The following is a 144179-nucleotide window of genomic DNA, read 5'->3' on the forward strand; positions in this document are numbered from 1 at the left end:
TAATAAGTTGCTTATTATTGTTACAACTATTTTGTTATTACAAACAAATAAAGCAGTAAAATATCAAAAAGAGTTTCTATGCAACAATTCAATAATGTAAGTTAATGAAAGGTGGGATTAAAGATTAAGGAGAAGCATTCACAAAAGGGTGTGATTTAAAAGTTATCATATATTTCGAAGTAAGCGGTAAGAAATGGTAATAATAAATGGCAATGATTTGCATTATATATGATGCAGTTTACTCACAATGCAAACAAATGAGCAGAGATTCCTTTAGTGTGAGGGTGCTTGAGGAGGTGTGATCCATTTCATGAAGGAAGGTGTCTATATAGATTAAATCTCATTAAGTGTTGTGTAGTGTGTGAAGTAAATCAAATAGGTATACACATTAGATTAAATGGTTGTATGGAGGGAATATCATAAGGAGTTTGTAATAGATTTGAAAAGGATAAAGAAATTAGTTTGTGGCAATCTTGTGATCATTAATTTGCAAAAAAATTTGGTGACGTTGGTGTTTGGGTTGGTGATTTATTTAGTTTGTATATTCTTTTATTAAGATTTCAAAAAAATATTACTATTGTTCAAGTTTTAAATGGATAAAAATTGTTAATGTATTGAATTATTTTAGTACTCTTTAATCTTTGTTGGCAATCTAAATTCAGAGCCCTAGTGAATTGAATTTTTTTTAACTATGAACTTTTGCTAACAATAAATTCCAATAAATTAATTCAAAGTTGCTAAAATTTGAATATATTATGTCTAGATTTTTATTGTGATCCAAAATGAAGTTATCTACTGAAATGTGGGAAGGTTTCTAGGGGGTTGTTGCATCAATTCTAAGCCCTTGATTTCTTTTGGTTTCCTAAACTTAAGGCATGTAACTTCACCTTGCCCACTTCAACGTAGAGTTGGTTTTATTTTTTATGAAATTTCTTTATTTTATTATATAATGTTTGTTTGCATAGGGGTTTGATTTGATACAACTCCTTATAGGTTGAACAAAGGTGTTTGATGATGCATGCAACTCCATATGGAAGCCAAATCCAATGTGTTGGCACTATAGGCACAACAATAGTACCGTGTGATGGCCCAACCTAGATTGTCTCTCCATAAGCAATTATCTCTAAACCTGCACAAAATTTTAAGTCACAAATAGTACACTTGAATGATTATATTAAACATAGATTAGGGCTTTGTTCAACTTCATCCCACCACCAAAGCTTTCATCTTGAAGGTTCTAATAGCACAAGAAATTTGTCAAGCTTCACACCATAATAATCAAATAAGATGTCCAAGCTCCCAAATCCAAATTTATTCAAGCTCAAGAGCTAGATGTTAGGCCTCCAACATTGACACCAAAAGTTAAAATTGAGTTGGGCTCAAATAGATGAATTTTTATTACTAAAATAATTAATATTTTAGCATTTATAAAAAAAATTATGTATAGTAAAATATTAGCTTATACCTCCTAGGTGAAGGGAACATAGTAGTCCACTAGTAATGTTAACTCCAAAAGCTCTTCAAGTAAAGGTATCATGATATGGATTTGTACTCATCAATTGTGAGGACTACCACAAATAAATTGATGTAATTGGTAGTAATGCACTAATTTTGGCTTCCTTGTAAGCTTCAACATCATAAACCAATGCCTCGTCTAAAACATTTACATTTGTTGGTCACAATACCACATGCTAAATCCCTCTAAAGAGCCACTTATATAAAATTGTAGAGTTCAAATATAGTATTGTTGATGCGAGTTTTATGTCACTAGGATATGCAAAATTGAATACTAGTATTCCAAATGAAACACCAAACTCCAAATCTCTCTGAAATAAGGATACTCATATGCTAAACAATGTATACAGATTGTGTGATCAAATAAGACTACCTTGAGGTTCTTTCTTGTTGTGGACTTTCACCTAGTTATAATGATGTGATATGTTGGGTATTATAAAGGGACATAAGTTATCAATCAAATGATATCGACTACTTCAACCACTCCCGACCAAATAAACTACAAAAGGACAAGGGTTTAGAAACTTAGTGTAACACTATGAATGTAAGATAATGTTGATGATAGGATGAGCCTCTTAACTAGCCATTGCTTTGTCAAATCAACTAGGCATAAGAGGTAGTTATCTTTTGAGGATAAGGGAATGGTTTTCACATTATCAAGGCATAGGTGTGATTGAATACTACATTATAGTGTATATGTATACGTGATGATATAGAAGATTGGTCAAATTGGTGAGAGTAAACACATACAAAATGAGTCTGGTATGAATGAACCTATCAGAACATACACAGAAATAATCAATATGTTGATGGAGACGGAGACGAGAACCTGAAGGGGGTGAATTTTAGGTCGAGTGCGCTGAAGGAGGAAGGCAGAAAGTTGTGGGCCATGTAGGACATCGCCATACATAATACCTCACATCCAATAATTTAGCATAGAAAGTGACATGGCAGAAACATATGATGCCACCTTAGTAGGTATTAAATGGATATTGCCCATGTGGAAGGCCCACAATAAAGGCGTAGAAAATAGAAGATATGATTGAGAATTAATAAGCAACCAATCGATAGAGAACAAGCCAATTGATAGGGTGGAGAGAGTGCAAACTACATATCCAGATGTGAAATTTGCAGGAGTTGGTGTTATCTTTATGTGTATTGTAAGGTTAGTGGTTATATCATTACAACCAAAAAATATGCAATGGAGAAGGGAATCTTTGGCAAGAGTGACTTATCTTGAAATAATGACTAAATAGAAGAAGTCATTTGGAGGGTACTATCCTTTGAAACATAAGTATTTTTTAGTATTATTTATAATTATTGTATTCCTAATATAGTTATTTTCTTATTTATATTTCTATACGAGCTATTGCCTTGGTCTTTTCTTTTCTCTCCGAGGATGTTTTTGTAGGAAAAGGGAGATTGGGATTCAGAGGAAGTCTGGCATCATTAGAGGCAACCTTGAAAGAGAGGGAGCAGATAGAGGATATGGGCAGTCTACCTTCAGTGATCTCAAACATATTGATTCGGAGGGAGTAAACCAAGTTGAGATAGATTTATTAGTGATCAACAATTTGTATTAGTCAAGAGGATAGTGTTTCATTAATATGCCTCACAACTATGTGATTTGCATGGGCCTACCCCCCTATGTACATATCATGAGGAAGTGACGACTTTCAAATGATGTCACTTGTATTTGAAGAAGTTATTATAAGGTGACGATCTCATAATAACTTGTATTATGAGTTCAAATAAATTGAGTAAATAGTGAATGTCTTGCATCTCAACATTCTGGGAGGCCATTACTCAAAGCATTTGATGAATATTATTGATATTCTGGGAGGCCAATACTCTCGATATCATATGTGATATCAAACTTTTTGAGTACTTGGTGAATATCGAATGTCGATATTCTAAGAGACCAATACTCATAATATTAGATGTGATATCAAACCTTATTGAGTACTTGATGAATATCATATGTTGATATTCTTGAAGACTAATACTCATGATATAAAATGTGATATCAAAATGTTGAATATCTTCTTATGAAAGATATCATTGTATTGCTTTGAGGTAATACGTGCTTTTATCCTCCTTAGCTAAGAGGGAGTGTTGATATTTTGGTAGCTTTAGTACAATAAACTTATGAGATAAAGAGAAATTAATATAAATATAATGGTATGTATATGTGTATATATATATATATATGTATATATACATATGTACATATATATATATATATATATATACACACACACATACATATATATATGTACATATATATATGTGTGTGTGTGTGTGTACATATATATACATATACATATATGTATATGTATATATACATACATATATGTATATGTATATATATACGTATACATATACACACACATATATATATGTATGTATGTATGTGTGTGTGTATATATATATATATATATATATATATATATATATATATATATATATATATATATATATATATATATATATATATATAAGTTTGTCATTATATAAATACATACATATATGTACGTATATATACATATATGTGTGTGTGTGTGTGTGTGTGTGTGTGTGTGCGCGTGTGCGTATGCGTATGTGTATGTGTGTGTGTATGTGTGTATGTGTGTATATATATACACACGTACATATATGTATGTATATATATAATGACAAACTTACATGTATACATACATACATATATAAGTTTGTCATTATATTAATCAATGAAGGGACATGTCTCTTCTCTTGGCTTATTCCTGATAAAAATAAAAGGACGCTGCCATTTAAAAAATACATACCAAATCTAATGGTAGTGTTATTACATTTGCAGCAATACTCTGAAAATTAAACACTAATAAAATTTAAAAACTTGTCATTTAGGCCTAGACTAACATTGGATAGTTGCTTATAATCACCAAGTACCAAAAGGTATGAGCACTAGCTTTATCATTAACAACATATTGACTCATTTGAATCTACTTCTAATAAGTATGAAATAAAATCCCACTTTAAGTGAGGAAATTAAAAAATCGTGCCATACTCCAAAAGTAATACAAGTAGTCTAACATAAAAACCAACAATGTATTAGAAATTACTTTGATAGCATTCTGGAAACAATTTCTCCAAGTCTCTCCCTTAGATAATCTAATGAGTTCCAAATAAGAAGGTATTGGCCTTTTATAGTTATTCCAAGTAAAATGAGTGGTTGAGATCAATTCAAGATCAAGGGTCAAGATCAATTCAAGATCCAGGGTCATGATCAATCCACCAAAGTAATCTACCTAATTGTTAAAAGCATTAAATGTTGGTTTGTTACGATTGGGCACCACCTTGTAGGCTAATAGCAAAATTGCATTACTTCCAAGAGTCAATAAGAAAATTAGTTAGGGAGAAACATAAAGAAGGCACCAATAAGTGGGCTAATGATAAAATGTCACATGGGCTTCAAGAAATCTTTCTTTGATTTTTTTCTTTTAGCAAATTTAATGAATCTAGACATAATGTTGTTGATTTATAACATTAGGGCACATGGCATGATCTGACTAGTTGAAGAAATAAGTGTTACATGAGCATGCTTATCCCATGGGCTTAATAAATACCCCTTGATGATGAGAAGGTAACTTAACATTATCGAGCCTTCAATTGTGGTGGCTCTTATCCTCAAATTGTTTTATCTTCATATTGTTTTTTCTATGCTTCAAAAAAAATTCTTCACTTTTGATTGAGCTTACACTTGTACTTGAAATATTGATGTGTTTGTGGCATCTTGATGTCTTGGCATAGAACCTCCTTCTGCATTTGAATATTTGGTTTGCATCTGCATCCCTGAACTACTCTCTTACTCTCATTTTGATAAATGACTTGCTTCTTGTTGATACATGGAATCCACACTTTTAAATTTTTTGAAATCATGTGTGCTTTCCAATCTCTTGAATTTCAGCCTTTGCCTTATGTTTATCTTGCAAAACAAGACAAGTTGTAAAATATATATCATTTCAACTTCACTCTTGTCAATAAAAATTCATTCACCTAGCTTATTCACAAGTTAGAATCTCAAGTCATTTTTATTAAGTCAAATCCAAATTGCATCCTGAATTTGAAATTAAAAACCCTCTAAAATGTCAACTTTCAAATTTTAAATTCATCATGACAAACTAACTAAAAGTTAATCTTTTCCATTTCATGCTCAAAAAATGATTTCTCATTGTTAAATTAGTCTTTCATTAACTAAAAATCTACCCCATGAACAAAATGCCCCAAATTTATCATTTATAATGGTGGTGTTTGAATTTTGCAAACCTAATTGCATTTTGAACTTAAAATGAGATTTTTGGGTTTTGAGTGTCCAAACCTGTACTTGTCATCTTCATTCAAGCCCCAATTTCAGCAAAACTTCTCTAGCTTTGTTTTAATTTCTTTCCCAATTTGTGAAGTGTTTTCTTATCAATTTATCTTTCTTCTTTTTATGAATTTTTCAACCAAGTCTACTCTACACTACTATTTTGATTTTGAGATGATTGTGAATTATTTTGATTGTCATTTGAAATGAAATGGATGATCTTTGTTATATGGGCAACTTGGAGTTTGAAAAGACCCTTAGTTTGGCAATTAAATAAATCAGAAGGTTTTCAAATTAATTTGACTTACCTTATTTCACCATTCTTCCTAGGTGGACCTCATTGGTAATTGCATGGTTTAAAGTCAATTTATTTTAAAAGGTTTTAGCACTCTTAATTAATGTTATCAAGTGTTTAATAACTAAATTGATGGCCTCTTTCGTATCCCATCTCTCCATTGGTAAAATCAAAACATTCATGATATGAAAAAATTGCTACCCATTTCATTAAAATCAAACATGATATTTAAAATTGTATCTGTTGAGTCTTAGAAAAATAGCACCCTATCAATCAACAAATATTTATTGTATTTCCTAGCATTAGAAATTGAGCCTCTTTATTTGGGTTTAACAACAAATTTTGTTTACCTTCATTTTGTTGTTGCTAATAAAAGACTTTGCATTTAATTTCAGCCAATTTTCCATTAGAATTGGACCACTTTTATCATTAATTCTGTCATTTATTAAATATGGATGCTCGTATTCAAAATCACACCACCCCTTAGTTATAAAATCGATGGTTTTTGGTTAAATTCAATCCCCCATTTTATACAAGCTTTCTCAATTAATTCAATGCATCTTCTCCCTACATGTGATTTGCACAACCCAAATTACTCCTACCCTATTTGCAAGTTTGAACTTGATGAAAGCTTGGGTTAAATCGATCGCTAGTATTGGAGTGGAAATCACCATGGAGTTAGGAAAAGGCTAGGTGAATGGAGTGGAAACTACCACTAAGTTAGGCAATACCATTAAAAGTCAAGTGGAAACCAATACCAAATTAAACAAACCCACTATGAATAAAGAGGAAACCACTCGGGACTTAGGAAAATGCATCAACATAAAAGTGAAAATCATCTAGACTTAGGCGAGTACATGTAATGAGAAGTGGAAATCAATAGGAACTTAGGTGAATTGGAATATGCAAAGTGGAAATTGATACCAACTTAAGCGAACCTACAAGATCACAATTGCGAATTAAGACCAAATAAGGCTCGTACTTGGAGGCTAGTCACAAATTGAACATCAATAAGGTGTGTGCCTAGTAAAGAGGACGGAAATCAAGAATAAAATAAGGGATGCAAATGATTGCCAAGGTCAAAGTCTTGGCATGAACAAGGGAAGATGGAATAGATATGTAAAATATAACAATTAAGTTTTCCTTTCTTATAGTTTTAAGTTATATTTCATATAAATAATATCAGATGTTTGAGAGTGATTTCAGATTCATAGAAGTTATAATGGAGTATTCAAACTTTGTGAGAGTCTATAAATTTTAAAACTTTGCCAACCTTCATGAAACAACATGCTTCCATCATTGTTCCTTTTTAGATTTAAACTTCATCTCTTATTGCTTTGCATCCTTCACTCTTATCATTTTACACTTCAATTAGAAATCTTTGAACTTTTAATTCCACATCCTTCACTAGGTTGGCCTAGGTCTCAAACATATCCCTAACTAATTTGACTTACTAGTGCACTGACAACTAGGCATGACAACTACCCTACTACTAAGTTAAAGAATGGGTCCCCATTTGCGAAGTGACAATGATGTAAAAACCTTACAATAGGTACCCATGTAATTTCTCAAAATTTCAACCTTGATTTTGTTAACAATTTTGGTATGTAAGTTCTTAGTGCTCTCATATATACTACACACTAAACTCAATAGGCTTTAAAATATCTGGTGTTTATTGATCTAAAGTTGTTCAACGGTCGGAGATATTTTTCCACAAATCAAATTGTGATATTTCTTTCAGGATTAAATTGTGTAGTTTTTGAGTCCAACTCAATGATATATTTAAATTAAGTGTGCTCAAACTAGAGTAGTACTGGGATGGTGACCTCCTAGGAAGTCCTTGTGCCTTACCTCTATGAGCATCACCTAGATCTAATGTGTGTTGAGTGTTCCATTCATTCTCATTAGAGATGGGCTCTATGAACCACTACTCATGAAATATGGGTCAATGAGCTTGACTCAAAAAACTACACAATTGAATCCTGATTGCAATATCACAATCATTAACCCATGTTTCATGAGTAGTGGTTCACATGAACCCATGTTTCATGAGTAGTGGTTCACATGAACCCATGTCTTATGAGAATAAATGGAACTCTTAGAACTCATTTGATCTAGGTGATGTTAACAGAGGTGAAGCATCGAGACTTCCTAGGAGATCACCCATCGCAATACTATTAAAACTCGATCACACTTAACTACGAAGTTTCCTCCATGTTTAAACCCACTCTGCTTGCAACCTCATTTGCAAAACCTTCACCAAATGTTGTGGATTACAAACCATTCATTAGAAAGTCGCTTAAGCTTTTTTGTGACTCACTAGATCTAGGTGATGCTCACAGATGTGGGAATGGTTCATAAGGTACAACACTTGATGATGGTTTTGCAAATGGTGTTGCAAGCAAAGTGGGTTTAACCTTGGAGGAAACTTTGTACTTAAGCGTGCTCAAGTTGGAGTAGTACAAGGATGGGTGACCTCACAAAAAGTCTCAATGCTTCACCTCTGAGCATTACCTAGATCCAATGAGCGCTAAGTGTTCCATTTATTCTCATAAGCAATGGGTTCATGTGAACCACTACTCATGATACATGGATCAATGAGTTTCACTCAAAAACTACATAGTTAAACCCTGATAGAAATATCACAATTGTTCAATGGTGCTCAGTCAACTAGAAGACTAATAATTGTCTACATACTTTCTTTCACTTAAGAAGTTGTGTTCCTCCTTGCATAAGTTTCAAACACCTCTTTGAGTACATTAGATGGAAAACACACATTCCATGAAATTGACCTCTATTGGATGGTTGTCCAAAGAGTGTAGGACAAACTTTAAAATGTTGTTAGCAAGATTAAGATAGAAAACAACACACATAAAATATCGATGTTTTATAGTTCTTACTTTTGAGATTTTGGCCACCATGCTAAGATTATAATTCTCCCTCAAATTTTCCTTTTTCATCAAGATCGGATATGATGACCATCATTTGCATGCTACCATGGACAACAAAAATAAATAAATAAATATCATATTACAATAACTTTGCAAAAATGAATTCCTTGGAAGTCTCCATTGATTAGCTTGATCTTCCTACACTCATTTTCATTGCTTGCTTTTAGTCATGCTTAAGGGCTCCATTTGTAATGTCTTGGAACATTACTTCTCCCATCCACTTCGAATTCGAACTCTATTAATTGGTAGATTTGAGTAACTTGTATAAATGAGTGCAAGCATTACACACCCAAGGCTATGTCTATTTCTCCCAATCTTACAACATAAAAAACCTACGTGGCTTGATGCCTCCCCAAAAAATAAATTAGGTTGTGTGCATCCCTTAACAAGGAGCAATGTTATCGTATACAAGCATATAAGTAAACCCATCGAACATTTTTGCATCTAAACTCTCCATTGACAACAAACATTTATCTCTAAAATTATGAGCAACCCCACTATCGATCAACATTACAACTTTGTGACCCTGCAATATACCTCACAATCTCAAAGCATGGTACTTAGGTCCCTAAAAATGCATAGCAAGAGTGCCCCCCTAGGATTCATTCTTATACTTCATTCTAAACTATCATCTCCTAGTCATTGCCTTAGTTCATTTTCTTCAAATTATGAGTCCTCTTTGATAGGAACATACACATTATATATTTGTCACTTCCCCAAGTATTTATGATCTCACTCCCATTTATGGAAAATGCAACTTTCTCCAACACTCATTATTATTTTCTTCATCTTTGTTTGGTTTTGGAGGTAATGTTATTGTTTGAGGGCTATCCTCTTCTAAAAATTTCTTATGCTACTCCATTGATGCATCATGTGTCTATAATTCATCTTGGTAAATAAACATTCTAATTTCATATCCCTTCAAATAACACCATGTAATGTGGTTGGAACAAAGGCTTTCTAACCATCCTTCACATTGACTCAAATAGTCCTTAATAATAAAAACATGAGGCATCTATGTCACACCTGAGAACATAATTGAAACCATTTGAAAATCTATTACATAATCTACTAAATCATGTCACTTTAATTGTGTCAGTTCTTTGAAATGCATCTCTAGATTTCCCTATCAAACCTATGGATGAGGTTGTGTAAAATCAACATGTCACAAGTGGATGCCCTTGTGTGATAATTGTACCACCACTCATGTGCACTACCATCCAAATGAAGAATAACAAATGTGATAACTTTTCATCCTTTGTCATAGGGCTAAGTGAGAAATAGATACCCAATTTTCAATTAAAGCTCTTGCACGACCTTTTGCAAACCATCAAAAGTTGTTAAGTATCAGCATACTCTCTTTGTAAGTGTCAAACGTTTAGATAAAGTCTTCAACACATACACCTAGGCATTGAAATCATTTATCGTTGTAAGTAGTTCCCTTTTTACTTAGCTTAGAACCACTCTAAGTGATAACATGAACTATATAGGATATGGTGTTGTAGTAAAAGTCCAACTATTATGTGTGAATTTTAATTTGCAATGCTTGCTTTTACTCCATTATTTTGTGTCTATTAAAGAATTCACAATTCACAACATTTGAAGAGATATTTGAGTTGTTTGCTCTTGTTGTTTTACAATTCACTCATGCATGTGTCGTAGGTTGTACTAGTTGCAAGAAATGTTTTCATTTGTCCTCATTTGTCATGTTCTTAACCCTACCTCTCATTCCAAACCTTAATTGTTATGATTTTGATTATAGTTTTTCCCTCCCTCCCTAATGCTTGCTAACTCCTTCAACTCAATTGTATAAATAGAATTTACTCCGCAGCCTTGCAAGATAGTCTACTCTTTTACCAATGCAATAACCTCACAATTTAGACCCTAAACTCCATGTTCAAAGCTCGTCGATAATTAATTGATGATGATTGTTAGCCCCTCATTAGGGATCGTTTAAAAAATAATGTAATTAGCCAAAAAAAAAAACTATTAGATATGTAGAAACTAACATCGATAACTAATTGATGATGATTGTTAGCCCCTCATTCAGGATGGCTTAAAAGTAATGTAATTGGCAAAAAAAAACCATTAGATATGTAGAAACTAACTCATTCAATTTATCTTATTTAATGAAAACAAAACATTCTCAAATGTCTACAATAATGTAATAACTTCAAATCTAAAGGAAATCAAATATCCTTCCAACAATATCTTTCATTAACAAGTCCTCAAGCTATAACAATAATATCATCTAAGGAAGTGGGCTTCTCTTTGCATGGATGGAGTACCTCTTAATACAAGTGTCAATCCTACAATTGCATAAGATGAAGCCCTAGGAATAGTTAGTCCTTATTCAAATAAAGTAAGAAATTCAACAATTTTTTGGTCTACTAGGGTTCCTTCAACTTCTTCCCCTAACCCCACCTACTAGCCTTAATGTTTTGACAGGTGCTTTAATCTAGGGAAAGCTTGTAGCTACATTTGACAAGGGATCAATGACTTAAGACTCGATTTGTGGTTGATTTGACTAATAGTAATGCCTTTGTTTACAACTTGAGTTTCAAGTCTCGTTGATTCCTTTACCTTGATGCTTGTAACTCCACCTTGCCTAAGCTAGAGCTTGTTTAGATCTTCATTGAATTGCTCTCTTTTATCATGCTAGGTTTACCCAACTCGAGCTCTTATTTGTAATTCAATCTCTTAGGTTGACAAAGGTGTATGAAGATGAATTTGCCTCCTAATGTCTACCAAATCCAATTATATGTCAACATATTGGCACAATGATGGTCACCATCAAATCTTTCTCCAAAACACAAAATATAAATTACTATTTACAATCGTTTCTAAACCTACAAAGACTTAAAGGGGCTAATTAAAAGTTTGCAGAATTATAAGGCTTCTCTTGAAGGTGTCAATCATGCTAGAAATTTGCCAACCTTAATGACATTATTATCAAATAAGATGCCTAGCCCCCTTAAGCCTAAGTTGTCCAAGTTCCAAAAATAGGCGGTAGGCCTCTAGAATTACTGCCAAAATTAAAATTAATTTGATTTCAAACACAATTATTATTATTTTTTGAGCATATGAGCCCTTATGTAATTGACAATATTCTATACCTCGTAGGCAAGGGGCACATGACAAGAATGTAAATCCCAAAGATGCATGTTGACTTGGACAACTATTAAGATCCAATGTAACTAATAAATGCTCCTAGGAATATGGGAAGATCAATTACACCAACCTTCATGTTAATGACTAGTATTAGTTTGTCGAAGATTTTCTTCCTAATCCACAATGTAACCCATTTCAAAATGCTCTCTAACAACTATCATAATACAAATCAAAGTCACATAGTGTCATTTAGAGACTCCTTGAACTTTCTCAATGTAGATCCTCATTCCATGAGGACCCAGAATTAAAAAATAGATTACAATTAATTAAATAATTACACTGTCCTTAAGATTTCACAAATTGTACAACACCTAGTCTAACCAGAACATCTTGTGAGTTGTCTCTAAGCAAAGCTGCATGTAGCATAACAGATTTAGGGCCTTCTGACAAACAATAACAATAAGTTTTCAGTATTTATATGTGAAGCTTTCCATCTGAAAAATTGGAGTATAAAAAATGCATTGTCTTCCACATTGTTTATTATTCAAATATTTCGTGATATAGACAAGAGAAACAAAGAGGACCTATATTTCCTCCAACCCATCAATGATATGCTGCGGTTAGAACAATTGAACACCGTATCAAGTGAACCTCAAAACGTACATTGTGACATGAGAAGTGAACAGTTTTTACACTCCTAAACATTGGTAATTCAAACTGTTCTAACTGATATCGTGCATGAGAAGTGAACAGTTACGACATTCCTCGGGATTAAAATTTGTACTGTTCTAATTGACACGTAATGTTCGGTTGCATTCCAAATTTTCATTCCAAGCATTCACAATATAACCTAGTTTAGAAATAAAGTTTATTTATTCCTAAAATACCTTCATCTTTATTTTGTACACCAACTGTAAGAAATCCTAAGATGGGTGTTTTTAAATTCTGTTCACAGAGAAAGGACAGAATTAGACATTCCAATAATCTGTAATAGAGCATTTAAACTGCATCTGAGGCTTCTGCAATACTTAATCTTGAACTTAGAGTCATATCGTGTATCAATCTGTCTGAATATCCACATCTTATTATAACCAGAAGATTTGCAGGTGAAATCTTTCATTCACGAGTGTAGAGTAATGGATATGCGTACATTTTACAGAAAAAATTTGCTTCAACATTCCTTTCAAGTGTCATACTTTGGCCACAAACTCAAACCCACAGAATATATCAGGCATTGTGACAACAATCCACTTCAAAAAGTACAAGCTTAAACATGGATTACTGACAATTATGTGCATACCATGTGTACCAAGTGATTACAGGCATACATTCATATAAAAATAAATTTCACATGGCCTGCCTTTCCTAGTTGGAAATGGGTATGTTACCACAAATTATAAGAGGGATTAAGTCGAAAATACATCACCTTTCAAACCAAGATCCAATTATGGTCATCATGATCGCTTTGCACGCCCCAATGGTGGCCTTAACAATCTCCAGTCTAGTTTGCTCCCTTCCTGCTTACTGTATTTCCCCTTGTCTGAGGAGGATTGACTTTCATCAAGTCGCATAGAATCCCCTGGGGATGAATACAAACCTTGTGCATCTTCATCTACTCTCTGTTTCTTTCTTTTATCTTCTGGAACATCATTTTCTTGGTCCTTACTTAACTCATCATTTCCATACTCTGACACCTCATTTTCTCTGGCATACAATAATTTATAATTTCACTTCAGAAGTGCTTTCCATCAGTCAACAACAAATGCCAAATATTTTGCCATGAAAGCATTTATTCTTTAAGAGAAACGAAGACAAGAATGTGTGATCTTAAGATAGTTCTTTTGCAAATGACTACATACAATAACAGAACAAAAAAAAAAGAGGCATGCACCTGTTAATGTTCACTTCATTTCCATCGGCACTGCTTACAGGGAACAACCTATGCTTGTGAGTTTCCTTGTGTTCGTTCAGTTTCTGAAAAGCAATGTTTGTAGGCAAATAAACTTACCTTTGAATCTGCTGCTAAAACATGCATTTTCAACTAGAAATAATCAAAAGCTAAACAAAGCACAAAAAATATATCCCAACTATCGGTAATAGAGAGCATCATTTCCTCTCCATACATCAATAGACGGATTGAAATTTTGAAATGACATTCGCCCTGAAACTGCTTCTGGTTTAGGATCCCCTTCCATTATTACCACACTGCAGTTAAAAAACCATCAAGTAATTACTGCAGTCTCAACACGATAATTCATTTTAAACAAAGAAGCCAAGTGCTTCTCCAACTAAATTACAAAAAATTGGAAAATAATGAAACTGTACTCCCAATGCTATAATTGTCAGTCACTAGAAAGTTAGAAACATTAATTAATATATTTCAATATTCATTTTTTGAAGGTAAATTCCTGAAGCCTAAGTCTCTGCATGAACACACACCATTTAAAAGTGCGCAAAAAATTCAATGCTACCAGAACTAAGGATGAAGAGATCTACAATGTACAAAGGCATGCCAACATATTTCCTTTGGTGGATTCACCAACTGTTAGGTGGGAGTTTGTTTTCTTATTTTCTTTGTGGTTCTTTCGGGGATCATATGAATTCTAATACCATTCTAGAAATCACTCTTCCTCATAGATTTCAATTATTGGTTTTGAGTGCGTATTGTCACTGGGCTGTTGATATTCAATGATTTGAGGGAAAACTACAAACTGCATTAGTACACTGAATTCAATATGAACAAGATTTTACATTTCCTGCCCAGAGGCACAGTTCTTTTAACACCACAGAAAATGTACCATACCATGTATAACCATCATAAAGATTGAAGAGAAACGGAAAGACCAAATCAATCAATGTTTCTCCTCGTGTTAAGAACAGAAAAATTCTTCCCTGATTTGACAACATTAATATTTGGACTATTTTTTTCATAGTGTGCAATCCCTTTTCTCAGAATTCCAACTTCTCTATGATTCCACAATTCAAGGACTAGGAATTGTTGTTATCAAACTGACTGCAACTCATGTCAAGATCAGATGAATGATTTATTTTATAATTGTAGTTTTTACTAAAAACCATGTTTAACAGATCACAAATGGGTGTTTTTGTGACAGTTGAGATTTTGAAATGCAGTTTTCAGTGTGGTATGGAAATTTGAATTTTTCTTACGCTTTTTGAGTTTTCTCTTTCAATAGCTTTTTGTTAATAGTATACGAAAGTCCATCTTGCTTCCTTTATTGCAGGGGATAGCAAGTAGGTATCAGCAGACAAATGTGATCCTTTTCCATCACTGAGATGTCACCCCACACCCTAGGGCATGTCAAAGGGAAGAACGAAAATAGACAAAATAGTTGAACAAGTGAAATAGGCACACACAGAAATAACATCCTTTCCATCTGTACTTTCATTGAACAAGTAACACACCTATGCTTGTCTCCATTATTGGCATCCATCATAAAGTTGAAGGCGAGCTGAATCTTGGAATTTGGCCGAGCCTAGAATTTTTTGGAAAATCCCAAAAAATAGATTTCACATCTTAACTCTGATGAAGCTGAAACCTATCTCAAACATCGTGATAGTAATAATACAATTATAACTTAAAAGTATAAGAAAAGAAATAAATGCAACTTATACTTAAATGTTATATTTGTATAAATCTTCTTGCCCCCTGATACAAGTGTTGAATTGCAAAGTAAACTTCCAAGTGTATGCTCGGACCCGGCGAGTTGGGCATGTTTTGCCCACTTGCCAAGATAGGTGGGTCATGGGTCAAAACCCGGCGAGCCGAGCAACCAAGTTGTCAAAACTTGGCAAAGTTGACTCTGCTCACCCGTCTCACGAGTTTGGGAACAGTAGTAAAAAATAACCTCTTCATATATGAGATATGTGATCAATCAATGAAGATAACGACAATAATTAAATTAAATAATATATGCAAATCAATATATCAGAGTGCACAGGGGAGACAATTATTGTTTGTCTATAGTTTGGAGGGCAATGATACTGCTCATGATAAATCGAGCATTGTAAACTCAAAAATGGTATCAGAGCCAAGTTAATTTCTTCACCTGTGAATGATGAAAATGGCTTGGAGCAAAGCTTAACAATATTGGCACTGCTCAACAACCTATGGTAACAGGAAGTAATCATTTCTGTCGTAGCCAATATTGGTTTGTCATTTCTGGCATGTCCAGCATCTATGACGTGTATGGTGCTCGAAGTCTGATGTCATGTTGTGGGAATAATATATCGTCGGTTAATATAACTCACCAGGGAGCGATTCCTTGTAGATGTTCAGACAGAGGCAGCCACCTTGTTTAAACACAAAAGCAGCGATCAATTTAGAGAGCATACAGGAAATAATATAATCAACAAACTCGTCCCCAATACCAGGAAATGGATAGGCCGTGTCGCTGATGAAAAGACACATCATCGTGTAAGAGGAATCTCAGCGGCAGTTCGTGACCTTCTAAGTCAAATGATCAAAGGAGACTCCAATGTTCACTTCCAGACTACGCCAAACAAAATGATGGATGCGCTAATGAAAGAATATCTCTTACAAATATAAGAGGTGTGACACAAACGCCACCAGTACTCATCATCTAATATAGTAAGAGAAAATCGTCGAAATAAAAGGGACAACATACCTTGGAATATAGAAGCGGAGCGAAGATGTGCCCTGTTATTGGGTGGTTAAAAATAAATCGTCTTTTATTGAATATTAATCTATATGACAGCAATAACGGGGAGAATTTGATAGCGACAGAAAGGACAAGGATTCCACAATTCATAAACACTCAGCAACTTAACAAGAAAGAATAATGGCGAAGTAAGAGAAGTGGTATACAAGATAATACACTAATCAAGAAAGCAATAGTCAACATAATCTCTTAAATGTGGATGAATAAGTATCCAAAAATAAAGACTAAGAACATCATCTAAGATTAAGATCATAGCATCTTTAAGATGGATCGGCACATTACTTTGCATACTAAGAGAATCACAAGTCAGATTCAACTTGTGTCCAAGGGAATGTTATGTGTCAAGGCTGCAAAATCAGATGGGGAAAATCAATGCAGATCAATTGATATAATTATGATTGGCTGAGGGCCTCGTGAAAAGTAGAGAGCAAGGTCGCCACAGTTTTTTCAGGATCTTGACCAACTGATGTCTGGTTGAGACAAATATTAAAGAGGAAAAACGCCCCTCCTAGCATTTGTAGTTTGTAAGGATGTCTTATGACTATCATGCCATGCAACATATATCTATACTTATTCAGAGAAGCTATTTGGAAACCAAGCAAAATATTTATATATGTCAAGAAGAGTATGTTGGTGGTATTCGTAGTGTTCGTCTGAAACTTTAGAATGGCTTGTATACAAAAGAAACTGTCTAGAGCCTCCACAGAGATTGGAATTTAAGGTTAAATTGTTTTGTGAATAAGAAAATCCTGTGCCTAACTTGTCAAAAAAGTTTGCACCTTCTTGTGAATGTTGACTTAGAGGATATCTTCTACTTGTCGTGTTGGGAACAATTATACTTCTTTCCATGAGAGCACTACTGTCCACCAGGAGAGACTCCAAAGAAAAGAATAGATCCACATTAAAATGAGTACATTCTGAAACTTGAATTAAGAGGGCAGATATCCAATTCATATGTGGCTCTATCAAAAGAATCAACATAAGGTGGTATCAGTTCTTTGTCAGTTATATATAATCCACAACGAAATATCTATCCTTGGTAAATATCAATACTTAGAGATAATAACTACGGTTTCCTACACAATGGCTCAAGTATACTGGAAGTAGATGACTTTATTCGTGAAGTCAACAGAAGAAAAACAGAGGCTCAAAAAACATTTCAGACCAATTGGTTATAAAGGTTTGATTCCTATATGTTTATGAAGTGACTCAACAATAATATAGGGAGCAATATTGGCTCATACCTTGTCATGAGGTATTTGATGAAATTAAGTATCGTGGGAGGCATTGCATATTTGATTGAAGCGGCTCCTGTATGCATGGATATCATTCATAAAAGACGATATCTCTAACAGGGACACACTAATTTTTGAATGAAACAAGCAATCTCTTGCCTGCGGTAAAGCCTACATTGCATACATTGGTTGTTGAATTCTACTCGTATTGATGTTGGCCTTGCTTTGGAATCAGTTGTTGGAGAATTCTCACTGGCAGGGTCTCAGATTGGAAGCTCAAAGTTTGATTTGATCAAGAACCAATATATTTGATGGCCTTGATGGTTATGAGGATGAGTCCTTGTACTGTGAAGAAAAAAATGGATGCTAGAAGTGGAACCGGAGGTTCACTTTGAGCAACTTGTTTTGTAGTTGGTGATGTAACTGCATTTGTAGCAGTTATCGAGAATACGATCCTTTGGTATGTTAAATCTAAAGCAAAATGATGGACTAATGTTGCACACTACATTAGTGAACATATTCGGTACGGTACAATTGTAGACAAGACAGTATGTAGTATCTTCCCAATTCCTGAAAAGGACATTTTACACTGCAAGAGTGGAAAAATCAAAAGCATTCTTGTCAATAGTAGATGTAAAGCAGACAAAGGAGACTGAGTTTAGTAGAAAAAATTGCCAAAGGGCTGCAATTTTTGACAATAAAGGGAGAATTATTTCATATGTTCATGAATTTAATATGTAGTCATTAATTCATACAATTACATCAATTAGAGAATCATATAAGCTTCTAGAATTGGTATTTGTCTTCCATATAAGTTGATTCTATGAACTATAAGTACTCTCTCTGAAATGTTGTCAAAATGGATCAAGTATAAGAGATTGCTATCAAGGGAGAAAGAACTTGATGCTTGCAGTCATGCACTAAGTTGATCGTTGAGAACATTTCTTCACAGAGGAGATTAATATCAGATTCAAAGCAAGTCTAACATTTCGTTTGAAGCAACCTTGGACGAGCACATCAAAAGGTTGATATCTATTTCAAAAGGAGCCTCGTCATCATGAAGATCTACTTAATGCATTTTTCTCTAAAAAGGAGAAAATTTAAGGTATTAGCCCTCGTAGTGAATTTCTTTAAGACAGTGAAATTGGGATGTCGACCCTTATCGAAGTACATTTCTCAAAGACGGAGAAATTGAGGTGACAAACCTCGTAGTGAATTTATCTAAGTCGAAGAAATCGAAGTTTCAACCCTCATAGTGCATTTCTCTGAGATGTAAAAATTGAGGTGTCAACCCTCATAGTAAATTTCTCTGAGATAGGAAAACTGAGGTGTCATGCCTCGTAGTGCATTTCTCTGAGGAAGAGAAACTTGAGTTGTTGACCCTTATCACCACCCTCTAAAATGGTTTATGGTGGATGTCATGTGTGTGATGACATGACAACACATGAGAATCTGTGGTGATTTTCTCGCACTTGTTTTTACCCTCTTGTTGAGCCATGGTTAGATCACTGTAAGGTGATGATTTCACAATGATGAACACTTGTGCATCTTACCATCATTGTGAGATGGCAATCTCAAAATGATGGTTGATATCTCATGAAGTAATATCTATGGATAGCCATAATGGTGGATATCATGTGAGGTGATTTCTATAGATAAGCCATGTTGGTCAATATTATGTGAGGCGATATCTACGGATGGCCATAATAGTGGATATCGCGTGAAGTGATATCTTTGGATAAGACGTAATGGTTATGTAATGTCCCCCACTTAGCCAGTTTGGAGGTATGTTGTCATTAGCCCATTCTTGTATGGTCCCGAGGGCTAACCAGGACTTCAAAAGGGATCCTGAGGTTATTTGGCCTAGTCAAATTTAATTACAAGCCAAACGGAGTTCGTTTGTTGGGTTTTTGGAAAGACTTACTATTTTTAGTAAGCCAATAGGGGGATGCAGTGCCTTCGCGTTTTGTTGGGCTCTTTCTGATGAGCTATTATATGTGGGATTTCGAGTTTATTTGGTATATTATTTTAATGTTTGAAGTTACAACGGTAAAGTGACTATTTAAATTAAATATTATAATGTTTCATAAAGTCACTTTATAAAAAATCAAGAGTCCCCCTTTTGAGTACATACATGGACTTTGTAAAAGGGAAAAAAGAAGTAATATTAAAACTCATGTATTATCCCACATTGGCAAGACAGAAGCGTGGAGCAAGTGAGGAAGGGATTAAAAGAAAGAGGATGGCTCTCATTTATGGATGCTTGGAAATATCAAAGAAATTAGAAAAAAATTTGGAGATTATGTCTCAATAGTTTGAAGGACGAAATCCCTTCAAGCTGAAAATCTTGACGCCATTGAAAGATATGGTCTTGAGATTCAACATGGTAGCAGTCTGAAAAAAAGTAGATATGAAAAAGCAGCCCGAAAAAGCGGATCCGAAAAAGCAGTCAAAAAAGCAATCGGAAAAGCAAAACAGAAGGGGCAGCATTGAAGGAAATTATTACAGCCATCTACAACCAGGTTCCTTTGTTAATATTGTTTTTTAGGGTGTTATAAGTTTCAACTGTAAGTGTGCATTACACCAGCATTATCATTTTGAAATCCGTGTAAATGCCAAAAGTCTTGGCCATATTTCATGAGCATTGTATTAGAAAATTTCGTTGCAAATTAATAAGCTAATAGTTGCTGATGTCATTTAAGCAATACAATATCATTATTTATCAGCTAGTTAGTTTGCATACCAACTGTTTGTAAAAATGCCAGTTGGCTGTAGGTGTTCATTTCTCATGCTTAGATCATATATATGCACTGAATATTGTCAAAATTAGTAGCACACTCATGTTAGGCCATTGTGTAGTCCATTTTGAGTCTTCTAGCATAAGAATCTCATTGATGCAAATTAAAAAAAAAAGTCATTTTAAGCCAGCTGAAAAACTATATCAGTCATACGTCCCTTGCATGTGAATTGTTTGATGAAATTTCTTTGAGCTTTCATCAGCATTTTTTGAGAGCAGATTTGAGGAGGGCCATTACAGTGGTATCAGAGCTATAAGTCCTGCCATCCTGTGGAGGTCTTATAGGGAATTTGAAACAGCTGGATAGAAGGGAAAGTGTTTGACGAAATGTCAAAACACTAAAATTAGAGCATTTATGTTTGAGCATGCGACAGGGGCCTTATAATTTCTGCAATACCAGAGCAAGACAAAATAAGATTTCAGACCTGCAGAGCGAACAGTCTAGTTCATCCGTGCAGGTGGACATAGAATCCAGTCATACAGACACAGAGGGGGTATTCTTTGATCAAGACATCAATATGGGTGATCGAGAGGACAGGAATGCTCGGGATCCTGGAGAGGAAAGATTCTTACAATTATTAGAGACCTTGGCACAGAGACAACGATTAGCGGAACAGAGGGCACAGGAACAAAATCAGAGAATGGAGCTTATGATGCAGATGATGACTCGTCAAATGGGGTTGAACGCTAACATAGGTGGAGGAAACAATCAGAATGGTAATAATCAGAATGGCAACAATCAGAATAGGAATAATCAGGATGGGACACATAATGGAGGTGAACAAGTTGGAAACAAGTTCGGTCATGCACCCCAGCAAGCTAGGACAGTGAGTTCGAGGCCCATGATTCCCACATTTCCTCCTAGAGCTCCAGAGCAGCGCGTACCAGAGCCCCAAATCACTGATATACAGGACCAGTTGAGGAGAGATTGGGAAGCCGAAGGTCCAGATTTTACTGCTGCAATTACCTTTAGGGCGTATATGGATGTGCGGATGAAACATATGCCATGTGGACATGACAGGAACCAGAGCTATGAGCTACAGAAGAAAGTAGGGAAACTTCAATTACCATATTATGATGGCTCGGGGAAGTCTACAGCAAGAGCTTGGGTTCAAAAGCTTGACACATACTTTCAATTGAACCCTATGCCTGAGGAACAAGCTATTAAGTATGCAGCAATTCATCTGGATGGGTTAGCACACGAGTGGTGGCATCATGGTATGGTCACTATGGGTCATGCACACATTACCTCATATGTGGAGTTTACGGAGAGACTGATTGAATGTTTTGATAGAAAGGATCCAGAACTCCATTTCAAGGAGTTAGCTCAGCTTAAACAATGGGGATCATTGGAAACATACATTTCAGAATTTCAGAAATTTGCAGTGTTAGTAATAGATGTATCTGAACGGAGGATACTGGTTCTATTTATGGATGGGTTAGCTGATCCGTTGAGAGGGTGGATTAAAGCTCTCAACCCTCCCACTTCGCAGGAGGCAATTAAGAAAGCTCATGACATGGATTCCTCTTTAGCTTCTAAAAATAAATTCCAGGCAAAAAGTTTCCCTTCGAGGAAAGATAAGAACAGTAAACCTTTTCATAGAGAGGCTCAGCCACCTAAGGAGGAAAGCAAGAGGTTGGACAATGAGACACTTAATGATCTTAGGAAGAAGAAGCTTTGTTTTCATTGCAAGGAGCCTTGGGATTTGTCACATAAGTGTCCATTGAAAGCAAAAGCTAAGCAAATGGAGTACTTTTCAGCCGAAGAGTCAGTGGATGGAGATTCAGAGCAGTCATCAGAATCAGATGGAGATAATAATTCTTCACATGAGGAAGCACACAGTGATAGCAAGATAGCTCAATTGTCCAGTATACAAGAGGCCGTCACTTTCAGAGTTAGGGGAACTTTGGATGGACAAAGATTTGTGGCACTCATTGATACAGGGGCAACACATAACTTCATTGATGAAAAGTTTGTGTCACGCAGAGGGCTACATACAGAAGAGCATAAGGGATTTAAGGTGATGGTTGTCGACGGCTTCAAAATCGACTGTACCAAGAAAATCTCCAACTTGCAGCTTCGTTTGGGAGATTATGACATGGTGGGAGATTTCTTTGTTGTCAACATTGGTGATCAGGATATGGTGCTTGGGATGAATTGGATGAAATCTCTGGAAGAGTTTACATTTAACCTCCAGAAAATGGAAATGAGGTTTGAGGCAAATGGTAAGAAGATAGTGCTCAGAGGTCTGTCAGAGGGGAGACTTCGAGTGGTGTCACTCAAGCGGATGCAGAGTTTCTTTAGACACGACCAGGTGTAGTGGACAGCAGAGTTCAGAGTAATGCCTGAGGTGACAGGGCAGCATAAACAGGAGTATCCACCTGATGTACAAAAAATAATAACCAAACATACTAAGGTGTTTGGTGAGATACCTCCAGGGAGACCCCCAGATAGGGGAATCGAGCATGTTATTGAGTTAGAGGAAGGGGCTAAGCCAGTCATCATCACACCCTACCGCCATCCAAAGAGATATAAGGATGAAATAGAAAAGGCAATCAAGGAGTTCATTGACATGGGGCACATACGGCCAAGCAAGAGTCCTTTCGCTTCTTCAGTAGTATTGGTAAAGAAGAAGGATGGTACAATGAGGATGTGCATTGATTATAGGGAGCTAAACAAGAAGACAATCAAAAACCAATACCCTATTCCGCGCATCGATGAGCTTATTGATGAATTGCACCGTGCATGCTACTTCTCTAAGATTGATTTGAGATCCGACTACCACCAGATACGGGTTAGAGAGGTGGATGTGGAGAAGACAGCTTTTAGATGCCACTACGGACATTTTGAGTTCTTAGTCATGCCCTTTGGGTTGACTAATGCCCCCGCCACTTTCCAGTCTTGTATGAATAGAGTATTCAGAGATTAGTTGAGGAAGTTTGTGTTGATCTTTTTTGATGATATACTGATATATAGCCGTACTTGGGAGGAACATTTGAAGCATATTGATGCAGTGCTCAGCATTCTAGAGAGCGAGTCATTATATGCCAAGATGAGTAAATGCGAGTTCGAGATGACAGAGTTGTTTTATCTAGGGCATATTATTAGTGCAGGAAGTGTTCGGGTTGACCCAGACAAGATCAAGGCCATTCTAGATTGGCCACCACCGAGGAACACTTCACAACTCAAGGGATTTCTTGGGCTTTGTGGGTTCTACCGCAGATTTGTGAAGGGATTTTCACAGATAGCAGCACCACTTACAGATCTGACACAGAGAGACAGTTTCAAGTGGTCAGAGAGGGCTCAAGATTGTTTTGACAGGTTCAAGGAGCTGATGAGTACATGTCCTGTTTTAGCCATTCCAGATTTCACCAGGCCTTTTGAGCTACAGTGTGATGCCTCAGGAGTGGGCGTAGGAGCTGTCCTCATGCAAGACAAACATCCCATCGCATATGAGAACAAGAAATTACAAGGTGTTGAGAGAACTTACAGCATCTATGACAAGAAATGCTAGCAATCATGCACGCGCTAGCTAAGTGCAGGCAATACTTAGCAGGGAGCCAATTCACAGTAAAAACAGATCATAACAGCTTGAAACATTTCCTTGGACAGAAGGATCTTAATGACAGGCAACAGAAATGGGTGAGTAAGTTATAGGCTTATGATTTTGACATAGTCTATGTCAAAGGGAAGAAAAATATTGTCGTGGATGCTTTATCCAGAAGGCCTCATTTGATTGCTGTTGGGATAGTCACGGATGATTGGAGAGAGTTGATCTTGGCAGAGTATGCCAAGGATAGTTTGGCATCTAGTCTTATTGAAGGAACTATTCAGGATAGTCAATACACTGTTGTAAATGATTTGATCATATACAAGGAAAGGATTTATTTAGTACCCGGGTCTGCTATGCAACAGAAGATTATGAGGGCATTTCATGATTCACCATTGGCAGGACATCCTGGATTCTTTAAGACATATCGGCAAGTGTGAGAGCGCTTCACTTGGAAAGGACTCAAAATAGAAGTGCTTTAGTTTGTTAGGGAGTGCCAAGTATGTCAGCAGAACAAACAAGAACATTCCTTTCCAGGTGGTTTACTATAGCCCCTACCCATACCAGAGAAGAAGTGGGATAGCATTTCCATGGATTTCATCACAGGCCTCCCCAAGGCACAGGGTCGAGATTGTATTTTTATTGTGGTAGACAGATTGACGAAATTTGCACATTTCTTTGCAATTTCGTCTACGTATTCAACAGCACTAACGGCAGAACTATTTTTTCGAGAGGTATTCAAACTATATGGGATACCACGAAGCATAGTCAATGACAGAGACAGCAGATTTATGAGCCACTTTTGGCAGGAGTTGTTCAAGTTATGTGGAACAGAGCTCACTCCGAGTACCAGTTCCCACCCCCAAACCGATGGGCAAACAGAGATAGTGAACAAGTGGGTTGAGGGATATCTCCGAAACTACATTGCAAGGCAGCAGAGAGCTTGGGTGAAGTGGCTACATCTAGGGGAGTACTGCTATAATACCTCTTTTCATATGTCTATTCAAATGTCCCCTTTCATGGCACTGTATGGTTATGATGCTCCTAATTTTCTGGATTTGTTATTTGGGGACAGTAGGGTGCCTAAGGCCAAGGATATTTTGCAGGAGTGTCAGGACATTATGCGATCCTTGAAGGAAAATTTGCAAAAGGCACAAAATCAGCAGAAGCAATATGTTGATCAGCACAGGGTTGAGAGGTCTTTCAAGGTAGGAGACATGGTGTACATCATGTTACAACCGTATAGACAGTCCTCTCTCAAGAAGAGTGGAGCAAAGAAATTAAAACCACGCTACTATGGACCGTTCAAAGTAATCAGGAGAGTGGGCGAAGTAGCTTATGAGTTGGAGTTGCCTGCAAACAGTAAAGTGCATAATGTGTTCCATGTGTCACGCCTTAAGAAGGCATTGGGCCACAATGTGGTGCCTTCAGTAGTATTGCCACCTCTTGATGATGAGGGAAAGCTTGTCTTGGTTCCTGAGGCTATACTTGACTCTAGGGAGAGGGTGCTTCGTAGGCGGACTATCAGGGAGTACCTAGTAAAGTGGAGGAACCTACCAGTTGAGGATGCGACATGGGAGGCAGAGGAGATTATTCAGCATCCTGAGTTGAGATTGCTTGGGGACAAGCAATTTCAAGAGGGGCGGACTGTAATGTCCCCCACTTAGCCAGTTTGGAGGTATGTTGTCGTTAGCCCATTCTTGTATGGTCCCGAGGGCTAACCAGGACTTCAAAAGGGATCCTGAGGTTATTTGGCCTAGTCAAATTTAATTACAGGCCAAACGGAGTTCGTTTGTTGGGCTTTTGGAAAGACTTACTATTTTTAGTAAGCCAATAAGGGGATGCAGTGCCTTCAATTTTCAGTGACAGGATGAGATGCGTTTTGTTGAGCTCTTTCTGATGAGCTATTATATGTGGGATTTCGAGTTTATTTGGTATATTATTTTAATGTTCGAAGTTACAACGATAAAGTGACTATTTAAATTAAATATTATAATGTTTCATAAAGTCACTTTATAAAAAATCAAGAGTCCCCCTTTTGAGTACATACATGGGCTTTGTAAAAGGGAAAAAAGAAGTAATATTAAAACTCATGTATTATCCCACCATGGCAAGACGAAAGCATGGAGCAAGTGAGGAAGGGATTAAAAGAAAGAGGATGGCTCTCATTTACGGATGCTTGGAAATATCAAAGAAATTGAGAAATTTTCTGGAGATTATGTCTCAATAGTTTGAAGGACGAAATCCCTTCAAGCTGAAAATCTTGATGCCATTGAAAGATATGGTCTTGAGATTCAACATGGTAGCAGTTTGAAAAAAAGCAGCTCGAAAAAGCGGATCCGAAAAAGCAGTCGAAAAAGCAATCGGAAAAGCAAAACAGAAGGGGCAGCATTGAAAGAAATTATTATAGCCATCTACAACCAGGTTCCTTTGTTAATATTGTTTTTTAGGGTGTTATAAGTTTCAGCTGTAAGTGTGCATTACACCAGCATTATCATTTTGAAATCCATGTAAATGCCAAAGTCTTGGCCATATTTCATGAGCATTGTATTAGAAAATTTCATTGCAAATTAATAAGATAATAGTTGCTGGTGTCATTTAAGCAATACAATATCATTATTTATCAGCTAGTTAGTTTGCATACCAACTGTTTGTAAAAATGCCAGTTGGCTGTAGGTGTTCATTTCTCATGCTTAGATCATATATATGCATTGAATATTGTCAAAATTAGTAGCATACTCATTTTAGGCCATTGTGTAGTCCATTTGGAGTCTTCTAGCATAAGAATCTCATTGATGCAAATTGAAAAAAAAGTCATTTTAAGCCAGCTGAAAAACTATCAGTCATACGTCCCTTGCATGTGAATTGTTTGATGAAATTTCCTTGAGCTTTCATCAGCATTTTTTGAGAGCAGATTTGAGGAGGGCCATTACAGGTTAATATCACAAGAGGTGATATCTTTCCACATATGCATGTAGCCATTGTGGTCAATCATCACAATAAGATGAAGGAACTTGCAAATGTTAAGATGGATTCCTCCCTAGCTAAGAGGGAGTATAGATTTCTAGTGTCGAGAGGATAGTTCAATGGTAAGGCAATTAACAGTTTCAAGTGATGTATTCTATCACTTGAGCCATAAATGTTAAATATGCCATTATGAAAATCGAAGGTCAAACTTTACAATAATATAAAGCATTCTCTAGATTCACGACTAATGAATGAGACTAAGTGATGGAAGACTAATTGTCTTGAGTCAGCCCATGGGAGTAGCTATGGTGGTCATTACTACATGACTCTAATGTGGAATAGGAATCCTCCCTAGCTAAGAGGGGGTGTTGATATTATTGTATTTAAAGTTGGAATCCATAGGTCGGCATAGGTATCACAAAGATGTGTTACATCCCAAATTTTTGCCTAATATAAATTAATCTCATAGCCATTTAGAATTCATGTGAAGTCGATTGATAAATTTGTTAAAATACTTGATCATGTGAAATGGAATTATGGTTGTTTGTTATTATTTAATGAGACATGATAGTTAATCATTATGCTTAAAATTGAAAGTGATTATTTGATATTTTGAAAAATTATGGAAACTGAAAATGATTATTATGGAAATTGAAAATGATTATGTGATATTTTGAAATTTATGTCAATATGTTATTACTTTGGGATCCTTCTTTTTGCAGAAGCGGGACAAAGGGGGTAAGTATTGCCAAAATGGGAGTTAGGACCAAATCCACTAAAGGATCGTCAGGTATAAAATCTAACTACCTTGACCAAGCATGAAATAGCTAGACAAGCAAGAATGTACAAAGGACAACCATGAGCTGACCAGTTGAAATTATATCAATAAATTATATAAAGAAAAGATCACCTTAATAAAGTGGTTGATCTCAGAATATCTTGCAATTCTATCATGTCTTAATATAATAATACCATGGCTATACTCATGCTTGTATGGGTATAAAATATGTACGTATGTATATACATGTATGTGTAATCTCTAATAAAACGTATACATATATATAAGGCTACACATACAAGCATAAAGGAGTGATATCATTATATTAACGAGTATGAAACATTAGTATTGCTATCCTTGTTATTTTGGACCTTGGCAATAGCTTTTTATTATTTTGCCTTAAGCAGCCATCTTTCATACTTCTTCCTTTTTCCGTCAAGCCTTATAATTTTGGAATGATTTTTATTTATTTATTTGAAACGATGGCCTTGCTAAACACCTTGCCACCTCAGACTTCTTGCATAACTAAGCATACATTTGGTGAGCCTTTACATTCTACACTCACCCCTGGCGATGGAAATTCATTCTTATTTTTCTCACATTTCGGGTCTGCAGTTCCATCATTTGAACACTATGAATCCTATATTCTTCCACAGCTACTGTTTTTAATCCAAAGCTAGTGTTTATTCATTTCCATCAATTGCACTATGTGAGCCCGGTTTATTGGCTAGCCTACTAGCATCCATCTACAGGACAAAGCCATTGCTAATATTATTGCACGGGAGTGAAGACCATATTCAGCCTTGATGGATTGCAGACAGTGCTCGAGTCAAGCTTTACGATTTTCAGATCATGATTTTTACTTTGTTTATATTTGAGCTCATTCAAAATTCTATCAATAGATTGTTTATCAAATGAAGGCATTGATATATTTTTTATCCAGAATTTGAAATGATTCACAGCCTGTGTATATCTTCTTTTATTTTTCCTCTGTGTCAATATAAGAAAGTGCCATCATGTTGATGGAAAGGATATTTTCATAATGACACAAGTATGATTGTGCATTTTTAATTAATCTCTGCCAAAGAGTGTTAGCTCATACCAGGGTATTGTCAATATCAGTGTTACGAGACTCTGACTCGTCTCTGACTCGGAAAGGTCAAAATCCGACTCGGACTCGGACTCGGCGACCGGACTCGGCAAGGACTCGGAAAATATAAAAACTCATGAAATCCAAAGATTTTTAAGGATTTTAAGATTGTTTCTTGCATCTTTTAGTCAATTAACATCAAATACACAATAATTGATATAAATACAACCTACTTAATACACATACACAATTTTGCATAGATCACATAAGTATAAAAGCGAATTTTTGAAGGAAAAAAACTGAATAACCACAATATAAAATTATAAAGTAATAAATATAGTGTCACTCCAACATCAAAGACTCAAATGTTTACAACATTCATAGATTACAAAATCCATGGTATCAAATTCAAAGGTTCAAAACATATATCAAAATAACAACTAGAGCCATCCTCTATGTACTCCTACGAGTGCGCCTAAGATAAGTCATGGAAGACTCTAGAGCCATCCTCTCTGCCTGTGTCTGAGGCTGACCCTGAACCTCCTCCTCATCCTCATCATCATCATCCTCCTCACACACATAATCCTCGTCATCAGCCTGGGATCCATCACTCCTAGCCTCAGGGTCCACTCTGTCTCCTCGTGCTCTAGCCTCCTCAACTACCATCGCTACTACCTCAGCCCCTTGATCCACCTGATCTACCCACTCCACATCTTCATCACTAAAGACAGAATCATCCACCTCTATGTTCCACTATGCATGAGGATCAACATTCTCTAATACAATCGGGGTTGTATCGGTGCCAAAGATCTGTCTATGGCGAAGGCGAAGGTTGTGGTGAACAAAGACAAGATCATTTAATTTTTGCACTGCCAATCTATTGCACTTCTTTGAGTGTATGTACTCAAAAAGACTCCAATTACGTTCGCATCCTGATGCACTAGATGGCTGGCTCAAGATGCGAATCGCAATCCTCTGTAAATTTGGCACCTTTGTGCCAAACATCTCCCACCATGCATCTGAAACAAGAAATTTTTGAATCATATCAATAACTTTGAATTTATCAAATTAAGATGTTAATAGAATTACTATTAGAAATTAGGATGAAGAATCAAAGATTTTTAGTGTTTACTAGGCATCAATGCTGTCCTATTTTTTTTGCACAACTCTCGTGCAAATAAGTCCCCTTGAGCTTTCTTAAATAGCTCAATCTCACGGACTATATCTGTGCTAACTGCTGAATTAGGTGACATTCTCTTTATAACATCGTAGAGGCCGCTCCACACCTCATCATCAGCCTTGAAATGTGGGCTGAACTGGTATGCTGGATTAAGGAAGTAGGTCGCTGCATGTATAGGCCTGTGAAGTAGATTGTGCCATCGTCTATCAATGACATCCCATATAGGCCCATGCCTATCTCGATTCTCTGCAAAAAAAGTGTGAATGGCCTCCTTCACCCTATCCATGCCCTCATAAATGTAGCCCCTTGAGGGCTTCTCTCCATCAGCTATTCATAGGAGAACAATAAGCGGCTTTACAAACTGCAATCATTATGAAAGTTGGAAGAGAAATAATCAGCTTTAAGTTTTTTCTTTAAAAAATGAACAATAGTTTATAACATAATTTCATAAACAAAATAAAGTTGAAATGAGGACAAAAAGGAAAATTACCATCACAATATCAGCAATAGGTGTCCAAAAAGAGGGCTCGTCAAAAATATGATCAGTTGCAGCAATCCTTGCAGTGATCTTTGCATATGAGGATGCAAGCCACTCCTCACTAACAAACATACGTCTCAAACCTCCGTTTGAATCAAGCAAGGATTTCAATGTGAGTAAGTTGATTGCAAATCTAGTGACCCTTGGACGAGACAACTCCCTTTGCTCATTGTGTTTCCTCATGAGGTTGAGGACCCATGTATGATTATATATGAATTTGCATACACTCCTTCCTCGCTCTATAACTGTTTTGATCCAAGGGAATTTACCAAGATCCTCTAACATGAGTTCAATGCAATGAGCGACACATGGGTTCCAAAATAGGTGAACGTGTCTCTCCATAAGAAGCTTTCCTGCAACAACATAATTTGTTGCATTATCAGTAACTATTTGCACCACATTCTCTTCACCTACATCCTTTATCACTTCATCCATTATCCCACAAAGATATTCAGCATTCTTTGTTTTTCCCGAGGCATCAATGGATTTCAAAAAAACCGTGGCACCTAAAGAAAAAGAAACCAATTAGTATAATGATTAATGATGAATCATAATTTATAAACTTAATCATTTAAGTACAAGTTCTACTTCTAAATTTTTAATGTCTAAGACTCTAAGTACAATTACAGTTTACCTAATGAGGAGACAAGAAAGTTGAAGAGTGTTCTACTCCTTCTATCAGTCCAACCATCAGTCATGATGGTGCAACCTTTCTTCTTTCACACCTCACGCTGCTCCGTGATTTCAAGTTGTACATCAGCCACCCTTTGGTTCAAAATAGGGCCTCCTAGCTCTTTAGCACTAGGGGCTTTGAACCTCGGACCACAAACAGCAATAGCATCGATTCCAATTTGCCAATAAGGGGACCTAAAACAAATAGAATAATATTTAAAGTTAAACAAATTAGTATATTATAAATAAATTTGAAAATAAAATACAAATTAAAATAAACAAAATTAAACATATTATTGAAAGTTGAAAGTTGAAAGTTGAAACTTGTAACTTTGAAAGCAAGAGAAGACTTAAATTTAAATTTACATAAATAATTACTTTGCTGCATTGAATGAAATGTTGTTGTAGATGAAGAAGCCCCCCAGTGCCAATTTTGCATAATCATGTTTATCCTTTTTCCAACCCATGCCCTCAACCGATGGTTGTGAACCTGGAGCCGTGCGTGGAGCAAACATGGAATCAAGTGTCGATTTTTGCTTACGAATGCGAGGCACAATGGTCACACTCGTAGAAGCAGTGGTATCTGTAGGTGGAGTAGGGGATAATGGAGAGAGGAAACTAGAAGACTCCTATTGGGCTCTGGCTAGTTGTGCCATTTCTTCATGTTGCTTCTTTTTCAATTCTTTTTGCTCCATTTTTTCCTCTAGAAGAGTTTGCATGTCTCGCATAACATTTTGAGGTACATCTTTGCATTTTTTAGCATCACGTCTAGGTATATTTGCTAGGTGATACTTCAATCTATTTATTCCTCCCCCATTATATACCACACCACAATGCTAACATGTAACAACTCCCTTTTTGTTCCCCAGGATGGCATGTTTCCAAGCCCTATCCCTTGCTATTGCACTCGGGTCTACATTAGGGTTAAATAAAGGCCTCTTTCCACTTTCCTCACCTTGCTGTTGAGACATTATATCAAATTTCAATAAGTTACTGTTCGCTGTCAGCCTGCTGCAATATGAATGTAAAAAAAATGAGAAGTAAAAAAATAGTAGACTAGTAGTAGAGAGTAGAGACCAAACAAATTTAAACAAAATGAGAAGTGAAAATACTTTAAAAATATGAATGTAAAAGTTTAAAACATAGTATAAGACAACACAAAGAAATGCAACAACAACTTGTAGCTTACCTCTTCAAATTTGCACAAACAATGGAAATCCAAGTTTGTAGAAACCTCCTCCAAATGCTCCCTCAAGCTCCTCTCAATGCTTTAATGCAAGCTAGAAAGATGCGCAAACCATTAGCAATCAATACGGGAGAGCAAACCGATTTGTTGATTTCTCTCTCGAAACCCCAATATTCTTCTCTAACTCTTTCCTCTCTCTTGTGAGCACAAGCAAATGGTGGAATGACCTTTTTAGGTCAATAACATGTTATACAAACCAAAAAAATTGAATTAAACAAAGCATTTTATGTTTTCTTTGCCTTTTTACTTGTTACCCGCCGATGAGAGTCCTGGCATCGAGACTCGCCGAGTCAAGCGAGTCCATGGACTCGCCGAGTCAGACTGGACTTGGATACGACTCGACAGAGTCCGAGTCAAGAGGCAATTTGCCTCAGAAAGGTGGACTTTGCCTCTGACTCACCGAGTCTGAGGCTGACTCGGCGAGTCCCGTTACACTGGTCAATATACTTCTGAGATGAGTGCAAACTTGTATGATATTGGAAACAATCTAGAAAGAATTATATTTCTCATTTGTAACGCCATAGGCCAAATTTGGGCATACTGAGATGGCGATATTATTATTCAATAACAAATTTCACATATGGAACCACCTAGGAATTCATCCATGAGGACCACGATGGTCGAGATGAAAGGTGAGAATGGAGATACCCCTGCATGGAAAAGTAAGCATAAATCAGTAACAATAATCATATCTAAATAACTATGTCAGCTCATGGTAGTCCATTGTATAATTCTTGTTGTCAAGTCGAGCGGTGGTTGATCGAGCTTATATATTGCCCACTTAAATCCTTGGCCAAGGTAGGTTAGTGGCATGACAATTGTTGTGATCACTAGAGCTCAAAGTGTTCGCAATTAGAAGATAGGTTGATAGAGGGTGTTCACAGCCTCGTTAGTTGACTAGCCGACAATCCAAGATGCTCAGTGGCAGGACAATGGTGCCCCAGGCCTAATCCCAAGGTAAGGAGGGCCTTTATCGGTAGAGATTGCGTGGGGATACTTAAGGGTCCGTAGATGGGAGGTTAAGCCCATGGCAATGCTACTCCTCTCTTCCAGATGCCAAGGCTTGCACAACACAAGGACGTTATCTACATTTTCTCGGGTACTTATTTCATGTTTTTGCATTTTATTTGATATATTTAGTCAAGTATTTAAATTTTGTTATTTCTATATATTAGATATCAAGATTCAGTTATGTTGATTAACCGTGAGATGGAAATGCAATAGATGTGGTAGTTTTAACTATATTTCATGTGAACCTAGATTAGGAATGTTAGTTTATTTTTTCCAATTATAATTAAGTTTGTATATCCCCTTCTAGTGAATGTGTAAAGTACCTAATATAACTGACACTCCCTTCATTCGGTTATGATTATAATGGCTTTACATTTAATTAATGGTTTAATTGGCTGTTGGAATTTAGCATGTTACAAGGTGCGATTATGTCTATATTATTACGAGATAACATAATTACACTATTGTGTGATAATATAATTATATTATCTAATTATAATATTATAATTATTTATGATATGATGTAATTATATTATTACGTGACAATATTATATTACAATTATACTGTATAATTATTATACTATATGATAATAAAATTATTATATTATATTACTAAAATAATAAATGGGGCCACATGTAAAGAGTGGTAACCCTTGGTGAAATGGCACCTCTTCATATATACGAGACATGTTAACTCATTCAATGAAGATAACAACAATGATTATATAAAATATACATGCAGATCAATATATGAATGTGTAAAGTACCTAATATAATTGACACTCCCTTCATTCAGTTATGATTATAATGGCTTTACATTTAATTAATGGTTTAATTGGCTGTTGGAATTTAGCATGTTACAAGGTGCGATTATGTCTATATTATTACAAGATAACATAATTATACTATTGTGTGATAATATAATTATATTATCTAATTATAATATTATAATTATTTATGATATGATATAATTATATTATTACATGACAATATTGTATTACAATTATACTGTATAATTATTATACTATATGATAATAAAATTATTATATTATATTACTAAAATAATAAATGGGGCCACATGTAAAGAGTGGTAACCCTTGGTAAAATGGCACCTCTTCATATATACGAGACGTGTTAACTTATTCAATGAAGATAACAACAATGATTAAATTAAAAAAATATGCAGATCAATATATGAGATTTGCTTGTGCTTAATTGAGCATTGCAATTTCAACAACAAAATTTGACTTAGACAACATTTTCAGGATCCACTTTCGAAATACACAATATAAAGATGCTAGCAATAAATTGTGTAGCCTTCACCTACCCATCACAATCCACGACTTTCGAAATACCACCCCTTTACAACCCCACACAATCATATCAATTCACAACCTATTTCTCGCATCCTTCCATCCATTTAAAATGGACACCCACATTTCTTTCAATCACTAATGGGAACCAACAATGATTCCAAATGTTAACCTCCTTTGACAGTAAGGTGTTCCACACCTACTCATAAACTAGGTTCATGTATCCTTTTGAAGCTTCATTTATTTCTCTCGATATATCTTGCCAATCGATTGATCAAAGAACATAAAAGGAAAAAACATTTGTATAAAGGAACAATTTGATTGGCAATATATCTCGAATAATATTTATATACCCCCTCTAATGATGTAGAGAATCCAACACCTAACTAAAATATCCAAAGGGGCTCGCTTGGCCCAATCTGATCAATAAAAGACCTATAATTTATCAACACTTTTCCTTATAGGGGATTCACAATACATCAAGACACCTTGGTTATGCATACCTTTGGTCTGATCTAATATGCACTCAATGATAGCAAACTCTCGTGTCTTTATGGCTATCATTTCCCTGATTCAATGACACATACTTGACTCTGTACCACCATTGGATACCTGAACCAACTCCTTGGAACATGTCCCCACCAAACTGCTCTGTTATTACCCCAAAACACACATTTACATTTAACATATCCCTTTGTATCTAGACCCTATCAATCCATCCCCATGGATGCCATATCCTTCCACACACTTACAGTCCCCTGCATACTCCAAACATGTTTCTCATGACCTTCATAGGTCCCTTGACTATACTAAACTGATTTTAGACGAAAAGCATGAAATCAGACACCTTACGGTCAAACTGTGACAGTGCAACCTTTGAGACAGTCACCATTTTGGACATTAGAATGCTCACATTGCCTTCCTAGTACTTGAGGGTATCAGACACCATAATTTCAGACCTGTCTCAACCCTAAGAACCATTGCCAATGATCCTAAATGCATATCAGATGTGAGAAATCAGTTTTGCTGTTAAACTGAGACTCTGACAGCAAAATAATAACAACAAGAATGGATTCTCGTGCAAATTTTTGCGTGAACTCTCTGCAAGCATTTTGAACATCAGGGGTATGGTGTACACTGTATACATTGCATCTTCCCAATTTGGGAATTTATCAACCATAAAACAGAATGTTTATATACTATATTCTGTCTCTGGATACCCTGTAGAGGGTCTAATCCCAAATTACAAAAAGTTGAATATCTCCTTCAATATGCAATGGATTTGAATGAAACCAAGTCTAGGATTTAGAGGAGTTGATGCCAAATCTCCATCTCTCACATGACATCCACCATGGCTACTCTCAAAGGGTGAAACAAGGGGTTTCATTTCAAATTTCGACATTAAAAAGGGCTTACACCTCAATCTTCTCTCGCAGAATGCATTAACAACGGCTTGCACCTCAAACTTCTCTCGCAAGAAAGAGTGCAAATACAAGGTTTTCACCTCATATTTCCCCTTCCAAAAGAAAAATGCATTATAGCACATAATAGGAACAACTGAATGTTGAGACTCACTCTAGCAGGGGCAGCATTCTCACTTCCTTGATTATCAATGTTTGACCAAACAAGGATCTTTTGCAGTCACACTACTACAGATGCTTGTTGATCCTCTGAAAAGGACTTGGCACTCTCCAAGCACTTGCATCACCCTTTTGAACTCCTCATTCAAAGATTGCATGCAAAGCCTGCCTGAGAGAAATGATTTTCAACACATTACTCCAAATCTTTTGACATACTAAAGTTTAGAACCGTCCTCCTTGACCTCATTCCGAATATCCTCTACTGAAGCTATCAGTGTCCAATATAGATGGACTGTACAAGGTTGTTCTCTGCAACACTGCAACCCCTTTAGCTGGCATATTTACTTCTTTGCAGAACTCCCTCTGAATGTCACATCCTCCTTTTAGAAGTAGCTGAATGCAATGATAGAGATTTCATTGTTTAGTCTCTTCACAAATCCTTTAATCAAGGCTGACCCAACATTATCAACTTAGACGCATGACTGCAAGTTAAGTCTTCATGAATGATCAATACTTCAGCTGGATGTTTAAACTCTTGCTTGTGTGATTTTAGAGAATTAATGCATCATACTTTAGCTCCTTGAGGCATCCTGCAACCAAGAGAGATTAATAATAGTTCGTAGAATAAAACTATCTTGTGGAGAAATATACAGGCCAATGCTAAAAGAATTGCTGTATAACCATACTAAAGAAGAACTACAATAGATTCATAAACATTATTCAGCGTACAAAATACTTAGCTCTTAATTGTCTATGATTAGAGATGGTATTAGCTTCCCTTTTAATCAAGGAATAGAAATTCATGCTTCTACAAAATTTGAAGACTTGATCAAAATCGTGAAGGAACACGAACAGATCAGCAACAAAAATCTAGAAACTGAGTCTCTAAGGTTCACACAATATCCTCAAAACTCACTCAATAGATAAAGTCAAAAACAACAGACTACAGATGATTGAACAACAATATGAACAGGCTAAGATCATTCGTGATCTCGTTTATTCCATGTGAATTGGAATATTAAAATCATTACATCTTGCTTTAATTTAAGGAACTTTTAGAATAAGAATCCTTCTTTATTGACATCAACGTTTTCAGCAGCAGCTTGATGTTTGGGTCTTGTTAACAATCTCTAGCAAAGCAACCATACTCGTCACATCTGAAACGTACAAGTATAGAAAGATCCTTCCTCTTCTTCTGTTCAGGGGCTGTATCAGAATCCCCATCTCTATTTCTCTTGAAATTTCCTTTTCTCTATTCACTTCCTTTCTTTTTAGATGTATGAGCAGAAGAATGTGATCATCTTCATGGTGAGATTTCCACCCATTTCATCTCGAATGCAATTAGCTCTCATGCGACTAAATTTGGGTAGTTTGTCTCTTCCATTAATCCCTTAGGTGAAAGATTACTAAGAATGAGGAAGGCCATTCATGGTCAACATAACCAAACCTTTGTCCCTAATTGACTCTCCAATAGCATTTAGCTTATCCATTAATTCTATAATCTTCATAAAAAAAGATACAGCAAGCTCTCCTTTAGTCGCCTTAATATGTAGAAGTTGACTTCTCAAAGCTAGATCTCTACTAGTGTTGTTGAATTCATACATGTTCTTCAGCATATCAGACATTTCTTTAGCTGAATTCAACTTTGATACAATAAGTACCAGATGATCCTTAGTAGACTCAGTCAATATCTTTCATGTCATGATGTTGTTCTTCCTTCATTGAGCATTCTCAGTGTTATCTATTGGCTTGGCTACATTGGTAGTCACATAGTTGAGAAGATCATTTTCTTCAAGAGCAATGAGGACCCTGAATTTCATGGCGTAAAGTTGGATGCACCATCCAACCTGTCTTGAACTTTAAGTCCATTCACTATTGTTGGAAGCTAAAACAAGCAAACTAAAAATAGAGCAAGGAATAGTTTGCAGCTAAAAAATTCTTATTCTGGATCATTTCCTTAGACCTGCTCTGCTACCATGTTATGTTTGCGAACCAGAATAAATGAAATGCAATATTTAGAAATACAAAAACAAAAAAGACCAAACCACACGAAGTTATCTGAAAAAACCCTCCACTTGAGGCTGAAAAACCCAGCCCACAAAATATTGATCCTTTATTGAATAAAAATAATGCCTCACTAGCTAGGACAAATGAATGTCCTCTTCCCATAGTCTATGATCACACAACAGACATTTACAGAGAAAGAAGTGCTCTATAGTATAATGACATCACTTTTGTGAGTCACTCAAATCACCCACAAGAATCTTCCACACGAGGATTACAAATAAAGAGATAAGAATCTCTAGCAATTCAGAAAGACTAATGTAGATTTTCTGCATGCATGGAAAGCAATGAATTCTGCTATCACGAATATCAGACTGAATTATTTCATACAAATATCACACACAGCCAATACTCTGTTGAATCACACACACCACTTATTACAAAAGATATATGAGTTCTTCATACCCAGAAAACTAAAAACTGCTCACGCAGAGATTACAAAAATTCTGAGAACAATCCAACAAAATAGACTCTCTCATAGACCCATACAATTGCATTCAACCAAAATATATGAGTTCTTCATACACAGAAAACTAAAAACTGCTCACACAAAGATCACAAAAATTCTGAGAACAATCCAACATAATAGACTCTCTCATAGACCCATACAATTGCATTCAACCAAAAATATAATGAATGTGTCCTAAGTCATCTTTCTTTTCCATTAGTTCAATTCATGAGAATTCCACCGTACTGAACAGACACATTGTGGAAAATTAAGAGATGGTTGTCGCGCAGGATATACTCTTTAATGAGTTTACAATATCATACCTTGAACCATTATCGATTTATAATCAACCACTGTCAACCAAAAAAAAAAAACTTAATCATGCAAGCCACTTAAGACACGGTGAGACACGATGACATGTCATCTAACGTCAGCAGATAGGAAGGTGAACATGAAGACAAAATATCTATAAAAGAAATTTGTAGATAGAACAGCTCGACCATGATTTAAGAAGACACACGATGATTCTGGCTAAGCGGTAACAATAACTGAAGGATGTCATTTAACTTCTGATAGAATACATAGCCTCCCTCACAGGGTAAACTTTAAGAAAGCCACCTCCAAAAAAAGATATAAAATATTGGCGAATATTTCATTATTTTGAAAAAACAAAATTATTTATATTGGCGAAACTCTCAATTTTTCATTCTAAATATGATTAATTTTGGCGATTATTTTTAAATCATAATTTTTTTTGTATAAAATATTGACGAATCTCAATAATAATAGGAAGTTCATTAATCACCATGGAATATTACAAATCAAAATTGAACATTTTTTTACCTTGTGGAATGTTATGAGAATCGTTACATATACTTTAAATCAATAGTGAATAATAAATATTGGTGATATATCCCTAAATTAACTAATAATTATGATAATTATTGGTCAGTTCAATTTAATTTCTCCAATAATATATTATATTTAGGTTACTCAAATCTATTCATGTAACGAATATTGTGGCGAATATTTGAGTTTAAATTTTTCAATAAAATAAATTATTGAGCGATTTTAATTATTCTAGAATTGAATTTTATAAAACTATGGCGAGTTAGGTTGTATCAAATCTTAAATTATTAGCCAAAATACTAGCCAAAAAATTCTAAAATTAGCCAATTTACGAATATTAGCCACTAAATTATACCCTACCTCCCTCAATTTGATCATAAATAGAATACAATATCTTGGAAGAAATGAATCAGATTTCTAGAATACAATAACAGAGAATCATACAAGTGAAGAAACCAAATGCTGATCAACACAAGAATGAAGAATTTCTCTCGCTGCTATCAGAACTATAACATATGATTTTGTAGACATTAAAAAATGGTCCACACCTACGGCCCCCTCTTTTTTAACATGACTTTATATTGTGATATTTTCCTCTATGTCATAAACCATTGATTTTTGTCCCAAATTTACATTATTTTCTAATCAATTTGACATTTTGATCATGTCCAATCATGTCATTTTTTGTCATAATCATCGATCAATCCATTCTTGGAGTAAATAACTATTAAGCTATCCCCTATTCCCAAGTCTTAAGCTTAATAAATTTATTTATTTATTTATCCCTCTTCTAAAGATCTCACAAATAATTAATTCAATCTTTAATTAATTGACCAATTTTTCATTTATGGAATTTTTATTATTCCTAAATCCTAATTTTCCATTTTGTGGGAATAAATGAAATTTTCAATTCAAAAATTCGCTCCTTTCACCAAATGGAATTGTATCCCTTAATTTGTGCTTCACTTCCTCTTCTCTAGCCACAACTTCCTCTTTTTTAGCCTCCACCTTCCCTTTTTCTTTTGTTATAAATTGTCATAGTTTGTGACAAAATTCGCTCCTTTCACCAAATGGAATTGTATCCCTTAATTTGTGCTTCACTTCCTCTTCTCTAGCCACAACTTCCTCTTTTTTAGCCTCCACCTTCCCTTTTTCTTTTGTTATAAATTGTCATAGTTTGTGCTTCACTTCCTTTTCTCTAGCCACAACTTCCTCTTTTTTAGCCTCCACCTTCCCTTTTTCTTTTGTTATAAATTGTCATAGTTTGTTATTCCTAAATCCTAATTTTCCATTTTGTGGGAATAAATGAAATTTTCAATTCAAAAATTCGCTCCTTTCACCAAATGGAATTGTATCCCTTAATTTGTGCTTTACTTCCTCTTCTCTAGCCACAACTTCCTCTTTTTTAGCCTCCACCTTCCCTTTTTCTTTTGTTATAAATTGTCATAGTTTGTGACAACTTTCCTTTTCTCTTTTGTCACAAATTATCATTGTTTGTCGTACAGGTAGAGACATCAACACATACAAACAATGAACATGAATAGCAGAATAATATTAGCAATAGTAGATGAATGATGCTTTACAATGATAAGACAGGCTATAAATACTACCGCCGAACCTTCCCGAAGGAGTCCGTCAGCCACAATATTACATCCGCTACAAACTATTTACCCGTCGGCTACAAAATAGAAAACACCGCCGGAACCATCCAGTCGGCTAACACCATCCCCCCCAAAAAAACAGTCGTCTCCTGACGACTAACAAAATTAAGAGACAACTTATAGACCACAGAAGAAATACTAGAGAGAAGGGGGCGTCCCAGAAGTGTGCTACTGGCGACGTAACTCGTACACCTGCTCTTTCCTGATGCGGAGATCTGTCTGAATCTGAGAATTAACTTCGACTGCCTCCTTTAAAAGAAGCGCCGCATCCATGGCCTGCGTCCTAGCTAACTGCATCTCGTGCTCAACCGCATCCTTATCTCGAACCGCTGCCTCCGTACCTTGCTTAGCCACGTCCCTCTCTTGCACCGTTGCTGCCAAATCTGCCAGTAGTGCTGCCCGCTCTACGGCCCATGCTGCCTGCTGGTCGGCCAAGTTGGCGGCTAGCTTCTGTCTAGCCTCAGTCTCAGCTGCTAATGATCTCTCTGTTGTAACCCTGTCCGCCTCCGCACGCCGAGGACCGTAGTAAACATCTTTGTATAGTCCCACAATCTCATGTGCCAGCTTCATCATAGGGGTGTCACTGGGTCCCAACTCCGGCTCAGTGGCCCAATCTACCAACATCTCAACTATCTCCGTCGCCAGCCAGCCCCTGTCTACAAAGCAAGTCTGAAATCGCCGAGGACAAATCCCACGGATATATGCTCTGATCAAGTGCCACTCCCTCCGCCGAGTCAGGGCCTGAATTGCCACATCGTGTCCCTTCTTCAATGCAGACTTCATAGTCCTGAGGTAATCCCGGCACCTGTCCTCATCCGACCCATAGTCCTTGGCGAAGGCCTCCAATGACCATTTTGCATCACTGTTCTCCTCCTCATCAGCAAGAGCCATGCCCCCATCCGGTGTCGCCTTCTCTGCTGTTGGCGCAACCACGGCATGTGGCATTCCCTCCTCCTGAAGCTGAGGCTCTGGTACCGCTGGCGATGTTCCTGAACGCCTAGGAGACTGAATGGATGGACCCCGCTTGGTAGGAGTGAGTTGGAACTGCTGCCTCAAAAACTCATTAGCTCTATCCATCACCTCCGGTTGGTCAAACTGCGCAAGCTCCATGTTCGCCTCTGGTACTGGCTGGGCTGACTCGGCCTCTGCTAAAAAGGATGATGAAACGGTGACCACTGTATCACAATCAATGACCTCCAACCGAACCTGCGGCTCAGACTATGGCAGTGGCAACTGTGCTCTCGGTGGGACTGCGACGGTGACATCTGCTGGTACAAATGGAATCACCTCCACTACAACCGTTGGCAATGACTCGGCAACTGTCCGTGGGACAACATCCGTCATTGCCTGTGGGACCACCTCCGTCACTGTCCGTGGGACATCTGCCTCCACTGGAGGAGTCATAAGGACCGGGGCACGACGTTGACCAAACACCGGAATGACTGTCGAAAAGGTAGTCAAGTGTGCCGAAGTTGACAGCTGAGGAGGGGTAAAGAACGTGGGCCCACTACCCGCTGCCTCACCATCAACTTCCGCCGAAGTGCTCACCTCTCCACGGACTCAGCCTCGTCACTCATCAAAGTGCCCTCTCGTCCGCTATCTATCTCTCCGGAAGCAGCCAATCCGCAGAGTACTTTCTTGTGACCTGATGCTGATCCTCCGGTATCTAAGTGTCGCCAGTAGAATAAGGGAGGCTCCCCGTCTGCCAACTTGCCCCTTAGAGGAGCCTCAAAGCCATCCATTGGAATTTGGCTAGCTGCAGCCTCTAGAAACAACCCAATGGCATGGTGCGGCATAAAAAATGTTCGTGTTGAAGCGTCATGAATTCCTCCATCCTGTCGGCAAGCACTAAGGCCCAATCATATACCACTCCCTGCATGATACCATTCATAAACACAATCTGCGGCAATGCGATATCTGAGGCCCGGGTGGCACCTGTCAACCTGCTCTTGATGACGTCCATGATACAATGCCAATGACCCTCCCGAATAAAGTCTCTGCGAAGCCCTCTGCACTTTGTCCCCTGAATCACTGTCTCCCTCTCCACGGGTGTAAGGTAGAGCACACTAGATCTATCCAATGCTCCTTCCGTTCCCGTGACAGTTTATGATTCTTGATTTCCACTTTCCTCCCATCGAGGCCAGGGATGCCGAAAACCCTAGTGAAATCCCTAGGTTTAAAAAATACTGTCATCTGATGCTACTTGTACAGGAATGTACTCGTTCTGCTCTGAGCGCTATATGTCTTTATCATAGTGCGCAATACTAATTCAAACAACCAGATAGAAAAGATGGGAAGCTGAATAGCCCAATGTACCTGTGCCCTTATCAAAATCTATTTAATTTGGTCTACCTCAGGGGTCTCCTGCCACCACTTCCGACATTCGCTTCCACTAAGACTCTCAAACTGGACGGTGAGATAAGTGAGTTCCTCCTTGGTCTTCTGTTCCTTGCTACTGGAACCGGAAGGGCCTGCAACTCGAATTCCCAATGCCAAAATTCTTGAATTCTTTTCCATGTTAGCTGCCAACTGACTCTTCCACGGCTTCCGCTTGCCTGCCGATTCCATATGAAGGTGACCTCTTATTTGTTATTTCTTATATAGTTCCGCTTACTCCCGTGGCAACCCAATGAAATTTTGCGGAAGACTACCTGTCCAATCCCCTGCAGGCCGAGAGGAAAAGAAATATGCGCAAAGTGTATTTCGAGTCTCCGGCAAGGAATCTCGTCTGGAGGAGAATGTGAACTCCACAATTTTATTGCTGTTGTGATGAATGCACAAAATCTCCCTGCGTTGTCACAAAACCGCCCTAAACATGCACTGCATTCTTCTTTTTACTTCTATAGGATGAGAACATGAGCATGGACCAAACCTTACACAGCTATTCAATATCCTTGAAAACAGTACAAAAAATGCTCACTCTAGTGTAGAATCTTGATGCCGTCATCGCCGACTCGATCTTTGAACAACGCATTAGACAAATATATCCAAATGATGTAGATGGCCATTTTCTGTAGTCGTGAACTATTAAATCCATCCAAATATTGCAGAGTTTCAATAAAACTTATATAATTAAATGTTGCGGGCCTTCAAGTTCACCAAAGGTTGAGGCATTTCTTTCAAACTTGTGTAATCTGTACCTTTTAAAACAAAATTCCTTTCATTCCGTTGAGCTTGTACTAGCGATGGATTTAGGAACGTCAAGCAGTGCACTCATGCAATCTTAGGCGGAGTTCTTGTCGGCGAAGACTGCCCGCGGAGGATATTTTCAGTGCAAAATATGTTTAAGCCCGTGGGGCTTGCTTTGGTGGAGGGCGTTATATTTTTGAACAGAGGATTTTACCGCGGGGCTTTTATTTTTTAGCGGAGAATTTTAGCAAAGTTTTATGCCCGCAGACATCTGCCCGCGAGGCTTTTAACAACCCCAGGACAGACTGTCCGCGAGGACCTTCCGCTTCACTCTCGCGGACAAGCTGCTGCCGGCGAGGTCTTTGACTCTGCCCGCGGACAAGCTGTTGCCTGTAGGGCTTTTCAGTCCGCGAGCCTTTCTGTCCGCAAGGCCCCCTTTTTTTTATTATTATTATTATTATTATTATTATTTTTTTTTTTATTTTTTTTTTTTACTCTCTATTCTAACACATCAAATAACATAGGTACCTCCAGATGACGTCGCCGCCAGAGAGTCCTATAATGATGACGATGGAGGATTCAACGACGGCGAGAACTTTCTTGCGCAATATAGTTTCAACTTAGATCCGTTAACTGACTGAGCCATCTCCTGTCCGTCCAAGGTCGCCAGTTTGATTGCCCCAGTGTCGCCAATTTCTCGGATCTGATATGGTCCAACCCATCGCACTTTAAATTTTCTCGGCTTGATTTCATTACAGCCATCATACTTCAGTACTAACTGTCCCGCTTGGAATCTGCTACGTTTCAGATGCTTATCATGCTAGAGCTTGTGTCTTTTCTGTGCCACTTCAGTCGCCCACTGTGCCAACAACCGTTTCTCCTCCAGTTTATTCAAATTATTCAATCGCTCTTGTAAGCTTCTATCATCATCCAATTTGTTTTCCAACGCTATTCGAAGACTCAGAATCATGAATTCCGCTGGGACCACTGCTTCCTGTCCAAACATTAACTGGAATGGTGTGTGCCCTGTCGTCACCTTGTAGGCCATGCGGTACACCCACAGGGCAGTGGGTAAGTTCTCCTCCCAATCAGCACCTTCCACCACACAGGATTTGTAGATGATGGATACTAGAATTTTATTGGTGGCCTCTGCCTATCCGTTTGCTCTTGGATAGTACGGACTCGACAGTGAATGATAAATCTTAAACTAAGTGGTGAGCAGTCGAATAACATGATTAACAAAATGACCTCCCCTATCACTTGTTAATTGCAACGGAATTCCATACCTGGTGATGATCTATTCATAAATAAACTTCGCAGTGCTGACGGCCAAGTTATCTGGTAATGCACGTGCCTCCACCCATTTGGTCAAGTACTCAGTTGCAACAATGATGTACTGGCACCGTCGAGTCTTGCTCACCCTCAGTGGTCCAATGAAATCTATTCCCCATCTCTCAAAAAGTTCCTGCGCATGAGAGGGTTGAAGTGGCATGAAATCCCTCTTCAGTGGCTTCTCGGCCCGTTGGCAAATGTCACATCTGACGACCCATTCCCGTACATCATTGTACACCGTCGGCCACCAGAGTCCTGCAAGTAATATCTTCCATGCAGTGGTGTCAGGTCCCATGTGGCCTCCCGCGGGACCCTCATGTGCTTCTTTTAACACCTACGGGGTCTCCTCTTCCAATACACACCGCCGAAGAATATGATCCAGCCCCATTTTGTAGAGCAACCCATTTATCAATTGAAACGTACGACTCCTGATTATCAACTTGCGCCTATCACTCGGTGACATCCCCGTGGGAAACTGTCCTGTTGACAGGTACTCGCCAATACTCCTGTACCATTCCGGCAATACCCCAATCTGAAACAGTTGTGCGTCAGGGAAGTCGTCATTCACACCATCCGCTGGTTCCCCTGTTTTGATCCGCGACAGGTGGTCGGCACTGACATGTTTCTTTCCTGGCCGAACAATGATTTTGAAAGTGAATTCCTGCAACAGTAGTAGCCATCTGTTGATCCTCCCTGGGATGACAGGTTTATTAATCATGTACAACAGGGCCTGGTGATCAACATAAAACACAAACGGTGTAGCAAGCAAATAATGGCGAAATTTTTGCACAGCATAAACCATTCCCAACGCTTCTCTTTTAGTCGTGCTATAGTTCTACTCGGCCTTTGAGAGCAACCAGCTGGCAAAGTATATTGGATGATCCAATCCGTGATTACCAGTCTGTGCCAGGGTCGCGCCGCTCACATAGTTGGAGGCATCCACATGAACATGAAACTCCTTATTCCAGTCCGGATATGCCAGGATGGGTGTCGTAGCCAGTCGTATCTTTAGCCCTTCAAATGCTTCGTCCTGCTCTTTATCCCATCTAAATGATTCCTCCTTGCAGGTTAGCTTATCTAACAGTTGGGACACCTTGGCAAAATTTTTAATATATCTCCTGTAATAACCTATATGCCCGAGAAAAGACTTTACCTCTATCACATTAGTAGATGGCTGCATTTCAAGAATGACTCTCACCTTGTCGGGATCCGTCTTTAACCCTTCCTTACAGACAATGTGTCCGAGCAGTCTTCCTTGCGGAACCATGAATCTGCACTTCTTGGGATTCAACGCTAGTCGAGCTCTGCGACATCTCTCCATACATTCACCAAGTGCTGCCAAGTGTCCATCCTCCGTGCTAAATATTGACCAATCATCCAAGAAGGCTTTGAAATTTCCCACAGACATCTTGTCGAAGTTATGCAGTATAATCTGTTGGAATGTGGCCGGTGCATTACACAACCCAAAAGGCATCCAGTTGTACGCGTAGACCCCATCTTCGACAACAAATGTTGTCTTCAACTTATCCTCCTCCACTATAGAAATCTGATTGTATCCGGAGAACCCGTCCATAAAAGAGTAGATTTTTTGTCCTGCAACCTCCTCCAAAATGCTATCTGTGAAAGGAATCGGAAAAGGATCTTTGATCGTCACTGCATTCAAGCATCTAAAATCAACGCATATCCGGATCTGAATAGTATCCTTCTTCAATGAAATGACTATTGGTGACACCCATTCGCTGGTCTGTACCTTGAAGGTAATGCCAGCTTCCAGCATCCAATTGATTTCCTCCGCAACCCGTGCGGCATAGTTCTTGTTCATCCTATAGGGTCGCTTTCGTACAGGTACAGCTCCTTCCACCAGGGGGATGCGGTGCACACACAATTCCGGCAGTACTCCTTTGAGGTCCTTGTATGTCCATGCAAACACATCCTTGTAGTCCATAAATATCTTGAATGCCACGGCCTTGAGTACTGGATCCCAATTATCTCCAACTAGTATGTTCTTCGGCTCTGCCTCGTCCCCCAAATTCATCGTTTGCAGCGTAGCTTCATTGTACTTAATTGTCTCTCCTTTACTAAATGCATGGGCGGGTGTAACATCCAACGGTACCTCCCCCTCCTTTACTTCATTAAACTCCTTCGGATATTCGTTCTCAATTGACAGAACATTGCAGCTGTGAAATAATTCATAGTCCTCCATTTGCCAGTGGTAGAGACCGTTGACGGAATCCAAGTCGTCATCCGTTGTTCCCCCGTCCAATCGGAGGACGCCCTCCTAATCCGGTTCCATCCGTCGTCTACCTTCGTCCTCCTCTCCCTCAGAATCTGACGAGAGGGACTCTTCCCCTACCATTTGGGTATGCAAATCAATGACGAATCGGTGGCCTTTACTTTCGAGGGATAAAGTGTTCTTCTTCCAGTCGTGTCGAGCTCTTGCTTCGATAAGCCACCTGCGGCCCAGGATGATGTCATAGCCTTTCCTTTTCAACGGAATCACCATGAAATCCATCAGGAACGGCTGGGTGCCAATGGTTACCGGCTGTGCCATGAGAATCCCCAGTGGTTTAATGCCATGTTGATCGGCAGTCAACAACTGAAATCTTGGAGGCCACAATGTCGGCTGTCCAAGTTTCCTCCAAGTTTCTTCTGGCAATACATTTACGCCGGACCCTCCATCCACTATGGTGTCTGTGAGAACATGTCCAAGTATCCCCATCTCGACAACTGCAGGGTGCCGTCCGGATGTTAGCGCTAGCAACATCTGATCTTCTCCTCCCGTAATAATTTCCTTTTCTTTTTGTCGACTCGGTTCTCCCGGTGACTTTTCCTTCTCGAGGCTTGATTCTCCTGCCATATTTGAAAGAGCAGATCGAAGTTGGGGCATGGTGAGAAGCAAATCACTTACCTTTACTTGCACCTCCGTTTGCAAAATTTGTCATACTATGTTTTGTTCTGCGGAATTCCTTGCTGAAGTGTCGGCAGTGTCCGTAGGTGTTACTGCTTGAGATACTTTTCCAACCTCCGCCCGTGCTGCCGCAAATTTCTTCTTTTCTTCGGCGGGGTCCGAGTATTCTTTTGCTTGTTGCCGCGTAATTGCCAGAACTTCTTCCTCATCCGCTCCAATAGTGATCAAGTTCACTCCGAATTTTGGACATTTTGAGTCGTCGTGATCGTCGGGTCCGCACCATCGGCACAATAGTTGAGGTGTATTTGTTGTTGGACATTCCCGCACAAAATGCCCCCACAAGTTACATGCTCGACACTGAATAATCGGCCGTCCGTTTGCATCATACTGGATCCGGCTTCTGCTCGTATTGGTATTGTTATTGTTGTTGTTATTCTGTCCACGTCGATTATTCCTATATCCTCCAGATGTAGCGCCGGCAGCATTCGTGTTTCCGTTACCACCTGACGGGGAAGCCTCCTATGTGAGCACCTACGGAGATCCTCTTGTTTTCATGTTAAAGGGGCAGTCTTTTGTCGAATGTCCCATGATTTGACAGATGTCACAGAATTGGTTCTTCAAACACGATCCTTTAGTATGACCGTCGGTCTTACATTCCGTGCACCACAGTTCACTACCTTTTGGCTCCTTCTGCATATTTTTAAACTCCTTTATTCGAACCATATCCTTCTGTAAGGCACGAACCTTTTTGCTACTACCTTTGTCGTCACTGCTATCATCTCCAGCAGATTCGTCGTCATCAGAGTCAGCGGAGCTAGTTTTCTTCTTCTTTGTCTTGTGCGCACTTTCAAGGTCCAGTGCTCTATTATAAGCATCCACATATGACGATGGTGGCACAATTTTCATTTTCCTCCGCAACTGCGAGCGTAGGCCGTCCACAAACCACCTTTTCTACAATCCGTCTGTCGGCTTGCTTTCCATTTTGTTTATTAAGTCTTTTAATCTCCTGGCGTAGATGCAGACAGTTTCGTGCTTCCCCTGTTTCGTATTGAAAATCTCTACTACGATTTCATTATCGTCCCCTAAGAGTTTAAATTCCGCCAGGAACTCCTTTTTAATCTTACCCTAGGTATCCAGCTTCTACGGATCCATATCCGAAAACCAATCAATCGCGACACCCCTTAGGGTTGCCGAAAATTGCCTGGCCCATTCGTCGGCATCTGTGATTCCATTTGCCCGACAGATCGTCTCACATGTCTTACAATGTCGAATGGGGTCAGTTGTGTCATCGCCTTCAAATTTCGGCAGCTTCTCTTTGGGTCCCGCCATCACAACACTGGAGGTCTGCACTGTCACACCGGAGGTCTGCACTCCTACACCAGCAATCGGCACTCCCACACTAGCGGTCGGCACTCCCACACCGGCAGTCTGAACTCCCACACCGACGGTCGGCACTCCCACACCGGCAGTCTGAACTCCCACACCAACGATCGGCACTCCCACACCGGTGGTCGGCACTCCCACACCGGCAGTCTGAACTCCCACACCGGCGGTCTGCACTCCCGCACCGGCAGTCTGAACTCCCGCACCGATAGTCTGAACTCCCGCACCGGCGGTCTGCACTTCCGCACCGGAGGTGTCGACAACTGCGAACCTTGATGAAGAAGGAAGATCCTCAGAAATTGTTTCCCGCGGAAGTCTATCCTAGACGAAGAGATCACTCCACGCTCGTGCTCCGTCGGCACTGCGAGCCGTGCAAGTTGATGCTCTTCCGTCAGAGTTTTCCTCCCTTGGCGAACACAAGTTCAAGAACTCCTCCTGTGCTTCTTCCACCAATTCCACTCGCTGCCAAGTCTCCTCCAACAATTCTTCCGCACTTCAGTGTCCGTCGGCAATCTTCTGAAATCTCCGTCGGCGTTCGGCTTGCTGTGCCAGAATTAAATTCTCTTGCGCAGTACAGATTCCATCTTTTCCCTTCACCTTATTTCGATCCTTGTTAAGCGGATTTGGCATTAATCTTTATTCCTCCCACCTTCCAGATTCATAAGGCAACGGTGCCAAATGTTTGTCGTACAGGTAGAGACATCAACACATACAGACAATGAACATGAATAGCAGAATAATATTAGCAATAGTAGATGAATGATGCTTTACAATGATCCCAGACGGGCTATAAATACTACTACCGAACCTTCTCGAAGGAGTCCGTCGGCCACAATATTACATCCGCTACAAACTATTTACCCGTCGGCTACAAAATAGAAAACATCGTCGGAACCATCCAGTCAGCTGACAATCATAACTTATTGTGAAATTCATTTTTCCTACCACCCAAATTTAAATACTAGTCATTGGAAAAATTAGCATTGGACTTGATTTCCAAATAGTTTGACATTCCTTTCACCAGTAAAACAACATTTAAGTACTAGTGACTCCAAAACTGTGCTTTGAAGAACTTGATTTCCAGGTATTTTGACAATTGTTTTGGAATTACAAAGCTCTTTTTTCCAATACTATTACGATAATAGATAGTTTCTATTATCTCTGCTTAGTATCAAATGGTTATCCATTGTATTCTCCTCTATATATTAGATAGTTTCTAATATTTAGTTTCATGTTTCTATTCTTTACAATTGTTTACTAAGGAAACATCGTTTGGTCTCTTGTATAAATTGATCTCGTGATCACTGTTAATATCAAGCAAATATTTTCCAATTACTTCATAATATGGTATCAGAGCCAATACTCTAATTTTTTCCGAAAATAATTCTAATTTCTTGGTTGAAATTATCTGCCTTTATTTTTTAAATTATTTTAATGCATATTTGCTTCCAAAACCTCTGGTTTGACTAGAATTTTCTGCCAAAAAATCATGTCATTTTGTCTGTAACTCCTGTGAATCTTCTGAAATTTATGCATCTATTTTGTGGCCTATTTTTTCCATTTTTTAAAAAGTAGTCATTTTTTGCCTATTTGGAGGCATCTTAGTTTTTTTACAAACCTCTATTGTTTATTCATGCCTAGATTATGCAATTTTCTCTGCAAATCTGCCATTTTTCTAAGCTTTTTTAAAGCTTTTTAGCAGCCAAGGCCATTTTTGTTTGAAACCCTAAATTTTTGTACAAGATCAAAACAGATTACAGATTCTTGGTGGGTTTTATGAGAGCTCAACTAGGTTGTTATCTGTTTTTTTTGGGTGCCTTGATTTTCGAGCTAGCAAATCCAGAATCTAACAACATATTACTTACGAGTTTTTTGAGCTCTCTTTTGGGTACCTCTTTATTTTTTCTGGGTCATCTTTTTTTACCTCAAAGTATATGCTTTCACAAATTTTCACGCTTTTTCACTAGAAAATGTGCTATTACCATCTCAGACTAACATTTTGCTTGAGAGAAATCATAAGTTCTACGATCACAATTATGGCAAGTGGAAACAGTGGATGCTAACCATCTTCAAATATCACAAAAACAATAAGATAGTTCTAGGTATTACAACTCGACCTACACAATCTGATCTTGATCCAAGCAATCTGGTTCACAGCCCACAGAAAATAGTACAGAGCACACTGAGCAAATAGAATCTACCTTTTACGCCTTTTAACAACTTCATGCTCTAGATAGATTAACCATTAAAGGAGGGTATTACAATAATAGATAGTTTCTATTATCTCTGTTTAGTATCTAATTGTTATCTATTATTGTATTCTCTTGTATAAATTAGAAAGTTTCTAATATTTAGTTTCCTGTTTCTAGAATAGAATGTTTTTATTCTTTACGATTGTTTCCTAAGGAAACATCGTTCGGTCTCTTGTATAAATTGATCTCTTGATCACTGTTAATATCAAGCAAATATTTTCCAATTACTCATAATAAATACAACACTGATGTCATTCTAATATATAAATCTTCTATATAATAGTTACAAAAATACTATTACTGATCCACTTACCATAAAACCCTAACCCTCATATTTGAATCTTGGAAACAATACTCTGAACGGTCATTTTACCAGACACTCAGAGACAAGTTTGTTCGCATTACCCAATCTTTCCGAGTTGTTTTAAGTCTCTCCCAGCAGACCCTTCTTTGTATCTTTCATTGTGGACAATTTTCCCAAGGATTGTCCTCTACAACAAGTCTAGCCCCTTTGCAGTGATCAATCAAGTTGTTGGACCCTCCTCTTCAGCCCTAGAATATAATGCAAACTGGATCCTTGTTCTCCATCTACCCCTTAATTCCTTCATCAGTTGATTTAATGCAATTTTCTTGAAAACATCTAGTTGCATTATTTTGATTTAAAAAAGGAATGTATTACTATTATCCTGAAATACCGATGCGGACCTTGATGGTTTGGATGCTCAAGCAGAGGTAATTGGAGGCCGGATGCTTTGAGAAGCCCTATGGAAGTCATTAACAAGCTCTCAATGCGGACGAAAGCCTGTTGCTGGCTTTCGGTTGCACCTGAGGCCTGTGGATGGCTTCCAGAGGGCTTCTAAAAGCATCCAAGAACTTCCACGAACATCAAGCCTAAAAAACATTTAAAATGGCAATTTCATTTTAAAAAATTAGAAGACATGTGCTCTATTTTAACTTTTTTTTGCTCCTAAACACAAACGACCCTAAAAGAGACCGTTCAAGCATTCATAACTCATTTTCTTTGCAGCTACACTCTCTCTTCTCATTTGGTATCCATTTTGGCATTTTGAAGGCAAGTTGATTATTTTCGAAGAGGATGGATTAGAGTGCAAGACATAACTTCTCCAAAGGAGTATGAAGCATCTAAGGTAAGAATTTGATCCCATTCTTGAGTATTTGATGATTTTGTTTGAGATTTTGATGAATTATTTCGAGATTGTGAAGAATTTTTTTAGGTTCCTCATTTTTTGTTTTTTTAAAGAAATAAAGAAACAAGTTTAGCTATCTATTTTAGTAGTTTTTTTTCATATTTTTTGTGCTTGTATGTTTGATGTTCATAGTTGTTTTCCTAATTTAAATTTATTTAATTTCTTATTATAAAATAAAATAAATTAGATTGTGTTCTATAAGAATGGCCTCCACCGACAATCAACATTCGGTGGGAGGACAAGGAGGGCAAGGAAACAATAATTTCAAAATTGATATAGGATCTCCTCTATGGAGACATACCACAAGAATATAACAAGTTGCAAGAGGTGGCTCATATTATTCGAAGTGTAATTATTGTGAAAAAAGCAAAAAAAAACCTTTCAATGGCTCATGTTCCCAAGTCAAGCTTCATTTTATGGGCCCTACTAGCAAAGGATTTGCAATAAAGGCAAAAGTGTGCATGAGATGACTAATGCAGAAATAGCTTCATTTGTAAAAGAAAAAGAAGATGTTGATGAATTTGTTAAAAGATCAAAAAAAAGCTATTGTCAACCTCCATCCCCAAAGAACAAGATGCAAGTGTAATGTCCCCATTTTTTTGGAAGCATCAAACTTTTAGAGATTAGCTGCTTATTATTGTGACCCTCATAGGCTAGTATGGTGGTTAGAGGGTTTTATTGGGGATTGGCACTTTATGATGGGGCATAATTTCGTATTATAATATTATAATAAAGTACAAATATAAGAATATCCTTTATCTCACATTGCAGGGGAAAGTAAGCGAACTCCCACAAGGAAAGAATAAAGGGCATGAGAATTTCTTTTCTTATCATCCAATTATTGTCATTTGCATTTGATGAGTTTTGTGGAGCCAAGGGTTTCTGTATATTATCTACTTGATCTTTTGGAATGAAAACTCTCATAGAATTAGCATAACTGAAGTGGTGAGATATCCTTCGAAGGGTTGCAAATTGGAAGGGATTCTTCAATCCTTTCATTTGTGCTTAAATTGGAGAATACATTTATTGTTGGTTGCTACAATGTCATTAACCATACCGTGAACAGTGACATGAACAGTGTCGTGAACAGTACTCGCGCTACAGTACTTGGCTTGATTATGATTGCAATTTCATCTCCTTCATTGGGCGTTTTGCACATCAGGTTCTACATTCAATTTGCATCATTTAAATTGGTCATTTGGCATTTTAAAGGTGACTGTCATAAGGTAGCTGTAGATGCACATTTTATATCAGATTTATAATGTCATTTGTACTTAGATTTTAAGGGTTGCAAAGCCAAGAGCCTTGGAATATTATGTTAAGCATTGAATTAGAAAATATCTCACCAAAGGAGTGATAAGTTGCAGAACCATATATTTGATGTAATGTGCATATTTATATCTTTCATGACTGACATAATAGTATGCATGACAAGTGTTCGACAAAATAACAATTCACTATAATCACATATTTTTCATTTAGAATTCATATATATGCATTTGAAAAGCCAAAAGAGAATTGCATATGGATTTAGTTCTTTGCTTAGATATAGAAGTAGTCAATTACAGGCTTTTAGATTCTCTTTGATATCATTTCAAGTAAGCATAATCAGACTGAAACAGCAAGCATAGAGATTGTATTTGAAGTGTTTGACAATATTCTTTGAGCTATAAATCAGCAAATTGAGGTCTGAATTGTCAAGGGACATTACAGTGGTATCAAAGCTTGCTTGCAAAGTGTTTGACGAAATGTCAAATAGCTGAATTCTTAAAAAATTCGGTATTTGTTAAAATTATTACCAGTTGGGGTTATTATAGCAATATCAAAGCTTGCTTGCACAAAGTGTTTGACGAAATGTCAAATGACTGAATTATTAAAGAATTCAGTATTTGTTGAAGTTATAACTAGTTGGGGTTATTACAATTGTATCCTCTCAAAATCCATTCTTTGCAAGTACCTATACCAGAAAACGAAGAGGAAGAAGTGGAACTTACACCCTGCAAAAGAGGCCCATTGCACACCAGATTTAAAATTTCAACTTGGTGAGATGACCATAATCAAAGTAAATGGCAAAAACCATCAAAGAAGCACCAACTGATTACACAAGTCCCAGGGATGAAAAGGTGTGTGCCACTCTATTGCAAAAGGAGAGGACACATATAGAGAGAGAACTTCAACCAATTAAAAAAATCTTAGAAAAGTTTGTGTTTAACTATTGTGTTCGTATTTGAAAGATCCAAAAAACTAGACACTAATTAATGTGATTGCAGTGTCCCCCTGCTGCAGGAGCACCCCAGGATTAATCAAGGTCCTAATACAAACTTGGCTTGATGACCCCAAATGGGTCAACAATTACAATAAAGGCTAAATGAAGAGCCTAGGTGTCTTGTGAATACTTTTGATGTGTTCTTAAGGTTCAAGTAGTAGTTAGGCCAAGCTTGACAAAGGTTTGCCTTATATAGGCAAAATGTTGTCAATATGGCCAATTAGGGCCTAGAAGTCAAAATGATGGTCAAAGGAATAAGAGGGCTAAATTAAAGTTAAAAAAGCCTTAGAATGACATAGGACACTGTTCTGCATTATTGTTTTACAAGAAGGCAAGAGTTTGTATGAAATAGCAAAAAGTTGCAAAAAGTTGTCATGTTGACAACTTCGCATTTTGAGCAGCATTTTGACAACTTTTGGCAAGTTGTGCAATACATGTCGAGGTGGTTACTAGCGCCCAAGAAATAGTTACAGTGGCAAGAACAAATGCATTTAAGCCATCTCAATCCATTCTGATGGGTTGGTTGTTGAGAAGTTGCAAGGTTGAATAAGCAAACAAGCTTACAGTCATCACAGATCCCTTGATTGAAATTTACTTATTTGTGAGTTCAGCAGTTAGGCCTTGTTGTTTTACATCTCCGTACATAGTGGTGTGAAGTTTTGTTAAGTTTTGGATTGGTAAAAAAAATTTGTTCATTCCCAATCATTGGCCTGAACAAAGTTGCCACATTGGGTTCTAATTTCATTTCTCGCCATTAACTTTGTACGACCTTTTGAGGGATGGAAGTAAACTCTCTGTACTATACTTCATTTTGGGTTAGAGGTCAAAAGAGTATGTTTGCTATTTTTAACAAGAAGCCCTAGGCAAGACTGTGTGCATCCCAGCTAGGAACAAGATATTGTTAATTAAGTGATGCTTGCAGGGGCAGATTCAATTCATCAAATTAGTTTGCCAAGTTAAAGGATTATCTAAAGGAGTGTGTGTAAACAAGTTTGGACCAATACATTTGTTAACGGGTTTGGAGGTTGAAACCAATAACAGGCCATAAGAAGGCACAAAACCCTTGTCAACTCTCATTTGTGGGTTAGGGTATGTACGGACAATATCAAAACTTGAAACCAGCAAAATTTGTTAGGGACCCCAAAAGGGCATTTGAAAAGTAGATTTGTTTGGTGGGTCTTTTGTAAGTTTGTGGAGAAAAGATCTAAAACTGTGATAGGAGGCCTAATTAAGACCTAATAGGACTACTAGCTCCTTGGAGTTCAATTCAAGGAATTGGTATCAAAGATTAGGATTGGAATGAGGTCCACACACCTAGAAGTGGAAACCAAGATGATGTTGAAGCCTCCACACCCCATGCAAGAGAACATAGATAATTAGGAGGCATAAGGTGTTTTGAGTTCTTTGAGCAAGAAGAGAGTTTGAATGAGTGCTTGACTTGGTAGGATTACCTAGTTGATAAGCAGATTGAGGGAGTTGGGTAAACCGTAAAGGGATGTCCTAAGGACACTTGCACCTTGTTTAGAGCCAGCTGGGGTCTTGAAAATTGAAGTGAAAGGATTACAATAAGGTGGTTCCTATCAAATTGGTATCAGAGCCGTAAAGATTTGGGCAAGTTGCAAAGTGCATGTCAGACCTAGAATCCATTGGTGAGCCCATGATGGTGACAAATGTGGAAATTAGCCAAGAAAGTGCAAGGTCAAGTAGATGAGAACCAACAACTGAGAGATAAGCTTGTAACATTGGAAACCAAGCTTGGAGAAGTAGCCTTCAAAACAGAGGAAGTGACAAGCAATGTCACTTTGAAGTAAGAGCAAGAAAAGATCAAGGAGGTATCTGTGGAAGATGAGGTACTAGCACCTGATCCAATATTGCATGAGGAACCTTTCTTCAAGACTCTAAGTGGAAAAGCTCTTGAAGGAGTGCCCCTATTTAGTAGAAAAATAGATGCAAAACAAGTTATGGAGTGGATTGAAGGCATGAAAAACCATTTTGACTGTGAGAACGTGAAAAAAGCTCAAAAGGTCAAAGTTGTCAAAGCAAGAATGAGAGGACCACCACTAACTTGGTGGAAATTTGTCCAAACTAAAAGAGAGAGAGAGGGGAAAGGTCTTATAGCTGGTTGGAAGGGGAATAGTAGCCAAGATAAGGGAAACCTACCTTCCTGAGGATTTTGAAATCCAGTTACATAGGAAAAGACAAAATTTGAAGCAAAAAGATGCAGATGTAACCCCCCATATACAAAGGAGTTTCAAAGACTTTGTTTGAAGTATAATGTACAAAGAGGAAGAAAGTATTAAAGTAGCCAGATACATCGATGGCTTAAGGTGGAATATACAAGAGGAGATAAATCTATGGAGTCCTAGCACTATTCAAAAGTGTTACCAATTGGCCCTAAAGATAAAGGAGAAACTTAAATAGAAATATGACTCTAGCTCTAGAGGAAGAGGTCGGGGCAGAGATAGTAGAGGACATAGAGGCAGTTATGGGGGTAGAAGTACATAGCAGATGACACAAGGAGAGTCCAAACTAACAGAGCAATGTGGGGAAACTAGCCAAAGAGGTGGTCATAGCAGAGGCAGGGTTCAAGTGGCAATGCTAGAGAGAGATTTAGTGGACAAAGAGGCCCTTCCTATTTTGCAACCATGAAGTGTTGCTATTGTAACTAGTATGAACACCCTGCATACAAATGTCCAAAGAAGAGTTCATCAACCCAAGGTGGAGAGAAAAGACTCAATTATGCTCAAGAGGAGGCATCTAGCAGCAAAACAAGTGAAGTACCATTGGATTCTGAGGTAGGTGAAAACTTGATGTTGAGAAAACTCATCAAGGACCCCATAAAGGAAGAACCGAACCAAAGGAGGCCTCTTTTTAGAATCAAATGCAAGATTTTTAATAAGGTATATAAAGTAATTATTGACTCTGGTTCAACTGATTACATTATATTTGATGAAGTAATTGCTAAATTGAATTTGCATAGGATACCTCATAGTAATCCATACAGAGTAACTTGGTTGAAAAGGGGTCAACATGTGGTAGTGAAAAAGCAAGCATGGGTAGAGTTTAGCATTGGGAAGTATAAACATAAGGCATTGTGTAATGTGCTCCCTATGGATGCATGTCATCTTCTATTAGGAAGACTGTGGCAATTTGACAGAGAAGACATGCATGATGGAAAGAAGAATGCATATACATCCAAAAAGGATGAAGTCACTTGCAAAATTCAATCATTCTTAGATGAAGGGGAAGGTCAATCAATGGGTCCTAATGTATTCTTAGTAGGTGAAAAGGAATTCCTTGACACATTGAAGGAAGGAGAAGGAATAAGGTATGCTATAGTGGTCAAGCCAGCAGAGGAGAAAGCAGATAACAAAACAGAGATACCAAGGGAGGTACAAGAGATATCGGACCAGTTTGAAGACATTATCAATGATGGGCAACCAGCTACCTTACCACCCAAGAGAACTATAAGTCATCAAATAGACTTTATCACTGGAGCCTCTTTGCCTAATAAAGCAGCCTACAAAATGACACCACAACAACACGAGGAGATAGCTAGACAAGTGCAAGAACTCCTTGACCAAGAGTTAATCAGAAACAGCGTAAGTCCTTGTGCAGTTCCCATAGTTTTGGCTCCAAAGAAGGGAGGCACATGGAAGCTATGCACAAATTCTAAGGCAAGAAACAAAATTACAATCTGATATAAGTTCCCTATACCAAGAATAGAAGATTGCATATATTGCTTAGGTGGAGCAAGGTACTTGACAAAAATTGATCTCAAGAGTGGATACCACTAAATTAGGATCAAAGAAGGGGATGAGTGGAAGATGGCTTTTAAGACCACTGAAGGATTATATGAACGGCTTGTGATGCCATTTGATCTAACCAATGCCCCCTCCACATACATGAGACATATGAATGAAGTGTTGCAAGATTTCCTAGGTAAGTTTGTTGTGGCTTACCTAGATGATATCTTAATATTTGGTAAAACAAAGAGGAACACCTTAAACATTTGCAATTGGTTTTACAAAGGTTGCATATTGAGAAATAAACCATCAATCCTGAGAAGTGTGACTTCATGAAGCACGAATTGATTTATTTGGGCTTTGTTATTTCACAAGGAACCATGAGAATGGATCCAAGCAAGGTAGAAGCAATAGCATGTTCACCTAATCCCAAATCTGCCCGAGGTAAGGGTTTTCCATGGCTTAGCACAGTTTTATAGGAAGTTTATAAAGCATTTTAGTGAGCTACGTGCTTCATTGCTAGACACTATAAAGGGTGGGATAAAGACCAAATTCAAATGGAATGAACAAGCCAATAAGGGATTTCTGTCATTGAAAGAGAAAATAGCCACACAACCCATCCTTGTACTACCTAGTTTTGAAAATTTATTCAATGTTGAATGTGATGCTAGTCATGTTGCAATAGGTGCAGTGATTAGTCAAGAGTATAGGCCAATTGCATTTTATAGTAAGAAGCTCAATGATGCTAAGAAGAGGTACTCCTCTTATGATCTAGAACTCTATGCCCTAGTTCAAGCCTTAAGGAAATGGAGGCACTATCTCCTTCCAAAGGAATTTATAATGTATACAAATAACCAAGCCTTAAGTTTTCTAAATTCCCAAGACAAACTTAGTTATAAGCACATGAAACGGGTTGAGTATATTCAAGCCTATACATTTACAATTAAGCACAAGAAAGGGCAGGCCAATAAGGTGGCAGAGGCCTTAAGGAGGCTTTTGACAGTCAAAGAGATACAATTGAGGAGCATTGGAATTGATAATTTCAAGGGGCTATACCCTGGTGATGAAGACTTTGCAGCACCATACAAGGTATGTTCGGAGTTTCAAAATCATTTTCATCATGAGTTTTCTGATTATACATTACAAGAGGGGTTACTGTTCAAGGGGGGATAGCTTTGTGTTCCTATGAGTTCTATGAGAGAGAACCTAATACAAGAGAAACACAATGGATCACTTAGTGGGCACTTTGGCATACATAAGACCTTGGATTTAGTTCAGGGGTATTATGATTGGCCTACAATGAGCAGGGATGTCAAAAAGTATGTAGAATCATGCATTGTTTGTCAAAAACCAAACAGAGTATCCTCAAATGCAGGGTTGTATCAACCACTCCCCATTCCAAAAAGACCTTGGGAATGCCTTAGCATGGATTTTGTGGTTGGTCTGCCAAAGACAAAGCAAAGATTTGACAATGTCTATGTGATTGTTGAAAAATTTAGTAAAATGGCTCACTTTGTACCATGCAAGACTACACATGATACTTGTTATATAGCCAATTTGTTTTTCAAGGAAATAGTGAGAATCCATGGTGATGCAAAGCTCTTCCTTGAATAGGTAACTTTGCTATGGTGTGGCCTTGTGCCTTCTTCTACACCCAAAATAGGCTTGAGAGAGGGCTCTACACCTTTGTAAACTCCAGCATACAAAACATCAACTAGGCACTCCTTTAGAGTCCTACTTAAGTCTTTTAGCAAACACAACCAAATGCTTGGTAGTAGCTTGAAATGGGAACTTAGGTGTTAAGAGGGGAATGGTAAGGTTCCAAAACATCCATTGGTCTCAAGGTGGTGGGATACAACAGCCTAACCTATGCCCAAAAGCTTAGAAAGCAATTCTAGCTTTTAGGCCTAGTAACCTATTAGCCCTAAAAATGAGGAAATTGGATCTTGGTTAGAAACTTCTCCAAAGGACCTGACAAACAAAGTAGATATTTAGACACCCTTTTGGAAGTTGCTTCAGACTCCAAGGTTTCAGACTCCCAACCAACAAGATGAGTACCAAACCCTAAATGCAGCAATAGCCCTAATTAGGCCTAATCGGCTAGGTTTGTGAAGGAAGTCCTCACCAGTCCAATGTCTAGGCTTAGCCACCAGTTGGGATACTTGGAGAGACCTATATGAGATCACAATCCACCATCAAACTTGATTTATCCATCCCCAAAGTGCTTATGTCACTTCAATCTCTGTTATCCTGAACCAAAAACATAGAGATGTTTAGCCTAGGGCTGAGTTGAAAAAATAGCAAACTTAATTCCCATCTCCCAACCTTCTGGAATCCTATAGTACACTGTCCTAACTTGCATTTTCCTGAGTGGCAAGGAATTCCCACAGTGGAAAAGTAAGTTAGGGCATTTTTGCCAAAAACTGCCAATAAATGGAGGGTTTTAGTGCACTCGAAAGAGATTTTGTAATAACTTTTGACTCGGACCTCTTCAACACTTCAAACCAATTGCATTGCCTTCTTAAATCATCCTAGATGTTGATTCAATCATTCATTTGCTTCCTAAAATCTGTACCAGTATGTACACACGTGTTCCAGTCAAACTACAAGGAAAATAGGGAGTTTTTATTGATTTCAATTGCAAAATTACATTCTATGTCTTCCACCCACCAGAAAGGGCTATATGAAGACCTTTCCTAACTAATCCAACCGATTTTCAAAGGTTGCAACTGTTGGGAGGTTATAATGCAAAACTTGACAACTTTTTGCAAAAGTTGCTAAGCAACTTTTATTGTAACGTGCAACTTTTTGCAATTTATGCAAAATGCGCTTTTTTACCATGCTAGGACCGTCCTCTGGTGTTCTAGGGACCTAAATCATATTAAAAAGCCTAGAAACACACCTAACCTATCCTAGGACTAAGATGTGCCCAATGACCATAGTCAAAAGCCAATGGTTTATAGAACACCAATGGTGACTAGGCCTTACAAGTAGGCTTATTAGCAAAGAAAAACAACTTCTAAAAGGTAAACAAGACTCTTAGGCATGAATGCCCTTGAGTGAATCTCATGAAGACCTTGTAGGAGTGGATGCCCTAGAGAGTGGAGGTATAGGTGCTTCTGCACCACATGGTCTACCTATAAGCATTGTTTCTATCAAGGATTCAAAAAATTTAAGCCATTTTTGGAAGACCTTATGGCAACAATTAGGCGCACCAACCTCTCTTTGGATCTGCTTATCACCAACGGACTGATGGGTGGACTGAGGTGGTTAATTGGAGTCTTGGTAACTTAGATGTCTCACAAAGGAATATGGGTAGGCATGGAATCAAGTCCTTCCACAGGCTGAATATGCCTGTAATGACAACACAAAACAGACTACAGGTAAGAGCCCTTTTGAAATCGTTTAGAAATGTCAGACAAGAGTGGATATGCAGAGAACTTTGCTCTCTCAATGAAAGAGATTCATGATACTGTGAAGCAAATCTTGGTTGATAATGATGGAGCTTTAATTTTTGCAAAAAACTAGAGCCACCATATATTATTACTTGTATCTTATATCTCAACAATATACAACATACATATTATACATAGTGATCTTTAAATGAAGCCCAATAGTATCCTTTACAAAGATGGGCCAGTCAAAGAAAGCTTCTATTGTCTTCTTTAAAGAAGTGGATGCTATAAGTGGAGCTTGCTTTGATGATGGTTAAGGTGGTGATAATGAATTCAACAGAACCATGCTTGAAATGATGAATTAGCTGGATGGTTTTGATGCATGAGGAAAATGAAAGTACTGATGGCACTATCATATTACCAGTGACTGAAGTCTAATATATACATTCAAAGGGGATTGATGCTTTAATATAGCGACAAAAGTTCAAAATTAAAACATGTATATGATTGCCCACCAAAAACCCAAAATTATAAACCATAGCAGGAGTCATCAGCTGTGACAGTTCCAGTTTGAATCAAATATGAAACTAACAGCAAAAATGGTTCAAGCAGATGTTTGTGTGCATTGGTAACAAAGTGAATTCATAGGCAAGAAGATAGGCATTAATTATTTGCAAAAGGTTTGATGAATCTGTAGGGATTGGATACAATGATCACATATTCAAGTATGGCAGCATCTGTAAGAAGACACACATTGTTTCTATTAATGGTTGACTGTAACGGTTGATTGATTTAATTTATTCAATTAACAAATGCAAGGGATTTCAGTTTTAGAGCCTGTCTATGTAAGTCCTGACATAGAGAAGCCGAGACATGTCAAGAGGATACACACAAGCAATAAACTCAAAAAGTGTAACAAGCATTTATATTATTAAAGACATCGCAGAAGATAAAGACTAAAGCATGTGGATTAAAATATATAATGAGTAATAAACTTCAGGGAATCAAAAACAGTTAAAGGATCATAACCCAAAGAAGAGTATATTACAGTTTAGACAATGACATATGATGGAGCTCTAAAGGCATCCTGGCAAGATGATATCCAGCCATTCATAGATGTGATTCATCTTTCATATTTCTGTGGTGTTATCAGTATTTCAGCAACAGTCAAAGAAGCATTGTCAGCTATGGTGTATGACAATAAGTTTAAGATCTTCAAGTGCATCGATGATGTGGTCTCCATATCACACAATATTATATATGCAGATGAAATTATGATACTTCCAAAGAATGAACAAAGGAATGATTCGAAGCTATGATGGACACTAGCAAGCAGCCATAACTCATAAAATAACAGGCAACCCTCGAGCATGTTTGCAGCAGGTACACACGCAATGAGAATATTAAAATCCACTTTCACACAGTTAACATTCTAAATGCAAAAGATGAAAGCAAGCACCTTCAGCCGTTGGCAGTTAGAATTATCGATTATATTAAACAATCAACAGACTGGAACCTAGACCAAGGTTTTGTGTGAAGTAAGAAGCAAATGTATAAAGATAACTTTGCAATTTGTCTTCTATATAGTCAGAGAGCGCCATCCTTCTCAGTCTGAATACATAATAAGGGCAGCATCAGTCTTGTAAACCTATCAAGCTATAGTCCCATCACCATAATTGTTATAGGAAGCATATTTCAAGGCGACAATCTGGAAACATCAAACCTGGAGAAATGAGGTCATCCACATATGATTCATCACACATACCAGAAAGAAGATATAATTACTCAATGCAATCACCAGGTCTACTAACGACAAGCAGGAGTAAAGAATGCCCAGGAAGTTTTCCAAAGACATGATATGGAAGTGCCAAGACCAAAGAAAGTGAAGCCATGGACGGAAATCATCTATAGGCACACATGTGAATTACCATTACAAAGAGGAGTTGTAGCATACGATCACCTGTTTTAATCTGCATGATGAAGATATAAGGAGCGGAATTTTGGTAGACGCTGAGCGGCAATCCTTCCTATATGGTGCCATCAGGAACCTGGAAATTGAATAGCTTGCAACGAACAAACAAGTATCAACCGCAACGAAGGCATCAGTGCAAGCATGCGAATTGTTTATACTATATAGAGTTGGATGGTGAATACGTGTTTGAAGGAGGGAAAGGCACTTATGAAGATTTGGAGCATCATGTCTGGAGCAAACTATTCAAATGATATGCACCACCAAGAGCATTTTATGATTCGAGTTCAGTTGAGAAACAAAGCAAAGGAGGAGTCTATGCGAGTAGAGAGCATGAGGATAGCGGTTATGTTGCCAGAAATGATTCTTCATCACACACGATCACAAGGATTACAGTTCTGAGAGGAAAAAAGGCTCTTGCGAATGGAGTTATGGTGCGGGACCATTCATTCCATTCAAATCAAATGCAGATAACAAAATTTGATATTGTTTATTGGTCAATTAAATTGTTGTATGCTTTGCCCAAACTCCAAACATCATAAAAAGTTAATCTGGAGTTATATTATTCTAACCCAAGTCAGCTTATTATGAAAAGCCGATGGCTTATAGGAATTTTGAGGATTTAATTTAATAATATAAAATTAGTTTCTTTTATGAAGAGGTATGAAGGTTGAGGTATGCCTCTCTATTTTAAGATGTAAAAATCAAAACAAAGGCCAGATCATAGATATACTGATTTTTACTTATGTGCATTTGATATATTATATTCTTTCATCGGAAAAGAAATGAATTTTTGAACAAAGCTCATGGATTCCGATCGTTGACTATGATTTTCCTATGCTATTTTGGAATATAACTGCACTGGATGGATCATCCGTAAGGAGTGTCTCTAGTGCAATTTTAATTCCGGCATAACCAGTAAGTGTATTTATTTTACTTATTTACATAAAAAATTTAGAGTTTTCAATTATTATTAAGTTGTCCTTTATAAATATTTTATTATTTTCTATAAATATTTTAATATTCGAACAAGAAGATTGGATCGTTATTGCACTTTAAAATTGATAAACATGGATATTGTGAAATATTTAATTGTTTCCATATTTATGTCTAGTTCGTATCTATATCACAAGAGTTAAAATGCATTCTAGACTAGTTTAAAATTGCATTCGTATAATTGATCGGTCGCATCTAGATTATTGATCTGTTTATAGTTGAAGTACATTGACCTTTATAAAGTTGTATGTTTCAACTTATAATATTGACTCTGTTTGCCCATTTTAATTAAGCACTGGTCATTATATTACTCTTGATTCATAATCCATACATTGGCAATTATTTCATATCTTTCCTTTGAAGAATTAATATGTTCATTTGTTGCATTAATCCATAGTTATTCTTATTTTAAAAGCATTCATATATTCACTTATTATTATCAATTCATAATTTGCAAGTTAAAAGCTTTCTATAATTCTTGCCATTTTGGCAGCTTTCATTATATTCGTGTTCTAACCAATCTGCTATAAGGATCTTGGATTTGAGTGATTAGTTCAAGATCAGGTGCACCCGCCTTGGCCTTGCAGAGCCAAAAGCGCAGAAGATTGCACTAGTTGATCTTGTCAAGTTTGCCATAACCGGTTGGATATCCTAGCATCGAGTTGGCAAGACTCGTAGGATACCAATCTGTGGTTTTGGGAACCAACAGATAACCCTAGAAAAATGAAGCAAAGGGAAGATGAAAGAAGAAGAATCTTACATCCTTCTTTCATCCTCATGATGGATCATTGAGTGTGAACCGAAACGTTGATGACAAAAAAACATACACAATCAAATCCAGAAGCAAAATCAAATCATAAGAAACTTACAGTTTCAAGCAGGAGACCTTGTCATGGTTCAAATGAAAAAAATTGACCCTTGTAAGATTTTGGCCAAATATGGCAACAATGCATACAAAATAGACTTGCCTGATCACCTAGGACTATCCCTTGTTTTTAATATTGCAGATTTGGTGGTTTACAAAGGTCCCACTCCAGTAGAGGGGCAAGAGTATGGAGATCTCACAGAGTAGAAATCTGGCCAAAGTCAATCAGTTCAACTACAGAATTTAAGAAAAGGGGCATAGACTTGAGCCCTCTTTCTCTAGAAGTCACTTGACTTCTTCTTTTTTTTTCTCTTTGAGGAGAATGGTGTAGGAGCACCCTAGGATTAATCAAGGTCCTAATACAATTTTGGCTTGATGACCCTTAGATAGGTCAAGGATTGCAATAAAGGCTGAATGAAGAGCCTAGGTGTGTTTGTGAATACTTTTGATGTGTTTTTAAGGTTCAAGTAATAGTTGTGCCAAGTTTGACCAAGGTTTTCCTTATATAGGTATATGTTGTCAATTTGGCCAATTAGGGCCTAGAAGTCAAAATGATGATCAAAGGCATAAGAGGGCTAAATTAAAGTTCAAGAAATCTTAGAATGACATAGGACACTATTTTGCATCATTGTTTTACAAGAAAGCAAGAGTTTGTATGAAATAGCAAAATGTTGCAAAAGTTGTCATGTTGACAACTTTGCATTTTGAGCAACATTTTGAAAACTTTTGGCAAGTTGTGCAATACATGTCCAGGTGGTTACCAACGCCCAAGAAACAGTTACGGTAGCAAGAGCAAATGTATTTAAGTCCTCTCAATCCATTTTGATGGGTTGGTTGTTGAGAAGTTGCAAGGTTGAATAAGCAAACAAGCTTACTATCATCACATATCCCTTACATCATGAACAACTTTATGTTTATGAATTGAAACATACTTCTTTGTGAGTTCAATAGTTAGATCTTCTTGTTTTACATTTTTGTACATAGTGGTGTGGATTTTTGTTAAGTTTTAGATTGGTAAAATAAATTGCTTTGTTCATTGCCTGTCACCAGCCTTAATAGAGTTGCCTGTACATAATGGGTTCTAATTTCATTTCTCACCGTTAACTTGTACGACCTTTTGGGGGATAAAGTAGACTTTTTGTAATATACTTCATTTTTGGTTGGAGGTCAAAAGAGTAAGTTTTCTATTTTTAGCAAGAAGCCCTAGGCGAGACTATGTGCATCCCGATTAGGAGCAAGATACTGTTAATTGAGTAATACTTGCAGGGGTTAGTTACCTATGAATGGTCCACATTTATTTCTTTTACATGGTCATGATATTTTAAAGCCATTGTTAAAAGATGGTCTCCTATTAGTCCCATTGTGAACATTAACTAGTTCGGCGTTCTTTGTTTTCAATTGTTTTGGTTGAACAAATCTTTCAACTTGAACATCGAACACTTTGTTCAAGATTCAAGGTTCATAAGTTCATCATTTTTCTTTAGTCAAGTTGGGAAATTCATTCGTCCCGAGGTTACTTTTGCTCATCGTTAAAGTCAAACATGAACATTGAACAGTTTGTTCAAGGTTCAAAGTTCACGAGTTCACCTTCGTGTCCAGTCTTTGTTGTCAAAGAGCATAAGTTCCAATATATTTTGACTTCTGCACTTGAACATTGAATTGTTTTGTAGTTCAATTGTTCATGTTCACTTGGTCAGAAAGATTGATGCCTTCAGTGCCACATGTCCAGGCTAGCAACTCAGCGAAAGTGCAACTTTTTACCATAATCTATAGAGAGAAATGTATTAATTGGGAGTTAAAGATAATGATGGCAAGTCATGTCACAGCACATACGGAACTTGGGTGAGCTTTTAATGATTGAAAATACTTGTCTCGTCACCAGTCTTGTCAGCCATTCGCATGCTTGAAGTCCAAGTTTTATGTTTTAAAAGGAAGCTACCTCATTTTCATTCCTTTGCCATTACTGTTTTTAGTAGAGATTGTTTAGTCTCATCTGGAAATACGCAGTAGTAGCTTAAGCATTCTATTTCAGCAAGCTTGCATGCACTCGGCACAGTGAGTCTCTAGCCCTTCATTTTCAGGTGTCATTTCTTTCTTGCATTATCTTAAGGGTTGTGCATTCTTTTTGTTTTGTTTCATTTTGGTTAACTTTCCTGCCATGGCTGCTGCATTCTGCCCTAAGTTATCCAATAAGGTTAAGGAGTCTCTTATCAGTAGTGTCCTGCCTGACATTGAAGATACATTCCTTGCAAAAGAAGATATGGGTTAATTGTTGGCTAGATTTGCAAACGCAAAACTCGATTCCATATCTCAAAAAGTCTCAATAAGCGGTATGTTGCAAGCGTTTGCTTTGCCCGAAGCTTTCCCCTATCCCAAATTAGTCCTAGCATGTAGAGATAGGTATGATGCAGCCAAAAAGTGTATCTATGCCTTAAATGGTGAAGCCCTAGTGTATGTTAGCCGAGTTGTTGTCATGGGTGCACTAAGGATACCTCAGCATGAAATCTATGAGGACTAGACTATTAGTTCTTCCTACACAAAATTCTCTACGGATGTCACTGAATTTAATAATACTATTGCAAAAGGTTGGCTTTTCAATTCCGAGAGAGGGGGTTCTCGCCTTCCACGCCCATTGACTAAAGAACACATGATCCTTGAGATTAAGGATGTCATTATGTTGCTGAACAGAGTGAAAGGGAACCCACATGCTTTTCATTGGGAGAATTGAATGTACTTTTTCATCCAGACAATCTTGGGAGAAGATAAATTCATCGATTGGTCAAATATCATAGCTACTAGGCTGCAAGAACTTTCTCAAGCTTCTGGAATTTCTGGGTTTTATATGACTTCGTACTTGTTTTACATCCTAGCTTGTGGCAAAGAATGGACAGGTTTACCACAGTCAGACTGGAATCCAAGCATGCCTATTTATGAGTACTATCCTCTCTTGCAGAAGAATAAAAACCCTGAGGGTTTCAAAATAGTTCAAGACACTTTCTTGGCTAAATTGGTGTTTGAATTGCAGGGGAAAGAGAACATGAGGTTGACAGAGGAAACCACTCAATTGATTGATATTATTTACGGTAGTTTCTTTACTCAATTTCCCAAGTTCCCCTACCTCAGGATCGGAGGATATGAAGGAAAGCCTCTAAGGTTACATTGGCACTGCCTAGATCATTTTGTGTTGATCGAGATATGTAGACAATTAGCAGAGGTTGACAAGAATTGTAAAACTCGGAAAGGTTTTGGTTACACCTTCCCTACTGAACTCGGGCATTACAAATGCAAGACAATCCAAGATGCCCTTAAGCTTAAAGTTGAGATTAAATCCATGAACCTATTAACTTATTCTACTAGACCTAACTTTGACAGTCAAGAGTTTGCCCTAAGATAATCTGAGCTAGGTTCCTCTACTCTCCATGTTTCCTATTTAGAAGATTTCCGGGCTAACTATCAAGATGATTTTGAGGTTAGGAAGAGGCTATGGTCTCAGTTGTCGCTAGTACAGATCAAAGATTTCAATCTCCCGCTAGATACCTCTAGAGTAATCAAAGAAGAAGATGAAGAAATTGTTGACCCAGCTTACATTGAGCAAGTAGAAGCTTGCCCATTGCCGGAAATTGACCGAACAATGCAGAGGAGGATGACCTGAATACAAGAACCCTAATTGTACTAACTAGAATAGAACAATGGCTCATAAAGCAAGAAATAATCAAAATCTGTGGCTTGTAGTGTTCAAAAGGTTCATGCTAGTTCCAGTTCACCCTTAGTTGTTCTTGGTACTAGTCAAGTTGTTCCTTCTCCCACTGCAAGAAATCTAAAGTCAAGAGTTGAACCTGAACACTTTGTTCAAGGTTCAATGCATCTTCCTCCTTCTGTCAAGTGCACTCGTTCTCATAGCAGGAAGAAGCAAGAGCAGACGAGTAGCTTGGAGGAGACTTGTGATAATCAGTAACAATTGATCTTAAGGAAAGAAACTTCTGTTGAAGCCCCAATAGGTGAGATGGAACAGAGGAATCAATAAGTAATAGAAGGGGCTAACACTTTTAAGTGCAATGGCACTCAGTTCATTGCCTATGCTACAAACCCCTCCTCCTAAAGAGAATCCTTTTGCCCCTAACTGGTTCGAGTTATCAGTGAGTAAGAAAAGAAGCATAGTGTCGGCAACTCTCCCAATGGGCGATATGGTAAGCAAATGTCTTGGGAAGACTCCTAAAGCCAAAAAGGAAAAGATTGAGACTATATTGAATATTGATGAGAGTATAGGGCAGTAGGTAGCAGAAGTGATGAAGCCAATGGCTGAGAAAGGTATAGATGAAATACAACCCCAAGATTATACAGCTGCAAAATCCACCCTTGGCTCGCCTCTAGGGCAACAAATATGAAGATATGGAGCATAGGGAACTCTAGGATTTCCAAGTACATATAGAAAGATTAGAGAGATAAGCATGAGCTAAAGTAATCACTACAAAAAATGGCCGAATACATTCACGAAATTCAGAGCCCAAATGCAAAAGCTCTGCCTACTAACATTTTTGTCATCGATGTTGAATCTCCCCTAAATAAGAGTTTTATTGAACAGGTCAAAAGGGATCATTCCATTTCCCAAGCCTATGGTGAGTGGTTGAATGCAGTTCATGCCCAAGCGACCAGTTATTTCTCTCACTTTACAAATACCAATGCAAAAGCTGATAAATTGATGACTGCCCTAGAATCTGAGATGAACGCCTGAGAATCTGAAACGATCAAATGGGATGAGTATGTCATTCACATTTCAGAGGTTCAAGAATACGACATAGATAGATTCTTGAATGAAAATTCAAAAGCCAAGTTTGATGCTGATTTTCTATTCATCGCCAGAGCTAACCTGGAATGAAGGAACATAGTGATTAAACAAGGAGTAGAAGAATGCTCTGAACTACTAAAAGAAGTGGGGTGTCTGAAAGAAATCCTAGTGACTGATATTAAATGCATTGATGTCAAGATTATGGAGAATGAAGATCAGAATGAGAAACCCCCAAAGGAAGTGGAAACAGCCTTTTTTCTCTAGGATTAAACTATTGAAGGAAACGAGTGAAGTCTCAATCAAGGATTTAACCATTGTCGCCAAAGCAGACTCCATGATGATCATCTGCTCCGACCACTTGGATGTACAAGATAAAAAGTTTGATCATATCTGCAAGATTATGAAGATGTGGAAGCTTCACCTGGAGCAACTAGGCGTCCGGCAACAGCAGGAGTTGGTTGGTTTCCTCACAGCGCACAAAGTCTAGAAAGAAAACAACAACGGTTGCTCTAACTCCCAAGACCCTCGTGCCAATGTCAGCAATACAGCTAAAGCCTAGGGGATGATCGAAGAGCCACCTACATCATTTCCCTATTTTTAGTTAACTTTGCTTTAGGACTCATTCCGTTTAAAATGTTTGGAATTCCTTAAGGAGTTACTTTTTTGAAACGAATTCGGAAAGCCCTACGTGGCTATATATGTTATATTTTGATCGATCTAAAGGGTTGGCTCTCTGGACTTAGTATCTTTCTTTTTTGCTAGTAAGTTTAGTTGTTTCCCTTTTGTTGAATGGACAATAAAGTTAATGATAATAGAATTGATCGTATGGTTATTTTCGGTGCATCTGTTTAATAATCGTGTGGTTGTCTTGTTGGGTGATGGAATTCATGTGAAATTCATTCCTGCATAGATGTTATTTCATTAACCATGTTGAGGTTTTATTTTCTTTTATTTAGTTCGGTGAGCTTGATCACAAATCTGGAATTTTAAGCTATGTGTCGTATGGCATGTATTGAATGTTAATTGCTCAATTTGCAACATTCTTTTGTGTTTATGAGAGGATGTTTTCATTTACCTTAAGTTCTTTTAGGTCAAAAGAATGACTGTCATAATTTATTTACAATAAGAATTGTATTGACAAATTATTGTAGAAGGGAGATTGATGAAGGGTGCTCCCCTTAATACCATAAACTCATAACAAAAACAAAGAAACTACAGCTAATGCAAGAACAAAATATGGACTTCTTATTTGCATCGTAAATGTGGTATTACAGAATTCACAAGTACAATATGCTAACCCACATGGGCACCTCCATTACAATAATCTACAAGACAAGCTGCAAACTATCACCCAAAGTTGTTCTAGACAATGTTCGAGCCTTTCTTAAATAGGCAATTTTATGTCGCCCGGGAAGGTTCTAGGCATTGAAACTTAATACCTAGGGCCAACAGACCCTAACAAAACATATAATCGGCCAAATACATCTTTGACAATTATTTTAGAAAGTTCGGGTAGCCCAATTTCGGAAGCTCATAACTCACGAACTGTTGCTCTAATTGGATATTATAACCACTTTTTGAAAATGCCAGCTCCTGATCTACAAGCTCAAAACGGCACAAACGCCCTTCCATTGAGTTTTTAGACCTCATCCAAGCACCGTAAGGCTTCCAACAGTGAGCCTGTTGATTTTTTTGCAAACTTTTCCACCAAAAATCTGCAATAACTTCTTTGATACTTATGCTTGAGCAATGAGATTTTTATAGTAGGTTTACAACTCTAAAATGAACCTTCTTGTAGAAAATGAGAACATTCTAGGCTCATATGACAAACTTACTAAAAATAGCAAGTTCCCATAAATAGAAACTACCCTATCTACTAGTCCTTGTTAAAATAGAAAAGACTGAAAATAAAATATTTTTGGGTGATGCAATGTAATATCCCCGACAGGATATTTGCCTCAAAATACTAAAACTTCAATGATTAGGCATTTTGTCAAACAGTTAGCACACAGGCTCTGATACCACTGTAAGGAACCTATTTACAAAGTTATTGAAGAAAAACTGAATTGTAACCTTCAGTTTATATTATCTTCAGTGATATGCACCCAGCAATATAGATGTAATAGAATAGATAAAATTACCAGCAATAATCAAAAAAGAATCTTATTGGAGTCAAACCCTTACAATATTCAGTAATAATTTAGAGCCTGGTTTGAATGTAAAAAGCTAGATCAATATCAAAACCTGGATTTGCTGATTCTGATAATCATTGTGAAATGGGTGGAAGTCTGCTATGACCCGATCCAAAAGAATGCTGATGCCCTCAATTCCCACAACTCATAATTGCTCCATTTGGGTCGGGTGTGTCCTAGCGGAATGACAATTTGTTTCGATGTCTCCTCTATACCCGTCCTGCGAATGACTCCTGGCTATGATCTCCAGCCACGAATGGTGGTAGGCGCTGATGGTCCACAGTGCATTGAGATTCTGCCGGTTAATATTGTTGTTTGTGCCTTAATTGCCAATGAAGCCAGATCATGGGTGTGACAGAGCAGTTTGAGGGGATGCCCTGAGTCGATTCACTGCTGGAGTCTATGCAAGGAAGACGCCTGACTTGGGAAATAGCGAGCAGCTGCAACCTTCCCGTGAGCTCTAGTAGAGTATCGGGTTGTCTTGGAATTGCTGGAGTCGTTGTTCAATATCATGCGGCAGATTATTCATAAGGAAGGACGTTCGGCTCCACTTCGACCTGCACTTGGTTAGCTGCGGGAGAGCAGTTTCTAACAGAGACGGGAACGGAGTTTGGACTTAGTTGCCGGCCCATACGAATGCACCTCGACCTCCTAGCTCTGGCCCGAAATCACTGCAATCGATGTTCAATACAGCCCTTCAAATCCCGACTGCAATCCGATCCGTTACAAATATGACTCAGCTCCGGATATGGAAGAATAAGTATCAACAATATGAGTGGCCCGATTTCTTCATGGCTCGGCCAGATGCCATTAGTCTGGTCTTCCAAAATTCCGCTAAACTTTGTGCAAGTAATTTCAAATGCCTTCTATACAAACAGCCCATATACGGAAATGCTAATTGAAAGGGAAACTTGGAAACTTGTTCATGCCTCCAATCTGCCTTGCCACCTGAAATTATAATGAATTTCAAACCTTACGAAAGCTTAAATCTACAAATAGCAATTCTCAAATGATCCTCCGGATTTGGCCTTAGGCCACAAATTCTGCCCTCGATGAAATGACTATATCGTCACCTCCAATCTGCAATAATTCAGATGATATTTCACACCCTCAAAATTGCGAACCAATTGAGAGTTATCGTTCTCAATGGCCAACTGTGACAATTGCCGAAACCCTAGGTTTCCACAATGCACCCGTGATTGAATCACAATCTGAAAATACAAAGAGAAATAATCAACAGCTTGATTCGAATGGAGCCCCGGGGTGCCTATTTATTCTTTTTCTCCATCCTCTCCAGAGACTTCTAGAATCTTTTTGATCTTATCCCTCAAGTGACTTTATTAAATACTCCAAGTAACTTTATTAAATACTAAAGTCACTTTATTAAATACAAGGTCATCTTTTAATATTTATTTATTTAATTAAAATAACTAATTAGTCGTCCTTGGACAACCATTAATTAAATTAATTAAATTGGACTGCCACCTGAAAATTGGGGACATGACAGTCCGCCCTTCCTGAAATTGCTTGTCCCCAAGCAATGGCTGAACCATGAACCAATCAGTCTTCCTGGATCCCAAATGTAAATCTGTGTATCATCCCAATCCTCATCATACTCCCGTGGAGAAATCATCGATACCAGTATCTGAGAAACTGTACTCAACATACAAACAACTGACAATTCTGATGAAATCATCTGAAAACCAACTGTAGATGTCAGTAGAAGAAAACATTCTGCGGAACTCAAGCCAACTGAAACATCAACTTTATCAAAACTCAAGCCCCCGTCAAAAAGACACCTGCTCCCAACTGCATTGTAGATATGACACCAGCCATAGATACCTGAATTACTGCCATCAAATTCAATCTCTGAAAAACTACTCCGGGTGTGTCGATGCTGCAGGCTGAATAACTTGCTACTACCAACTTTATTTTCAAAAGATGGTGCCAATCTATCCCCTAATGGAAGATAGGAATCTGGAGCCAATCTACATTTGCGTGAAATAAAATCTTCTACCTCTGTGTCAAAAGAGAAATGATGAGCGTACCCTACCGTATAATGCCGGTAAGAACCTCCAAATTCTGCTGCTAGCTCATCATCACTGAATTGGTAATCAACATATGGCTCCAATCTCTGGCTCCGAGTGACTGTAGGCTGGATAGGATCCCGTGCATTCTGCTCAACAAACCCCTCCTTGAGATCCCTGTGAGGTAGCGTAGTAGAAAGGACCCCTATAATCTTCTCAACCAATCTGCAAATAACACTAGTATCATGGATGAGAACACCTTCTGTCACTTCATGCGAGTCCAAATGAACACATGCACTATCCAACAAATACTCCATGAACGGCTTAGTGCAATAAAAATTATACGAGGAAGCATCAATATACTTCCCTGCACACCACAACTGATCCTCCTGTGAAGGTGGCATACCCCACCGTACCACACTATCAACTAACTGAGAAGAATCAATCTGGAAACTTGACTCTACCGGTATCTCGAACTCATTAGAACCAGCGACTTCCAAATCCTGGACATGTGTGTCAGTCTCAACAATAAGCTCCTCAAAAGCAACTGTAGGAGTGTACTTACCGTCATCTACCTCAGTAGTCAAATGAACTGGGTCTGGGGCTGGTTTTGACTGTAAATGCTCCAACTCCACGGTCACCTCCTTCAACTGAAACTGCGACTTCTGTAGATCTCGCTGTGTGTCCTCTAATGCCTCAGTAGTCGCTATGAGCTCTTGGGAAAGCTCACTCACCTCCTCTTCACGATCCAAGAGGGCCTCATATGCTGTACTCCCCCACTCAACCAAGTGATCACGGTCGGCTACCAATTGTAAATAATCCTGCTTCAATATCCGAACAGCTTCACGCAAGGCATGAATCTCTGCCAAAGAAAAGTAACCACCGCAAAACTCATCTGTCATAGAAGTACCCCAACCAGTAATGGCCAACAACTGACGAGCAGTATCAAAATGCTCACAAGCCATAGCAATGTCTCGCTCACTAACTTTCAACTGGCTAACCACATGATGGCTCTGGCTAGACTGTCTTCTATCAACTCCTTCTGACACATTGTCTAAAGGAGTATCTTCAGAGATACTGGTTTCTAGAATATTGTCATCCATATCTTGCGAATCCTTTCCAAAACTCATATCCTCATCTGGAGTGTCAAAATCTATAGTTCTGCTGTCAAGCTCTTCTGTACCTAAAGAAACTGTCAAGGAAGCTGAATCTTCAAAACTGTTCATTTCATCCTCCTGGATGTCATCAAGGCCAAAATGATCCTGGGACTCATCCGTACACACTGGAAAATATGAAAAATCTTCAACACCTTTCAGCAAGAAGGGTCGTCTACATATATGAACCAAGCCCAATACCGGTGTATAAAAACTAATACCAACATCGGATGTTCTGCTGGCACAAGGAAAGATAACACCGTATATTCTGCTAATCAAATCCATGATAGTACTCAAACAATCATGGCTATCATAAAGTGCTAAAGATCTTCGGTTGACTGAATCCCAAACGCTGCTGAAACATTCCCGAATCCATATGCAAGAAACAACTGGTAACTCAAGCAAACTACTTACCTGAGTAATGTGACCAATACCAGCTAACTTCACATACCTGTCTGCCATTGTCCTTGTATCCTGGATGTGAATGCAAGATGAACTCGTAGCATTATCAGCTACCATATATGATCCGTCAAATGTAGAAAGTTGAGTGTTAGACGTACCAGATGAAATTAAACTTAGCTCCATGCCATGCTCATTCTCATGTCTCTCCCAGTCCTGTAATGCCAAAGTTGCTCGAGTATCCTCAAGCTCGCAAGAAAGCTTGACAACTTCCTCCTCCTTCCTCCTCAAGGCATCTGAATAGTCTTTGGCGAGGCTTAGAAGATGATCACGGTCTGATAGAAGATGCAAATAGCTCAGCTTCGTCGTCCCCATTCCTTCACCAATTGCATGTAAGTCACAACAAGAAGAATTTGCCTGAACTCCCTTATGTCTTCCTTGTAACTGGATCATCTGGATGTGCTCTTCTAACATCTCCCGCATCCTGTCATGATGAGATAAAGAAGCCACAATACTATCTTTGCTTACCTTCAGTTGGCCGGACAAATCATGTGAAGTACTGCCATTTTCATCCGCATGTGACGAAGCATCTAACTGAGCCTGGTACTCTCTCTCAGCAAAGTCATGAATGCTTGATGTCTGCTCATTTTCTCCAGGTATCTCATGCATAATGACATCTTCATCATCATCTGAACTCACTTCACTGTAATCATTGACTATCGGAACCAAACTACCTTGAGTATCTGAGACATCACCCTTGGAAAACTTGTATTTAATTGTCTCAACTTGAGTGTCAAGTTGATAGTTACTATCCATCAGCGTAATGTCCTTCACTGCTTCTTCCTGTGGCTGAACTGAAACCTCTAGCTGATTGCACACTTGTTCCTCGAACTCCTCATTAAGGTTCCTAGTAGCATCTCTCATTGTATCTGTCAACACTTCGTGAGAAGATTTGCCAAAACGAAATCCAGTTGATTTACTCACCTTAGCTGGGACGGACAACCTGTCAAGCATACGGTGTTGTTTAACCAACAGTTCAGACATGTTATGTTTGATCTTTCTGAGCTCGTCCTGAATACCTGAATAGTCCTCCTTTCCACATTTCCGACTCTGAATACTCTGTCTATTACTTGTCCGCGATTGTGTCCTTGGAGACTTTGTGTTGTACCTGTACATCTTGGTTGAAGTCGAGTGCTGATCACTCATGTAATTTGGTTCTCACCCCACAGGATGGCAAGAAAACTGCTCTGATACCACTGTAATATCCCCGACAGGATATTTGCCTCAAAATACTAAAACTTCAATGATTAGGCATTTTGTCAAACAGTTAGCACACAGGCTCTGATACCACTGTAAGGAACCTATTTACAAAGTTATTGAAGAAAAACTGAATTGTAACCTTCAGTTTATATTATCTTCAGTGATATGCACCCAGCAATATAGATGTAATAGAATAGATAAAATTACCAGCAATAATCAAAAAAGAATCTTATTGGAGTCAAACCCTTACAATATTCAGTAATAATTTAGAGCCTGGTTTGAATGTAAAAAGCTAGATCAATATCAAAACCTGGATTTGCTGATTCTGATAATCATTGTGAAATGGGTGGAAGTCTGCTATGACCCGATCCAAAAGAATGCTGATGCCCTCAATTCCCACAACTCATAATTGCTCCATTTGGGTCGGGTGTGTCCTAGCGGAATGACAATTTGTTTCGATGTCTCCTCTATACCCGTCCTGCGAATGACTCCTGGCTATGATCTCCAGCCACGAATGGTGGTAGGTGCTGATGGTCCACAGTGCATTGAGATTCTGCCGGTTAATATTGTTGTTTGTGCCTTAATTGCCAATGAAGCCAGATCATGGGTGTGACAGAGCAGTTTGAGGGGATGCCCTGAGTCGATTCACTGCTGGAGTCTATGCAAGGAAGACGCCTGACTTGGGAAATAGCGAGCAGCTGCAACCTTCCCGTGAGCTCTAGTAGAGTATCGGGTTGTCTTGGAATTGCTGGAGTCGTTGTTCAATATCATGCGGCAGATTATTCATAAGGAAGGACGTTCGGCTCCACTTCGACCTGCACTTGGTTAGCTGCGGGAGAGCAGTTTCTAATAGAGACGGGAACGGAGTTTGGACTTAGTTGCCGGCCCATACAAATGCACCTCGACCTCCTAGCTCTGGCCCGAAATCACTGCAATCGATGTTCAATACAGCCCTTCAAATCCCGACTGCAATCCGATCCGTTACAAATATGACTCAGCTCCGGATATGGAAGAATAAGTATCAACAATATGAGTGGCCCGATTTCTTCATGGCTCGGCCAGATGCCATTAGTCTGGTCTTCCAAAATTCCGCTAAACTTTGTGCAAGTAATTTCAAATGCCTTCTATACAAACAGCCCATATACGGAAATGCTAATTGGAAGGGAAACTTGGAAACTTGTTCATGCCTCCAATCTGCCTTGCCACCTGAAATTATAATGAATTTCAAACCTTACGAAAGCTTAAATCTACAAATAGCAATTCTCAAATGATCCTCCGGATTTGGCCTTAGGCCACAAATTCTGCCCTCGATGAAATGACTATATCGTCACCTCCAATCTGCAATAATTCAGATGATATTTCACACCCTCAAAATTGCGAACCAATTGAGAGTTATCGTTCTCAATGGCCAACTGTGACAATTGCCGAAACCCTAGGTTTCCACAATGCACCCGTGATTGAATCACAATCTGAAAATACAAAGAGAAATAATCAACAGCTTGATTCGAATGGAGCCCCGGGGTGCCTATTTATTCTTTTTCTCCATCCTCTCCAGAGACTTCTAGAATCTTTTTGATCTTATCCCTCAAGTGACTTTATTAAATACTCCAAGTAACTTTATTAAATACTAAAGTCACTTTATTAAATACAAGGTCATCTTTTAATATTTATTTATTTAATTAAAATAACTAATTAGTCGTCCTTGGACAACCATTAATTAAATTAATTAAATTGGACTGCCACCTGAAAATTGGGGACATGACATGCAAGATTGCTCTTACACCCAGGATGCTCCTGCATTAGACACCTGGGGTAATTTGAGAAGTGACTCCGTCACGTCTCAGGTGTTCAGAGGAAAACCAAGAAGATTAACCTCCTCCTTCACTAGCCATGATGAATCCTCAACTGGCCTCCCTTTCCATTTGACCAGATATTCCTCATAAGTTTTGTTCCTGGTACTTTTGCCAACACAACTGTCCAGTATCTCCTCAATCTCCATTGTAGCCGAACTAGCTGTTGGAATACTCCATCTTGCTTCTGCAACTTCATCTTCATCACCTCCTTCATAATACTCTGTCAGATTTGAAATGTTAAACACTGGTGAAATATTCAATTCAACAGGCAATTCCACCTCATATGCATTTTCAGAATCATGCCTTTTCACTATCTTGCACGGTCCAAACTTCTTCATCTTCAGTTTATTATATGTACCCACTAAAAAACCCTCCTTTCTCAAATGAACCATGACTTCATCTCCAATCTAGAATTCCTTATACCTCCTTTTCATATCTGCCTTAGCCTTATACTGTATATTCATCTTTATGATGTGTTTCCTCACCTTCTCATGGATGTTCTTCAAATGATCAGCAAAATCTTCTACTTCAGCACTACTTATCTCGCCTTTATCCAACTACTGCAATTCAGAAGCATTTCTGGAACTAGTCCTATATACAATCTTGAATGGTGATTTACCAATACTCCGATTGACAGAATTATTATGAGCAAATTCAGCCTATGGTAAAATCATATCCCATACTTTTGGTTTATCTCCAACCAAGCATCTCAACAAGTTTTCCAAACTGTGATTCACAACTTCTGTCTGTCCATCAATCTATGGATGATGTGATGAACTGAACTTCAAATTTGTCTTCAACTTCTTCTACAATGTACACCAGAAATACCCAACAAATTTGGTATCTCGATCTAAAACTATACTTTTTGGCAGACCATGTAGTCTCACCACTCCTCTGGAAGACAATTCTGCCACATGAACAACATCACTAACCTTCTTGCAAGGAATAAAATGTGCCATCTTTGAAAACCTATCAACCACCACAAAAATAGAATCATGCTCGTGATGTGTCCTTGGTAATCCAAGAACAAAATCCATGTTGACATCCTACCACGGCTTCTTTGTTACAAGTAATGGCTGATATAACCCTATATTTTGCTTTACTCATTTTGCCATCTGACGTACTCTACAACTCTGTACAAACTTCTTCACATCTTGCTGCAACTGTGGCCAGTAATAATTCTCAGTAACCAAAGCTATGGTTTTATCTCTGCCCAAATGTCCAGCCAATCCTCCACTATGCTTCTCTTTGATGAGATTCTTTCTCATTGAACTTTTGGGAATGCACAACTAGCTTTCATTGAACAACATATTATCCTAGATCATGAAATCCAACCACTTTGTCCTGTCAAGTGTAACAAGTTCTGTACAAGCCTTCCACGCTTCACCAAAATCAAGATCATCTGATACAAAGTACTAAGTTCCTTGAACCCAACCACCACTATCTGCATTTCTGTCAACAAAAGTTGTCTTCTACTAAGAGCATCTGCAACTTTGTTAGACTTCCCACTCCTGTGTTTCAAAACTAATGTATGACTCTGCAAAAACTCAACCCACTTCAAATACCTTTGGTTCAATTTTCCTTGACTATTCAAATATTGCAAAGCTTGATGATCAGTATACAAAACAAACTCCTTAGGAAGAAGATAGTCTCTCCACTTCTTCAATGCTTAATCTATAACATAAAATTCCTAATCATAAACAGAATATTTTATTTTTGCATCATTCAACTTCTCACTGAAATAAGCAAAAGGTCTACCTTCTTCGCTCATAACAGCCCCTATTGCAGTATTACTAGCATCACAATCTACTTGAAACACCTTGTTAAAATTAGGAAGTGCTAAAACAGGTTGCTTAGTAACTTTCTGTTTCAACAGATTAAAACTCTTATTTGCTCCTACAGTCCACTTAAATTGTTTCCTATCCCCTCTCATTGTTTCAGTCAAGGGTCCACAAACACTGCTAAAACCTCTTATGAACTTTCTGTAAAAACTAGCCAGTCCATGAAAATATCTTACCTCTGTCGTACTCCTTGGAGTAGGCCATTCAAGGATAGCCTTCACTTTCTCTGGTCCAATTCCAGACCTTCTACTGAGACTACAAATCCCAAGTACACCAACTCCTTTACAAAAATGCACTTCTTCAAGTTTATCAACAATTTTTCTTCCCTCAACTTATCAAACACCTTGCGAATATAAATCAAATGCTCCTCCAATGTCTTACTAAAGATCAATATAACATCTAGGTAAATAATGAAAAACTTACTCAGAAACTCCTTTAATACCTTATTCATGAGCCTCATGAAAGTGCTCGATGCATTGGTTAGCTCAAAAGGCATGAGTAACCACTCATACCGTCCTTCGTTGGTCTTGAAAGCAGTCTTCCACTCATCACCTTCTCTAATACAAATATGATGGTACCCACTCTTCAGATCTATCTTTTGTGAAATACTTAGCTCCACTCAAACAGTCCATAATATCATCCATCCTTGGCAATGGAAATCTATACTTGATTGTGATCTTGTTGATAGCACGAGAATCTGTGCACATCCTCCATTCTCCATTCTTCTTTGGTGCTAATACTTCTGGTATAACACATGGACTCAGAATCTATCGAATCAACCCCTTCTGCAATAACTCATGAACTTGTCTATTCAACTCCACTTTCTGCTAGTGTCATTCTATGCGTTGCCTTGTTTGGCAAACTAGCTCCTGGAACCAAATCCATCTAGTGACTAATCTTCCTCATTAGGGGCAATCCAGTAGGTACATTATCTAATACAATATCATAAAACTATCCCAACATATCTACAACTTCTGCAAGTACCTCCTCTACTTCTTCTTTACTATCTTTTGGAATTATAGCAAAACACATATGCTCATGCTTCATACCTTTGAGAAACTCCTTTCCATCAACAAAACTTATTCTGGCAGCGCTACATACCTTTTCTTCTTTCTCCTTCAATGGCTTCAACTTATGTTTCACTCCATCCTTGGTCAAAGTGTAGGTATTTGCTTACCCATCGAGTACAATATGCTTGTCAAACAACCATAGCCTACCCAACAACATATGACATATGTCTATAGGTATGATATCACAAAGTACCTCATCCTAGTAGCTTCTAATCTTGAACTTCAGTGAACACTGCTCATTGACCATGACCTTGTGGTCATCTTGCACCCAAGCAATATGGCATGGATGCGATTGTTTCTGCCTCTTCAGTTTCAACTTGGTGACCATCATTTCTAATACTAGATAGTCAATACTTCCAACATCAATGATCACATCACAACACTTATCTTCACATCTGCACCTTGTGCGAAACAAGCTCCTTCTTTGATCAAGTTCATTCTCACCACTCAACAGGACTCTTTTGTTAACTAGGACTTCTCCTCTTTCAGCATCTTCAGAATGTGAGGCTCTGGCATCTTCATCAACATGTGCAACTCTAGCCTAGCCTTTTGTTCTTTGATCTATCCTTCCTTGGCGCTGGATACATTCAAATGCTCTATGCCCTTCTTCTCCACAATGAAAACATTTCCCACGGAAGCCTCCTCTTCTAGATCCTTGTCCTCTGCCTCTTACTCTCTGATCTCTATTGTTCTAATCATGGAAACGATTAGAATTGTTTCCCCTCTAGTTCTAACTGCTACTTCCAGCCTCATCCTTCTTCTTTTGATCATCATTATAGTCACCATAAAATCATCTACCAGATCTTCCACTATGAACTCTTCCGCTATTCTTGTTGTCAAACTTCTTGTTCAATTTTTCTTCAACTCTTAGGGCAAACTGATATGCCTCCTCAATATTGTTCATTCAAACCAGACTCAGCTCATCCTGAATACTTGGCCTTAACCCATTAAGATAACGGGTCACTTTCTCCATATCAACTTCTGTGTGGCTGGTTCTAATGAAAACTCGGTAGAACTCCTTAGTATACTCTTGACCAGATTTTCCCGCTTGCTTCAACCCTTGCATTTTCTTTAACAGATCACGCTCATAATCCACAAGAATGAATTGTCGCTTCAGTTAAGCTATCATCTATTCCCATCTGGTGATTTTGTCCTTTCCCTTACTATTTCTCCAACTAAACCTCCTACCACTAGATCTTCGCATGTCCCTTCAGTTTTGCCTTCACGAACTTGACCCTATCAGGATCCTCAATATCTTCATACTCAAATTACTCCTCTAGTTCATTGATCCAATCGATCAGCTCCTCTGGGTTAAGATTTCCCAAGAATGTGGGAACTTCAAACTTAGGTCGTTTTCCAATCTTGGAGATGGCCCTAAAAAGCCTTTCTTCCTCTGGATTTAGAACTGCCTCTGCTTCGGCATTTTCATCTACTTCGTCCTCATCCTCGCTTTCATCTCTTACAAGAAGATTTATTCCTCTACGAATTTGTTCTTCTAATGCTTGCATTTGTCTTTGGAGGGCTCTAAAACCCTCAATGTAACACCTACAGCTCTTCCGCCACTCTCTCTTCGTGGAGGCATTTTTGCACTTCCGTTGAGACCCTAGTGCAAACTATCTCACAATCGGCAATCTGTCTACATGCTCAACCCAAACCACAGTCCTGGTGCGAACTGCCTCCCAGTCGGTGATCTATCCACACACTCAGGAACTCTAGCTCTAATACCACTTGATGAAGGGTGCTCCCGTTAATACCATAAACTCATAACAAAAACAAAAAAACTACAGCGAATGCGAGAACAAAATATGGACTTCTTATTTGCACCACAAATGCAATATTACAAAATTCACAAGTACAATATGCTAGCACACATGGGCGCCTTCATTACAATAATATGCCAGACAAGTTGTGAACTATCACCTAGAGTTGTTCTAGGCAATGTTCGGGCCTTTCTTAAATAGGCAATTTTATGCCGCTCGAGAAGGTTCTACACATTGAAACTTAATACCTAGGGTTGACAAACCCTAACAAAACATAGAGTCGGCCAAATACATCTTTGACTATTATTTTAGAAATTTCGGGTAGCCCAACTTCGAAAAACCATAACTCATGAACAGTTGCTCCAATTGGCTATTATAACCACTTTTTGAAAACGCCAGCTCTTGATCTACAGGCTCAGAGTAGCGCAAACGCCTTTTTGTTGAGTATTTTATGCTGCTCGGGAAGGTTCTACACATTGAAACTTAATACCTAGGGCCGACAAACCCTAACAAAACATAGAGTTGGCCAAATACATCTTTGACAATTATTTTAGAAATTTCGGGTAGCCCAACTCCGAAAGGCCATAACTCACGAACAGTTGCTCCGATTGGCTATTATAACCACTTTTCAAAAACGCCAGCTCTTGATCTACAGGCTCGAAATATCACAAACGCCTTTCTGTTGAGTTTTTGGACCTCATCCAAGCACTTTAAGGCCTCCAACAGTGAGCCTGAAAATTTTTCTGCAAATTTTTCCACCGAAAATCCACAATAACTTCTCCGATACTTATGCTTAAGCAATGAGATTTTTATGATATGCTTACAACTCTAAAATAAACCTTTCTATAGAAAATGAGAACATTCTAAGCTCATATGACAAACATACTAAAAATAGCAAGTTCTCATAAATAGTAACCACACTGTCTACTAGTCCTTATTAAAATAGAAAAGACTGAAAATAAAACATTTTGGGGTGATGCAAGACTGCTCTTACACCCAGGATGCTCCTACATCAGAGTTGTGCCTTTATAACAAAGAGAGTTTGTGCAAGTTATCAAGACTCATTTGTGGTGAAAGTTGTTTTTCTTGTTGATATTAATTCAAATAACTGGGAGGAAAAACTATTCACTAATAGGATCGATTCATTTCATCAAATTAATCATTTGCCAAGTTCAAGGACTATCTAAAGGAGTGTGTGCAAGAACAAGTTTGGGTCAATCCATTTGTTAAGGGTTTGGAGGTACAAACTAGTAACAGGCCATAGAAGGCTTATAACCCATGTCAACCCTCATTTGTGAGAAAATTTGTTAAGGACCCCAAAAGGGTATTTGAAAAGTAGATTTGTTTGGTGGGTCTTTTGTAAGTTTGCGAAGCAAAGACTTAAAAACTGTAATAAGAGACCTAATTGAGACCTAATAGGACTACTAGTTCCTTGGAGTGCAATTCAAGGAATCGGTAAGAGAGATTAGGGTTGGAATGAGTTCCACACACCTAGAAGAGGAAACCAAGATGATGTTGAAGCCCCCACACCCCTTGCAAGAGAACATAGGTACTTTGGAGGAATAAGGTGTTTTGAGTTCTTTGAGCAAAATAGAGTTTGAATAAGTGCTTGACTTGGTAGGATCACCTAGTTGATAAGTAGATTGAGGGAGTTTAGTAAACCCTAAAAGGATGTCCTAAGGACACTTGGACCTTGTTTAGAGCCAACTGGGGTCTTCAAAATTGAAGTGAAAGGATTCCTATCACCCCCAAAGGGGTAGTATTCTTTAAGGCAGTTGATTGTGAAGGGAAGGTGAAGAATTCCCAATTCATTTCTAGAATTATCATTGAGGCCATCAAGATGATGGGTAGTGAGAATGCGGTACAAATGGTTATAGACAATGCAAAAAATTGCAAGGGTGCAAGTGCTTTGATTGAGGGTCGGTATGACCATTTTTTTTGGACTCCATGCATCATACACTCCCTTAACTTGATCATGCAATAAATTGGCACTCAAATAGATTGGGTAAAGCAAATATATCAAGAGGGGGAGAAGATCCAAATGTTTGTGACGAACCACCACATGTCACAATCAATTTTTTAGATCATACTCCAAACTAGAGTTGCTGAAGGTAAATTGTAATTAGTGAGTTTCATGGGTTAATTTAATTTGAATAAATTTTATGTTCCTGCTCAATTATTACATTGTATAAAATTGTCTTTGTTTAGTATCTACTGACATATTGTTAACTTGCTTAGGTTGTTGAGACCCGTTTTGCACCTCATACTATTGTTACGAGACCGCTTGTCAAGGTGCAAGACACACGGAGCCAAATGGTAATTTCCACTCAACAGGGCATATGGAAAGCTTCAAAATCTAAAAGAGCCCAAAAGGCCAAGGCTTTGTTCTTGGATGACAGTTGGTGGGCTTGTGTGGCATTTTTATTGGATTTCACCGAGCCCATCATGACCATGCTCCACATTTCCAATGGAGATACACCTTGCTTGGGGGACATGTATAATGGCATGGACACTGTGGTTGAGAAGTCAAAATTATCCATACAAAAACATGAGAATGACCCCACAACATGTGAAGCCTAATGCCATAAGGTGGAAGCAATCATCCATCATCGTTGGAAAAAGATGATTACCCCATTGCACCTCCTTGCATATGCCTTATCTGTAAGGTACAATAGCAAGGAAGTTATTTCTATGCCACACAGCGTTGCACCATATGCGGATGACAAGGTTGCTAATGGGTGTTATAAAGATTTTACAAGACTCTTCCAAGATGAAAAAATGCATGAAAAAGTGAGGCTAGAATTCGGGCTATTTGTTTTAGGACTCGAGCATTCTCCATATACAATAAAGGACCAATTTCAAGAATCTAAAAAACTCTTGCAATCAAGATACTATCACAAGCAAAAAAAAAATTGTTTTGTTTTATGTTTAGCACTTGCATTGTACAATTTAGTGTTTAATAATCTTTGCTTTTCATTTGTATGTTTTGTGAGCACTAATCATGTTGCTAGTTCTTCTATTGCTGAATAAAATTGGAGTACTCCTATATCCATTCAGTGAAGCGCAACCAACTGGGCTCCAAGAAAGTTGAGGACTTGATCACACCCATACCAACTTGTGTCTTTTGTCACGTCAAAATGATCAACACGATAGGCAGCCAAGCATGGGATGCAGCCCCTAAGTGTGCAAATTTGGATGCAACGCTTCCTGATCTTACTACACTCATAGATGATGATGATGATACCATGACACATGGTACATCTAGCACAAGTGGAACCATTTTTGGTTCAAATAATCTTGATGTTGCAGAAATTGGAGGAGATGATGAGAATGTGGATTTTGTTGAGTGCTTATGATTTGGAATCTGATTAGTTGATTGAATCTTCAATCATGAACTAAGTTTTGATTTTGTTGGAATCTTGAACATGAACAATTGGTTATAACTTATTGTCTATTGAACTTATTTCTGAACTTCACTTTGAATATTTGTGTCTATAAAAGTTTACTGTTTCACGTTGAAATATAACATATGAAATCTCTTGAATCTTGATCAATGGTGAAGTATCATATTATCAAATGATTTATTTTTGTATATTTCTTGCATTTCTTTGCACATACACACACACACACATGCTTCCTCCCGCATCTGCATCTGCATCCTAAAAAAAAATCCTGCATTCCCCGTCCGAATCCTGCATTAGTTTCCAAACCCACTTATTGTCTATTGAACTTATTTCTGAATTTCACTTTGAATATTTGTGTCTATAAAAGTTTACTGTTTCACGTTGAAATATAACATATGAAATCTCTTGAATCTTGATCAATGGTGAAGTATCATATTATCAAATGATTTATTTTTGTATATTTCTTGCATTTCTTTGCACATACACACACACACACATGCTTCCTCCCACATCTGCATCCACATCCTTAAAAAAAAAAATCCTGCATTCCCCGTCCGAATCCTGCATTAGTTTCCAAACCCACTTCCAAATCGGTAACTTAGCTATTATCCCTAACCCCCAAGACAAAATTATAGAGATGCTAATTTCTTTAGTTCAAAAATATAAAATTCAACTTATAATAGTTCCACCCTATAACAATTACAACACTTCGGCCATTATTAATTAATCTAATGTGAAAAAAAGATTTGAAAACAATCCTAAACTCTTGATGATAAAACTTACAGGAAACAAACATGAAAGATCAGATCCCATAATATTCACTATTACATATATAGCATCTACTGATTTCTTTTTATTTTTATATAACAAATCATTTGCATTGAGCATCATTCCAAAAGATTTTTTATTTTAAATATGATAGCAGGACAGTTATATGTGATCAATTTGGATGTTGTTAACTGCTATATGATAATAGCTCATTTATAGGTGATCAATTTGGGTGTTGCTATATGTTATCCCAATAAATGAAGGCAAATGAAGGATTCAACCAGATGGGTGATCCATTGTTTCTTGGTCAGGCCTGGTCGAGACCATTCAGGATACCTGAATCAATGAGATTGCTGAGGCCTCTCTACCTAAGATCAACAAATGGGTTCAATTTCAGAGCCTTCACCTTTATATAATTCTATTGTGGAGGTGGGCCAAAAGCATCAACACTTAAGCCTATCTTCCTCTGGCCAGTGCTCAGCCAGATCTCAAAAAAACAGAATTGCAACCTATCAATTCCCCTGTTTCGCTGCTGGAAAAAATTAAACAGATATACAATACATTCATCCATGTTGGTGATTATCCTGTCAGAAACAGAGCTGTGAACTCCACCGAGCCCAGTGTTAGTTAAAATCTCAAACTCTCATCTATGACATGCAGAGCTTCGACAGTAGCATGTGAATTGCCTTTATACTTGTGTTTGAGCTAGCAGCAGTATCATGCTCAGGTTGCTTTCCTGACAAGTGAAGAATGCTAGGATTACCTAAAGTCAAGTAAACTAGTCCTTTGTCATCTGGTGTGTTACCATTATCCTGACTAAGGTCAAGCACTTTCATGGGCTTGGAACTTACTCATCTGAGAAGGAAAATAATTCATAGAAGCAACAGCCAGTGTAGTATTGGTAGAGGTTAATTTTCTAGATCCTCAAAGTATTTGACTTTGATATAGTGATTTGAATAAAGAGGGAAGATTTGTATTGAATCCTGGGGTCTTATCACTCTCTATCATCCCTATTTTCAGCTCAACAAGGAAAATCTGAAAAAGCTCTTGCCCAATATGTAACTTACCAGAGGTAAATGAGCAGGCTGAGTTAATGCACTAAATGGTCAGTCCGAGGTTGCAAAATACAATTTTCATCCAAGATCACAAGCTACTTATCCTTCTTCCTTTGCTAGATTGTTATTGCTTCCCTGATCTGCTAATTTAATTGTCAAGGTTGTAATTTTATCATTAAATTTTCCTTATGTGGTACTTGTTTTTTTTGCAGACTCGGAGCACTTGCATCCCTTTTTATTGCTTTTTCCTTTTAAGGTCAATGCTGAGTCTAAGGCTTCAGCTAAAACATGCTAGCACATTTAATAAAAGGGATCTTATAGTTTATACGATCATAGTGTTTCCCCCTATCAAACAAAACATATATCCACAGAGCGAAAATTCAAGCATCCTAAACAAAAAAGAAACGTATACTGATAATATATTAATAATAATTATGAAGCATAATATTCAAAGGGTCACTTGAAGATGATAACAAAAACGAATAGTTAATAATGCTAGTAAGTCAAATAGCAGAATAAGAAGTTTTGAAAATTCCTCATAGAGATCCCAAAACCAATAGATTGTAAACAGAACGTATGGAAATTGGAATCCGTACCATTTTTTGTTACCATTTGCTGGGGAAATTATTTTGTTCTCTCTTTTTTCTTCTTCTTCTTCTTTCTTCGTTACTTCTTCTTTTTCACGTGCTCTTTGCATAAACTGTTACAAACAAATGAAGAGAGAGAACAATAAGTAATATGAGTGTATTTTTTAATTCAGCCTTTGTGATAAAATATGATGTTTGACATAATAGTGCTGCAAACTACGACTCTCTGAATCTTTAACCAATTGAATGGAAAATTGTTGTCTTCGCTGATAATGTAGCCCAATGAGATCCACTGATGAAACCAGGAGGATGTTGTAATCTAACAGACACGATCTAAGAAGACAACATTTCAGAAGTGATTACAAAATCATTAGATTATGTTTAATCAAAAAAATTGCATCCCTTAGCACTAGGTCATGGTTCTTAAGCCTGTTACTAGGCTGGTGCAACCAAGTCGATGCCAACAGATTGCCTTTGGGCCAAAGAAACTCCAGGCTACAACACTGCCTCACCTCATAGGCCTGGCACCATTCAAAAGTTTTATTATCACAAGCCACCAGATATACAATAATACCAAAAATCTGAGGCCACCATTTAGCCACATATTCCATTGTCTGGCCTATAAGAAATGACAAATTAAACAGACAATATAAGAAGTTTGCGACAGCAGTGAATTATTTTTGTCAAAATCTAAACTAAGACATCCAGAGCCTCAAATCTAAAATAACCAGGAATCTATCTTCAAATTCAACACAACATTCTCTCATGACCAAATCAAAAAGCAATAGTTTTTACTGCATGCAACATGGGGTACAAAATGTATCTTTGGTGCCCAAGCAAACTGTGTGTTGTAGACAACATTGGATTCAAAATAAGTTTTGTAGCTGACCTAAACTAGTGAGCCCCATTGCTTAGCAAATATACACCCATCTGTCAATGCCTGCAATACATTCAAGAGGTCAGCCTCCTCCGTAGAATCACAAAGAAGCTCATATTGGAAATTTTTGTCTTTGAACTTTCCATAAAGTCATTCTTTAAAGTTTATAGAGTAAGGGACCTGCTCTATATGTAAAATAATATGATTGAGTAACAAAATGGCAAAATCATACACCCATCAGTAAAACTAGAGCACTGTAACTACCTCCAAGTCTGCTTGATTTAAACAATTCATATCTCAATTATTGACACTAAATTTCCAGCCCAGCTTCCTCACTTAAGGCATATCAAGGTCTCAGAATTACATTATTCTATAATAACCTCAAAATACAAAGAACAAGCAACATAAAAGGGGATACCATAGATAAGCTATAACCCAAAGTTTAAAAATAACTTCATAAGCAACTCCGTACTGTTATCTTCCATATATTTCCAATTGCCCCACTACACGATTTTACCATAAGGTTAATAGTTCCCCGATGTCCAATGGACCACAGATATATTGACTTGTTTTTCTTTGATTGAGGGTGAGGTTTTTAGCTTTTGACTTCCAAAAAAAGGGTAACAAAGTAAGTCTCCAAGCTGAGAATTTAGAACAAAACTTCTCTTAACACAACTTGAGGTTCAAACTTGTTCAGCCAATAGAATTGTTAAGCTCCCTAAATGGAAATATAAATTATGTGGCTGCTAAAGTCTCCTGAAGGATTGCCCTGCTATAAAATGCATCAACAAGATCCAGTTGCACAGCATATAGTGCCTTTAAAAACTAAAACTAAATGATGCTCTTGAGTGCAAAAATTGCACTCAAACAGAAATGGCAAATTGCACAATCCAGTTGTGGAAAATGGCCCCATGGTTTTGAGCTGAGGCTTTCAAATTTGAGAACTACATAGAGACACATTACTCATAAACCAGCTTGTAATGTATTACTAGAAGAGGCTTGGAGCAATTGTAAACCAGATGTTAACCAATTTGAAGTTCCTAGGTGACATGCTTAGACCAAAAATCCTGACAAAAGCATAAAACAATGCATGCAAAGTCATTACTAAATTCTGTTGCCTACTGTGAAGGTGTCAAAGTCTTTCCTTCAACTATCTTCAAGAATTCCTAGCCTATGTGCTATGTGACTCTTCACGTCCAATGACTTTTGATTTGCAAAATTTTTCTTTTTCGTCACCCCTTGTTGTTGGCAATATTTCTTCAAAAAATTATGGTGACGAGAACCAACCAGTTCCTTCTCCTACAAATCAATATTCTGCTGAGGCATCAACTCTAGTTTTGTTTCCTCCAAAGTGGGTTAGGGTTGGGACTGCATGTGATGCAACAGATACTGCTACAGGTAATAGAAAAGATAATTTGACTTGCTGTGGAAAAACATCTCCTACTTATCAGTTGATGAGCTTAAGGGGCTTTCTAATGAATGGTCGATAAGGCACAACACTTAGTGAAGGTTTTGCGAATGGGATTGCAAGCAGAGTGGGTTTAACCATGGAGGAAACTCCGCAGTTAAGCGCACTCAAGCTGGAGTAGTACTAGGATGGGTGACCTCCGGGGAAGTCTCGGTGCTTCACCTCTATGAGCATCACCTAGATTCAATGCATGCTGAGTGATCCATTCATTCTCATGAGAGATGGGTTTTGTGAACAATTCGTGAAATATGAATCAATGAGTTTGACTCAAATAAACTACACAATTGAATCCTGATAGCAATATCATAATTTGACTTGCTGTGGAAAAACATCTCCTACTTATCAACAGAAAAGTTATACTTTGTCCCTAGCATCAACCTAAGCAATTGTTGATTCCTTGTTCCATTACTATAGTTTTTTACCAAAGGTTCACAAGCTGCAGGTTTAGAAATATACAAGGAAGCACAAGTTCTCTAAAGAAACATCGCCACAAGCGAAATACACCAATCTTGTTATGGTAAATCAATGTTGTATTAAACTAAGGAGATGAAAGCTCCTCATATAGATTTACAAAGACAAAGTTTCTAATTCCCATTACAATATTCTAATTCCCTCCCTTAATAGTCATTGTCTAACTACTTTCTAGAAGATTGTACATGTCTTGCGGTCATAAAATACTTTAGAACATTTTGTTGTTTCTGAGACCCCCCCTAGATTTGCAAAATGTTAGTGACGAAGATTAGACAAAAGTTGTCCAGAAAAAACGAGAAGACTGCCCCCTTCTTCAAAATGCTCTACAACACGAGATAAGAGCTTGCCACTAACTCTTGCACTAAGATGAGTATGTCATTAACCCTCCCAAAATCTGCAAAACTTCCAACCGAAAATCATCACAAAACATCCAACCTAATTTTGGATAACAGAGTCGCCCCACCCTATAGCTAGAGACACATCAAGAACAGCTACAATGATAAAATGGCAAACCCTTCAAACTTTTACAAAAGAGCACCAGAACAAACTACAAAAAGAAAAATCGCTAAACCCATGATTACAAATCATTGCTTTCAAAATGGAAAAAACCCACAAAGGAATCCCACGTAGTTTTGCAAATTACAAAATCCAAAGATGATTTTTTAGGATAAAATTGAAAAACCAAACAAACAGTTGGTACAAGATCCGCAACATGCATTAGCATACAAAACAACATTATTTAATTAAGAATGATAAAGCCTTTCTAAACATAAGAGAGTCCTCCTTGGGAGGAGCAAAACCTTAATTTTTTAGAAATAAATTATAAACCCAAAATATTTTTTTAAGGGACAAAATTATTAAAATGCACAAGAAATTTTTTACAGGGAACAAAATTATGAAAACCCAACAGAATTTTTTTGAAAGGAACAAAATTATGAAACCCATCAAAAAATTTGTAAGGAAAAAAATTGTGAAAACCCATTAGAGAATTTTTTAGGAAAAAAATTATGAAAACCCATTAGAGAATTTTTTGGTAATATATTATTGGAAAGAATGCTTCTGAGAGGGGGGGGAGGTGTGAATCAAAAGTACTAGCTTTTGACCTATTTTTAAATCCTTAATAACATATCTTTGAAATGAACATGCATGCATATAAACATTAAGCAATCATGAGAAACAAATATGCATCACCACATAACACTTGAGATTTTGGTAACCCAGAAACCCTCCAAGAATAAGAAGGTAAAACTGGGGTGGGGATGATAACTACAAAATCACTACAGTAATAATGTTTGACCACTTCTGATGATCTGCGCTGTTAAAGGCCTACCATGTTAAAGGCTTTACACTGTATCAATAGTGACCTGGTTAAAAGATTTACAAACACTTTACATGAAGTGTTACCCTGTCAAAGGATTTAATCACCTATTTAAAGGATCTACATAATAGCTGTTAAGCTAACCTATCATCATAGGATTTCCTTTCTAATACAATGGCTAAAGAGTATTAGGTATAATAAACCTGATAGCTTACAATCCTTGATTGCTGAATACAGGCACTTGATTTGCTTTCTTCTGACCTTGATCCTCTGAGATCTGATACTTGTTTGTATCCCTTGCTTTGTTATGATTAACTGGATATTTTACTGCTGATCTCTTCCTTTAAGTCTTTTTATTCTTCACTCTGAACTCCACTAGAGTTTTCGTTTTCTCCTTCATCCATCTACATGATTCAATGAGATTTCGTCTTCCTTATAAAGAAATTCGAAGACTTAGTGTTAGATATGGATCTACGATCCATATTGAATCTTTGATTCTCGCTCATTCCTTGCACTTTTATCATTGGTTGCATGCCTTCTCCATTTTTCTTATTGGCTGCATGTAGATTGCACAGGAAATATAAATGATTTGATCTTATCACTTAAATCCTTCGAGATTCGTCATATGTCGGCCATGAAAACGGTTTACATCTGAATTTGTGAAGTTACAAACTCATATGCTGATTTTGAGTTACTCGGCACTTACTGCTTCCTGATGCTCTGCACCTTCTGTAACTCGGCTCGTGTATCGTTCCTATCTTGCTCAGCATTGTTTATGACTCGGCACCTAGATCATGCTTGGCACCTGAAGGCTGCTCGACACTTGAAGATCACTCGGCACCTGATGGCTTTCCTGACTTGGCACAACTTGTGGCTCGGCATACATAGTGTACTCAGCTTTAATGTAGAAAGTGGTTAAGTGTGTTGGCACTCAAATGTCAAAACCATTCTTAGACTAACAATCTCCCCCTTTGACATGAGTGTCAAAAACACTTAACTAAGCATTATTTATCTGATCTTATGAGTACGTTCACTGATCTGCTTGGTATATACACAGAGGTTTAAAAAACTTTGATCAAAATGTTGTAACTTACAATATATACCTCTAAATTATTATAACTCCCCCTGAGTTGATCATGCCTTGTCATGTCATGAATTCTGATGTCTTGTGCCATTATGCCTAATGTTCTCTTTAATATATCTTCACAATATTATCTCCCCCTTTTTGATACTGATGTCAAAGGGTCCTAAATAGTAATGCCATGCTTGGCCAAAAATGTCTTATTTACCTCAAGGAGTATTTGGAGAGCTGCATCCCAGTTATTTAAGGCAATATCCAATGACTTTTGTTGGATTGCAAGCTCTGCTGCTAGATCAACCAGTCCTTCATGTGTAGAAATATTTGGATCCTTCTTCAGGACTGTTTCTGCATACATTTGCTCCTTGTGTAATACTTCCAAGTGAGGAGTGATGGAGGCTTGGATTTGCATCAGCTTTTCTTTGATAGTGGCCTCTTTTGCTGATAATGCAACTAATTCCCTCTGAGTGTGAGTGTGAAGTGTTTGAGCAAATTGCTTTTCACTCTGTGCAGGATCTGAGGGTAGTTGCATGCTGGAGAGCTTTAATTTACTCTCAAGGTTCAAAATTTTCGTATTTATTTCTTGTGTGAGCCTGGAAAAATCACAGAATTTGCTATAAAGGGAAAATATGTTCCATAATACACTCTTTACATTTTCCAATTTCTTAGCTAGGTCAACCTGTCCCAAAATTATGTTATTAGCTATTTTCTGGTTGACTTTGCCTACAAACTTCTTTTCTGACCATTCCATTAGTTTAACATTAGTATCATGGTCTTCATTATTCACTTGGTCAACTATATCAGATAGTTGCTCAAGTATTGGCCTATTTGAATCTGGAGGTTGAAGGCTGAAAGCATCCATGAATATATCTTTTATCTCATTCATTGCCTGCTTGTATTTGTAGTCTTTCCTCATTGCCTCTTGCCTCCTTCTCTTATCCAATGCACTTTGTATTTCATTCATCTTTTCTTCATTTAGAGTGCTTGAATCATAATAGGGTATTTTAATTTCTTCATCGAGCTCAAGAATACCATAATGAATGGTCCTGGCTACCCTAGTAGAACTTGAACTTGGTGTACTGACATGTAAGGTCATCGTTTCAGTACTCAGCTTATGACTAGGTTTGGTGGGAGTTCCTATTTTTGGTAATTCAACCAAAGTTTGTATTGCAGAGTCCTCTTTATCTTGTGTTTCTTCTTCGTCCTCTTCTTCTTGCTTGGCTTCTTCTTGTGTCACTGTTGTTGGAGGTATACTCGCTGTCTGAACTGTTATTCCTGTGACTACCTCTGTTGTTGCACTCAGCTCCTGATGAGCTTGAATGGCTATTCTTGGTGGTGATGGAGGTGGTAGAAATGTAAGCCCAGTAGTTTTAATGATTTAAGGTGGTTCTTGTGGTGACACCTTGGCTTCTTTGAGTTTGTCTACTGACTTTTGGAGATTATCCACACTGACCAATATAGGACTTGTACACAATTGTGCTTGTAGAGTTGTTTGGTCAAGGATCTTAGTAAGATCCTCTGCAGTTAATGGATTGATGTTTTGACATGTGGTGTCAACAACATCCTTAATCTTTATGATCTCTGCAGGTGTGGTAGTAGAGTGAGGCGGGCTAGGAGGTGAAAGTTGTGTGTCTTGCACACTTTGCTGTTCATTAGTACCTTTGTCTTCATCTTTTCCTTCCTCCTCTCTTTCTTTCTTGTTTTCCTCTTCTTCAACCTTTTTCTCTTCTTTTGTCTTCTCTTCTCTCCTCTTTCTTCTTTCCTCAGGTTTAGCAGCAGCTTCCTCTTTGAATTCCTCTTCAAGGACATCTTCAATTGTCTTGTACAAGTTTTTCCAAACTCTTGTAGTTCTCTGTACAACTTCTTCAATTTTGTTTTGTAGGATGGAGAATGCCCTATATTTAGGTGTAAACCTTTTACTATGTCGTTTGACTGCTTGAGTTACCTGTTCTTTTGTTAAATCAGGCAATAGGTTTGCTAGGGTTGATTCCCTCATCTCTTTCTCCATCATTAGACAGAAATGCCATCTGTCTTCTATAGTTTTAGACAATTCCTTTGGCAATTGTCCATCTAGTTCAAGAGGTGTATACTTGAACTATGCCATTAATGCATAGACTGGTTCTTCTATGCTATTTTGTTCCTCTCTACTGAACTTATTGAAATCAATCTTTTTCATTTCACTTAAGTCTCCATTCCTAATCTTCTCACATAATATATCAACTGAAGATTTAGGAGGATGACTTACCCTTTCAGTCTAATCTTCTTCATCAGTATCAGGTTGGGCCACATATCTTTTCCTTTTCCTTGGCTCTTCCTATGCCTTTTTGACTGTGTTCTTCTTCTTTGTGGCTTCCTCTTTGGCCTTTTGGGTAGAGGCCCTTGTTGTAGCTCTGGTTGTTGGCTTCTTGGGCGTTTGCACGGCAGCTTTTTTTGGTGAAGGCTGAGAAGCAAGAGGTGTCTTTGTCTTCCTTTCAATGACTCTGCCTTTGATGGGTGCTTCCTTGGTTTCTGCTTCCTCGGCACTCTCATCTTTCTCTTCACCTTGGTCTTGTGATAATTCAAGTGGCCCTTGTCCTGGCTCATCCTCATCTTTCTCTTGATCACCTTCTTCTTCTCTTTCACTAATCTCCTCTACTTCGCCTGTTGCACTTGTTTCTTTGACACCTAATTTCTTCTTTATCTTCCTCACCAACTTGTCCTTCTTCTTGACTGTTGTGGCTGTCTTGAGTTCTGTAACAACTCTTGATTTGACAGTGTCAAATGTTCCAAATGCCTTGGCAGATTTGTCCATTTCCTCTGCAAGTAATGTTGTGATGGCTGCAGAAGCTTGGTCAACATCAAGCTCATATCCCAATGGTCTAAGCCATCTTGTTCTTGGAAGGACTGCTTGAATGTAAGTGTAATCAATATCAACAAGAAAACATATGTCATTTACATGTTTTTCTACTAGTGAAACTGATATTCTCATTCTTTTCTTCATTGCATTTTTTAAATCATCAAAATAGATAGACATTTGATCATCAAAGCTATCTCCCATTTGTGCAATGAAATCATTAATTTGATCGACAATGGTTCTATTCTGACTCCAGTTAATTTTGCCAAATGAAGGGAATTCCTTCATTACATAGAAGAACATACAAACCAACACTGAACCAAATTTACACTGTGCTCCCTTGGACTTTCTAATAGCTCCAAGATTTTCATTGATCTATTGCAACAAGAGCTCTGCAAGGTCATAGGTGTGGTCTTTATTTACAAGCTTATATGCCACATCCACTGCCATGCAGGGTACACTATTTAACCTGCTCGATTGATAAAACTTATGTGATATGATCCTTACAGCAAAGTCTAAAAGGGGATCAGTTATGGTGTCTATAGTCATGCCTCTATTGTTCCACTTTGCTCCTGTGTTCTTCTCTATTGTTTCCTTCTTTTCACTTCTTAATGTCTTGGGCCGATCTAGGGTTGGAAAACCTGTAACCCTATGAACCATTTTCTTGGTAATCTTGACTGGTCCTTGTTCTAACCAAAATGCTCCATCGTGGATTCTGCTGAGTATTATGCGCATCCACTCGTTTTTTAATACGATTGGAAAAACTAGGGCTTTGGTTAAACCCTTCTTTTCTATGACAGAAAACTCATCTTTCAGGATACCATTTTCACAGAGTTTTTCATAAGCATTAAAGATTTCCAAATCTCCTATGGCTCCTATTTTACAATTATAGCACTTTCGCACATCCTGAACCATAACAACTTTTTCAGGGATGGCGGATAGGGCACCAACGGGATTGCTTTTGTATGCAACTTCTGGTATAGGTCTAAACTCAGGTTGCTTAACCTCGTTGCTGACAAGTTGAATCTCATGGCTTACTATCCCTTGGGTCGTCTTTGAACTAGACGCCATTTATAACTGAACGAGGGTTTAACGATTAAAGTGAACTTTACAAACTATAAAACTCGGCACCAGAAGGAAATACCTGGATAAATGCTTAGATCGCTTGAGTAGATGCTGAATCGCTGGTTGAAAGCTTGAAAATCGCTCAGTTGTGCTCAAGGTAATCGCTCTTTGTTTGAATGTCTCAAGAATGAATCAATTTTTACTTTTAAGCAACAAAAGAAACTTTGCATTTAATGCATTTTAGTACCTGCACCTATCACTCAGCTTCCAAATGTTTTTCAACTCAGCATCCACTCGGCAGCTATACTTACTCGGCATCTACTTATTTTGTTACTAACTCGATATCCAAAGCAGTTTCACTCGGCATCCAAAGACAACTCGGCATCATCTTTCAAGTCTAGTCTTAGCATCTTGTCTCATGCAAATTTATACTTTGCAGTGCTTCTTCATGGTTTAGGGCTGATGTGTGATACTTCCTTATGTATCAGCCCTATAGGCTTATCTTGTGATTAGTTAGATGAGAAATGATCACTTAACCTCATGGGTGAAGTGACCCTTTCATAGGATGTACTTGATCCATCCTTTTTCTGCCATGTCTTCTTCATGTTTGTTCTTATGTGTTCCACATCAATCTTTTCTTTGCCATTATTTACTTCAGTCTTGGGTGCCTTGCCCTTTGTTGGACAATTTCTGCTGAAATGTCCAGTTTTCAAGCAACTGAAGCAAGTAGTCTAGTTCAACCATCTTTTATAGTTCCCCTTGAAATGTGTTCTTATGCAATTCTGGGGTATATGTCCATACTCTTGACAATAGTGACAACTGTACCTGGTGTTATAATCCCAATGGTAGCTTCATTCTCTTTTGTTGGTTGATTTGATGTCCACATAGGCTTTGATCTACATTCAAATGCCCTATATCCATATTTCTTGCAATTATGACAATGTCCATTAAATCTTTGTGTCCTTGGGACTTTGGATCTGCAATATTGTGTCATATGTCTTTGCATGTTGCATTTGTGACAGTAACTCTTGCTTTTGGATGTGTTTGGCTGATTGATCCTTCTACTCCTGCAAACATTAGCAGTATGTCCCTTTTTATTACAGTAATGACAAGTGGGTTTAGAATCCTTACCTTTGTCACTTCTTTGCTTAACACTCTTTGATGATTCACCAACTTCAGTGCTGTTGTATCCAAGTCCTGATGTATCATGGGCGGATCTTGGGGATTTCAGCAACTGTTCAAAGTACTTTATCGCTTCGCTTGACTTGTTGAGATTCTCTGCTATTTGTTTTTCTCTGTTCAATTCATTCTGCAGTTGTTCATTCTGCATCCTCAAAGTAGAGATCTCAATATCTTTCATATTAAGTTCATGATGAAGGTTCATCATTTGGGCAAGTGTATCCATTTGCATGTTTGAGATCCTTGTCAATTCAGTACATTTTTCTTCCAGTCTATTTGCAAGATTTCTTTTGTCATCTTCCATCATGACTCTGTCCTCAACTGCTCTTTTCTTTTGTTCAGTGATTTCACATAACATTATGGCCTGTGATTCATGTTCCATCTTGAGAGATCTTATCTCATTTGCTTGAGCTTTGTTTTTCTCCATCAATTCTGCTATTGCTGCATCAAACTCTTTAGTGTCTCCGTTGGCAAACACTTGTGTGGTATCAATCTCCTTGTAGTGTATATCATTTTCAGCTATGGCTATCTCCTTTCTCTTTTCAAAGATTTTCTTAATTCCACTCTAGCTTCCTCTACTTTTTGTAGAGCAAGATGCACATCTATCACCTGGTTCTCAATGATCTTTCCAAGTTTGAAAACTTCCATCTTTAGATCTTTTCCTCCAAGCTGTTAGACTCCTTCTTGAGAGAACATTCTCTGATACCAATTGTTGTAATATCTTATTGGAAAGAATGCTTCTGGGAGGGGGGGGGGGGGGGTGAATCAGAAGTACTAGCTTTTGACCTATTTTTAAATCCTTAATAACATATCTTTGAAATGAACATGCATGCATATAAACATTAAGCAATCATGAGAAACAAATATGCATCACCACATAACACTTGAGATTTTGGTAACCCAGAAACCCTCCAGGATTAAGAAGGTAAAATTGGGGTGGGGATGATACCCACAAAATCATTGCAATAATAATGTTTGACCACTTCTGATGATCTGCCCTGTTAAAGGCCTGCTCTGTTAAAGGTTTTACACTGTATCAATAGTGACCTAGTTAAAGGATTTACAAACACTTTACATGAAGTGTTACCCTGTCAAAGGATTTAATCACCTATTTAAAGGATCTACATAATAGCTGTTAAGCTAACCTATCATCATAGGATTTCCTTTCTAATACAATGGCTAAAGAGTATTAGGTATAATAAACCTGATAGCTTACAATCCTTGATTGCTGAATACAGGCACTTGATCTGCTTTCTTCTGACCTTGATCCTCTGAGATCTGATACTCGTTTGTATACCTTGCTTTGTTCTGCTTAACTGGATATTTTACTGCTGATCTCTTCCTTTTAGTCTTTTTATTCTTCACTCTGAACTCCAATAGAGTTTTCGTTTTCTCCTTCATCCATCTACATGATTCAATGAGATTTTGTCTTCCTTATAAAGAAATTCGAAGACTTAGGGTTAGACATGGATCTGCGATCCATATTGAATCTTTGATTCTCGCTCATTCCTTGCACTTTTATCATTGGTTGCATGCCTTCTCCATTTTTCTTATTGGCTGCATGTAGATTGCATAGGAAATATAAACGATTTGATCTTATCACTTAAATCCTTCGAGATTCGTCATATGTCGGCCATGAAAACGGTTTACATCTGAATTTGTGAAGTTACAAACTCATATGTTGATTCTGAGTTACTCGGCACTTACTGCTTCCTAATGCTCGGCACCTTCTGTAACTCAGCTCCTGTATCGTTCCTATCTTGCTCGACATTGTTTATGACTCGGCACCTGGATCATGTTCGGCACCTGATGGCTTTCCTAACTCGGCACAACCTGTGGCTCGACATACACAGTGTACTCGGCTTTAATGTAGAAAATGGTTAAGTGTGTTGGCACTCAAGTGTCAAAACCATTCTTAGACTAACACAAGATAACACAAATAAAGCTTGCAAATTTTGTGTTATGTACCCTCTATTTCTACACCTTGTGTGCCTTGAAGTAAGAAAATCACAAGGAATATCCTTGCATTTGTACTTTGTAGCATGTACAACTAGCAATTGTTTTTTAATTTTTAGTTCAAATTGGGTAATCAAGTAATGTCTTAAAAGTCTTAGACAACTCAAAGAAGCAGTGCAACTTTTTTGTGTCCCCTGCTTCTAAATCTTGTGCAACTTGAAGTAAGAAGAAAAGGAAAGAAAATCCTTACTTGAATCATTGTTTTATTTAGTAAATAATATGTTTTACTTTGTTTTTGCAAAGTGGGTATGAGTTCTTTAGCTTAAGTGACAATAAGCAGGGCTTAATATGTTGAGGAATCCAAAAATTTCCCTTCCAAGATGTTGGAAAAGTTTGCCAAGGGTGCATTAAAGAACTGCTAATTCATGGAGGACTTGCCTATGGAAATATCACTTTTGCAGACTTATACTACAGCAGAAATAGAGAGTGAATCCACACCTCCTACACATCATTATTTAATGGGTTAGGGTATGTGATGATCTGTCATTCCAACATGGACTAAAGAAAAGAAAAGAAACAATATTAATGTCCACAAATGACCAAGAATAGGTCAAAGGGAGTGAAACATATATCAGCAGTAGACATATTAAAAGTGTTTACCGGTGACATCTTCATAGCCACCACAACACTAACACCTTCTTCAAGAACAGCTACTACTAGCACAAGACATCTTTATAGAGACCAAGGGGAATCCTAAAACAGAAGGGTCAACTCCAAACCCAGGGGTAGATATGGACCAGAGATGAGTCGTATGATTGCTCTCCTTATTGTGAGGATACCCTGTCCAAGATTTCGTGAGCAAAACCTTCATATGTGGGACCAAGGAAGACAAATTTGAGGAATGCTATCTTGAATCAGAATCATTCCAAGATAAATCTACTACTGAAAGAAACTAATGGTACATAGATCTAACATGGATGGGTGACAAACATTAGAAAACTCCAAGAGAATGTTAGTATGATCATGGATTGAAAATAGTGGGGAAACAATGATTGGAATAATATTTAGAAAATTAATTCCATAAAACAGGAGGAGTTGCAATTTATCATTTATATAAATAATTCAATAATCAATTATTTCAAAAATCAATATTACATTATTATTCATCAGGTTTACAACACAAAGTATAATGGCTAATCTAAATTATTGTCCAACACAAATGACCTCACGTACTCATTGTGAACCTACTAGACTCACTAATTCCTACAACTTTATTCCAACCAACCCTATACATGCAACTTTATCCATATCAACTTGCATTGTCTCCTCTAGCTAAATCATGCCTTACCACTAAAATCTCAATATAATCAATCGTCTTAATATCCATTAGATGCAAGGTACCCTGTAAAAGCATCTTTTCTCTCCTAGAGGCAAGCTCATTGCTCTTGACAGAGTGGATAGCATTGTATATAGACCGGTTCATAACAATAAAGGAACTTCAAACCTATCATAAGGCTCAAATGGCTAGTGTGCATCTTAGCAATGGAGGTCCATACAACCATCAACAAACCACTCAATTCTCCTTCACCAAGTCTCTCTAGCTATCTTTGTTAAACTCAAGTAGCCCCTTAGTTTGACAAATTTGTCCACCACTGGCAATATCAATGTGGCCTCTTATATGCTATAAATCTTCGTAATGGCCTTTAAGAAGCTTCCCTTCACCTCTATGACATCAATGGAGAGAACTCTACCACACCTTTACACATAACACTTTTGGTTTAGTGCATAGGCATCCAAGTGTAAAGGAGTATTGAGACCCTCTTCAATAATATGTTAAACGTGCTCGTTGCAGAATTGCAAGGTACAATCTCTCTATTGTACAATTATCAATACCCTTCATTTGGCCAAGCATGTTATCAATGCACTAATATATCTCCCTAGGGTTGGCAATATTAGGAGTCCCTATTAAATATCACATGAGAACTGAGAATATACCAAAGGTAATGTACTTGGAACCTGTCCAAAATGCGGCACTCTTAATCACTTCTTTCACTGTCGGCCCCTATTCTATCTTTAACTCAATGCACTAATTCCATCTGTGTGTCATGATCATTACTTGTAAGGACTTATCTTCACCATTTCGTTCACCTTCAAGCCCTACCTTATATTTGACTCAGCCCAATATTTCGACTCCTTCGTCATCGTCATTAGATGCAAGGGCTCTTACAACTCAATCATCCTCCCCAATATAATGAAGTAGGTTGCATATCTAGTTTTGACAAGTTTGATAAATTCATTATTCAAGAAGGATTCAAATAGTGCATGATTGCAAATAAACATCACATTGATCATCTTTCACTAGCTGCATCACATGGTTGGGATCTTCATCAAATGGATGGAGTGAAAGCCTCAATGCCTAGCAATTCGCAAGGAGACATGGAACAACACCGAGATTTTGATGATTTTCTCTTCACTTCTATACCACCTCAAGAGAATTGTTTATAGATTCGCACAAGATCCATAAGCTTAGTATGAGACAGTAAATATGTTTCTTCTTGACTTAGGAAGCAAGCAACCCTATGTCTCTCATATCTCAATGTCTATATTCAATAAGTATGGGTGTGTACTTCCCAATCACAATCTATATATCGATGGCAATCTATATATCAATGGCATCATTGTCATAGGAAGCCATCTAGACATGACCATCCATGTAAAGTCAAGACAAATGAGTTGGTTTGAAATGACTATCTCGGACTTCTTAAAATATTTTCTTGGTCTTCTGATTTCTAAAACTTTGATTTCATAATCAAAGATTTCACATTGAGGATTGCAAACTGGCCCTTCTCACTTATTCAGGTTCACAACTCAACTGACTTGTGACTTCACCTATGACTGACACCCCCTTATTTAGATAGTTGATGAGCTTAGTCTTCGCCTTACCTCACGTTTGCTACTTTCCTAATGTCCTGATTCAAATAAGATCCAAATGAGAGCAACTGGAAATGAACAAAGAGGATCTCACTTATAGGATTTGCAGTGAAAATCTGCAAGATGCTCACCTTTACCACGGCATACAAACTTTAATTGGGCTAGCAATGTGTAACGTCCGACTCCAAAGCCGAAACACTACAAACTATATAATATAGTATTTTTTGTTTGACTTGTGATTTCTAAGAGAACTTGCAACGAAGATACTTGAGATAGCTTCAAAACTCATTTTTTTCAAATACGCAGAAAAGTCTTATCAACTAGAAATGTCATTACTAGGTGAAATCAGGAAATAGCCTAATATGGCAATAAGTTCCAGATTTTACAACAGAGCTGTAACTTGAAATTTTGATGTAAAAACAAATAGCCCAATTTAGCAACATGTTTAAAATATATGATTTAGGCATACCCAGAAAAAGCTATTTGCACTTTGATGAAGAGAGATCCAAAAACAGTTGACTGAAGGTCTTAAACACAAGGTGGCAGCCACACATAGGTCATTCAGAAAACTTACTGCAGCAACAATAAATTCATCCTTTTCCACCTAAGAACACTCTTGATAGGGTAGTTTTACTTGGCCACTCAAGAAGCACAACTAGGGCATCAAAACGTAGAGGGCCTGGCCTACAAAGAACATGCCTTTAGGGAGCCATACGGACTGGCCTGAATCTGATTTTTTCTGTTAATATACCCTTGCTCCAAACCACTGAGAATTTAGAAATTGTTGTAGACCAACACTGAACAGCAGAAGGGTTTGTTCAACTCCAAAATGAAGCCAAAGCAGGTGTGGCTAGACAAGCAAGCTGCTCGAACAGAAAAAACCAGAAAAAATGCTCCAAAAAACTGATTCTTTTCCTGCTCAAATTAAACCCTCAACATGGGATTTCCTCACACACCCTTGGAAGATCTTTCACAACTGCAAGTGTAATGACCTCTGAAGGTTTCCATCTCCACAAGCTGCTCCAAACCCTCAGTCTCACCTAAGCTCCTCTTAGGAAGCAAGAGAGAAAATAATCAACATAACTTAACCAAAATTATCTCCAAGTTGCATTTTTATAGAACTCCAACCATGTGCCCTAATTAGGATTTCCTTAGGATCTCCAGCTTAAATCTGACCTTATTCTATTTTTCATTATTTGCAACTTAAGTGGAGTAGACCCCAAGTATAGTGACCACTTTCCCTTTTTCATGATTAAGTTGCTTATTTTCTTTTCTCCTCAGAGAGAACCCAACTCATCGCTCCTCTTTCTCTCTCCATGAAAGGTTCCAACTCATAGCAACTCAGTCTCTCTCCAAGCACCGCTTTCTCTCACCAAGCACCGCTTTCTCTCACTACACTCGTTATATAAGTGCAGCCTTTTACGAGAGAATAATACTTAGGCTTAAATCGTTTAAACATGGCATCTCAAAATATTTCAAGGTAATAACTGATAGCTACATTTCATGTATCCTTTATCCAACCTGTTAGTCTACAAAGACCTGGATAGACTAACGCTGATTAATTATTACTGGTTAAAAAGGGGACATTACACAATGTTGATGCATGTTATAATATCAATTTTGTTTGGACCTAATCACTTCACCCAACAGGAAACAAATTGTTATAACACTTTCGTCAACATAAGTAGATATCGTGGTGGTGCTAACTATGTGAAGTGGTCTATTTGATTCAATTTATACTTTCAATGTTTGGATCTTAAAAGATGACACTCCCACTACTCTTTAACGAAGTGTCATTCACTGCATACAATCTAGCACAATATCAACATACTAACTACATTAGGATCCACAGGCACTATACTCAGCAACTTAACTACGACTAAGTCACTGACCTTGGTTTTTCTGGAACAAGAATCCCAATCTTTAGAAATTGTCACTAAATCCTTGATTGCATCCAAGTTCATACGTACTCAATAATTTATAAATGTGAAGGAAAATGTCCTCAAAGTGGGGCAATGCATAATTGGTCCTCCGGTCCCCTCTTGTTGAAGTCAACCTTAAAGACAATCTGTTGGAGTAATTAAGTAGTTACTCTTTTATATTTAATATTGTACTAATTATGAAACTTGTACATTTACAGGCTACTTTCTAGACATGTGATGCAATCAATCCTGTGTTATGAGAAATTATCCCTAATTCTGACACCCATGGGCCACAATCTGTTTTCAAACACCTAAACTCAATCAGCAAGAATTTTAACATCACCAATAGGTGATTTAGTATATGATTAATGAATCCTGTGTTACGAGAAAGAATCCCTCATTCTGACACACATAGGTCACGATGAAGTTTTGAACACCTAAACTCAATCAATTCAAACAACATTTGGAGACAACGAAATGACCACAACCCTTTCCTTCACTTTCCAAGCTTCCAATATCCACTTCTTCATAGTTATTGCCACAAATCTAAACCCTGCAAAGAGGAAAATAAGGAAGCCTTCATTGAGGTCCCAATCTGTAACTTGTAAGTAAACAGCTCTTCCTTCTCCAAAAGTATTTCTTCTGATACCCTTAAAGGAGAAAGTCACTCTTCCCATAGAAACAATGTTTGCTTTTCCTACTGATCACCCTCCAAGTTCCTACAACAGGTTAGACAGCACGACAGAAACAAGCATGCAGGGAGATCGAACCAGTCCTAAGACTTGATAAGCGACTGAGTCCCTACACCTAGCGCAACATGAACAAAATCTTTAACTGATATATTCTTGGTTCTTACATATCACCATTGTGGCTTCGAAGCCACAGAAAGTTACAAATCTCCAATTCTATCTATGATTGAAAATATCTAATTAGAAAAGCTCAGCACAAAGAGTACCCAAAATGTAACATATATAATAAAAATGACCAACTGGGTCGAGAACTTCAATGTCCAAATATTACAGCGGATGATTTCGAAAGTAGAATAAAGTTGCCCGTTATACATTTACGTACTTTCCAAATGCTTGAGACAAGGACAGAGGCCACAACACTCTGCTAAGTAATTGTAAATACAACCAACTTGTTGTTTGTTTACTTCTCTTTGATACTTATAATACTAAGAAGGTGCAATAAAAATGAACCCATTCTGTACTCTAATCAAAAGCGACGCTTAGAATGAAAGACTGGCTTTATTTACCTTAAAATTGTGAAATCCCGATACTGTTTAAGTTTGCACAAATTTCCGTTGCCGGTGAATGATTTAATCCTTGTTTATATAGATAAAAAGGCTAAAAACATTATTCTGGCTATTTTGAGGTTGTATATAAATGTAAACGTGTAAAGCAAAGAGCACATCTCAATAGCCAGTAGCGCGCATATTCTTATTCTAAAGAGTTGTAATTGAATATAAAAGAAGCGCATTTAACTTCCAGGTCTTATGGTCTTAGAAGTACAAACCACAAATTTCTATTTCAAAAATCGAAAATCAAAGCCAAGGGAAAGGACCCTTCGAGGGCAAAATACAAAAATGAAAAATGTGAACTTGCCTTGAGGTTCTTCAGAGTGCTAGATAGCTCTCGTTTCGCCATGACTGCAATCAACAGTGCTCCAACCCTTGTGTAGTTCTGCTTCAATGTTCACAGTATTTATCTGCTTCTTCTTCCTTAGAACTACCGTATGTTCTTAGCTGTACGGTGCAATGTGAAAAGGAGGGACTCCCCGATGTGAGTAGATTTGAGAGTATATTTACGCTGCGTGTGAAGGTGATGAATGAATATCGATGTACGCCTCGCAATCGCAGGTGCCCGCCCTCCTCTGCTTGATTTACAGACAGCGGATTCCAGCACTTTGTTTTGTTTTTTATTTTAACAGGATTGAATAAGGTCTCGAGGAAATATTAATAAAAGGCGTCTTGCGTACACTCAAGTAACCATCCCTTGACGGGATTTTATGTACTCGTAATAGTATCTTGGTATGTGATGGGTATATAGAAGTATAGGTAGTCAAGGGTATAATGGTATTATTTTGGTTGTATAAACTTGTCTATTGTATGAGGTTAAGCAAGCTATTTAGAAAATGATGTTGTTTCTAAAATAAAAGTTTCAATGGAGAAAGAGAGAAATAAATACAGGGAGATGTATCTAGAGATGGAGGGGGTGGAAGAGATGGAGAGACTTGGGGAAGGGGGACAGGGAGGGGAAGGGCGAAGGGGAGCGGGGGGAATAGAGATACAAAGAGGAAAGCAATGAGAGAGGGGAGATAGAGAAATAGTAGAATAAATATATAGTCACAGATGAAGAGGGATATAGAGAGAGGGAGGGGGAAATGTATGTGAGGGAGAGAGATATTGAGATAGATATAGAGAAGAGAAAGATATGTATATAAATACATATAAAGGATGATAGAGGGAGAGAAATGGAGAGAGGATAGAGAAGTAGAAGAAGGGGGGGGATGATAAGAAGGAAAGAGAGAGGGTGATGTATCTAGGGTTAAGGAGATGTAGTGTCTTAAAATGGATGCACTTTATTTTGAGACATTTTAGCCCTCTTTAGCATGGTTTCGGTCTCTTTTTCTCCTCTCTACTTCCATCTTATGCTTCTTCATCATCTCTAGCGTTCTGATATGGTCCTCTAGGTGTTGTTTTGTCACCTTTTTTACCATATCTCTTGATCAACCTGTTATCTTCCAATTTCACCTGCAACACCTTCTGGGCCTTTCTAAAGCCTTCCTGTCCCCTTCCCTAAGACTAGGTTGACCTTGACCCAGGTCAACCTTGTCCCCGATGGTTGTGGGGCCCAACATGCCTCGAGTTTGCTAATTAATTTAATTTACTCAACCTGAGTTATTTTGCTGCCCAAAAACTAGTATATAAGGAGGTTTAGGGGCTTCATTTCACATCATGAATTTACATGACATCCACGAGTGATCAAGCAATCAAGATGTTCTTCTTCAAGCATTTAAGTCTAAGCATCTCCTTATTGCACCAACCTTCTTCCTTCAAGGTGGTAGTGGAATTTTGGCTCTAAGAAGAATATCAATCATTCCAATTCATCCTACATCTTCTATTATAACTCCATGGCGTGTCGCATAAATTTCCATACATGAGGTTTTGGCTTCTTTAATTTCTTTACGATTTCTTTAAGTCAAGGCTATTACACTTGCATACTTGATCACATATCAAAGTCAATTGCATCTTCAAAGGAAATAATATCTCTCCTTTGATATTATTCAGATCTACTACATGCTAGTATTTCCTTTATCAAATACATTTCAATTCAAGGTTGATTCCTTAATCTACAGCTTGACTAAGGCAAGCCTTTACCCAGCAAACTACAGAAGCCCTTCATTTTCTGTGTCTTGAAGCAAGATAGTAGAATTTTACATGCGGATTTGGAAATAACTCCTCATAAGCTTTTTGGAGAAGTTGGTACAGCTTTGCTACAGTGTCATTGGACTATGTCGACTCCATAGGAATCAGTCCTTCCAAGTTGACCTGGTCATCACTACTTTTCTAGGTGGATGATTTCTAGACTTTGTTCCATTTGTCATTTCATTTGAGAATCCCTAGTTGGATATTCAGAAACAAGCTCAGATCTGTGACTTTCAAAGCTAATATACATCTCCTACAACATATTTTGAGGTGATTATTTTATATTTTATTTCCTTTCACATCTTTACCCTAGGTTTCTATCTTAATTGGGTTGATTGTGTACACTTAGCATCTAGATCTACATTATTTAAACATTTGGTTCAATTTCCCATACACATTATCCTATAAGGGTTAAAGAGTGTATTTCTTTGTATTGCGTTCTCCTTTATAATTCAAATTTGATATCAGTGCCCTTTTTCCTTTAGGTCCTAGCTAATCTAATTTGGGTTATAAAGAGGAATCATATTTGCAGATTTCTCTCTTTCACTCACATACATTAAAGTGCCTACCTTTTCCCCCAAAATATTTTGGTGAACCTGACTTGTCTCCCCTTGCTTTTGGAATCAGATTGTTTTGTTTTAGGTGTTTACCTTCTTTTGGATTTTTGGAGTAAGATCCCTTGATCTCCCTTATTTCCTTCTTTGCATTAGTTATTTTTGGTGTATCTAGATCTACTTTATACACTGTTATTTGCACTAGTGCTATTTGGATCTCCTTTCACATTTTCCTTGCATTTTTTAAATACAAAAATAAAATTAAAAAAATTGTATCTATTTCATTCTTATATTGCATTTTCTTTATAATCATTGCATTTCCTTTAAATGGGGTTGTTATCTTTATTTTCAAGTTAGCTTAATGATCTTCAAGACATTCTATTTTATGCATATGATGACGCTTCAATATGCTCAATAGTTCCACCATCATCAATCTTTTCAAATTTGTTAAACTAGCATATGTCACTAGTCATGTGATGTGAGCATCCACTATCTATAATACATGCATCATTCTTGCTAACATGTGAAATAAGGGCAATTTCATGCTCATACCTTTCTCCATTGGGATTTTCCTTGATAGCAACATAAACCATTTCAACTACTTCTTTCTCTTCATTAGTCCTTGTTCTTCATGTACTTGTTATTTATGTCACTCTTGCTTTTGTTAAGACATTTCGCAGCAAAATGACAAACTTTATTGTACTTAAAACAAATCAGGGGTAGATTGCCTTTGAATTTATCTTTGCTACTTGATAACCTTCTTGCAAGCAATGCTTCAATTTCATTCAAATCATCTTCAAATTCAAATTCACTTTCTTCTTTACATTTCTTCTCTTTCTTTGAATTACCAATGGTCAGTGAGTGCTTAAAAGTATTTCCAAGTAACTCAAAAGTAGTCAACTTACCAACTAAACCATCAAGTGTCAGATCATTACCAGACATAGCTCTTACTACTTGAATTGCATAAACCTTTATAACATATATTAGTAGAAGAGTTCTAAGAGCTTTATATACAATTTTATCATCATTGATAACTCCTCTAGCAACTCTTATTACACTTACAACTTCCTTGATTCAATTTACATATTGTGTAGCATTATCACCTTCTTCCATTCTCATATCATCATACTTGCCTCTAAGACTTTCAACTTTAGCTCTTAGCATATTTGGATCTCCATTAGGTACAAAAGCCAATTTATTCCACATTTATTTATCATTGGCTTAGTTCTTGATGTCATCAAACTAGACATCAATGAGGGAAGATGCAATCTCAATCATCAGGCTATTATGATTTCTCTTCTCGATCATTTATTCCACATGCATAGGAGCGACAAGTTCAGTATATTAATTTTCATGTTAGAGTAAAAGGTTAATTTAATTTAATTTATTAAATTACCTTTACTCCCTTCTTAAGATTTCACTTTATGCACCTTGCATTTCCATTTAATAATTAATTAGTAATTATTAAATGGTGTTTACCTATTAGGGTTTCCCTTTTAGGTTTTTGATCTCCTTCATAAGGATTCATTGGTTGTAAATTTATTCATTCTATTTTGCATAGGAAAATACAATCTTCTTTTTTATTGGGCAACCCCTTTTCTCTCTGCCTTTCTTACTTCCTTGCAATAAGTTATTTGTATGTAGGATATCCAGGGATCTGTGGATTTGTTCATTATCAAATCTTACATGGTATTAGAGCTTTTCCTACAGCTACTTGTTCTTGTTTGGAGTATAGAAGGTACACCTTTTTTAAACAAATATTGTGGTTTTTGGTTGTTTTTTTGTGAAAATAGGGGGTCTCTGAAATTGGGGGCACTTTGAGCCCAAATGGACCTTACAATTGGATTCAGAAGATATCAAAACCCTCATCTTCATATAAAGCACATCTTGTTTGGACAATGTTGCTTTCTATGGCAAAAAATATTTGCCCAACAAGGTTGTATGGCCCTATGCATGCTTCCTGAGACGATATTTTCAGGAAAAAACCTAAAAAAAAATTCCCTGGATGTTTTTTTTGTAAAAAGGAAAAAAAGTTGTTTATATTAAACTTTAATAAAGTTTTATTTAAGACAAAAACTCCAAGAGCATAAAGTACACCTACATTAGCAAGTACCAAGGTACTAAAAGACCTGCACAAATGCTAATGTCAGTAGGGCACAGGTGTTGACGTCAAGAATTTGGGCCAAAATTTGATGACCTTCAAGTTGTTGTTAGAGTAATTAGATATTTTTCTAATTAACTCTAGTCTACTTAAGCTAAACTTTAGGTATCTAATAATAAATTTATTTTATTAATTCTTATGATACAACCTAGATTAATTTCTCTTCTTGTATTTAATAATTATCTTATGATTATTAAATACCTAGATTAAATACTTTTCATGTATTTAATAATTATCTTGTAATTATTAAATAGCTAGATTAAATACTCTTCCTGTATTTAATAATTATCTTGTAATTATTAAATACCTAGATTAAATACACTTCCTATATTTAATAATTATCTTGTAATTATTAAATACCCTACAGAGTTTTACATTACCTTTTGGGGGTTTGATCTCCTTTATAAGGACGATCTCTCATTGTAAACATTAACTAGAGATAATTCATTCTTTATAGCAATTCATTTTTTTGGTCATCAAGAATATCTCATCTATAGATCTAGCTATTCAAGCCTCCATAACATTTTGCTTCTCTCTTCTGTAACAAGTGTTTGGATGTAGGTGATTCTTGGGATTGTTTATCAACTTCAACATGGTACTAGAGCTCTAGATCTTCATGTCCCTATTCTATTCATGCGAGATTTGGCATTGGATTTGACATTGGTTTTCAAATCTGAGCATATGGCATATACTTTTCTTGGCCACTGGTTTTGATCCGGCATCGACCCTTTGATCCGGTGACAATGACATTTTTTTGACATCCTGTTCATTTCTAGCGGTTGGATTTTTTTTTCCAATAGGGGTCATTTTCAAGCATTTTTTTGCATCAACGGTTGTTTGACCGTCACATATGGGCTCGTTACTTGTTGACGACCGCACCACATCAACAATGCATTAACACTTCATGTCACCTCCTCGGCCTCTGTTTGGACCTACCTTCACCTTTTTGCTCATATCTTGAGCATATAGACTCCATTTTTTTGCAAGTGAGATATTGCTGGACAACTGGTTCTAAACTTGTCACTATAGTACAGGTAGTTTTCAATTTTGTTGTTGTTTTGATGCTTTTTCCTGTTGTCAAAGTTTGGAGTTCTTTTTTGCACTCTGAGAGGCGAATCTTGAGCATCCAATCTCTAATTTGGGAATTATTTATATCATTGGAAAGATCTTCTCGAGCTCTTTCCAATGATGCTAGTTGTTTTTCTAGATTCTGCTCTAGGCACATTCTATTCAGTCTTTTTGCATTCTGGTGGATAACTTGGTTGTTTCAGGTCCAAGGATTGATTTCTTTGCTTTAGATGATTTTTCATGACTTGTACTATCTATTGTATTAGTCGTATGCCTTTTCTAATATTTGACGAGACCTTTTGTAAGCTTTTGTGCATATTGCACTGAGATAAAGTGCCACTCCTTGCTTTTCAGGATCTTTTTCATCATTGTGACTCATTGTACTTGCACTACATTATAAAGTGCCATGGGGCGATAGTTGTTTTCCTTTTAGTGCCCTCTTCCTTTGTCAAGTGAGTGTACCTTCCACGACATTAGCCCCATGATGTGTTAATGACATGTGCCTTTATAGGTGTTTGTACCTCTTCCTCACTCTTGATGTTCTTTGTTCTTTCTACAAGAGAATTTTGGCTTTGTTCCTTTCTTCTGGGACATTCCTCTAGTTGGAAGCTTCTTTAGTCCTTCACTAGGTTTTCAACTATCTCTTTTTGGAGTAGATTTTTTGTCACTGAGTTTTCTCTATTTCTTTGTTTCATAGAGATTTGGTTGTGATTGGGTACCTCATCAGGCCTTGTTTGCCAGGACCCAAATCTTCTTTCAGTAGTAGTTTCTAGGTTTTTAGTTGCTCCCTAAGTTTATCTTAAGGGGGGGTGTTAGAGTAATTGGATATTTTTTAATTAACTCTAGTCTACTTAAACTAAACTTTAGGTATATGATAATTAGTTTCTTTTATTAATTATTATGATACAACCTAGATTAATTTATCTTCCTGTATTTAATAATTATCTTGTAAATATTAAATACTCTTTTTGTATTTAATAATTATCTTGTAATTATTAGATACCTAGATTAAATACTCTTCCTGTATTTAATAATTATCTTATAATTATTAAATACCCTAAAGAGTTTTATGTTACCTTTTGGGGTTTTGATCTCCTTTATAAGGACGATCTCTCATTGTAAACATTAACTTGAGATAATTCATTTTTTTATAGCAATTCATTTTTTTGCTCATCAAGAATGTCTCATCTATGGATATGGCTATTCAAGCCTCCATAGAATTTTGCTTCTCTCTTTTGTAGTAGGTCTTTACACACATGTGATTCTTGGGAGCTATGGGGTTGATCGGTTATTAACTTCAATAGTTGTCATGTGTTTGATTAGTTTTGTTCTAAAAACGTATTGGTGGTTTTTTGGTTGTATCTTTTGCATACGAGATATTTTTTCAATCTGAAAGAAGCATCAAAAAGCTAATTCAAAGATGAAGATGATGGTGTAGGTAATTTTTGATTTTTTTTTAGTTTTGTACCTTTTTTTGATCAAATTTAGATGATACTTTCTATCTTTCGAGGGGCGTAACTTGCTAATTTTATCTTCGTTTTCTAATCTGAAAGAAGTATCAAATAGCTTTTATCGAGACCTATCTATACTCTATTATTTTCATCAGTATTTGTCGAAGGTACATGTGGTATTCAACTGAAGCCTTTTTGCTCTCTTCTTGTTTACACACTCCTTCTAGGAGTTGGGTTTCAATTTTTTGTATTGTGGGGGGTGTTTTGTATTATTGTTTATGTTATTTACATCAGTAAACCAAAAAAAATTCAACAAAAAAATCCAAAACCTTCTAAAAAAATTGTTGAGACCTCTTATTGTCTAGAACTTCTAACCCCTCATAACTATCACACATGGAAGTCCCTGATGACATGGCTTCTCCAGTCAAAAGAGTTGTGGTCTTGTTTAGATGTAGTTCAACCAATTTTACAGATGCCTTTTGAGGTCATGTAGCATAGGAACAAGATGGATGAGGCAATGGGGTTGATTTCTTTACAAGTATCTAACAATCTATAATTTTAGCTTGATGGATGCAATACCCCTCTAGCTATGTGCACTAAGCTTGATGGCTTGTTTGGTACAATGAATGAGTTCAGGGCACTTCAGATTGAGGTAGAGCTTACCTCTCTTGTACCAAACTATTTTCCATCCATTAAGGACTTCTTGATGAAGTTCAAACAACAAAGATCTTTATTGCAAGGTTGTGGGAAAACCAAGATTGACATTGAGTGCATTTACTTTATTATTTCTAAGCTTCATGGAAACTTTCACATTTTTTCTTCTACCTTCTATTCCACCAAAGAGGCTTTAGGTAATAGATTTACCATGCCATCACTTGAGGTTTTTTGTGATCGTATGAATTAAGAGCAAGCTAAGCTCTCTAAGTTGGATTCTCTCATAGGCTCATAGACTTATTCATTGGTGGTTCGGCCATCTTCTGGTATAAATGAGAAGAAACAGAAGTCACGTCCTACAGAGTCTCTAATTCACTCTAGCCCTCACATCACATAAGGTCCACCTCCTCCTAAGGGAGATAAACCAAAGACAGAAAGACCAAAGTGTGCTTATTATAATAAGCACAATCATGATGAGTCACGTTGCTATGAGAAGAAGTTAGATGGCTATGCCAAACAGGAATTAGATTTGACAACTCTCCTTCCACTAGTAGAATTCTAGTAAATAAATGACTATACATGACTAGAACTTTTAGTCACAAGACTAAACATTCTAGTCACATAACTAAAAGTGATCAAATTCTAATAATGTTTTACAATTTATAAGTGACTAAATTAATTACTATTTTGGTGACTGGCTAAAATCACAAGGTTAGACAAAGATATGTGACTAAACAAATATTTAAATAATTGGTCACTAATAATTAATCACCCAAACAAATGACTAAGTAAATAATCAATGATATTTTCTTATCATATTTTTACATTATTCTCACTTTTTGATAACTTTTATTAATTGTTGATAAAGTTTGTGTTCTATCAATACATCATTATTAGTTAACTTCCTTGAATTTCCTCTCTAGTGATATTAAACTAAAAGTGAACTCAAAATCACCCCAATCTGAAATCAAACTCTATAAAATCTTCTATGAACCCTTGAAGAAAATAAAAACCCTCATTACTCTCGGAAGAAAACTCCAAGTTTGTCTTTGCATATCAAAAATATCAATTATCAATTAAGTATTCTATAATCTTATAATTTCTATTAATCACATTATTGTCATGCAACAACTATCTTAAAATATAAAATTATTTTATTATCATTATATTTAATATATTTTATTATTTGGTAAATAGTGAGAACCACTACTTAATAAATATTAAACCTTGAAATAGAATGATTTAATAATAAAAATAATAGATTTTTATGAATTAAATTATATTTATTAATAATATAAATAATCTTTCCAATAAACATAATTTAAACATAAATTAATTTTAATTTAATGTTCATATTATATATACAACCTATGAGGATTCTTTTGTTAAAAAAAATGTCAATTTTTTTAAGGGAGATGGTGAATTTCATCACTAACTATATTCAGTGGAGATGATGTATGTTGGCATTTGTATCTATGTTTTCAAGCTAGCCTTAACAATCACCTCAACCTCACCAATTCCCTCACCCTTTCTTGTTTCTACAAGATAGCAGAGAACTATTAGATGATCATTATTAAGGTCTTACCAAATTTTATTAAAAAAATAACACTTACATTCTAACTTTTATTTATTTTTAATGCCTTAGTATCATCTCCACGGGAGGAATATTTTAGAGATTTTCTCCAGTTTCCATTCATGCTATTAAAATTGGAACCAATCTTCTATTTGATAAAAGTAAATTGATGTGTACTTAGAAATAGTAAAATAATTTCCTTCACATTCTTACTCAGTTGACCAGTGCATCTTTCTTGAAACCAAGATACACCCACCTACCTATCCATGATCTACCTACATCTCTAGTTTCAATCAAAATTCAACATAAAAACTAGCACTTGCACCAAAAGGAGGTGCAGTGGTTACACCAATAGTAATATATACTTACGATACATTGTAAAAAAAAAACAAGAAAAATGATATCTAAACAAAACATTGAGGTCTCATACTACGAAAAATAGTTTTCTAGTACTCGGTAAAAGTTATGTTGGATTTTTTTATGAAGGGTACATAATATACATAATGAGTGGGTCATGGGGTTATCAAGATATTTGTCAAATACATTTACAATGAAAGTTCATATATAATAAAATTTATCTTTTCTGTTTTATATTTGTATGATCAAGAGCTAAAAAAACTTAAGAGTTACATTATATCATCTCACAAATGATAATATACAATCAAAGATGAACAAAATAGACTAATAAACATCAATATAAATAATAACAAATATAAATATTATAATCTTAAATATAATCATAACCACAACATAAATATAATCAATTGATCCTTACAAATATAATAATTATAATATGTACTATAAAATAATAATGATTAGATTAATGCCTTGTTATTTTTGGCATTGGGATTTAAACTACTTGAGCAACTATTGCTAAATGTTAATAGTTAAGAATAAGAATAAAACACAAAATTAAGGTTATTATTAGGATACATAAATATTTGTTTTTGTTATAAGTGTTATTAGTATCTAGATTTATCATGAAATCAATGTTATTAATGTATAGTAAGACACGTGTCTATAATTGTGTTTATAACTTATTAGATGGTTCTTAGACTTCTATTAAATACAACCAATCATTAACAATTGTACATTGGATTAGGCTTGAGATTTCTTATGTCATACAAACTTCTAATTATTTTATTTCCTTTTGTTTTTGAGGATTTTAAGACATGTCATACATTACAACTTTATCCTCAAATGCAAATAAAATTAACTTTATTATACATTAGCTTGTAGTTGAATTTTTTACTATGCAAATAGCTCCCATCTTATGTTGTACAAATAAGTTGGTAACTTTATTTTTTTAAAGCTAGTTTTAAAAAGTTAAAATTATGTTATTGAAATATTTAATTTTTGGATAAAACTCATATAGGGGAAGAGACCTAGTAGTCATCTAGTATAATTTCATGCACTGAGAACTCCTAATCCATTTGCCAAAATTTGCCAATTTTGTTGGTGAACCTCCATAGGTGACTGAAGAGCTTGAAATTAAATTTTAGATGTTTCTCCATTTACGGATCTCTCTTAGAAGTTGTAGAGTGCAAAGTAGAATGGTCGATCATGCTAAAAAATTAGTACATTTTGCATGAATGGACCAATCAACTATTAGTACATGTATGATCAAATATTAATACTTATCATTTTTGAGAGCTTTTAAAAGTAGTAATTGAGGAGAACTATAAATATACAATATATATCATTAGACCCAAGTACTAAATCTCTTCACCTCATAAATATTTTATATCTCAACAAAGAATATAAATTATTAAGATTCAATTTGAAAACTCATATTCTTTCATTTATACCATATTTATAAAAAAACTTAACAACATTAAAAATTGTGTCTTGGTGGATCAAAACCCCCATGCATCATATTACACATCCTCATTTTCCCTGTCATCCCCAAAATAAGGGTTTTATCCTCAAATTAAACCCATAAACTATACTTTCCCTATCTTTCCCCCCTCAACTGACTAGAGGTCGAGCCACGAGGGCGATGCCTGGACAAGTGCTTAGAAAAATGAAAAGTGACTGTAAATTGCAATGAAGAATTTTACTTGCAAACAGGGAAGTATCATGTTGACTATTTGCCTTAGTCACATCGACAACATAGGACTCAATCACTAGGGTCCCCTCGAATATTTACAGCCATGTAGAGTGTGATGATCGTAGGATATGAGCCGAGAGATGTTCAAACAAATGCTTCTGGCAGGTTTAAAGAAAAACTCAACCTTCGCTAGCATCCTCCAGGGGTCAAAAAGGGAGCTTTAGAACAAGGTATGAACATCCAACGAAGTATAATTTAAAGTGGATTTATGGAAAATATTGTAATTATGAATACTCTAATAGACATTTATAAGAAATATGGAAGCATACATAAGGCATGTGAACTGTTTGACAAAATGTTTGAAATAAATGTGGTATCATTGAATACTATAGCTGATGGATATGCATGATTTGGGTTTTTGGAAAGAGCATTAGTAACATTGAAAAAAATGTGAATAGCCCATTTAAAGCCAGATTCTACAACCCCTGCCAACATCTTACCAACTTGTGCTAGAGTAGGAGACGCAAAGCAAGGTATGGACATCAGTCAATGGATAGTCATGAGTGAATTATTTCCAAACGTACAAGGGTTTATTTCTATCTCTAGTTTGAACTTGTTAAATTGTTTTTTTTGGTAATTTTTGTAGTATATTCACACGACTTTTATTTTCACTTGATCTCATATGAAATGGTGATGTGTACAGAAAATGGATTGATACCCTAGTAGGAAGAACACATTATTTTTCACAATTTTGATAGTGAAAACTATTTATTTTGATTATTTGGTGGAAGAATGAAAAACCCTAGGTGAGGAGTTGAATGAATAACCTTCAAAGAAATCCCAAGAACATTTACAAAACATTTTATAGGTAACTTTGACTATTTTTGATGATTCTTTCCTACATTACTTACTGTAACTGTATTGACAGTCCCTATTTGAAGAAAGTTATATGTTTTTGTTTTGATAACCAAGAAAAAGGAAATTAGAATCTATTGAATACATTAGCGTCAAATTCTTATACATGACCATCTACTCAAGAAGACCATGGAATCTACAACCATAGGAGGACAAAACTGTCATAGGGACTGCAAAGACAACATGTTGATTTTTTAAGAAAAAACTTATATTGTTAAAGTGATCAATTGAATTTTGAGTTAAAGAGGGCAAGGAAAACTCTTGAAGGTATAAAAAAAGGATCCCAAAGCTTCAATGAACAGTCTTATGAATGCAAAGTATTTGATTGTATTATTAAAAGGTGTGGGACTTTATTGATTAATGAATATTATATTTGGTTATGAATGAGGAAATGTCTTAAGGGTGGGTTGGTCAAAGGGGTTTGTTAGTTCTAGCATTGAGAGTAGTGACCTTTTATATGGTTTTAGATTGTTGGTTGAGGAGTGATTTGGGATAAGCCTAAAGGTTGTGGACATAGGCTCTATCAAAATTGGTGAGAGTAGTAAAGAATGACAATAAAGACTTTGGGAAATGAGTTAGGGAGACATGAGTTGATCAGTCATATTTTGAAGGCTTTGAGAGACCTGGATATAGAAACCATCTTCCCCTTGAAGCAATTTAAGTAGATATTGTTATAGACTAGGAGAAGAATAACACATTTTGAAAAGGAATAGATGCAAGTCCAAGCTTTTTGCATCAAAACTTGGGGGACATTGATCAAAATTTTGTCGTCTACAAAAATTTATTTTTTAGCTAAATTTCCCAGCCTCTTTCAACATTTATTTTGATAGAGATTGTGAGCACCATATCTTCTTTGGGAAATAATGTCATTTCCAATCTTCTTTTATGCAACATACCTATACTATCAGCTATGCAAAGGTTATTGAAGAATCATGTGTATTTTGATTTTCTTAACAAGAAAAACTTTGATTTTTCTTAGAGGTAGTTATTCAAATGAACATATTGCCATGTTTAAAGTTTTTATTAACATGGAAAGAATTTATGCTAAAATGAAGTAGAACCATCTTAAATTTTCATTTGTCAATGAAGTTAATTAGATTTCTTCTTGTGCTGAAGTGAAATACTATATTGGTATTGGATTTGTGACAATAAATGCAAGTACATTCAACTTTAGGATTGGATAAAAAAGGAATAATTTCTTCCTATCTTGTGTAATTTGTGTCATTTCTATGTTTGTGCTATTAACTGAACTTCATATACTTGAGAAATATTTTGTCTTATTTTATAATTATTACAAAGCAACAGAGAGCTGAAGTTTTCTATCAAGATTTGTAAAGAGTAAGAGGAAGAGGAAGGACATTGTATATGTCAAAATTGATCTCGATTTGGGTAGTTGATGGCTATATGTGACCAAGAGGACTTGGACTATAGCTCTAAATCTAAATATTACAATATTTTTAGATAATTATAAATGAAAAGAACCTTCTCCCTATGCATAATCTAGGCTGGTTCAGTTGAATGCCTATGTATAAACATAAATTACCCAAGATTAAAATTGATAGTTGTGGAAATAGATAGTTCAAAATTAAATTGTTTAAATAATTTGTCTTACCATCTCATTATTCCTTTTCAGAGTACATCACAAGGGATTAATTGCTTAGATTCCATCTCTAGGTCTCCTATTTATGCACAATTCAGCGAAGCATTGAATGGTTTAGTTGCAATCTATGCATACAAGAATATGATTAGTTGGAAAAAAAAAAATGTAAACGTAATGGAGAATAATATTTTCTTTACGCTGGTTAGCATAAATCAATGGCTCAGTAGTAGATTGAGGTCTTCAGGAGATCTTATGATTTGGTTGACCGAAACATCTATTGTTTTACAAAATCAATGTGTGGATTCAGCTACATTTGCTCCATTGATGGGTCTACATCTGTTATATACCTTGAATATTATCAACTTGTTGACAAATACTTTACTGTTGGGAAGTCTAGTAGAAAATAGCTTTAATTCTATGGAAAGGGTTGGAACATAAGTAGATTATCCTTCTATAGGCTCCCTTATAATTGAGAATAACAGGTTGCTACTAGAGTGGCCTTCATCTAGGATTATTGAATTTTAAAATGTTTTCATGAGCTACCATTAAGGTCTCCTACTTTTTCTTTATGGTATATCTTTCAGAATAATGTCATTTGAGAAAGTTGGAGTTGTTGGATGCACTGGTACAAGAAAGTCAAGCATGTTTAATAGGCTATTTCAAATTGCTCAACTAAAAAGTGGAAAAAATGTTATTGATGAATGTGATGTTTCTAAGTTTGGGTTGACTAATTAATGCAAAGCTCTAGACATTAATCCACAATCACCAGTTCTATTTTTAGGTACTATACTATTTTTCTTTATATATATTGATGTCTATACAATAGAGGAGCCTTAACAAATAATTACCCAACACTAATCATGGTTAACAAATGCCATAACAACTAATTGATTAATAATTATTATCATTATGACTAGTTACAATTGTTGACCACTATCATAGTGACTGATTTTGATTGGTGATACCATAGCACATGCTTGATATCACAATCAGTGATATGAAATTATATTTATCTACAGTTGATGATAACAGGTTGAAAACTAATATGATCCAAGGATCATGTGATTGTGTATCCTTAATCATTTGATCCTATCAATTTGCAATATAAAGTATATAATGATTACCTACATAATAATATTGATCTAATCAGCTCGAACCAATATGGAAATCAATTAGAACAATGTATGATTATGTGTGTGTGTGTGTGTGTGTAGATCTAAATTTATGTATGCATTCATATGTTAGTCTATGAAACACATCTTAAATCATAATTAGGTAACAGATATTTGATTGATGCTACAATTTTAATAGTTAAAGGTTTACATACACTTTATAGATGTGACCTTGTTATAGGATTTTAACCAAAATATCATTTAGACCTTATCACTCATTTATCCTGTCTAAAAAGTATCCTACTCTAAAGGACTTACAAACTTCACTAATCAATGTTATCGTATAGGATTTCACATTCATATTAGCTCCACTTGGATAAGAATTTTTTTTGCTTCAATTTTTAGGAAATAACAATTCAAATGATCTATTAGGTTTAGTACTATCTTGCTTGTTCAAATCTTTGTTTTGCTTGGTCTCTTTCTAATCTCTTTCTTCTAGTTGATTCACTCCTTTACTCTTTCACTTTTCACTTAACTCTACTTGATCTTCCTTCTACTCTACTTGGTTCACCTTGCTTCTTTTAGCTTCAACAACTTCACACTTCAATCCGCTATCTCCAACAATGCCACCAATGATCAACAACCAAAAACTTGCTCAATCATCTCCTTAAATAGTAATCTCTTTGCTTCCATATTTTACTACTTCAACACATTCATAGATCTTAGATTCATTGCATTCGGTCACTAAAAAAATAGATCTTTCATACAAATTTGTGTTCATCCTTATCCTTCTTCAATCTCCATCATCATATCTTCATTGTATTTTTCTAGCTATATATCTCATAACAAACTTTGACTTTAACCTTCGAAGTTCTCAAACATTCTTCATTTTCATGAAAAGTCAGCCTTAGATTCCACCTTTCTTTACTTGTTCTTCTAGCTCATACTTGGTGAACATTACATTTCACTCAGATAATACACCACTTAGTTAACACTAAAATTACTCGGTTAATGCTGATCTTTAACTTTCTTTATCAACTACTCAGTGATAATTGTAATCACTTGGTGAACACTGACTTCTTTCCTTCACCTTGTTACTTGGTGTAGCCTATATAGCTCATTACATTACAAGATTACATGATTGTAAAATAATCAAACCAACATTACATTATTATTGTCCAACTCATTCTAGTGCCCATTGAATACCATACAACATAATACTCTAACTTGTTAACATGCTTTCTTCAAATCCTCTTCATCAATCAAATGATATGGCACTCTACTAAATTAGCATAATGTCTAGCCAAGTAAGACTTGACATGAATGAAAACATAACAATTGATATGACTCTTTTAAATACATCCATAGAATTATAAGTTAGGGATAACAAAGATGAATTTCATCAATAGTCTCTCCCAAATTTGCAATATTGGATTGCACAAACAAAGCTATAATGTCTACCAAGTAGTCATCGCATGAAATTGAGTCTAAAAGACAAAGAATATCCTATTACACCAAATCACCTAAATCCATGGATGTGTGAATACAAGCATCATCAAGATAAATAGTAGATGAAATCTCAATAGGAGGAGAAGAAATGGATGGCTCAAAAACTTGATCACATGAGAGAATACCCAAGTTCAAGTAATCAAAGTTCTCCTCAAAGTCTAAATCATCATTAGAAATGTAATCAAAATTAGTTGAATAATCATTGTCATCATCATGAGTAAAGTTTGAGAAAGATTATATCCAAGATGCAAGATCAACTACCTCTATAGCAATGACCTCTCTAGTCTCCAAGTCTATGATAAAAACTAAATTAGGTGTGAATTCCATAGTTCTCATTGTGAACCTCTGATAGATGGAAAGAGGATTATGACTTAGGGCAGGTACATACAACACACCTTTGAAATATCCCTCCCCCTTATCAATAGTTTCTTTCCCAATAACATTCATGTAAGTGTGATTTCCCATCAAAATAGATCAAGTATGATAAGGATCAAATGATGAAAACATAGACTGCGAAGATGCCATATGATGTAAAGCTCCTAAATCTAGAAGCCATCTCCCTAAATCATGATTTGAAGTAGCTACTAAGGCTTGTTTTTTGCCCTTGTGATCCTTTCCTTTATCAACATCTGAATTGAAGAATAAGGTGAAGTATTCATCCTTGTAGGTAGACTGATTTTATTCTTCTTAAGAAGATTCTTGAGTTCAGTTATCTCCTTCTTGTAGCAATGATTTTATTCATGTCCATTCTTCTTGCAATATGCACAAGTAAGAAGCTCCTTCTTGGATGATTTTACCTTAGTGTTGGAGTTGTCTTATGGTGAGGAGGGTGAGTATTATTTCTCTTGTTGTGACTTTTCCACATGGTTTTTGCTTCTTGTTAGGTCCTTTTCCTTGATTCCCTTTACTAGCCACCAATGCTTTAGACTTTGAAGATTTGAGAACCCCCATGCTCATCAAATTTGATTATTCTACCATAAGCATCTCTATAAAGGCATTGAATGAAGGCATGATGTATGAATAACCTAAGGTCAGCTTATGAGTTTTGAAGCTAGAAATAAATGGTGCATACCTTGGAATAAATGTTTGCATCAAATTATGGATCAAATTTTCATCCTCTACGGTAATTCCACAATCCTTAACCATTGATCTAAGCTCATGTGCCTTGATAATACAATCTTTAATTGTTTCAAAATCTTTAGGATCTAATCTCGTGATATTTTCATCAAGTTCAAAAACCTTAGCTTTGTCTACTTTTTCATATAATCTAGCAAACTCATCCCATGCTTCATTTACAGTTTTATAATTTTCAATATGGAAGATCAACTCATCATATACATACTTCCTCAAAGTACCAATAGAAACATCAATATTATAATTCCATTCTTTTATTTTATCAGTATAAGATGGTGTAACCATTGTTCCATCATTATAAAAAATTAAGTCATTTTCCATCATTTTACTCCATACTCTAATTTTCCATGTAGCATAGTTATGTCAAGTTAAAACTGGGAATCTAGGAGAACCCATGATGAAAATTGAAAAACACAAGAGAAAGAGAAGCACAATAACTCAAGACACATACACACCCACGCCCAATTGCTAAATCAAAGAACACCCCCAATATAGATGATTTGCCACTTTATACTTAGTGCATGTATAATTGCCACTTGTCAAAATGGACCAAAGTGGATTTTTAATTTTGATGAATACAACAAAAAATATGAAGCTAGCATACTCAAGAAGATAAGAAACTAGACCTCTCAAGGATCTTATCAATTATAAGTGCCAAAATAGGCCATAAATAATGACCAAATGGAAAAGTATTATTTCAACTTATAATTACTCTAAATAAATATGATATCTAGAAAGTCGACAAAATATTATGCACTTTCAAGAAAAATGGCACCTAAAAATGTGTACGTATGCTTGAACAAAACCTCTGAAGTTAGCAAAAAGAAGGATTATGTAGGTATATCCACCAAGATCTATCAATTCCAAAAGCATTTTTTACAAAAAAAAAATAGTTGCACCATTGGAAAATTTAGGAGATATAGGCCAAAAAAAAATTATGCTCGATTTGAATCCTGCATGACTAAGTTATGACCTCCCAAAGTTGAACCACCAAATTAGAAATATATATCGACAGGGGTTTGATATGCAAGCAACCATTGATGTCAACAAACATATAAGCATAAATTTGGCGATTAGAAAGTCATCGCAGCAAAACAAAACTACTTAGATATAATACTTGTACATGGCTATTAAATTAAGTTCTCTACAATACTAATGCAATTAGTATCTTAAAATTGATGGCTAGGAGCCTCTTACCACAAAAAGAAAAATCAGCCTGATGATAGTTAGACACCCATAAACTTTAAGATCATGGGGAATGCCAAAATATGCAAAATTTGTACAAAAAATTACCACACTATCCTCAACTAGATAACTGGATCCAAAGGCCATTTGGATAGATGTTGTTCACAACTCAATAGAAGTCTTTGTGCTCAATACTTAAACAATGCCTGCATTGTATCAAATTGGGTAATCTGATGTATGTGATTGCAAACTTGGTAAAGTGTTGGAGCAGTAGCTTAGGTTTGTTGTTTGTGGCTCCACAGTAAGATCATAATACAAGTCATTGTAAAATGGTGTCCCAATGTTGAGAAATGTTCATTCCATTGAAGCCAACAATGATGTAGAAATCCATCTCGAATGGGATTGAATTTGCTTGACAAGTCAAGAAGCGTGCCTAGGTAGAAGTCAGATCTACAATTAGTGTTGATGTGTAGGCGGATGTGACTTGGTCACCATGTAATATTGTTGGTTCTTAATGGTGTGAATGTAGAATGTTGTCTTGAGTAGAACTCAACTCTATCTATAGATTTCTCTGTCGATGTTGGTTGTCTCCTCGTTTATAATCTAATTTGTAGATTATTGTTGGTTGCCCAATGTTATTGACTTGTCTAGAAGGAATTGTGCCAAGAATGTTGAGTCTGATCTTGGTGGATGCAGTTCCAAAAACAAAATTGAATGCCATGTTTAATTCAAATCATGGTTTGATTCGATAAAAGTGGAAGGTAGAGTTTATGTCTATGCTTACAATGTCATATTGGTGCATGTGTTCATTGATGAGCATGGTGCAATGTGATATTTTAAACACACACAAAAAGTGATGATGTATAGATTGTACATCTCTACAAGTTGACTGTGGATCATGGATCAAATCAAAATAATTACAAATGGGATTATGGAACAATGAATGATTAAGGTAGTAGTAAGGGCAATAAATAATGTTGTGGAGGATGATGTTATTCAAGGTGGCATGATGTGCAGTGACTTGTGGATTGTGTTGCAGATCGAAGACTCAAATTAGTGTTGTAGTTAAATGTTAGGGAATGCTGGTTGTTGGAGTCATGCAATCTATACTCTTCACTAATGTTGAGCTCAAAACATATGGTGAGCTCAGGAAGGGTGATGTAATATGGATCACTACTAGAATTATTAGAGTTGTCACTATACAAAGTTCGATCTCATTGCAAGTCAGATGATAATAAGCTTACATATCATAATCAAAACCTTTGTGGTCATATCTAGACAAGTTACTTGGAAAACTGAGTGGGACCAAGGAGCCTATGGGTGTGCCTACATGGAGAGAGGCTTGTGGGTGGTGCACACAATGTTTTGTGTTGTACTCAACAACACAAATTTAGCCCCATGTCCACTAATTCGTCAACCAAAATGAGCTTTAAATATAAAGCTTCAACATCTAGAAAATGAAGAGTTTGTTTGTTGCATTCAATAACAATATATGAATGGGACAAGTTGGCATTTAAATGTCTAGGCTCAGTCAAATGGGTATGGCACATGTAGAATCTACAATAGAACTAAAGACTATGACCTATAACTTTTGCCACAAAATATATGTCCAAAAACTTTAAAAAAATGAAATGCCATATCTAAAATTTGAAGAATTGTTGGGTTACTATGAATTGTCTCTCATGGAATGTGCAAGGGCTAACAGACCTCCCTAGAAAACATTTTGTTTGTGATACCAGGCATAGGATTGGTCATCTTGATGTTCTTTTCCTTCAAGAAGTTAATTTTTTTGGGTTTCTTCTCACCTCAACCTGTCAAGTTATTTGGCCAGATAGTGCCTTATTTTCTTCCTAGCATGAGGCTAGACAAAATGGTGTCGTTGCTCTTCTCTCTCCTTGTTTACTTTCTTCTATTATTTCACATGGCTTTGACCCCATGCAGCAGATTGTTTTGATTTTTTTTGTCTTTTTATAATCATTCTTTTGGTATTGTTAACATTTATGCCCCCAATGATGTTGTTGAACATTCACAGCTGTGGCATTGGTTGGCAGATCACTTGCCACCTGTGACATGGGTTTTTTGTGGGGATCTCAATATGGTTGAGCTAGCTATTAATAATGAAGGGCTTCTTCCTTTTTGATGGGTAGATGGAGAGAGAGAGGCTTAGTTCAATATGCAAAATAAGTTAGGCCTTTTTTATCCCAATGTTAACTGTCTTTGGTCTGGTGGGGTTTAACATACTTGGTCTAACTTTTGAGCTAGGTTAGATAGAGTATTAAAGAGACTTGACAGGGCTATGCTTTCAACTCAGTTCTTTTTTTCCCTTTCATATGAGAATGCTCTACCTGTCACCCCTATGCAAGATGTGACCTTGCTAGATCATTATCCCATCCTCTTTTATATCACTTGGCACACAACTCAGCCATGTCCTTGCAAAACCTAGTTTTATCTCAATACCTCCTTGTTGTCCCATTCACTAACTATTTCTCACCTTCTATGAGTCTGGAATCTCAAGCCTTGACCCCACACCTTGGTTGGGTGGATTCAATGGTGGAATGATGTGAGTCTTCGTACTATGATATTTTTTCACATTTACTGTAGATAGTTGGCCATATACCATAGAAGATCTAATGAAGCCACTACTAAAGATCTACGTATGACCTCAAAATCCCTTGCCATGAATGTATTTGATATGGATCTTCTAGTTTGGCTTTCCAATCTTTAACACTAGAAACAATTTGTAGACAATTATGCCACTAGGAGAGCTTAGATCAAAGCTTATCCTCATTAGCTGTAGGTTTGTGATCAAGCTTCCAAAGATTTTTTCAATGATATTTGGGCTTGTCATTTTGCGGTTGGCATTAAACTCATAAGGGAAGACCAAATAGTTCTTTCTGACCTGCCTAGTATCCTTCAAGCTTTTGTGCATCAATATGAGGTGGTTTTGTTGTGAGGTTTTCACACATCACCCCAAATCTTAGGGGACCCCCCCTTTTTTTGATTGCCTTTAGGGCCAATAAAGAGGGCTAGATGTATTTTCACCCGATTTCAACTTGATTTTCTAGAGCTATCAATTCTATCCCTAGGACGAATAATTTTCAAAGTTAATTTCAACTTGGCAGGATAAAATTGTGAATTTTGTACTTAGACGATTTCTTTTGAAAATTTGGTTTTAATTGTGTAAATTTGGATGATTTTCAAAAGGGAAATTTTAATTAGACTTAAGTTTTTGGAAAATCTTTTTTTTTTTGGTGAAAAAGGGGATTTAATCTTGTAGGATGAAGTTAAATTGCGAAATCAATTTTTGACTCTAGGGGGCGATTTTATTGTCATAAAATCTTAAATAGCTTGGAAAAATTGATTTGGTAGAAAGTTGCAAAAAATTGGCTTTAATTGGATTAATTTACCTTGAAAAGTTTTTAGTTTTTATTGAATTTGGTAATTTAATATTGAAAAAATGGCTTTTGGTTAGCCAAAATCCAAATTTATTGACGTATTAATTAATAAACCCTCATTAAATGGAAATATTTAACACCCTCAAGGCATTATTTAATTTCTTTTTGCAATTTGGAGTTAATTGGCAAATTTAAAATGCAATTTTCTTTTTTGCAAGATTAAATTTTGAGTATTTAATTATGGGCCTTAACTTGGATTGGATTTTTATTTTTTCTCTCCTCCAGGACCAAGTCGGCTAGCTTAGAGGGAAAATAAATTGGGTATAAAGGAGACCTCTCTCCCATTTCGTTTTCACAATTCATTTCTTCCTCTCCTTTGTTGAGCGAATTTCCTTGAGGAGCAAATTTTTCCATGCTTGGCAATTTTGTGGAAGGCAGTGTTCTTGCATTTGTTGGATGATTTTGCTTGCATTTGGCCATTTTCAGGCCTTGGCGATTTCCTTTGAGGGCAGATTTTTGCAGAGTTTAATGATTTGTTCTCCTTCCTTTTGTGGGCTGCGATTTGTGCCCTAGGTGACATTTTGGGCAAATTGAGGACTTCCATGCTTGGGCGAATTAAGACAAGGGCAAAACTTTCCACTCTTGGCATTTTCTTGAGGCAGATCTGATTTTGTGACATGGACAATGTTAGAGTAAATAATTAATTAATTGTTAATTATTTATTCTATATACTTAAGCTTACTTAGGTTAATGCATGTAGTTGAGGTTAGTTGTTGACAACACGAGAGTTTGTTCCCTTTAGCATACTTATCTTTTCCACCTCTTGTGGATGTGTGCTTAGTTGTCAACCTTATCTCCTACCTCATTCCAACTTGTTCTACAAGCTTCCATGAGGCATCTTTATTTGGTCTCTCATTCATTGTAAATTCATTCTATTCACATAGCAATTCTAATTTTCTATTGTGAAATATTCTCTTGTGTGGTATTTACTTCAAGCTCTTTGCTCCCTAGGTTTCTCTTCAGCAAGCTATTTGCATTGCAAGTGATCTTGGCACATTTTCAGAGTCAAATTCTCAACTCCTACATGGTATCAGAGCCTCCCTACTACTTTTTGTTTGAAGGATTTTTGAAGCTGTAATTTGGAGTCACAAACCCTAATTTATTTGTGCATTTTTTTTCAAATCAGGGGTAGAGTAATTTTTCGAAGCACTTTGGGGTCAAATGGACGCTGCCATTGGATCCAAAACGCCATTTGCAGTCATGTTTCATATAAAACTTTTTGTTTTTGGCTACAAGCATTTTTTTGAAATTTTTTTTAGCCTCCTTGGTTTTAGTTGTACGGATGCGCATTAAAAAATAAAATAAAAAAGCGTCGCCACCGCAGCAGTGCTCATGCGCCACCACGAGGCAGCTTGTGCGCCACCAACATGCCACCGATCCACTAGCGTGCTGCCAGCGTCACACCTGCCCGCCACTGGGAGCTCGCTCTGCTCAGTCGGCACCTCTGCTTTGCCAGCACAGGTGGCGCCACCAGGTTCTCCTCCTGGGCGCCACCACCACCAGTGATTTTCACCGTTCTACCACTCTACCCTGTGACATCATCCTCTGGCAAGCTTACATCATTTCTTGGCTGATCTCGTCATCTTTCCGACGAGTGATGTCATCACTTTCTGGTAAGTGCTGACATCAAATTCTGGCGAGTTGACATCACCAATCTGGCGTCATCTTTCCGGCAATGTCTTTGTGATGATTATACGGGCATCAAATTTAACACAGTGTTTGTAATTTTTTAGCAAGGTGAATTTTTGGAGTAGTAGTCAATTTTTTGGCCATAACTTGAGCATACAGAAGTCTTTTTCCGATTTGAAAGAAGCATTGAAAAGCTTACTCAAAGATGAAGACATTAGTGGTAGTTTCATAAGATTCCAAGTTCATTTGAGCTCCCATTTTTGGCATCAAAGTAGAGGCTTGTGTTTCCTCCTATTCTACATCAACAAATCCAGGTCCTTTTCTAGTTTTCTCGCTTTCCATAGTTGTTTTTGTTGTATTTGAGGGATATTCTTGTACATTTGTGGGGAGGGTGTCTTTCTTTTTTGTAATTTACTTCAGTTAAGACCCTGCTACTTCTGTCTTCTTCTTTCTCTCAATGGCAGATCCATCTGTGACCCGTCTCACACCACACAACTACCACACCTAGAAGGCACAAATGACTAGGCTTCTCACGTCAAGAGGTCTATGGTCTTGTCTAGATGAGAATCAACCTATTCTTACATGACCTTTTGAGGTTCTATAGCACACGAACAAAATGGATGAAGCCATGGGATTGATTGCACTCAACATTTCAGATAGTCTGCTATTTCACTTGGATGGTTTGACTACTCCACGAGCTTATTGGCAAAAATTTCACACTTTATTTGGTCAAGTGAATGAATTCTAGGCACTTTAGTTGGATGCAGAGTTGACTTCTTTGTCACCAAACAACTTTCCCACCATTGAGGACTTTCTGATGAAGTTCAAATCCCTACGTGCAGTTTTATAGGGATGTGGGAAGAACAAAACTGATGATGAGTGTATATTCTTGATACTCTCAAAGCTAAAGGGGCAGTATCGAGTTTTTTCTTCTACTTTCTAATCCACCATGGATGCCCTTGGAGACATACATAGGATGCCTACATTTGAGACATTTTGTGACAGGTTGACTAGGGAATAGGCAAAGATCCAACAGGTGGATGCCTTTGGCTCTTCCAGCCAAGCATTGGTTGCTCAAAATTCTAAGGGCAAATAAAATAAGAAAGGAAAATTGAATAAAGACACATCAAAATCTAATCCTAAACCTCCAGCTAATCCTCCAACAAACACTCCCAAGGGTAAAGATTCTTCAAAGTCGAGTGAGTCTACCTCCAAGACCAAGAAGAAATCGAGTGAGAACTGCAATTTTTGTGGGAAAGATGGACATTCAGTTTCTAGGTGTTGGAAATGATTAGAGGCTTTAGAGGAAGCCATGAAGGAGCATCACATTTTAGCTCCTTAGTCTTCATCTCCACCTGCAAGAAAAGGTCATGCTCTTTCTACATGAGCTACGACTTTAGCACCTTTATGGATTCTTGATTCCTGGGCTTCTCACCACATAACAAACACTCCTAAGTCGCTTACCTCACTTGCTCCTTGTGCCACCACACATATTGCAATTGAAAACTCTTCACAACTTTTAGTTTTGGGTTTTGGCACTATTGCTTTGTCCGGGGCCTCTCTATAGGATGTACTTTGTGTTCCTGATATTTTGATGAACCTTCTGTCTATCTATCAGATTTGCCACTTTGGCTCTGGGAAGACAGTTGAGTTCTCACCACATGATGTGGTTATTCGGGACTTGCATGATCTAGAGATGATTGTGGCCATTGGGAGTGTTGACTCTACATCTTGCCTCTATAGATTTGATGGATTTGAGTCTTCTGATGACATAGGTTCATGTTTAGTTGCACATCCAAATTCAGTAAGCAAACTTTGGCATGAACATTTTGGGCATGTCAATTACAGATATATTCAGCAGCTGAGCACACAGGCACTTGTTCTTGGGCTTCCCCAGATTTCCTATCCAGATGGTGTTTGTCAGGGATGTGCACTTGGCAAGCAACATAGGGATTCTTTTCCACATGGAGTTGATTCATAGTGACCTCATGTCATTTCCTCCTCCTCCTTTTTTGGGTGCCAGATATGTGCTTACATCTATTGATGACTTCTCTAGATGCACATGGGTGTACTTTCTTAAGCACAAGTTTGATGCCTTCGACTCATTTCAAGTTTTTAAGGCATTTGTAGTGTAGCAATCTGGGCTTTCTATTTGACGGATACGCATGGATAATGAGGGGGAGTATGTGAACCAAGCTTTTAGAGACTTCTATTCTGAGCATGGTCTTCAGCATCAGCTTTCAGTGCCCTACACTCCTCAGTAGAATGATTTGGCCAAGAGAAAGAATAGAACCCTTTGGGAGATGGAAAATTGCATGATTCAGTCTAGGACCATGGACTCATGTTTTTGGGCAGAGGCAGTCAATTGTGCCAACTACATTCAGAATCAGATGCCTCACAAGGCACTTTGACATATGACTCTTGAGGAGGCCTGGTCCCATGTCAAGCCTAATGTATCATCATTCAGAGTTTTTGGAAGTATGGTATATGCATTTCTACTTGATGCTCAGAGGAAAGCAATGGAACCGAAGAGCTGACCACTAATTTTTGTTGGCTACTGCGAGGATGTAAAGGCTTAAAGGTTATTTGATCCTAATTCTAGAGAGGTCCTATTTCGACGAGATGTCCAGTTTGATGAGAGCCCTCCTATAGTACATTCCTTGCCTCCAACAACTCCTTCAACTCCCACTACTCCCTCTTCATCTCCACTTTGTTTCATGGATGATGAGGATGATGATCATGGTGATCTTGATATACCTCCACCACAGGATCCTCTCCAGATGCCTAAATGGGCTCGAGCTACTGTTGAGGCTGCAAGATCTCTAGCTGGTGACCCATCCACATCCTGTCGCACTTGTTCTCACACTGCAGGTTCCAGTCTACTTAGGTACTGATCCTCAGACATTTGTGAAGGTGACAAGACAATCAGAATGGGATAGTGCAATGGAGGAGGAATATTCTTCTTTGATGAAGAACCACACACGAGATCTTTGTTCTCTTCCTAAGGGGAGAAAACTAGTGCGTTGTAACTAGATTTACCACACTAAGTATGTTGTTGATGGTTCCATTGATAAGCATAAGGTTCATCTTGTTGTGAAGGGTTTTTCGCAGGTTAAGGGTGTTGATTACTTCAAGACATTTTCCCTTGTCGCCAAGATGAATTCTATTCACCTTGTCTTATCCCTCGCAGCTTCACAGGGATGGTCAGTTTATCAGATGGATGTGAAAAGTGCCTTCCTGCACGGTGATATCACCGAGGAGATTTATATGGAGTAGCCTCTAGGTTTTGTGCAGGATCCCACCTTGGTTTTTAGGCTTTGACATTCATTATATGGTCTCAAGCAAGCCCCTAGGGCTTGGTATGAGAAGACATACTCATTTCTATTGTCTACAGGCTTCGCTCGCTGTCATTTCGATCCCATAATGTACATTCAACATCTTGGTGATGACATTCTAATTCTTGTTTTGTATGTTGATGATATTATCCTTATAGGTAGTTTATCATCCATGCTCCAGGATATTAAGCATGCACTGATGGACCAGTTCGAGATGACTGATCTTGGTTTGCTGCACTACTTTCTTGGTCTTTAGATTCATTAGTCTCCTACTGGAATTTTTGTGTATCAATAGAAGTATTCTCTTGATATGCTTCGTCACTTTCACATGCTTGATTGCAAGGCTACTCCTACACCATTTTAGTCAGGTGTTACTTTGTCTACCTCCTACTCCTCATCTACAGTGGATGCTACTTTGTATTGATAATTGGTTGGCAGCCTATTGTACTTGACACACACACACCTTGATCTTTCTTTTGCGGTTGGCCTAGTCTCTCGGTTCTCTTAGGACCCTCATGAGAGTCATTGGAAAGATACCAGGCATATTCTGTGCTACATTCAGGGAACACTCATGTATGACATTCACTACACTTTGGAGACTCCACGCATTGTTGGCTACACTGACTCAGATTGGGCTGGTGATGTTGATGATCGAAAGTCTACTTCTAGCTTTGTGTTTTTCCTTGGCTCCAATCCCATCACATGGTTGTGCAAGAAGCAGCATGTTCGAGCACTTTCATCTATAGAGGCTGAGTGCATGGTAGCAGTTCTTGCTAGTCAAGAGGCTTTATGGCTTCATTAGTTGATGACTGAGTTTGGCTTTCCTCTTGATCGTCCCACTATTTTGTGGTGTGATAATCAGAGTGCCATCCACATTTCTCACAACCCGGTGGAGCATCAGCATACCAAGCACATTGAGTTGCATATGCATTTCATCTGTCAGTTGATCTAGGATGGTTATATTATATTAGAGTACATTCCTACCGCTGGTCAGGTTGTAGACATCTTCACTAAGCCTTTTGCATCGCTCTGCTTTCTTTAGTTGTGGTCAATGCTTGAGGTTACATATGTTGTCCTTGGGGGGACTGGTTGAGCCCTTCCTTCCTTCACGTATGTTTTTTTTTCAGCATGTTGTTTTTTACCTCTTTTTGCGGGAGAGTTTTTCCCATGTGGTTTTCTCTCTTTCCCCATTTTACAGAGGTTGCAATTAGTTGCATTGTACTTGGGTACCTAAAATGGCCTCATTGCCAAGACCCATTTTGCATTTTTTCCTTTGTTTTGTGAGCTTAAGGAATTCCCCTAAGTTGCACTTAAGGGGGGGTGTTGGAGTAAATAATTAATTAATTGTTAATTATTTATTCTATATACTTAAGCTTACTTAGGTTAATGCATGTAGTTGAGGTTAGTTGTTGACAACACAGGAGTTTGTTCCCTTTAGCATACTTATCTTTTCCACCTCTTTTGGATGTGTGCTTAGTTGTCAACCTTATCTCCTACCTCATTCCAACTTGTTCTACAAGCTTCCACGAGGCCTTTTTATTTGGTCTCTCATTCATTGTAAATTCATTCCATTCACATAGCAATTCTAATTTCCTATTGTGAAATATTCTCTTGTGCGGTATTTGCTTCAAGCTCTTTGCTCCCTAGGTTTCTCTTCAGCAAGCTATTTACATTGTAGGTGATCTTGGTGCATTTCTGGAGTCGGATTCTCAACTCCTACAGATAATTCATGGTGAAGGTCTGATTTTTTCCCTATTTAGGACAACATTTTTTATGTCAGACTTGGCAATTTTGTTGGGAGAAGGGATACATATGAAAGTTTGATTTTTGTTTGATTGAGCAAGTGTTGGATAGTTTTAGAGGTTTAAATTTCTAATTTGCAAAGGGATTTGGAGTTCTTGAGGTCTTGTCCTAGGTTCCGAAAAGTCATTGTAAGATTATTGGTTAAGGTGAATTTTCATCATCTAGAGTTGCAAGGGGTCCTTAAGCTGACATCCTTCTTTCGTTCTAGTCTAAGGATTGCTCATCTTGGTTCTTCTTGCCTTCTGGTCCACCACTCTACCATCCCGTAATAGGGTGACAAGCATGGAGGATGTTAGTGCAAGTAAGAATCCCAAGCGAGCAAACACTAAAAAAGACAAAGAGGATATGATGCCCAAAACTCCCTTCTCGAAAATGAAGAGAATAACTGACACCAATATCAATACAGTAAAGAAAGGACAATCCCCCTTGGCAAAAAGGATATACAAGAGTAGAATTGTACATGTGGCAGCTTTTCCTCCCACATTGCCTTATCCGAAATTGATTATCGAATGTGCATCCAGTTTTGATCTAAACAGTAAATCCATCATTTTTGATGAAGGGAAGAGAGTGTTGGCCAACATTGGCGAACAAGGAATCAAAGAAACATTCAACATTCCCCAGTACAAGGGCATGATGGTTGTGATGATGGACCAAGCAACTAAATCATTGAGGCTCACAATGGTAGATTTCAAACTAGAATATGGTGATCTCATTGTTCTGCTCAGCCGGATCATGGGCCTAGCTCAAGGGATGCAATTTGAAAACTGAATGTACTTCTTCATTGATGAGATTGAGAAAGGGAAAAGAAGGTTTGATTGGGCTAAGATCATAAGCGAGAACTTAGAATTACAACTCAAAACCATGCAAAACCAAAGGCAACTCTACATGGGCTCCTATCTGTTCTACCTAATTGCTAAATTGTACAAGAGTCCAGGACTTAAGGCCTCAAGAGAAGTTGGTAGTGGATTGGGACAATATTTGGTACATGAATGCTATCCACAGCTCCATTTGCACAACAACAAGGATTACAAGATATTTTGTGATGCCTTCACTATGAAGACAGTAAGGGTACTACAAGGGACACCTGCTAAGAGAGTTTCACCAGAAGCAAAAGCAAGAATTAAAAAGTATGGGAGTTGGTTCATCTAATTTCTGCAGTTTACATACATTAGAGTGGTAGGAAGTACAGTTTGACCCAAGAGGCTTCCAAGGTACCCACTCGACAAGGTAGTTTTGTTAGAATTGGTTAGGCAACTTGAGCACTATGATAGAATAATGAGAAATGAAGGGAAAACAAGCATTTCACTTTCAATCATAATTGGCAATGATAGTTGCCCAAATTGGGCCTCTTTGAAGCCATAGAGAAGGAATTGGAATGGTATCATCTAGGATAGTACAAAGCAAGGCAAGGATTTGATCCTAATGGTCTTATCAAGGTATCTCATGGAAATGAATTCAAGCATGTTCCCACCATAGAAGACTTTTGGGCCAATGCCAAAGATGACTTTCACGTGAGAAAGCTAGCTTTCTCAAGGCTGTCGGTGAACATGATGAGGGCTATTAGATGGAGAGGCCTCGATATTCTAGATCAATTGGAGGATGATGGAAATGTGTTGAGAGAAGACTATGATACAATAGAAGGAACATAATTGAATCCAATGGATTGGGATGACCATCAGGATCCTTCCTTGGAAGCAGTCACAAGGGTAGTGGATTTACATACCAAGTCATGGTATAATGAAGGACTAAGGAAGCTAAAAAGACAAAGGATTCCCCTTACCTATGAGATGATGAAGCCAAAAGAGAGACAAGAAGAATCAGTTGGACAAAGGAATGAAGGAAATAGCCGGCAACAGGAAATGATTAGAAATAGCAAGAAGAAAGTTTTGGAGATAGAGAAGGGCAAAGAACATCCAAAGCCTCCAACCAAGAGACGACATGCATCGCCATCAAGAGAGAGTATAATTGAGGCTAGAAGCCAAGAGGTCAATTCAAATGATAAAGGGGCCGTAGTGTAGGTGAGCTCTAATTCGAAATCAAGTGGCTATAGTGAAAGCATTGAGTACTCCCCTCTCTTGGAGAACCAGCAAGGAAATGATATGGAAGAAACTAGTACAGAAGAAGATGGACCAATCGACATCGACGCAATAAGTCAAGAACCCGAGGTTCTTGGTGATGCTTTGTTGGTCGAACCTAATCCATATTTGGGGAGATGCACTGCACTACTATGGTTAAGACAAATGCTTATGCCAAGAGGTGAGGTGGTAACGACCCATACAACTAAGGACATCCAAGGGTTAATGGAAAAGGGTGATAGCGAGAACCAAAAACAAATGGCAAGAATAGTGGCAAGCATAATCAGGAGTGACAATGATGGTCACTGAAAGGTTCAAATTGCTATTCCAATAGTCAACAACGCAGTGAATGAGATTGTGGCCTAAGAATATGAGATAGTGGAACATAACTTGGGAAGGAATACAGATGATATGGAGTGTGAGGAGGTCCAGGAAGGTATAGCATTAATCAAAGAAAGGTTAAGGAAGGCAAATGAAAGGATAGTAAAGTTGGAGGCCAAGAACAAATATTGGAGAGATAGCCAGCCCATCCAACAGCTGCACTAGGTAGCCCTTCCTCAAGACAATGAGAGCAATTCAAAAGAGATATCATCTCAGCTACACAAAGTCAGGGATTGGATCCATGATACAATCCAAGATGGGAAAAATTTCTTGCCTTCCTTCATCTTGACATTCTAGTCATTAGTGGTTGTTAGAGACAAGTTCAGATTATTCAAAGAAGAGTGGAAAGGTTTCCTTCCCATTAAAGATTTGGCCATTCCTAGGCTATAGCCATTCATTGGGCTACTAGAGGCATATTTGCAAAGGGCCAGGTTGGTTGATGAGAGAGGATTGAGTATAGTTGAATCTTGGTTTGTTGCATTAACTACCAGATTTAGAACACTTGAGGAAATACATAATGAGATTACACGACATAGTCTAAGCGTCGACACTTCTATTTCAACCATGATGAGCAACGTTGGGGTGGCACTTGATTTTGAGGATATTAGAGAAGAGGATATCAATGAGGCAGATTTTGGATCAAGGTTGGATGAGTTAGGAAAGGTTGCTATCAAGAAGAAGCATTCGGGCACCCTTTCCTCTCTTAGTGCTTTTATTGGATTTGTGAAGGAATATGAGAAAGATCGTGAAAAGATACTATAAGCAGCAAGTAGTGTGGGGAAGTCAGTAGAACTCAAGGCAAAGCACACACCTTGTCCTTCTATGGAAGAAGTTAACGAAAGCCTAGCTAAGTTCATTGCCTTAGCTAAGAAAATGAAAGAAAAGGGAAGATTTATATTAGAAGATCATTTGATGTAAGCCCAAGTGGCAAATTTCCCCTTTCTTCTAGAATAGGACAAGTGTCTATTTCTGATTGGCCACCATTTTGGTGCCTTCTCATTGGTTGCCACTTTTAGACTTTTTTCATTGGTCCATTGATGAGGTGGCAACTTCTCATTGGCTAATGGGGTGGCAACCCTAATTAAGGTTTTGAGGATCCAATCTGGATCGTTGATCCTGTTTTCATCTCCACCGTCCGTTGTATTTTTGGCCCCTACAAAAGGTCATTTGCTCTCATTTGTAAAGTGTTGGAGAAATTGTTGCGAAGATAATACCAAAATTGCTCTCTTTTTCATTGTTGTGATTTGCATGTTGATTAAGAACAATGGGTATTATTGCATGTTTTCTACTTCCACTTAGTTAGATTTTCTTTTCAAGTTGTTGAAGCAAATTTCATTTCAAGTTTTTTTAAGTGAGAGTAAAGTAGATGTATATATGTATGGTAGCATTGGTAAATGTTTGATAGGGATCATACTAGACCACTAGCATCCTAGCGGCTAGTTGGGAAGCTTTGTGTGGTAAGCTAGTTTATTATTCCTTTGAATCATTGCACTTGTAGAAGTGAGGCCACTAGTTAGCTCTCATTTGGTTTGATCCCCATCTATTTGCTAACCTTCCATTCATAGGAGTAGGAGTAAAATAGTGAGTAGTTGGGTAGTCGAAGCTTAGAGAAGCAAGTTAGAGGAGTAAGTTAAGTATTAGAGCACATCCATTCACCTCCCATAACCATTGCTTTCCCATCAACATCATCCCTGGAAGACACACCCTTCATCACCACCACCATCAACATTATCTACCACCCACACATTTCACAAACTAAGCCACCATCACCTTCATCCCATCAAAGTCCAAGTCATCCTCGAAAGAATAGCGTAAGGCTGCCTATGTGATTACCAACAAATCACATCGATAAAACTGAGCGAGTATCCAATGGTGTAAGGAACATTGGAGCTATTACATATGTCTTCATAGGTAATATGTTTGATATCCCATATTGAATATTCAAATCCTAACATGTTATGTAAGTGATACAAAACTCGCATCAACATTATTTGGCGCTAGAAGGAGGGTGAAATTTTTTATTTTTAGGATCTATTGGCATTAATTATGAAGAGGAATGGTGCTCCCTAGATCAAATCAGCCTAGAGCAACTTGGAGAACACTTCAAGATCACATTGTAGCAAGTTTGTGCTCAACTGCTTGGGAGGAAAGTGAGAACACTAGAGAGTACCTAAACACCATTGACGTGCTAAATCAAGAGGAAAGAAAAGCAAGAGCTATTGAAAGGAGAATTCAAAGGAGGTTAGAACGTCAAAGAGAATTGGAAAGGAAGCTTGAGAGAGAAAAGAAAGCACAAAGACAAGCTCAAGCTATTATTGAAGAGAACTCGAGTTAGAGACAATCAGGTTGGGATCATTTTCAAGCTGGATAGAAAGATTGGATCTTTTTCCCCTAAAAGATTTGAGAGACTGATATCTGATAAGAGGCAGAGGATATTGAGAAATACACCACACCAAGAGGAGGACTTACTTGTGTTAGAATCTCCCAAGAAACCAAGGAATCGTCAAG

The 144179-nt window shown here is 37.2% G+C and overlaps 2 protein-coding genes and 1 long non-coding RNA gene across 3 annotated transcripts; all 3 read right to left on the reverse strand.

The window, feature by feature from the left end:
* Positions 1-12477: 12477 nt before the first annotated feature.
* LOC149532733 (uncharacterized) lies at positions 12478-13216 on the reverse strand. The gene is made up of 2 exons (XR_016357187.1): positions 13105-13216; positions 12478-12660 (listed from the first exon to the last, which is right to left on the reverse strand). It is a non-coding gene; the product is annotated as an uncharacterized LOC149532733 (long non-coding RNA).
* Positions 13211-110575, reverse strand: LOC149532734 (scarecrow-like transcription factor 11 (SCL11)). Its single transcript, XM_089805092.1, has 5 exons — positions 110205-110575; positions 91512-91615; positions 14341-14422; positions 14109-14191; positions 13211-13921 (listed from the first exon to the last, which is right to left on the reverse strand). The coding sequence occupies exons 1-5, from the start codon at positions 110244-110246 to the stop codon at positions 13672-13674; spliced, it is 561 nt and encodes a 186-aa protein (XP_089661218.1). The 5' UTR covers positions 110247-110575; the 3' UTR covers positions 13211-13671.
* On the reverse strand, positions 29618-30838 carry LOC149532735 (uncharacterized). Its single transcript, XM_089806857.1, has 2 exons — positions 30468-30838; positions 29618-30354 (listed from the first exon to the last, which is right to left on the reverse strand). The coding sequence occupies exons 1-2, from the start codon at positions 30799-30801 to the stop codon at positions 30089-30091; spliced, it is 600 nt and encodes a 199-aa protein (XP_089662983.1). The 5' UTR covers positions 30802-30838; the 3' UTR covers positions 29618-30088.
* Positions 110576-144179: the final 33604 nt, after the last annotated feature.

Source organism: Cupressus sempervirens, chromosome 10 (assembly GCF_028749045.1).
Source record: "Cupressus sempervirens isolate cs-2001-9-10 chromosome 10, ASM2874904v1, whole genome shotgun sequence".
Lineage (NCBI taxonomy): Eukaryota > Viridiplantae > Streptophyta > Pinopsida > Cupressales > Cupressaceae > Cupressus > Cupressus sempervirens.

Bases quoted from the DNA above. Each gene is read 5' to 3' on its own strand.
- LOC149532735 (XM_089806857.1), bottom strand. From the start codon at position 30,801: ATGGATAGGGTGAAGGAGGCCATTCACACTTTTTTTGCAGAGAATCGA. The intron at 30,355-30,467 runs GTAAACACTAAA...TTCTTGTTTCAG, and splicing joins TAGGACAGCATTGATGCCTA to ATGCATGGTGGGAGATGTTT.
- LOC149532734 (XM_089805092.1), bottom strand. From the start codon at position 110,246: ATGGCGAAACGAGAGCTATCTAGCACTCTGAAGAACCTCAAG. The intron at 91,616-110,204 runs GCAAGTTCACAT...TGTTTGTAACAG, and splicing joins GCACTCTGAAGAACCTCAAG to TTTATGCAAAGAGCACGTGA. The intron at 13,922-14,108 runs GTGCATGCCTCT...ATTGTATGCCAG, and splicing joins AATGAAGTGAACATTAACAG to AGAAAATGAGGTGTCAGAGT.